Raw genomic sequence first — 121,896 nt, forward strand, 5'->3', positions numbered from 1 at the left:
CTGTGTGCCCATGCTGGAAAGTAACTTAATAGTAATAATAAAATAAAAGGCTTCCCATGTTAGGAGAGATTATTTCCTGTAGCTCCTGGTACAACATGTTCCAATATGTTCAAGGCACAAGAGTCCAACTGGGGTCCCCTAGATGGAGTTCACCATTTCCTCTATTGTGCTGTAATGCTGGGAAGGCTGGGGCATCCGCCCCCAGGGCATGTACAGAAACCTCAGCATCCATCTGCTCCACAGCAGTAGCCACCATGTCTATGTCTATGTGGGACGGCTGATAGCACATGACACTAGTGGGTCATTCTTGAACATACACCAAAATCACCCCCCTGCCCACAGGTAACTTGGCTGTGGAGGAGTTTGGGCCTTTTTGAGGTGGTGCACGCTGGTAGACAGGAGCTGTCAGCCCCAGCAGGTCTACTTATGAGTTGTGATCCCTGCCAGCTACTGAGACTGCTGCTTTCCTCCATGCTGTCCCCCACAACCAGAGCTCCTCTCCTGTGCAAGCAAATTGCAAAATCTTATGCACCTCTGCAAGCAATGCCATACATTCCCAGGCTCAAACTCTGGGGCTGTGAGGGAATACCTATTATCCCATATAAAGAGAGCCAAGGAGACAGTGTTGGGTAGCCAGAAGGAGAAATCAAGCATTAAGAGAAATATTTTCCATCAGGAAAAGGGATGAGCCATGTGTCTGGAAAATGGAACAGCAAATGTTAACAGATCCTTGCCCTGTGGTGTGCCCTCTAGTATTTCAGATGGCCCCGAATTAGGGTTACCTCCTGTACATTCTCAGATCCTTAGCAAAACAAGAAAACTTGCTTCTTGAGATCAGCCCAGCTGCATCTTAGGCTGTGAGTCCCTAATTTGAACCACAACTCAAAGCTTTAGCATCAAATCTAGACTAGTGCAATGGAAATCAAGGCAAACCTGCAGCACATGCAATTGTTTTTTCAAAAGGCTTGAGGGTGTGAGGCCAGGAAGGGAGGATGACTCTGAAAGTTGGAGGGAAAATGGAAAGAGTCACTGACATGAAAGAAAATTGCGCTATTAAGGATTTCCATAGGTGAATACCAGGCCAAGTGTTGATGTGTGGTAATGCCCAAGCCTCACTCCCGGGTTATTGCAGGGTGGAAAGTAATAGAATATCACTGAGCATGCTCATTCAGCAGGGAGAGCCCTGCTGTACTTCCACTTGATGCACAAAGGCTTACCTAAATGGTTTTGGTAGTGCTTTAACTCCATCTGTTAGAATTAAATCAGGACAACCCTCTGGCATGGATGCAGTTACACTGTCAGGACCTGATTCCCACATGTCTGGCAAAGAAGGCTACATGGACGTGAACAGCTCCAAGCTGATACAACCACGACCCGCACAAAGGCTTGCACCGTTGGGATGACACTGGCAGTAAATCACAACTCTCTACCCAAAGGTAGAGTAAATCATTAAAACAAACAAAACCAATCCATGTGTTGTAATTAAAAAAGAAAAGACAGGCTTTGTTTTGCTGCGTGTTCATCTTTCCAGCTCCTCAGAGCCAAGAGCCAGAGAGATATACGGATCTGCAGGCAGCAGAAGAAGGGAAAGGCAGGCTGAGCTAAGGGTGGAAGAGCTGCCCTTGGCACAGCTTGCCGAAGCCGTTCTGTGCCCACTGTGGGGCTGTTGTTGTGCAGTTTAACAGGCAGCGCAAAAGGACCAGGGTCTAAGGGAGGCTTTGAAGAGGCTGGAGTTGCCAAAGGGCTCTACAGCTGTAGGAGACAGCAACGGGGAAGGTGCCGAGGGGAGGAATGAATGGTGGAGTGGGCACGCGGGTAAAGCTATCGGCAGGGTATTGGAAAACCATAAATGTTCAGCCCTGGCACGTATCTGACCATTTCATTTGCTTGATAGGTTGATGACGGAAGGCTTGTTCATCAAAGTGTTCTATACTGAAATGTGCTGCATTTTAGTAGAAATACCACTTTGGAGTAAGATATATTGTTTATTCCCAATCCTTTCACCACAGCCAGAACGCTTTTTCATGTGATTTAAGTGAATTAACAAGTAGGCTGTGATCTGATGAAGCAGTGAATTCTGCAGCGGTGGTACAGGACAGAATTTCCCCTGTCCCTGGGGATGGGGCGGTGTCACCAAATCAGAGCTTGAAAGAAACAGCTAGGGGAAAAAATAAAAAATAAAAGGAGCTAAAAAGAGCATGTTTTAAAATGGGTGTTGAGGTGATGTGAATGGGCAGGCTGGGGTGAGGGCTTCAGCTGGTCTTGCCATGGTATTGTCAAACTTGAGTCAGCGGTCATGCAGCATAGAGAAAAATAGATGAGGAAGCAGCAGAAATAACAGTTTGCCAATAGTTGTTGTGACATATTTCAGTTAACAGTGTTCGCAAAAGCTTACAAAAGATCACAACCTGGTCACAGGACCAAATTAGCTGAGGAACATTTTTTCTAGAATAGAAAAGAGGCTGAGTTTATTGGATTACATATCCGCAGCAAGCAACATGCCCATTCTCAGTACAGAAATTGGGTGTATGTCTAGAGGTCCTGTTGTCCTGCTGCATTACATTTAATTGTTAGGAAGCTTCTGAAGTGCACTTTCAGCAGAAGGCATGACCACCACTCATGCAACAAGCTGAAAATGTGCTTTTAAATGATGGTCCTCTCTGCTCACCATGCTTGGGATGACATTCAGAAAGCCCAGGGAAATCTTGTGAGCCTGAGAAATGGCTGACTGCCTGGAGTTAGACTTTATTCTTCCAGGAGTAAGTGACCATTGCTTCCCATGGTTTCTCTGAGTGGGATTTGCGTTCAGTGTCAGGGCAGCGCCTTGTTGCATGCCCTGCTCCCCAGCTCTGGGTCCCTTTGCGATGCCTGAGGGGGTGCACTGGATGAAATGTGTTTACCAAGACTTTCTCAAAAAGTACAGTGGGAGGAAGAAGAGAGACCCCTCCCCTCAGAAAGGACCAGCATTAACGCAGGATGTGGTAGATGAGGGTTAGCTTCCTCTTCTCTCCCTTGGGCTCCCTGAACACATCTCTCACACCTTCCTGTTGAAGCTGCTCTACCTCACTTCAGTAGTCACTTGGCTAGAGAAAAAAAGCAAACATAAGGCAACTGCAATAATAATAGTAGTAATAATTATAGTAGTAGCAGTAATAATAATAATTATTATTATTATTATAATTATAATGTACTGTTGACAGCTGCATGGACCACATTGGGATCTGACCACTTTTTTGACCACTTTTTCGACCACTTTTTCAACCACTTTTTTGACCACTTTTTCCTCTTATACCTCTGAGAGGGCAGGAGATTGCTGGCTGTGCTCGCCACAGGTGAGGCAGAAGGACACTGAAGAAGCAAATCTGGATCTCTGGAGTCACAGCCCACTGTCCCTGTAAGACCCTTCTTCTCCCTCTCCGTCAGAATCAGGAATTAAGGGTTGCAGCCTTTCAGCTTTGCCTGGGAGAGAACACAGCCGATGCTCAGAAATCAGGGAGAATAATTCCTTTTGCATAAAATGAATTTAAAATGTAGGGAAATGACCAGAAGGAAAGAATATGCAAAGGTGCTGAAAAGTATTAGTATTTGCGGATGCAGAATTTGCCTAATCACAAAAGGTAAATGGCCGGGGCAAGGCAGAGACTGAGTTGGGAAAGTGAATGTTTTTCCAGCTTTGTACATCACCACTCTGGATTTAAGGAGGGAGCAGATGGAGAAGAACCAGCAGGAGTGGCTGTCATGTCCAAAAGCAAACCCAAAAGAAACCTCTTACAAAAGCTAAATCTGGATGCCCATCTCCCCTTTGCCCCGGCTCTCAGATCACTAACCGTCGGTCTCAGCTACTCCAGGCTCAAAGGGCAAAATGCTGAACTAAGGCAACTCTTCTTCCTCTGGGAGATTTATTAAACTAACGCCTTTATTATTCAAACTATTTGAACAAGTGGTAGTGCGGTTACCTCCCTCTTTCAGAGGTCTGCTGACGCCAGCCGTAGCACAGAAGAACAAAGCAGAGACTTTTGTTCTGCGTGCCATTTCTCCTCTCTCCTTTTTCCCCCGGCATGAAGTAACCCCTGATGAAGGGCAGGCGGGGGCCTTTGCTTTAGAACAGATTATTTTGTTCACCCTTGGAACTGAAAGCAAACACTCCTGAGTCTCCTTTGATGCCAGCTGACCTGAATCAAAGCTTGCAGACCCCTAGCTGATAATGTTTACCAGATGCGGCAGTGAAGAAGGGTTTCCGATCTAGCTTCTCACTTGCTAGGCATCCATACCGAAAATTAAGTGCATGGGTAGGAGTTTGGCATCTGACTGCTGTGACAGAAAGCTTGCAGAAGAGAAAAAGCAAATAGAAAACAATGCAATGGTCTTTCTGGCATAGCCCAATGCCTTCAGGACTAATAGCTTGTAATAGCCCAGGTAAGTGCAAAAGGCCCCGTTACAGGTTCTGCAGCGCTGGGGTTTGCTTGCAGCTGGATCTGAACTAACAGGTAATTTGCCATTTCAGGACACGAGGGGAGTCCTGTGCAGCAAACACACATTGGCGGAAAGGCAAAGACGAGTGAAGGGAAGGAGCAGCAAAAGCGACGTTAATGTTTTTGCTAACAGAAGCAAAAGAAAATGGAAAGTGTCACCTGAGGGAGTCTCAGTGGCTGATAGAGGCACCGGCAGGGCCTGATGGCACTGGGGACACAGATACCTCTGCCATCTGCCGCAGGGAGGGCGAGAGAGAGGGTGACAGCTACCCGATCACCACATGTTGAATAAAGCAATGATGCGATGCAGATATTGCTTCATAACCTGCAATCATTGTCTCGGAGAGTCCAGTTCTGCCTGCAGCTCTGTGGTGACAAAGCAGAGGCACCTCAGTACAGGGGGAGCAATGAACTTGTCTTGGGAGAAAAGGAAAGAAAGGCGCACAAACGCCCAGCTTGCAGAGGCGCAATCTGTTAGGCAAGCACTTCAGCCCAGCCTATTGAGAAGGGGAGAAAGAGAAGGAGAAGGAAGGGGGGGGAAAATGTATGCATTCATATTTCAGAGGCCCAGCCGCCCAAAGCAAACCCAGACAAAAGGGGCTGTTGTCCCATTGCTGGAAATAGCAGCAAGATCAGGCTTTTGGGGCAGCAGGAGAGAGCTAAGCATCGTATGACGGGACATGCCCACCCTTGCGAGGGCCGCAGTGCTGTACGTACATCTTTGTGTAAGATACAGGAAAATACTAAACAAAAGAAAAAAAATACAGGCCCCACAACTCGCTGCGTGTCCTTGCGCCATGGGGTTGTGCCCGTACCCCCAGGATGCAGCAGCTCACCAGCCAAGCAGTCACACCAGTTCTCCCGGGCTGCTGGGAATGTGCTGGCCGTCCTGGGGAACGGACCCTCCTTTCAGAAACTGCCTTAAAAAGCAGCAGCGGGCTGGGGGCAGGGAAAGCAGCCAAAAGATGTAACGCTGCACTGAAATCCTCTGGGCTCCTGCAGCGAGCAGGGAAGCAGGGGAGAGCGGCTCCTGTGAAAAAAAGGCTGGCGAGCACGGCCGGCACGGGGGAGCGCAGCCCCCCGCTTGACGGGGGTTGAGGGCAGCGGCTGGAGATCTGGCATGGCTGCAAGTCCTGCATCCGGGGAGAGGGAATATAAAACGAGGCTAGATCTGAGTCTGCAGGGATGCTCTCCCATTCCCCTCCTCCTCTGGCCTTTTTTTTTTTTTTTGTGCGTGTGTGCCAATTACTGATTAATTGCCATCCCCGCGAGACCGTGTTAGGATAGTTTGACCCGGGCTAAGACCTCTCATCTATCTTTGCTTTTCAAAGAATTGGGGCATAACCAACCACATCGTGTGGCCAGAGGGCTTCATGCTGCCCCCCTTCACCCCAGGCTTTCAAAGACAATATATGTGTCTTTGAAAAATCATTAGCTTGCTCTCAGCTCCATGAGCCTCCCTAGGCGTGACAGCCAGAAGGCGGGAGAGCACTGCGCAGGAGGTGGGCAGCCCCTCTGAAGGTCGAAGCAGCTCCTGCACGGTAGCTGGTCTCTTCGTCAGCTGCCAGACCTGCATCGGCTGCGTTGCAGCTGTGGGGTGCTCCCGCACCCCGCTCTGTGCATCACTGACGTACAGGGGCCGTAGCCTCTTCCCCGCCACCGGTCCCAGTTCAGTCCTACAGCCTTCTCCTAAAGCTGGTTTTCCCGCTGTTACTCTGCAGTCCTTTTGCCTGAGCAGGATCCTGACGCTTCAGGATTCAAGCAGTAAATGACATGTTAATTAAAAGCAATATGTGACCTTGTCCATTGCATGCTGTTAACCCATTCTTTTCAAGGAGTGAGTGGCAGAACCTATCTCTCAGCCGCAGGTCTCATCCTTTGTCTCGCAGGAGCCTGCCTTATCTCAGCGCTGATAAAACATCAGTGTGATGTCCAAGCCAAAACCCCCTGCATGTCTGAGTTTTTGTTCCTCCCAGCTCCCTCTGCATCCTGCTGCAGCCCTCCACATCCAAGATGCAAGGCAATGGACGGAGTAAAAGGGACCCCCTGCAGTCAATGTACTATATGATCCCTAACGTGCAGGGGAGAGAGAAGGTTGAGGCTCTTCCTATCTCATCCTGAATCCTAGTTATTTTTTGCCTAGTACCAGCATAGGAAGGATAAAATTAATCACCCACCTACACTTCTCAAAGCCCAAATGTTGCAGCTGGTCTGGAAAATACAGTGTAAGAGAAAGGCTCACTGTAGCTAGTTCAGGCACCCAGCTTTCCCGCCAGGGTCCTGGGATGCCCCCAGGTAATGGGAATTGCATTTCTCTCACCGTCCCGCTGGCCCCAGCAGCAGCAGGACTCACATTCACGTGAAGATGCACCTGAAAGCATCACCTCTGGGATGGAGTGAGGGCAGCCTGCATCCAGTGCTGGACATCCCTGCCTCAGGGCTTTTCTGCAAACTGGACCATCCGCCCTGGCCGAAGGGGAACCAGCGCGACCCATGCAGAGGGAAAGAACACGAGTTGGTGGCGAGGGTGTGCGGCTGGGATGCAGCCTGCCCAGCCTGCCTGTGTTTTACTGTAAGAATTTCAGCCTCAAGCTCGCTAAAGCCCAAATTCCTCCTCATCCCTTCCTAGTCTGCCCAGTGCCTTTCATTTGGTCTCAGACTGGAGCCCAAAGTGAAGCACAAGTTCTCCCAGCTGGGAACCTCAGGCTCAGGGCTGGCCCAGGTTTTAGGTTTGGGCAGCGCAGGTGTGGGTGGCTGCACCCGCCTGGTCCCCCTCCATGCCCGACCAGTGCCAGCTGTGCAGTGCCTGCAGCCTTTCTTTCCCTCTTTCCTTGCAAAACACCTCAGGGAGGTCATCCTGGCACAGAGCTGCCTGCCAACAACAGGGGTGCTAAAGAGGCCACACTTTTAAATATTATTTAGCATGTGGTTTGCATGCTGTCTAGTCTTTGAAAGAGCAGTGTATAGGAAGAGAACTGACAAGTCACATTTTTTTCACGTCCTTGAAGAGCTATAAACCCGACCACTCAAAAGTAAACCAACTTGCTGATGAAAGGAAGAGCCATGTGTCGTTGCCACAGGTAAGGAGCCAGGCATCTGCTTTAACATAGAGTGTTTAAAGGCCCCCAGTGAGCACACCCTTGCTCAAGTTCCTATCAAAAGGAAATTCAGTCTCAGGAGGATTTTTTTTTTCCCCCTGGGAAGTTTTCCAGCCATATGGTGCAAGTCTCAAAAATTCGTGTCTGAATCATTTATTTTTAATAGGTAAATAACTTCATAGACTCATAGAATCTTCCTTCTGTCTCTCCCTTATTCAGGCTTCCTTAGCAGGACCAGAACAAAATGATTTTTTTTTTTTTTTTTTTTTTTAAATAGAGAATGGGCCTCCCTGTCTTGCTGCCTTGGATTTGTGGAAGTTTTTCCACGAAAGTTGAGAAGTCTCCCCAGAAGGGGAAGGCAGCTGTACTTGTCCCATCCCATGGGGCAGCTTGAGGAAGCGCCGCTCTTCACCGCCTCGTATGCAGCGCAGGGCTGCTGGCAAACTTTCCTGCTGAAGTGGGGGGAAGTCCCTCAGAAATTGCATTTATGCAATAATATACTTATGTTACAATATATGTGTCCAGCTCCTCTAACAAAGTTCAGTGTGGTTTTCTTTCTGCTGGCTGTATTGCAGCACCTTTGGAAAATACGCTTCATCGCTTCAGTGGTCCTGTTGTTCTCCAAGTGGTCTGCAAACATCTCTTGCAAGCTGGAAGTGAAACCGTACTTTCTATCTCTCCTTTTATCTCATGGAAACCAATAATACAGACGCGTGTGTGCCTGGATGGGTGTGGTTGTTTTAAATGTGTTGCCTGTTTGGTTGCTATATACTCAGCAGCTGAGCAAGAAAACCAGCACTGTGACTGTCCTCCCCTTGCTCCTCTAACTGGGCTCTGCCATTTCAGTGCTAAAATATCCTCCCAACAGGGGACTGAAAGCAACGGTGGGAAGGTGCTCCACATTCAATCTGATGTACTCGGTCTGGGCTGCAAAAGTGTCTGAATTACGTACTGCAATTGGGTTGTTATCTGCAGTGATTAGATGTGTGCTAGCATGTGTAAACAAGTGGATGCATCCAACTTTGGGAAAGATTTTAAATAGGCAGCTTAGGCAGTCCTCTTGATTTCTCTCAACATGAGGATTTTCTGCTTTACTAGTTTATTTTTGGACACGCAGGCTGCAGAAAAAGGAATTTTGTTAATAGAGGCATGCAGTCTCTTTTGTGAAAGTAACTTCTTTTCAGAAGTATGAGAGAACATTGTGCTGTTATACTTTAATCTATACGTGCTTTGCTGACTTGGAAGTTGGTACTGCATTTCAAAGACTAACTCACTAAGCCTGATTGGTGTCCTTTATCTTTTGATGTTTAAGAAGCTTTTCTTTCCAAAGTCTCCTTTTCTTTCAAAGCACTTCAATGAAAGTATTCTCTTGCCCACATTCAGAACTGCACGTAGCATCCCCCTATTCTCCATGAGTTATCTTATATATTCTCTTGACTAGAGGCAGATCATAAATTTGCCCTAATTTATGATCTGGTGTTTTTCTTTTTCCTTTTCCCTCAATCCTGCCATTTTCTGAGACATTTATTTCACCCTAATGGAATAATGTATCTACTGGGGTATGCTCATCCCTCTGAAAGAAAACTATGGTGGTCTACCACTGCAGTAAGGACATTAAATGCATCAACTGGAAGCAGAATCAACTGATTCCTTGCTGACATTTCATCAAGCGTCTGGACCTTTTTTTTTTTCCTTAAACTACTACTACTTATATGTTCAAATGCGCAAAAGTGTGTTTAAAAATAAAGTGAAGGGTCAAACTCTGACCTTGTCTTCTGTGGGAACTGCACTGATGTGGTACTTAAGACCATGTTCTGGTCAGAATTCCACAGTAGGAAGAAGAGCATTCTTATTTTGGTTTTGGCATTTTGGGGGGCAGCAATAGCTACAGGGTAAAAGACCCATTTATGTCTTGTTCGGAGGTTTAAAACAAACTGTAGTCTTTGGTGACAGTTCTGGGACTAGTATATCGCTTCATTTTTGTATTTCTCTTCTAGCTTTTTGTCACCAAAGGTGTTTGCAGGAAAAGATTATTATTATTATTATTAATTTTAAAGAGGTCATCTGTTCCTGCTTCATCTCTCTCTCTCTCCTGGAATCATTATTTTCTGCTCGTGACATCAAAATTGTTGCTGTGGAAGTGTTTATCATCTCAAAACCAGAAGAACATGACATCATGCAGGAAAATTACAGCAGGAGCTGAGGAACTTTTAAAGGTGACCTGATTTTTATTTTTTATTTTCTTAAACTCTAATTTGAACTGTGTTGCCCTGAATAAATTAATTTGGCAGGCAATAGGCCTTCTACCTACCATGTCCCTTACTAGCATGTATGACTTCCCAGAGCTTTCACATTTCAATATGAGGTGATCAGCAATGGCTCAAGATTTAAACTTCCAGCTCAGGGTTAATCATGAAAATGCAACTAGATCCTCAGCCACAGATTCCACAGAAAAATGCTCTGTTGATTGTGACTCCTTCCAAGCTGGGATAAAGATTAATTAATTCTATGCTCCTAATGGTCCTCTGTAGGACCGAGGGCACATTGTGTCTTCCCTTGATGCTCAGTTTATCTGTGGGGAATGGGGAAGGTTTGGACAAGACATCATGCTTGGTGTTTCTTCTCCTTCTGGAGGTCAGAGACTGGCTACCACAGGAGGGGAGAAATTGGACAAAAGGCAAAGCTTCTCTGTGTAGGACCAAGCAACCTTGTGAATGGTGGGGTCATCTCTCTGGTCCTCAGACTCAGAACTGAGATGATCACCAGGTTAGAACTAAGAATCAAATCAAGAACCAAGGGGGATTTTGCCTCCTGAGGTAACACAGGGTGCAGTACACCTTGGAAAATCATCTGGACTTTTTCCCCTGACAGACTTCTTACTCTGGCATTGTCCTAGGACATTAGGACCCTTTTTGCTACCTTTCTGTGGTCCTTTGAGGTGGCTGTTGTGTGCTTTATTTCTGCCCCAATGATCTTAAGTTTGTCATGGATTACTGAAGTGTTTTGTGGCAAAGCAAAGAAGGGGTGTGGATCCTTCCATTATATGGCTGTCTGTGACTGCCAAAGACTGGATTTAATGACTCAGCAGGCTTCTTCAAGTTGCATTACTGATACTAGTTGTTCAGGCTAAGCTCGTGGGAGAATCTGGACTATTGCCCTGACTTTACTTGCATTCAGGCCTGGGTTGGGAGTATGACTCTTGTAATGAGCTCTGAAAGCTGCAAGTTACCCAGAGGAAGGAGCTGAGGGGAGCAGTCTACTGCCTGAAGTCAACAGCCTTCATTGATTTGAAGCCTTTTGACTTTGAATCCCCTATTCTTCTTCTGAATTTGCTTTTTTAGAGAAAGACTTTCTCATTCTCCATGCAGTAATGGAGTCTTTTTGCATATCACAGTCCTAAACTTGCCTGGGGCCTCTGGATGCTTCAAGAACCAACAGTAAAGACTTTTGGCAGCCACCGCAATCCTGTAGACCCAGTCCCCTCCTTATTCAGTGTACTGGTTTGCTGCAGAATTTGGCTGAACTTGTTGTGGGATGACTCCTTCACGCCTGTTTTTCTTCTGGGGTTTTGGAGGCCTCTGCACAGTTCTTCTTACCTCCACCTCTTTGCTCCTGCTCATCTGCTTGTCACATTTCTTTCATCAGGTGGGATCATGCAGTCTCTCAGTGGACATGTAGAGGCCATGGGAGTAGCATCCTCACCCCACAGATATTTAACGAATCCACATGGCTCCATTACCATCCTGGCCAGGAGGCATTATCCTGGCATGGGAACCAGAGAGCAAACAATCCGGGTACACACAGGGGCTGAGGCAGAGGTACCCAGGTGGTTCTTCAAGGCTTCATCATGGATTCGCACAGCCAAAGGCTCTGAATGAAGCATTAACTATGATAGACCAGACGTACCTCCCGCACTGCAGCCCCCAGCACCTCTGAGCATCTTGGTGGCTTTTCTGAAATGGAGAGCAAAGGGGACCGTTGTACAGGCTTCTCCAAGTAGCTCCATGGAGGGTCTAGGGGAGACAGAAAGATCGACGCTGGTCCCATGGTAATGAGCCCTGCTTGGCTTCTGGAATGAGTTATAAGCAAGGAAGCCACGCCTGTCTACCACACAAGAGAAGAATATATGAGGCAAAATGTTGCCACAGCAATTTTAGAGGCCTGCCTTAGAGAAATCTTTATAGAAAAAGCAGCAACTAAATGCACACAGGATAATGAGAAATAAAAGATTTAGAAAATAACAATTGTTATTTGGAGATAAGGCATAGACGGTAAGACGTGATTTAACAATGGGAACTTTATCCTCATCTTTTTATTTAATAGAAAAGCTGATTACATTCTCTTTCATATGAAAAATAAAACAAACAACTGAAAAGGAGCTGTCTATTAGCTGCCTATTTAAAAACAGAAGAGCTGCAAAGAGTTATTCCAAAGGCATTTTCTTTGTCTTGCTCACTAACTCGTAACTCAAGTGGAATAGCTAATGAATTTGAGACATTCTGAAATGTGCAAGTGCATTTCCCAGCATCTCCTGTAATCGATCACTCTACAGGGAGGCGATTAATTTATCAAAATTAGAAATTCTTGATGGGGCTGTTACACCATTCCTCTACCTTTAGAGAGGAATATAAAACAATGAATTGAACAAAAGGGAGAATTTCTTCAAAATGATGACTCCCAAGCCAAATAAGATTGAACCTAATGTGATAATGGATTTATTCTGGGCTTGATGAGGAAGTTGGTGAGCTCAGAAGGTAAGCAGCATACATAGACACCAGTGCCCAGAAACTGTATGAGCTTTCAATCTGGAGCATTGCTAAATTATCAGTGCCAGGTCTCAGCACTTCCTCCTAAGCCATTCAGCAGCACTTTGAGGCACCAGCTTAAACTTGTTGGCTCACTGATTATCTGCTGAGGTCCAGTTTAACCAAGCACGTGGCTGCAGGTATTGGACATCTCACCAGCTGCCCCCTCTGCAGGTTGGTGTCACCTTCAGGAGGTGCTGGTGGTCATGGTCCCCACAGCAGCCCCTGCCAGGAGGCATGACTTTTCTCCTCAGCCCTGGCAGAGTGGAAGCCATGAGGCCTGAGGCTACCAAGGACGGCTGCAGGGCTCTGCCATTTCACAAGCTCCAGCAGCCATTAGGTGCACATTCACTCACAAAACCTGATGTCTTCATGGATGCTTATCTGGAGCTCAACACGATGGGACCCTGAGTTTGGGGCTTTTGAGTGGTCCTACAATGCAAATATTAGATAATAATTCATAAAAGTAAGAATAGGAAACCAAACTAAACTAAACAAAAGCTTGATTCAAACTCTGTTGAAATCAGTGAGGCCTTTCTTTTGAGCCCATTAGGACTTTGATTTGGCTCTTGAGAAAAATTATTCTTTCCTGTGAAAGGAACACTAAAAGTATGTTTGTTGTTCCTGTGTTCAAGTATGAGACTCTTCCACGTTTTCTCTGCATAATGAAGAATTATAGACTTATTTCTAATCAGTTAACAGCAAGGAGTGAAGAACAGATCCTATGCACTAGACGTTATCAGCGAGATAATGAAACCCAGATGACATTTCAGGAAGAATTTTGAAGTCCTTTTTCCTTAGATAAGCTATCATCTGCTCTGTAAGCAAAATTGTTGTGACTATGTGGTTTTTTTCCCCTGGTTTTCATTAACACAACCATTTGCATAAAAAACAAGATTCTTGTTTCTGAAAAGTTCATGTTCTCCTGCTGCTTGTTCCCCCTCCCCCAAAGTTTTCATTCTCTGTCAGCAACCTGATAAAATGCTTCCGCTAAACTCAATTATGGTATCACCAACATGGCTTTATCACTTCGGGTGATAAGGAATAAACAGCAAGCACAGCCACAAAACCTGCAGGAATACAGATTATGTCATTTGCTCCATTAACAACTTTTATGGCATGTTTAAAAAAAAGAATAAAAAGAAGACATGATAGAAAGCGATTATACTCTTTACGTACCTCAGATGCTTACAGCTGAGGTAATGCATAGATTATGAGCCTCAGGTAGGGCCTTCTGAGACCAATGGACTTTCATCAGCTTCGGTGAGTTTCAGATAGAACTCATTTGGAGTGAAGCAGAGTACCACTATGTAATCAACATGACAAAAATTAGAAAGGAAAAAGAAAAGCAAATGAGAAGAGAAAAAAGGCTGCAGGCATTTTTGCTGACTTGGATATGAAGGTTCACAGCAGACTCCATTGAAGCTGAAACAGATTCACATCTACATGGAAATAAGGAAACCACTACCTCTGACAGATTTTGCTGATCCTGTCTAATTAACCTACTAAATGCTCAGGTACTTTAGTAATTAAACTTTAAGTTTAGAAGCTGAATTGCTTCTAAATAAGCTGCTGGGATTTACCTTTGGCATGGAGATCTTGTCTTCTACACTAGAAGAGCCTGGAGCATCATTATGAGAGACAGCATTGTAGTCCAAGCCACCACCAGAAATCGATTTGAAGAAGGAGACCCATATTTAACTATAGTCAAGAAGACCTGTGGAAAAAAAATATTCAAGAATTTTAACCAGCAAAATTTCATCTAATATTTAAATCATTAAGTGTTATGATCAACCTGTGCTGTGAAATAAAATGCACTGCGGGAAAGTTAGTGGACGAAACCACAGTGACAATGACAGGTTACTCAGAAAGGATAATGTCTGGTTAATAATCACCATCCAAAACATCTCTAAATATTTCTAAAACAGAGGCAAATTGCAGCTTCAAAAATATAAGGAGTACCTGTAAGACAGGAGAGTCTGTCTCAGGAAGGCTGTGAGAGTGGGTATGAATAACCTCCTCGACACGACTTCCCAGGGCAATGCTGCACAAGCAGAGGGGCATCAAACAGAAGCAGGCACATTGCTGTGCATCTATGCAGCATGTGTGAGACCACTTCTGGAGTGAGATGCCCAGTTATGGGGTCCATGCTGCATGGAGGATGAGGAAATACTGGGGACAGTCCATGGGAGGACAGTCAGGGTTACCCTCAGCCTGGAGACCAAGCCTTCCCAGGTGTGATTTCAGGTAGACAGGCTGGCTTTCTTACCAAGAAGGAAGCTGAGCAGTGACTTATGTTCTTACCCACAGAAAAACCTATCTGATAAGAGAGTGGTGGGGTGCTATAAAGTTGCAGGCAAGGGGATAACAAGATCCGGTGGGTAGAAATTGAAGTCAGACAAATTCAACTTTGATACACAAGATGTAATTTCCTACTACTGAAGTTAATGGGATGTCAGAGTGCCTGAATGGGGAAGGAGGTGGGCTTCATTCATGACTACACTAGGCACCTGTCAGTTTATAACACCACATGCCCTTTACAAAATGCTGCTTTCTTAAAATCAACCGCACATAATCTCTACAAAGTCATGGAGGGGCGAGTAGGCAAGAGGGAATAAACTACAGGGGATCAAGTGCAGAGGGGAAATTGGGGCAGAGGAGAATCTGACACAGACATATTATTTGCACTGCTGCAGATGGCTGTACAGATGAAAATATGATGATTCTTCTGTTGTCTCCTTGCTCCACGGAGAGACTGGGGAGCGCTCTGTGGCTGGGTAGTACTAGCATGTGCTGCTAAGGCCATTAGTGCAATGAACTTCCCTGCATCCAGGCTTCATGCAGTTGCCTGAGGGGCTCTGGGGGGATGTTTTTGTATTGTCAATGTATGACTCCTAGATACGCGTTTCAGATGAAGGCAGAGAGAAGAAATTTAACTCCAACTGGATGAACAAGACCGATGACAGCACACCAAGGCAATCATTTCGTGCTGGGAGATGGTATCAATATCTCTTCTACATTTTATTTAGCCCATTACCAGATATGGAATTAGACCAGAAGAAACCTTTGGGTAGCATCTGCTGGTGTCCACCACACCGAGCACAGACCACCTGCTAGCATGGTGTCCCGCAGGCCCTGGGACGTGCTGCCTGCTGCTGCCCACCCCTGCCTGGCAGCAGCACAGCCTCCTTGGCTGGTGGAGCCCGGGCTTTGCTCCTCTCTCTAAAGAGGAGATGGCCAACACGATGCTGTGCCACGGAGGGGGTCAGCGTGGGCTTCCTAGCCTTCGGGTGCCTGAACACTGAGCAGAAATGAAAAGCTGTTGGTTGAAGACTGAACTCCTCCGGCTTCCTGCTGAGCCTGGCTGCAGCCCTTTAATTAGGGGAAGCTAATTACATTTGACAGAGGAAAAGAGGCTGTCAAGTAGTATGGGAGAAATTCTTTTTGATTCAGCAGAAAACATTTTAACCTAAGGTGTCCTGTAGGCAGTAGGCGCAGATAGGAAGTCAGCATGTCTGAGACCGGGATGCGTTGTCTTTTCAGCAACATTTCCCCTTCACTGGGGACATGTCCTATTTGGACAGTGGCCGAAAGACAGGAGATGAAAGGCTGCTGAGGCTGAGGTTTCATACCAGCCAGCAGCACTCCACCTTCCTGCTGCGTCGGGGGGCGGCAGCAGCCAGGGAGGTAGGGGCTGCCGTGGCATGTTTAAGCTGGCGTTGGACCTGAAGAAGGCTTAGGACATGCAAAACCTCTTGACTTATTTGCTTATCAAAGGATTTAGGCTGAGCTTTCTAGAAGAAGCTGGCACTGGCTGAGCACAGCCCAGCCCTGCTGACATCCAGGAGGAACTGGGCTCCTTAGTTCCTGGACTTCTTTGAAAATCCCAAACTTCCTCTCCCCTCCTGCCCCTGGGGGGCTGGGACAGGCTCGGGGTGCTTGCTTGTGATTTATTTCATAATGTGATTAAATAATCATGATATTGCAGAACTTAACTTGCTAAACTCCAACGACTAGTGTAATGTGGAGTTTGAAGAGCTGGCGATCGCAAATGGTTAACTAACAAGTGTTTACAGAACCTCATGATAGTTGCTGGCACTAAGACAAGGGCAGTAAAAAGTGGATTAGATGAAGATAAATGTGAGACACAGGCAGAAACAAGTACTCCAGCAGATGTGTGTGGAAATTAATGGGGTGGTGATAATAATGAATTCTGATTCGTCACACAGTAAATGTGTCTCTTGATAATCGGTTTCCAGTAGGATACCAACTGAGCATGCAGGGGACAGAAAGCTAAATGGGGTGACATCTCTGCATTGCTAATGCATTGGATAGACACTGAATAGCTCAAAAAAGATAGCTGGAAAAGTTGAGTTTGTCTTGTCCCCTGCAGTCTCTCCGCCTCAAGAGACCCAGTCTCTTGACAAATAAATCTGCAGGGTTGCCAGGGAAAGATATCTCCCAACTCGAGCACAAGGCTGATGGTCAGGAGATCTTGGCCATGTTCCAACTGCTGCTGCAGATATCCTGTCTGACATGGGCCGGGGGCTCACTACTGACCCCACATGTCTGCTCATCTACCAAACTGGGATGTGAAAGCTCCCACCCAGCACAATACTTCACCAGATGTGTTGTTGAACTTCATGTGTTTGTGTTTGTGAAGAGAATATGGGATGAAAGGCATTACAGAAATGCAAGATATGATTTGTTATGATTTAAAAGCCATTCTGATTTAGCAGTGCTACTTTCAAGTATTTGCACCCTGCAGGCATTTCCAGATAAAGACTCAAGCCCAGCTTTTCTTTTCCGGTCCCATTTTTTAAAGAAGCAGAGTGGTTTCCAAACGCTTTGGAAATGGGTCTTTGAGCTTGCCCTATCCTAGAAGCATAAGCTGCATGCCTGGCGTGCAGTGTCGGGGTGTAGGTCTGCAATGTCATTTTCTTGGCAGGGAAATCATTCAGAAGAGTCCCATTCCTCCATCCTCTGCATCACAGTTTGCTCCTGGTGCCTGAATTGTGTGGATAAAACTGGGCGGCAGCTCTGTGCACCCAGGCCTTGGGAAGCTCCAGCTTAACAATAGCAAATGGAGGTTTTTCTTTCCTTGCTTTGCTTTAAGGAAGGGTTGTTTTTTTAGCTGGGGTCATTTTGGTGAAGCTGTTCACAGAGCAGTGCTGTAAACACATTTCCCAGCAGAGTGGAGGTTGGGAAGATGAAATTCAGCTTTCAAAGGACCTGACCAGCCAAGCCAGGACTGCCCTGCTGGCAATTTTGCCAATTTACGTGGAGCTCAGGCTGTAGCAGGGGAGGGAGAGGAGGAGGAGTATGGGAAGCCCTGAGGCTGGCATCACCACAGGGGTAACTGTAAGGAGGACCCACCTCATCACTGGTACTTTATATTTCTGCCCAGGTACCTGAGTGAGGCTGAGAATAAACCCTGTGGGACCTCTCTGTGCACCTGCTAAAATCCAGTAATCTGAAAAAGCGGAGGGCACTAAAGACAAAGAAAATGGAATTTATAGATTTCTGGTTTACATCCTAAAACAAATACGACATGTTCCACTCCCGGAGAAGGCACCAAGCACCTCAGTGCTCAAAGGATGGATTTCCCTGCTGAGCCCCCTGTCCGCGTGTGACGGCGCTGCTTGGATACTCTGTCCCCTGGTCCCTCTTTCCCGGCCTCCCCATGTTCAGCCACATCAGTCCTGGGATCTCTTGCCTCGGGCTCGGGCAGCGAGGGGTCAGCTGTTGAGCGTGGGGGCGAAAGCCCCCAAAAGCAGCAAGCGGGGACCTGCCAGCTCCAGACTACTGATGGTTTAGCCCAACTGAACGCATCTAATTTCTCAGCCACTGCTTTTTGCGCACATGACCTGTTAAAAGGATTAAATTAAAAGAATTCCCAGAGCTAATCTAGTGATGATATGATGAGAGACAGGAGCTCAAGTGTATCCCAGAGGTGGCTGATTGGGTTTCCTAGGATGTATTATTTATGGGGCCATCTGCTTGAGACAAGTATTGAAGTCTGAAGGGCAGGAGGATTTTGACGGAATTCACTCATTTAACTGGGGCAGGGGGTGCTGTGGGTTTCCCCACCCCCCCAAAAAAATGCTGCTGTAGTTATTTATGGAACAAAGCTGGCAGCAGAGTACCTGTGTGCCAATACCTTCAACAAAATGGTGCTCAGCTCTGAGAGCTCACCCATGTCTTCACAGAAGGGGCCATTCATAGTGTGAGGGAGAGAGGTATAAATGCATTCCAGTCCGAGTTACTGGTACACAGGCTGTGAAATACAGCCGTGTAAACAGAGCCGTGGCTGGAATGTGAGGAGGCAGGGGCAGCAGCCAAAAGAGGCAGAATCTGCAGGAGAACAGGAAGAATTTCCCCAAAATAGCTGGTTTAGTTACTGTATAGCTCAGTAACTGTAGGATTTGTTTACTGCTATTATAGGCAACACGAAGCAGAATTGCAAATGTAAAAAAAGAAACTGTCTCTCTTTCCAATTTGGGTTGACATGCTATTTAAATAATATGGGTCAAGAAATCTGAAAATAAAATATCGTCATGAACAGGATTTGTGTTCCTTCTCTTCTTGTCCATCTCCCCTGGTGCTAAAAGCAGCCACCTTCTGCTGACATTTCCCCATTGCAGCTGCATCATCAGATTTCTAAATATCGATGCTTCCTCAGGCTAATGGCTAAGCCTTTCTTAGTGATCATCAGGAATGAAATTCCTCTCAAAGCTTTAGTTGGGAAGATTCTGGTAAACATTTACGTAGAAATTTGCTGGAAGCTACCTGTCAGTTTGCTGCCTGTTTTCCAGTAATTCAGACTAATGACTCGTCAACACCTCCCCACCCCCCCCCCCCCCTTTTTTTTTTTTCCTTCCCTTTGCATCTGTCTAGAAGTAGCTTTCTGCTCCAGTTACCAGTTTAATAGCACAAGGCTATCTTCCGAGGTGAAATTCTCACCCGGTTTTACTTGATTTGTCTCATGACTGTTTACGTAATCCTTATTTTTTAGTTATTTAAAAAAAAAAAAATCTGTGCAACTGGTTGTAGATTTGTACCTCTGAATTGGGGTATTGCTTAAGAGCTGTTCTCCTGGACACTGGACCTATGCAGAAAAGTCCCTATGCAGGGAATTAGGTTTCTGTCTCATATGCGACTTGTGATAATGATCCATGTGCCAAATGTTCAGGCAGAGAAACGCAGCCCGTGGAAGGAGCCTAGATCAGGCCATACACCAGGATTGTTCTCACTTCCAAGCTTCTCTACAGTGTCTTTCCAATGTAGCTGCCCCCCACAAGCCATCCCACCACCCACCTTGGCCGTGGCACCCCGAGGTGCGGTCAGGCTCTTCTGGCTGGGGGACGGTGCTGTGGGACGTGGTGGCTGGGAGGAGGGAGCAGCGAAGCTTCCCCAGGAGTGGCCTTCAGGCACACCAGCATAACCAGTTATCTGTGAGGGCCTACGGCAAAGGGCTGGGTGCCCTCAGCATCCCCTGCTCTGTGGTGCCTGGACAGTAAGGGTCAGGGCGCTACGAGTCGGGTGTGCACAGTAGAGGGGAGTCACACGAAGCCCCAGCTGTGGGACCACATGGGAGCTTCTCTGTGCATGCTGCCGTAAGGCAATGCCAGAGCAACCCCTTGGCACGTGCTTCAGTCTCTAAAGACCCAGCAAGGTGCGTGCAGTGCAGACCAGACACACACCTGCATGACGATTAGCACCTGGGGACATGCGCTACCTTCTTGTTGCGAAAGTCTGGCTTAGCAAAACGATAAAAAGCAACCAAACCACTGGAGTCCCTTTTTGCTCCCGTTGCTGTAAGGCAGATGCCAGTGGCAGATTTGTCTCTCCTCCTCCCAGCCCAGAAGCCTCCTGAGGACTGGCTTTCTCTCCCGAAACTGCTCTGGTTGGCAGCTCTTCACCTACTGCAGGGAAATGACTCACAAGGGACAAGACCTTTGGGCAGGACAGAAGGCCAGGGATTTTAAAGCCCTTGCATGACAAAATACTGGAGGGGCTGGCATGAAGTGGCTTTTGAGCAGGTGTCTCTGCAGAGGCTTCTTCGTTTTCCAGCAAACCAGGCAGAAGAGTCGTGAGAGCTTCTTAAAGAATACCTGCGAGCAAGCGGCATCGTGCTTCCCTTTGTGTTTGTACAGCCATTATCATGAAGCATTTGGCTGCTGCTACCCCACAATTACATCAGGGATGAAATCCAGTCTGCCTGATTTCACTGCTGTCAGCCACCACTGTGGCTACACCACCACGCTGGGTGGCGATTCTTCCTAAGTCGCCTCTGTTGCTCGGGATAATGTTCTGCCAGGTGGCTGGGACAATCTCACCCCTTGCTGCTGTTCAAAGGAGAGCCCTGTCGCTGAAGTTCAGCTGCCCATTTCCACATCCTCCCTGGTCCCATGTCATACACTTGTTGGGCGCACCACTGCGCTCAGCTCACAAAGCCAGCTAGGAGAGCAGCCCGCCTCCGTTGTCGCTGTGTTAATCTTCTGCCAGCTTAGTGAGCTAAATTGGCTGGGTGAAGAGACACGCTGTTGGAGCCAAGGTGGCGTAAGCAATGAGAGCAGATCCTGGAGGGGATGAAAGGAGAAGAGAGGGTATTCATGGTGGTGAGCCATCAGGGTGGCTTAGTCTCATCTAACTTGGTCCTCATCCCTACCTGGTGCCCTCCTGTCCGCTGTGCTGCCGCTCATTCAGTCAGTGACAGGGTGGACCGTACGTCAGGATGTCTGGCTACGTGGGGGTGAATATTAGAGGTGGCTTTAGGAAGCATTGCCACCCAATGTGGCAGCGTAGCCACGGCAGCAGCTCACAATAGTGAAATCAGGTGAAGTGATGGGGAGCTTGTTTCTCTTTTTTCCCTTGGGGTACTTAACACCTAAAGCCACTTTCCTGATCCGGATCGCTGCATGGCTGTATGAAGAGCTGCGTGGGCAGACACAACAGTGTGGGAAGAGGCAGGGTGGGGATTGCTTAACCTCTGCTGTTAAAACATCTTCATTGCGTCGGAGCCTCAGGGACCAGACTTGAAGCTACATTTTACTTTTCTAAGAGGGCAGATCTCTTCAACTAAGCACTGATGTTTCCTGTGGAGTCAACGAAGAACAAAAAAAGGTTCTGGAGGCTTCCAGATCCTGTTACTTTAGGTTTAGATTCCTCCACTAGGTGGACTGGGTTTTGCACAGTAAACAGCAAGCCACAGTAGTGGTGTTTTTGAGGTGTGCACAATCATGTTACTTCCAAGTGGTGGCAGAGAATACAGCCCTGCTTCTTAGTGCTCCTACATAAATGTGGATATGTGGCTGGTTGGTTTTAGGTGAGCCTCGTGCGGAGTATCCGAGCCCTTATGGACTGCATGCAGCTGCTTCACCACTGTATGTCCAGATATGTGCCATGGCCGCAAATATTCCCCTCCATGCGGCCAGACATCCTGAGGTATGATCCAATGGGTACATCCATTTCCACTGAATGCCTGGATATGTATCTTGTTTTAGCTGTTCTGGCACTAAAAATATATAATGTGCCTCCAAAATACAGCTGTAATGCATCAAAAGTTTCTTTAAACCGATTGTGATTTCCTTAGGCCATTTGCAATGTTACTGGGATGTCCCATTGAAAACCAGACCTTTTCAGTACGCAGATGCCACACTTCTTGTCCGTCCCTGACTAGCCGCAGATTCAGAGAAATTATTTTGCTATTGCTAATGTCCATTCTGCTTATTCCTCCTGGATTATCCATAGCAAGAGGTAAAAAACACTGCGCCTGCAGTAAAACATAGTTTTGCCGCTGCAGCCTTGCGAGGTTTTGAGAACGGCTGGCATCTACCAGGAGTATGGGTCTTTACAAGGCAGAGCCTGATTTCCTGCAGTAAGGTGAGCTTGCAGGTCATGCCTTCTCTCTCTGGCCCTTCTGCTGACCCTAGGTCTGCCATTCCTCCACCCACCTCCTGCATGCTGGGGCTCAGCTCTGCCGCACTGGTGGATACTGGCTCTGAACACCTGCAAGATATTAAAAAGCATCGAAATACTCCCGGTTGCTCATTGTACAGCCAACATAAAAGCCCAAATTCCTTTCACATGAGAACATGGGTACATCTGCTTGCAATCATCTTTCTCCAGGCAGCCGGCCTGATTAAGCAGAAACGTGATTCTCCATACTTGGACCGGGGAGTGCTCGGCAGACGCCTGCAGCCGAGGGGCTGGGATTTGGGAGAGGCAGAATAAACGCGCCTTTCATGCCTGGCATCCCCAGCAGTCCCGTGGCTCCTACGCTTGCAGCCTTGGTCGCTTCTTGCCCTGCTTGCAGGAGGCAAGACATGCTGAAATAAAGAGAAACTTGTTCTGTCGCAGGAAAAGTCATTTCTTCTGGCCAGGCTTTTGGGAAGGAGGCAGGAAGCCTATTATTGTAAAGGTAAATTGATAAAATATTTGTTTGCTGGAGGAAGGGGAGGAATGTCAAAAACATGTTAGCATTCTTTAGAAAAAAAATATTGTGGTGTCTTACTCTTGCTCTGACAACAACTGCGGGGTCTCGTAAAGAAACATTGGAGCCTTCAGCAGTCTGTAGCCTCATGCAGAGTATTTTCCTTGCTGGAAGGATGCTTTTTGTCTGTCTGTGCATGCACATGTGTGTGTGCACACAGGGGTGTGAATGCACACTCAGTAGTGGAGGAAATGGCTAAAAATATTAAGAGTAAAGGGCAGCGAGCAGACACAGAGCAGCACTAGCAGAGTGTCTGGTAATGCTATTGTTTGTTTCTTAATATTTTCTTTATTGCAGCTGACCAATGAGGAAACAACTGAAAATCACTACTTTAATGAAAGCTGCAGTTTGTAGCACAGATGTGTTACCGTGTACATACTTTTGTAGATTTGTCAGATTCCATTTCAAAACTTGCCTTTCATACTGCTACACAACAGATCAAAATGGTAACTCATAGGTTCAATTAAGAATGCCATGTTCGGGGAATAAAGGGAAAGTATTTTTAACAAAAGAGAGCTTGAGAATTGAGTAGCTCGGCTTCACTGTGATTCCTGAAAGCAAGCTGAAGGCAGCAACCGCAGTATGCTTTAATCCTCAAATCTGTTCATCAGTTAATATGTTTGTAAAGGCTATGTTACCCCCCCACCCAAGTTTTTTACCAGCTCACAGTCCAGATAGCCTGAGGACTTCAGCCAGGTCTGCAGAAGGTACTTAGCCACTGGCGCAGCGATGCAGTTGTAGCCGCAGTGCCCCCAGGGCACGCGTGTCCCAGCCCAGCCGCAGCATCCCTCTGGTTGGACTGATGAAAATGGTCAGAAGTGACAAATTGCCACATCCCTAACGCAGCAGTGCAGGAAAATGCTGTGCTGGAAGGCTGGGCAAGGGGGCTTCGGTTCACTCAGCCTGCTTTGTGTTCGCTCTTTGGAGGCAGGCAGTTAAATCAGGCACGGACTTCTCCTAAACTCTGTGAACTGAACCCTCACCAAGACCTGCCAAGGTCCTGTTTTAGGCCAAGCTCTATTCTTGGTGTCAAACAAATGCCTAATAGAGAGGAGAGCTCTCCTGAATAAGTCTGACTCGGGGCATTTTTAGGAATCTAGGTGGTTTAGGGAAGTTCTTAATATAAGGGTAGGGTGGAAGAACATTGTGCCCTGACAAGTGCAGGGAACAGTGATGGACAGACAGTGTTTTAAAAGCATTTGGCGTGCAGGGGTCTATTCACTTGTCTGCATGTTTGAACATTGCAATTTATTCACCTGCATTCACCTACACATGCAGAATTTTAAGGTGTCAATAAAATGACCTACGCTAGGGCATGAAGGTTCAGAGGGAAACATCTGTCACTAAAAAACAATAGAAGAAAAACTATTTAGCACTGGCTGAAATATAGAAGTGTTTGCATGTTGTGTTTGCTTGACTTACTATAGGCAAGAATTGATGATGTACAGAAAGGTTGTCTGAAGGAAACTGTGCGGGATCTGATATTTTCTGGGGCTTCTCTCCTAAATGTTCATTTGGATGTTGCAACATGCTGACACTCTGTAATAAACCCATTTGGGTAGTATTCAGAGATTTCATACTCAATGCCATTTTTTAATACGGCTTCATTCCCTGTGAATGCTAATGTGGATATAGGGAGATGAGAAGCTCTCCGATGATTTCATCCACACAGACAGGATGCCTTTAAGGCTGTGTCAGCGGCCTTTGAAAATATCGATCGCCAAATGTGTTACTGAGAAAAGAGCCTGAAGCCTTTGGAACCGACCAGTTAACAGAGCGTGGATCAAACCTGGATTTTCAGTTATAGGATGGATAAGCCCTTATGTCAGTCCTTCCCTGTGGCAGTCAGCCAGCCTGATGGTTGGGTCTCAGTGTAGCGATGGGAAAATGCACATCTTTGTTACTCTGCCCTGTGAAGGCTGTGCTTGCAGAGAATGTTCTTACTACTTGCCACGCAGCTTTCACCCTCAGCAGGAGGCACAAGCACAAGTTTTTGGCTCTGGGAGTAAATGTAATTTGTCAAGGCCTTACAGAATTGGGTCCCGCTCTTGCCCCTTGGTGTTTCCGATCTGTTACGCTACCAGCCTTTGCCTGCTCTCATGCTTACCTGCAGCCCCTCTGCTCCTTGTAGCTCTGTCATCAGCCGTTGTCCTTTTTCAGGTATTGCCTTAAGCCACTGCCGTGCAATTGATGGGAAAATGGTAACGATTAGGTTGAAGGGAAGTTGGCTTCAGCTGACATTTTTGTATAAATTTAGAGCAATCAATTTCATAGGGGATTTGTAAATGTACAAACTCTGCGCTATCACCTGCCTTTTCCTTCCTTTCACATCCAAGAGATGCATTGGTTTTAAGGCTAGAAGACATCACTCTGGGCTGACCACCTGCATAAATCATATCCTCTGACATCCCTGTATAGACTCATGTTTCAGGATCAAGAAGAGTACTTGTGACAGAGACTGTCTTTTAGCAAGAAAAAAAAAATCTCCCTTTGATTAAGAAAGATTCACATAGTCCAAGACAATCCTTCTGAAGTTGTTCCAGTGTTGTCCAAGAAAATTGACCACCCATCTGATATTTTTCCTCAGGAGTTAGACTCTGAGCCCATTACACATCCAATTAGATTATAAGCACTCCAGAAGTGAGGCTGCTTCGCTATCTGCACATGCATTGCCCATGCACAGAATTCAAACATTACGAAACAAAATGTACAGGTTTTATAACTGTAATTGTTCTTGTCACAAACTCAGCCTCAGATCATTTTGGATAATTTATTCCTGAAGATGCTCACAGAGTCTGGGATGGGAAAAGGCAGACACATTTTCCAATATATTGCTATGCAGAGAATGTGCTTAGATCTTTGAATAATATTTCTGGTTTGTATTGTTTATTTACAAATAAAAGTTTAGTTCTCTGTGTGTGAGAGCTTATTTTAAATAAAAATACATGATGTTTAAGTGGAAACCAGAGAAGAATATGGGATAGAAACCTCTGATGAAATAAGAGGAGGTGGAATTTGTCCGTAGTGAAACCAAAATGAAGGTATTCTGTCAGCCTTTGCTTTACTCTGTTTCTCTTTCAGCCTAGCCTGGAGTTCTCTGTGTGCTTGCAAGGGAAATCAATCTGTGCCTTGGGCAGCAGGATCTCTCCCTGGCTAGGGGAGACTGATTGATTGTTTCACATATGGAGACTGTAGGTTTGATGGGAACTGTATAGGAACAGTGACAGTAGTGGAGATTTGAGGGTTTTGGCTTCTTTCCTAAAATATATACCTTACAACATACGCTTCTTTTTTTCAGATAAGAAGAAAAAGTCCTCTTTCTGCTGTGTAGCGCTCTCCTTCCTCTCCAAACATTTCAGTGTGCTTTGTTTTAAGCGCAAAATAAATTAATAAGTCATGCAAGATTACTACTATGGAAAAGCTTTTCCATAGGCGTATTTGGTGGCTTCATAATGATTCTGAGATTTGGTTATATTGGTACTGGGGTGGGGTTTTTTGGTTTTTTCTTTAGTGTAGCACTATTTCTCATGAAATGGCCAACCCAAGGCCCATAACAAAAATTTCATATGAAATGATCAAGGGTAAAGTGTTGACTCTGCTAAACCCAAGGACAAGTGTTGCATTTGAACCAACAGGACCAGGCTTCTTCTTGTCCAGGTGCCTCAAATTTGTTCTGCAGTGGGCCAGGCTAGGCTTCTGTAAAATGTTTTGGCTTCTTCCTCTGTAAAATGTGCTCCCACATTGGGTACTGTGTGCTTCAAAGTATGAATGATCTGTGCGGCCCCATTTTCTTGTCACTGGGAAAAGGCAGAAAGCCTCCTATCTTACTGTGTCTCATTCACAAGTGATTATCAACAACAAAGTTATATTGCATGTTGCATACTGTCCCTGCATCTGTATTAATCAGCATGAAAAATGAAAGTTTAAATGACCTTCTTTAAGAAGATGTTCCTAACCCAGTTATTACTTGAATGAAAATAAATAATCTTATACCGCTGCGCAGCCCCTCCTGCTCTATCATACAGTCATTACTGTGCTCGTGCTGTTTCTGTGGGGTGCAAGAAGTCCCCAAAGGTTTGTCTGCATGCTTACTCACTCCTGTGTAGCTAAACAGTAACCTGGACACACATGGGAGAAAAAGAGATCGGTGTCATCAGCATCACCGTGCAATTACCCCGCTCAGGTCCTCCCCAGCTCCAAATAACGTTCAGCTAATATGTATTAGACTTACAGCCACTGCATCGTTACTAACAATTACCAGGTGAAAGCATCTTTCCGTTGTGGCCATTAAGTGGTAACATTACCTAATAGAGAGGCAGTCAAGAAGGAGGTGAAAGACTTTTGTGTTGCCTTTGGTAGCAGAGCAATTAAATTGTTCACTTTGCCTTGAAGAATTGCAGCCTCAGAATTGCCATTTCAGAGGCAGATCGGCCTTCTGCTTAAACTGCGTGTCCGGTCTGGCCCAAAACTGAGCGATCGGACCTGAAACAGGGCTGTCTTGCCCACCAGGCCATTTTTGATGGCGAGAGAACAACATGCTGGAGAGGGATGGCTCCTCTGTGCTTCAGCCACCCCCGATGGCAAGAGCTCCAGGGCATAAAAGCAATTGTGCTGATGCCTAGAGGAGCTAGCAGGAACGTAGGCCTGTCTACATGAATAAATGTGGGCAGGTTCTTCTGCTTGGGTGAAGGAGAGCCAGCTTCAGTTCAGAAGTTGTGCAGCCCTATTAGAACAGACAGAGTTAATGGGCCCTGCTGTGAGCTGGGTCAGGCCACATGCCAGGCTTTGGGATCAGAGCCCAGCAGCATTCCCCTCTGCCACGCACCGAACACAACCCCAGGAGAGCAAAAAGCTGGGGATGAAATGCCTGCCGTTCCGGGGGAGCCACATTTCTGTGCAGTGGTGTTTTGCAAGATCCAGGCGTAGCAGCAGCAGACTGGGATTTAATCTTTCTGAGATAAATGGGATTCCGCAGGGCTCTTATGATTAAAAATACATGTGTGCATGGATACTTGCAGGATGGCTGCCTAAATGATTGCAACAGGCAAAAAAATCTCCCTTCAAATTTTCATACCCCGCAGCCGTTGTACTGCCAGGTTGGCACACGCGTCCTTTGAAGTCACTGGCATCCAAGCACAAACGGGTGCAGTGGGGTTTCACGTAGGAAGATTAAAGATGTCACGATCTCTTACTCAGCAGCAGCACGGAGAGACTACAAAAAGTGCACTCTCCTGGAAACAAACCGACCTGTCAATCAGAAAGGTGATCCAACATCAAATGAACAGACGCACGGGCTTGTTCACAGGCAGGGCTTAGGCAGGGCATCGGTGAAACTGGAAAGCACAGATATAAAGCAGAGCCAGCGAAAGCCGACGCAAAGAAGATCAAGAGAGGTGTACGGTCACACGCGATAACATCAGGAAGACAAGGGAAGTTTCTGCTCCGATAACCTGAGAATCGCGCTCGGAGCTGGGATGCGCCGGCTGTCATTAAGGCTGCCAAAGGCTCGTGTTCGACTGGAGCAGAGAGCAGTCACCTGCCCTCCACTGCAGATGACTTTGCCGTATTTCGACTCTTTGGGCAGACATTTTCCTTGCCGGGGGCCTGCCTGAGGCAGGCTGGCGGTGTTGCTGAAAATTTCAGCCCATGCAATTCCTGCCTGCCTGAGAAGGCAAGCAGGGGAAAGCAAGCAAGTTGTTTTGTTTATGCTAAAAGCGCCTGGCAGGCTCGAGGCGATGTTCCAGCTCCCGTGCTTTGAAACAGGGGCTTCGCATTGAGCGAGGGGTGGCAGCAGCTCTCTGGGATGCGTCCTTTTTCCTTCCCCATGAAAATGCACCCACTTTGTCCCAGTTCAAATTAAAAAAATAGTTTAAAAGTATGTGCTTAGTAGGCATGCGCTGTGTCCCTGCGAGTCTCTGAGGCTTACGTCCACGCTGGTGAGGTTGCAGTGGAGATGCTCCGGGCTTGCCCTGCCACCCGGGCTGTCACGCATCGCTGCTGGCTGCTGGGGCTGAGGCACAGGGAAGGAAACCTTGGGTAGAGCTAATCCGTCACTGTCTCAAGCCCTTTGCTCCTCAGCAAGCAAACTTGTTCTGCTAGTAAACTTCCCTATGCAGGCAGATATCCGTTCTGGAGCATGCCCAAATTTAACAGGCATCCAAGTCGTAGCTAAGGGCTCATGAAGACACCGATTTGGCCTGCAGGAACCAGCTTTAGGCATTGCTAAAGCCGCAAACACAACACAGGAGGAGGAAGTGATGCAACCGGGGCGCTCAGGCGGGATGGGATCAGCGTGGACTCAGATTGCCCCCCTCTGCAGTGACCTGCTCCTGGCCCAGCGCTTACCGAGCATTGTGTGGGCCCAACCCCCAGCTATTCCTTGGGGTGGGGTGGACATAATACCCTCCTCCAGCAAAAAGGAGAAGTTCTGTTTCACCAGTTTCACCCCATTCCCACCATTCTGGCCATACTCTCCCACCACCTTCTTACTTAGCCCCAGCTCTTGCAAACCACCTACCTGAACCATCATAGCTCACTAGTCCTGAAGATAACTAACCCAGCAAAAGTAAAGCAGGTCTGCTGGTTTAGCACACTGAATTGGCTCCAAAAAGTATTACAGCCAGTGCTGGTAAGAGAGGGGAGGAAGAGCTAGCAGGGGGCAGAGAGACTTCCCCATCTTGGTGGCAGCAAGCCACCACATTGACTGAAGCTCTTAAGGGTCAGGCAGCTGCCTCGAGAAGCACAGCCTGGTTTCCAGCCATCCTCCAGTTTGTGCCTGGATTCATCATATTCTACGGAACTGTGTGTTGGAAAGGCTGGCTCCTCCGGTGATGCTCTTTACAAAGGAAGGGATTCACGTGCGCTGTTTTGTGAAGGGGTTTAGGGCTGCAGGTGGCAAGGGGAAGTGTATTCCTCCAGCCATGATGAAGATGCCCAGCTGTCTGAAGGTGGCTGGCCTTGCAAGAAACTCCTCTTCCCCCCATCTTGCCGTTGCTGACACAATGGTGCTGTGTCCCCAAACCAGCTTTCTGGTGAAGCATGAGGGAGGAAATAACGATCTCGTGATGAGGATTTGGTTGGGAGCCTGGGAAGATGGGGAAACCGTGGCAGCTCGGACAGGGCAGCTGGCAGTGGTGTGGGACACTCTTCAGGGAAGGGCTTGATCACTGTGAATAGTGCATGGTCACTAGCAACATGGTCAGATAGCTTTTTTTATTATCTGTAGCAGAAGGTCAGGTAGATGGCTTTTTTTATTAAATGAGCACTACCCACCCTATGAGTAAGTCCAGCATTTCGGGGAAAGAACAAAAATGTGTACAAACCATTAAAACAGCAATAATGTGTACGAAGAGGGGTGCTAAAACCAGATTGCTAAAATTAAGCTTTTTAAGACTTTGCTTTTACTAATATTTGAGTAGTTGCAGACCATTTGTTGGGTTTTTTGGTGGTTGCTTTTTTTTTTTTTTAAGTGTACGTGCACTCTGAATGTGAATCATAAAATAAGGGAATGAAAACAAGTCAAAAATAGCTCAGAAATAAGAGTGCAGAAAAAAATGTTTTGAAGCACAAAAAGAAGAGTCCCGAGAGACAGCAGTGAAAGAATGATTCGTATGAAATCAGGCTGTGGTAAAAAGATACATTTTAAAGTACTACAGTCCCTCTCCATCTCCCTTCCTGTTAGACCTGACTTGCAGACTTGCCATACACTTCCAGGCTTATCCAAAAATATACTGGAGGCAGTGGAAGAGAAAAAGGAGAAGGATTTCTTAGAGAATTTTTTGTATTCCTCTGCAGAAAGGAAGCAGCCATGATCAGATAACATTGCTGAACTAACCTGCTTCTCACTGTGCTTATCGTAAGAGCAAGAAGGTTAATTGTGTAGTAAGGGCAGCAAAGTATTGTCAGTTAGTGAAGGGAGGAGGATGGACAGACCAACAGACACCATTTCTTATCTGACAGGGTCAGCCGGAAGCTGCAAAAAATATCAGCAGTAGCCAAGCAGAGGGGAAAAAAAAGAAATATGGTTTTTTAAGCTATTTTCTATGGAAAATGTAAACACTAATGCTTATTAATAACATGGGCCAAAGTAACGGTGCTACCAGGTGAGATGCTGTCGTGGTTTAGCCCCAGCCAGCAACCAAGCATCACGCAGCCGCTCGCTCACTCCCCCTACCCCGATGGGATGGGGGAGAGAATCGGAGGAGTAAGAGTGAGAAACACTCCTGGGTTGAGATAAGAACAGTTTAAGAATTGAAATAAAGTAAAATAGTAATGCTAATAGTAACAGTATAATAATGATAATAATAATAATGATACACGAAGCAAGTGATGCACAATGCAATTGCTCACCACCCGCCGACCGATACCCAGACGGTTCCCGAGCAGCGATCGCTGCTCCCCGGCCAACCCCCCCCAGTTTATATACTGAGCATGACGTCATATAGTATGGAACAGCCCTTGGGTCAGTTTGGATCAACTCTTCTGGCTGTGCCCCCTCCCAGTTTCTTGTGCGCCTGGCAGAGCATGGGAAGCTGAAAAAGTCCTTGACTGGCATAAGCAGTACTCAGCAACAACTAAAAACATCAGCATGTTATCAACATTCTTCTCCTACTAAATCCAAAACACAGCACTATGCCTGCTGCTAGGAAGAAAATTAACTCTATCCCAGCCGAAACCAGGACAGATGCAATGGATGAAATGTGTCCCAAACCATGCGTCAAGGCCAATGAGACTTATAGTCATCAAGGAATAAATTTTCCCTAAAGCAAAGGTGTTTGTCCTGGGACTTGGGGCTGGTCCTGTCACTATCAGGAGGACTCTGGAGCAGTGGAAGAAATAGCATGAAACTCAAAATGTTTTGGAAGGAACTGACTGGTGACTTAAATGTTCTTCCTTCTGTTTGGAAGGAAAACGTGACTCCTGCAGTTTTCTTGGAACAGGCTGCAGAAAGTCTGGAGTGCCAAGTGCCTCTGTCCTAAGGCTAGCGACCAGGCCAATATGGCTGGGAGATTTTCTAAAAACCTCATTAACAGAAAATAATCATTTTCTGGATGTTGGTAACACTGTTCAATGCTGCCATGTTCTTGATCAAATGGGTTGTTTTAGTGGATCATTAAAATCTTCATGGTGCTTCTTTGCACAGGATGAAGCGTCATCTCCTGCAATCCCTGGCCAATTTCCAACTTCTCTATTTGCCTACTAAGTTTAGTAAGCTGATGCCAGGTCTCAGTATTTTGTCGCAAGTCTTGTTATATTTGGTGGGCTTTTTTTCCTTGAAAATCCAGCTTTGGGAGTCCTGTGATTATATAAGCATTTAATCTACACTATATTTAAAAACATTATTGTGTTGAAAGGCTTGAAAACATGAAGCCTAATAAAGGAAGAAGGAAAGAAACCAAGATCAATCTTTTTAACATGACTTTTTTGTGCTTTGAATTTCTGAATATCTTTGAATGGCCGTTACTGGTACTATCTTTTACATTTTAATGAATACAACAGAGTTGTCTCAACAGCTACTGTGATGACATGCAAAAGCAGAGGTGTCTCTCTGTACTTAATTCTAGGCAAAATGTACAATAATAATAAAAAAAATCAAAACCACTTAAAAATTCAGCGACGCTTCTAGGCAGAATTTTTTTCCCCCTGTTTAGTTCAGCTCAGTTAAACAGCCACTCATGCTGGTGCCACTTCAGGTAGTTTTAGAAGCCACTGGGCTTAAAACCACCACACATAAACTTAGAGATCACACAGGGGAAATGGGGTCGTCCGAGTGGTCGCCAAATATGCGGCAAGTTGCAGAGAACTATTTAACAAATCAGATTACCCCAAAAAACCATACACAAAGTCCTCCAGGCTCTGAAGACAACACTGGCCGGCAGTAGGCTCAGCGATCAGGATTTCTCCGGCTCCAGCGAGCTCCTTGCCTGGCTCCTGCCTGTTGTTTCTCAAGGTCAGGCTCAGAGTGGCTTTCTGTTGGATTGCTCCCAGATTTCTGCCTCAACACGCAGGCTTGCACGACCATAGCCCAGTCCCATGCTGGGGAAGCGGCGGAACCTGCCAGCTCCATCCTGCTATCCTGCCGCGGGCGTCCCTCCGATTAGCGGTCCCCATTACGCTAAGGGGCTTGACGGAGTTTTACGCAGTACGTGAAAGGGGCCCTGCTCACCGCTCCTCATCCCGGAGCTGTCTGGGGAACAGTCCTGCCGATGACATTAATTAACATCTTTCAACAAAATTTCAACACCAAGAGTCTACCATTGTCACCAGTGGTGATGAAAGGCATTTAGCTGAATGACGTCATTAGCTCAGACTTGCTTACCCTCGGGGATGCTGCGCAGCTGTGCCGGCAGAGTGCTGCCAGCGCTGGTGTGCCAGCGGAGGCAAACCAAGCCCTAAGACAAGTCTTCAACTCAAGGAAGGGCTAAGAGGGCAATGTCACTGCTGGTGGAGAGAACCCAGGAAAACACCGCAGCACCAGTTGCACGCACAGCGGCTGTGTTTTTACACCCCAAGTAGCAGAAAGGGGTACTGCAGGCATGTCAATAAGCGTGGATACTCATTTGAAGGTACATACTTCTAATAACGATGCAGTAGTCGCAAGCTCAGCAGAAAAATGTGTCTTACTACAACACCAGGGCAACACTGCCTTAGCCCTTAAAACAACCTGGAACAAAAATAAAGATTGCTACTGGAAAAAACACCAGTCACCTTTCACCACTGCCTTTGAAAAGAAGTGGTGTTATATTTTTACGCAACTTTTTTACTTTATGCCAAAAACTTCTGTCCCCTGAACTGAGAAAGTGACCTCTTCTGGGAAGATACTGTACTCAGTTTAACCCTGAGCATTATATTCTTCTGTCAATCATTTCTACACCACCAGAGCAATGATTTTCTACAATAACCTTGCACTTGAGTCAATCCATTCTCTGGGTTTCACCAGATAGCATTTTATCTCGGCAGTTTCTTGAGTCATTGTGATACATTTGGTATCCAGAGGAGGTTTTGTGCTTTGTATTCCTTTGGTCCAGAGGCACCAAGTACCTGCAGTTCTGCAGAGCCCCAGCTCCCACGCAAGGCTTGTTACAAACCCACCAGCTGAACAAAACATCCTTTGCCGTTACCAATATAGCAGTGGACTGTAAATATTCAGGAGTTATTGCCCTGGTTTTATAAATTATCTGCATCATGGCTATTTCATGCAGCCTTAACATATGTGCACTTCACTTCTGTCCCTGCTAGCTATATTCTCCAATTAGCTATCCACAAACCTCAGGTGGTTTTAGTCAAGAGGCTGTCAACGTTAAGCTCATGAAAGAGCACATTTATTCTGAAGAATGGGCATTTGCTCCAACACACCGTGTTAAGCCTGCTGACACTTGAAACATGGGGCTAGAGGGAAAAACCACTCAAAAGCAGTGACAGAAAGGACAAACTAATTTTGGTTCCCATTTGCATGGGGGTTGAGCTGAGACATGGGCTTCCTATGGGAGTGCTTCCATCGCAGGGGTCTGGAAGGTGCTGCTCCCTCCCGCTCTGCCCCCCCTGAAGCCACGGCTCCTGCAAAGAGCAAGGGGGACTTTGGCTGGAGCAACCGCATTGCTTTTTCGTGCTGCTGCCTCTGCCATTTCAACTGGGACGAGCAGAGAGGCCTGAGCATTGACTTGAAGGTGCTGGGGGGTGGAGGGAGGCAGGAGAAAGGCTTTGGGTGCAGCTCCAAGTATTTTTTTCACAAGGGGAGAGATGCATGGGGCAATCACGGGCGGTCACCGGAGGCACCAGTTCAGGCTGGGTCTGAGGGACCAGCCCGCTCTGGTGCTGCTTCTGCATTTTATGGCGAGTGGCAAAGCCAGCCGTAGGGCCTTGCCCCACCCGCACAATTAGCTGTGTCTGAAATAGCACTGACGGGCTCCACAACTCATCACAGGGAATTGCCACGCCACTGCACGGCTCCCTCGCCATGCACACGCGTGTATGTGTATATACACAGATGTACTCAATATACACATTTGTATACAGTTACAACATATACAGCATATACAGTGTGGATGTGTGTATATATATTCATCTTTCAGCTGCAACCAATCTGGAAACAATCCTTGGATCGGGGAGCCGAGGCCCCGGCGCTTGCCAGAGTTCTCACAAGTAGGTTACAGAGAGAGCCCGGCTCTCCCCCGCTCCCCCTCGCCTCCTCCTAAATCCCTCCCGCGCTCCTGGCTGTACCCTGCCACAGCTTCAGCAGGAGGCGAGGCGCCCGTAGCGGTCTCCTGAGCGTCGCGGGTCTCTGCTGCGAGGGAAGAGAGAGGTTTGTGTCCGAGGACGGGCAAGGATTTCACTAGGCTTCATCTGGGGTGTTTCTGGCATTTGCAGGGGAAGGAGCTGAGAGGAGCTGAATTCACTGAGCGGAGCTTAAACCCGAATTAGGAAAAGACAGTGTAAGTATAGGCACCATTACAGTATTGATCGGGCTGAGCAAGGACTTTTAGTTTGTGAGTTTGGCTTTTGGTCTCCAAGTGCTTAGTATAAGCTAAACCTGTCTATATAGAGAAAAAGAAATCAAACTTATTTTTTAAAGCTGATCAGTTAAAATGCATTGCGGTTTTCCGTGGGCTTGGGGGGTGGGAGGAAGGGAGAGAGAAAAAGACCTGAATTAAGTCACCTTTGGTTGATTCTGATTCGTTTTCCACCGAGACAATCTCTCAGTTTCCATCTGGTGCTACAGGCAACTGACAAACTGGCTTTATACGTAGAGAAATGTTAAATGACATGCTACAGCTATTTTTATTTTTTTTTTAATTCCCCTGCAAGAAAAGCCTGTGTAAATTGCTGAAAGGTCTTTACCAGTTGCACTGGATTATGTCCAACCACAAAAGAAAAAAAAAAAACAGCGCTGCTGGGAATTAGCAAACTGTGCTGTGCCAATCAAAAGGGTGGACGCCTTGTCCTACCGAAATGCATCTCATTCCATGTTCAAGCGCAAAGGGCACAAGGTCATGGAAGCCCCGGGCTGCCGGGGCGGCGCAGGGGCTGTCGGGGCCGGGGTGCTCCCTGCCCGTGCCGCTGGCTGCGGGGTGCTCCCAGACCTGGCTCCGGCTTCATCCTCACCATCTCCTCCCGCCCAGGTGGGTCACCGTGCCGCCCGCCACCCCCGCCGCCATGCCTCCGCCGTGCCTCCGCAGAGCCCTGCCCGGGGCCGCCCTCTTCATCTTCCTCCTCCTCCTCCTCCCGCTGCTCTGCGCGGCCCCCGGTGAGTGAGCACTCGCGCCCAGGCCGGGGTGCGGGGGGGGAAACCTAACCCGGCACATCCCGGGAAGCAGGCAAAAGCCTTCCCTGGGCATCATGCGCGGCTGCGTGAGTGAACGCGGTCACTCCAAAACTTCTGCAAGTTGAGCATCTTTGTTAAAGAGCTTGTTTTCAAGCGAATAAGGAGTTTCAGAGCAGCCAAGCACTTGCAGGTCTCTTGTTGCGCTGCCAGCCATGGGCTAAAGCCTTGGATCCCTTCTGGGAAAGGGTTTCAGCAGGACGACAGCCTTGATGTGCTTTGGGACAGGCTGTGAGGAAAAAAATTTGAAGCAGTCCAGTTGTTAATGTGCCCCTCATGCCGTGACAAAGGTTTTCCAGGGTTATCATGCCGCCCTGGACGCTGTGTCACGGTACTGGCACCAGCTGTGGCCTTCTGCTGCAAAATATTATAATTTAATTGGCAAAGGCGGCCAGTTTCAGGGTTTCCTTGCCAAGAATTTCTGGGGAGAGGATGCTGGAGTGTCAAAAGCTTCCTTGTAGCATATGTTGCGCTCGAGCGTGGAAATGGGAGCAAAGGGAGGCACTGGTAGAAACTTGCTGCGGAGTTTTGCCTGGTGAGCTGGAGCTGCGATAAAAATACATTATTTTTCAAGATGTGATCTTTTGTTGCTGTTGTTATTTCCTTCTTAGTAAACGCATGTATTTTGTTTTTACTCGTCTAGATGTTTCGAGGGGAAATAAGCTTAAACTGATGCTTCAGAAACGCGAAGGTAAGTAAAGAGCCAGCACAGTGCTTCCCCTTATTTTTCCTTTGAGTCAGTTGCTGTCGCTCGCAGCTGCCGACGTGTTGTGGCTCCGGCTCCAGCTCAGAGAGGGCAGTCGGAGCAGCAGCGTACCAGCACCCATTTGAAAGCTGGTAGCGCACAGCCGCTCTCGCCACGCGCCGTACCAAAACCTCCTGTGCGCAGGGTGCCAGCCCCGTGGAGCCTGTGCCTGCACGGCTGTTCGGGACGTGGTCCTGGCAAGGCTGGAGGCTCTGCTTGTCACAGGGCCCTCTGCAAAGCAGGATTCCCACCCTCAGGCGGTACGCCTGCCTTTTGCTCTGCGCAGTATGTAGCACCTACCTGTTCCAGCGCATGCATGGCAGACGTGGCGTTTATCTGGTTTATTCTGGGAAGTCACAAGCTTTTCCAAGGAACTATAACGCATGGAAACACCGCTGGCTCAGGTGCAGAGAAGGAAATGTGAAAACCGGGCTTGCTCCCTATGCCTTTTATTCCCTTTGTCCTCTTGGCCCCATATGTGCTTCCTTCTTGGAAGACGACTCTCCTTATAGGAGAGATGATGGCCAAGGGCCCAGCGGGCAGACGTGCCAAATTGCTTGCTGGTTGAGGGAAGGGGATGGAAACGGAGCTGGCCGGGGACAAGCAGCACTGCCGCAGATGGGGGCAGGCTGAAACACCCCAGAAGTTTTGGTTGCCTCCCCTCAGACCGCTCTATGGCTGAGGCAAAGAATTTATGCCCCCCCCCCCCCCCCCCAAGAGGGGACTCCCACTTTCTGCAAGCCTGCCTAACTTCTCACTGGGTTTTTCCTGGCATCACCCACCACCTCTTGCCAGCCCTAAAATATGTGCCCCATCCACGGCTGTTTTCCTTGCGTGTGGGTTCCCTACCTCAGCGTTCCGCAGCACCTGCACGCAGGTAGGGGTGACCGCTTGCAACAGCCGGCCTCCCTGCGCCCCAGCAGCGTTCGGCTCGTTTGTTCAGGTGCCCTGGTGAGCGGGACCGCCCAGGGAGAAGCTTCTTGAGCGTGCAGGCAACGCGGCCTAGACCAGGAAGAACTGCAAAGCCTTGAACTGATGATGGAGGGAATACGCAGCCCCTTCATTCCAGCCTCACTCCCCTTTTCCAGTTGTGCGCTAACGCGAGCAGGCTAAGCACGCAGTACTGGTTCCCTTGCTGGCAGTGTCCCTTGTGCGAGGCGCATTCACATGGCACTCGTTCCCCTGTCCTGCTTCCCACTAACAACACCCAGCTCGAGCGCACGGTGACTTACCAGTTTCCAGCCCATCCCTGCAGGGCAGCCTGCTGTTGCCCACTCTTCCTGCGACACTCATCTATCGTTTTTACCTCTTGAATGTCCTTCCCGCTGCAGTTCTTTGCCTCCCCCTGTAAGTCCGCCCAGCTCTTGCTTCGATGGTTTTCACACCTCCACCAGACTTCCCCTTCTGTCCTAGCCTTTTCCCTCCCACCCTCCAAAAATCCCCATCCACACCCGCGTTCCTGGCCTCTCCCTCATTGCAATGAATGCTCTAAAGCCAAGACGTTCCTCTTACTCCTACACATGCTTCTTGTTTCACGGGAAGACCAAACATCATACCACGTTTTATCATTTCCATGCACAGCAGGGGGCTAGCCAGTCCTTACATCCATACTTTTTGGAGGTACATAAATTCCTCCAGCAGCCGCAGCAAGCTGCCTGCCCCTTAGGCAGGGGGCAAGACAGACGGCACGTCTGGGTCGGGCAGGTTGAGGGCGTTCCCATGCATCCACCACGCAGTGAGCTATGAAAGCCTGATGGGCTTTTATTTTCAGGTGCAGAGGGCATTTAGTAGCACTCATTATATAAAAGCTACATTTTTACACAACAGATTGAAAAATCTGTCTTTTTACGTGTACCTCCCTTCACCCTAATAAGTTAGCAGTGTTTCTCCAGCTTCTTCAGGCTTTTTAACTTCACCTCCCACCTTCCTTCCCGCTCCTGTAACAGCAGCACAGAGGCCAGTCTCCTGTTCTCTCCTCAAAGTGAAACACAGTGTACGCTCTTTCAGTTTGGGTTTATGTATTTAAATTCCTTACTTAGCTTACGTCTTTGAGCTCAGAACAGCTTTTATCAAAGCCAGGAGAATGAGGGCAGCTGGGAAATCCTATTACACTGCCAATTCCTGGCTTTATTACTGTTACCGCTGCGACACGGATCGCACCGCCGAGCGCAAAGGTGATGGCATGACGCAAGAAGCATTTTCTTACTTGCTGCAAGCAGTACGCTTCAGACCAACTAAAAATTTCCTGGCATGCCTTTTTTTTGGGGGGGGGTGGGGGTGGGGAATTAATTTCAGCCCCTGTTGCCACGAAGCCTGAGGTGTCAGTGAAAGAAACGGCGGCCAAGGAGTTCCTAAGCAGCCTGAGACGCCAGAGACGCCAGCTGTGGGACAGAAGCCAGCCCGACGTGCAGCAGTGGTACCAGCAGTTCCTGTACCTGGGATTCGACGAGGCGGTGAGTGTTACGGCTTTCGAGAGTTGGTAGGGCTTTAGAGTGAGCGGCTGCAAGCGTGGATACACAGCCACGGGGGCACCCAGGGAGAAGATGCCCTGTTTTCTGTTCACAGACGCTGTGATTTCTTTTGTTAAAGTAGCAAATGTTGCACAGAAATGTAAGCTCCGTATTTGTTAGAGATTTCTGCTTTATTTTGGTTTTTATTTTGAAAAAATGACACTAAAATCTTGCATGGAGTTCTTCCCTGCTACTGAACTTAAGCTTAACAAATTGCAACCAGCCAAAGTTTGCTTTGAGAAATAGGTGGCCAGACCCAAAGCAATCAATCGTATTTCAGGAAATTAATTTGGCAGCCTCAACCTAATCAATTTGCTTTTGAACACATTGAGAAATCCACACCAAGCTGGTCGTGATTGGCATTCCTCAATGAAATTGCACTCACATTACGTACCTAATGCATGCATGTGCCTCCACGGCGTGGGCAGCTACTCACCATTGCAAGCACACTGGCAGCTGTACCTCAACTCTAAATGTGAAAGGAAAACCATTTGATAATGTGCAGCCAACCTCCCTTCAAATGAGAAGGATACTTTTTTTTTTTTTAAAACAGTTAATTTGTAAAAACACTGGAGTGGAATCAAGAGTTCCTGGCTCTGCACAAAGCTCTACTAAATAGATGCTGAAATAGGGGGAAAAAATGTGCATTTAGTTGCAGTCCCACACATAGAATAATTTCTATATTAATAAGAGGTAAAAATAGTTATAGATGTTGAATTTGTGGCTTCTGTCTGCTGCATGAATACATTTAATGAGACTGCATTGGCACAGGCAAGCTGGAGTACATTTTGGACCTTCACGCTATGTGGATTGCTCAGAAGATGAATGCACTCATTTTCAAAGCTGGAACAATTAGAAAAATAATCTTTTGCTTGGACTGAAATAATGAGGGATACTTTTTTTTGTATCCTCCTGGACATTATGCAGATAAAAGTGACTTTTTAACAGCATGGCTATATTATCCCCCTCCCCCAAAAGGAATAGGAAAAATAGGAAAAGTGGGTTTTATGCATCAGAAACTGAAGGCTGGGTGCAAATACCAAGAAATAAGTAATAAGGATAAACCATGCAGGTAAGATGAATTCTCCTCCGAGTTCCTGTGTGCATTTCAAAAACTGATATGAGGCCTGTTATGGGATACAATGAATCCACTTAGTAGGTTTTCTTAAGACACAGTTTTAACAATGAAATAACTGTTCCAGCAAAGAACTTGGGCCATACTTACCCATTGTGTATTTTGCAAAACTTTTTTTTTAAATCTCGGCCAAAAATATTTCCAAAGAGTCATTCAGATGGAAAGGCTTTGGCTTGGCAAGTATTTGATATCCTTGCACACTGTTTTTCCTCTGCTGTTGTGAGCAGAATTGAACTGCTTATTGCATTTCCATAGCTGGAAAGCTGTGCTGTACGTTTGCTTTTACCCATGCAAAACGGGAGTGAAAGATCACAGGCATAAAGCGAAAGCCTGTTGCACCCACTTTGCAGTCAGGGACATCGTGACTAAAGGCACGGGACAACAGAGAACCAAACCTTTAAATTTTTAAGTACAAAACATTGCAATGTTTTTATAGTCCACTGCTGAAAAGGTAATGTAAGTATTAAAGGTGCTCAGTGCATGTTTCAGTTGAAGGCGCTCTCAGTTTAAGCACTTTACAGTGGGCAGAGGGTGTCGGGGTGGGTCCCAGGTGGGGCTGGGCAGGACAATGCCTGCACTCGGGGCCCTGTTAATTCCATAGAGAAAGTAGGTGCAAGTTCAAAACCCCTTAGATCTAAAGATTTTGTTTTGACAAATACGCAAAGGATCTGAATTTCTGAATGAGACAAAAGGAGTCTCTTGTACCACTTCTGTTTCACTCTCTTTGTTGTAAAGTTGCAGGCTTGGAAACCAAGTATTTTCTTTTTTCTGCAGAAATTTGAAGATGACATCTCCTACTGGACAAGCTTAGGGCGTGCTCGTAATGAGTACTATGGTGGCTACTACCAACACCACTATGATGAAGATTCACCAATTGGCCCACGAAATCCACACACCTTCAGGCATGGAGCAGGTGTCAACTACGATGATTACTAATGCCATTTATCCTACTATAGCTGGCGCCTATAGGGCTGCACTGGGTGAGGCCGAGTCCTCCCTCCGTCAGAATGACCCCGCTTGCCTCTTATTCATGTAAAACAGCAACAGTAAAGGAACTGCCAGACTTCGAAGAAAGAAACGTGACTTTTTTTTAATTATTGTTACTTAGTAGTACACTATATATAAAGTGTTATAGAAATAAAGCTTTTTTGATAAAATAAACAGGTTGCCATTATTTAGTAGAGTTTGTAACAGCAAGTTTCATTCTGATTGTATTATTACAGATTCCTTTTTAAAGGTCTTTTTCATTTGCTTTCCTACAATCAATTGCAAAATTACATTATATCATCTAGTTTGGCATATAGAATACATAATATAAGCCAATACATTTCAGATGTGCCTTGCTCATTAAGATTTGTGTCAACAAATAAATTCGATTATTCTCAGGGGAAAAAAAAAAAACCCATTCCTCTCAACTGAAGTGCTGCCTTGTTGCCTCCTCTGCTGTTTCCATACCTACTGCGCACAGCCCTCCAAACTTGCGTGATACGGCACTTCAACAGTTCCTGTTAGGGCAAGGACACAGATGTTCACAAAAGCTAAATTCAGTGCAGAGGAGCTCGCCTTCTGCCAAAGGCTGTGAAAGGGAAGGATTCTCCAGGGAAAGGGCTCAGTGCAGCAACCTGACTTCAAAAGTAATCGCTGAGACGCAGAGCATCTAACCTGAGTGGCCCCAACCCTCCCCAGGCACGATTATCTTTGATGAATACTCCCCTTTGTGTCCTTTCCACTTAGCTGCAAGATTTCAGTCTAGATGAAAACAGGGAATAAAATAACAAAATAAGCTATTTAAAATGAAGTTAGTATCAGATAGCGTCCAACACAGTCCCCAGACATAATTTCCTACCATGAAGTTGCTTCTATCCCCAATTCAAACTGGAATCTATGCACATTAGGCTGACCATCAAAATATATCAGAGACCGGGCGCTTGTTAATGAAGTCTAGTGGATTAAAGGGGGGTTGGTTGGTGGGGTTGTGTGTATTAAGAACCCCGAAATACAACCAACTTTTCTACCACAGCAACATCAGCCATGCTGCTGCTTCTCTCTCGTTACTGTAGAGAAAGTCCTGACTCAGACCTAAGCCAAGGAGAGCCAGGGGCTTCAGGAGGAGCTTGGTGGGGGAAAGCACTGCTGAAGCTTGACAAGTGTAGAGGACTGGGAAGGGGCAGGTGAGGAAGGCTGGCTGGCTCCATGACTTCTGGAGCTGAAGAATAAGGATAAAGAAAGATGAAATGTGTACTGCAAACTATAGCAGCGTCGGAGAAGAAAGACGGCATGGATGCTTTAGCTGTCTGTCATCTAAAGCTTACAAGAAGTTTCCAAAGCATTCTTTACACTTCACTTCTTTCTTAACTCTGGGTGTATTTCCTAATCTTTCACTTAAAGTCCCCGTTTTGTGATGGACTGGTATCCAGGAGAGGCAGCCCAGCACTATCCTGCTCCCTGCAGGAATGCTTCCAGGGAGACAGTTTTTTGCTGAGGGAGCCAAATTGAACAAACGTGTTAGTCACTTCTCTGCATGCACAGATACACGCTAGCCTAACATGCTCCAAAAACTCAGCTTTCCCCTAAGTTTTGGAGTACTTGCTCTCAACAGAATCCTTGCCAGTTTCATCGGTTTAAACTGGTGTGTTTCCTCAGTAGAAGACCCTTTATTCCAAATACAGAATAATCATACTCTGAGTCAAGCACACACTCTTTTGCACAGTTGGAAAATACCCATTCCTAGAAAAATGCTTCTATTTTGTGTCCTATCAAAAAGTGCACAGAATTTGGCAATGTTTGAACCATGCTGATATTTCCATCATTTCCCAGAATTTACAACAACTGGGAATTCAGACCTGCTGAATAAGGAAGAATAAAAAAGTGCTGTAAATAAATACCGTCCCTCCCTAAGCCTTTGTAAGCTGTGTCCATTCCTGCAGGCTGACTCAGGCCAGCAGCTTTCTGTGTCTTGCAGGCTCACAACAAAGTCTACGATCTCTCTCTTGTGGATTCGCTAAGATTAAAAAAGTGTATCTTCCATTACATTGTGCTGCATGCTGAATTTTTCCACCATGTACTGGGGTCTGGCTGGGATAGAGTTAACTTTCTTCATAACAGGCATGGAGCTGTGTTTTAGATTTGTGACTAAAACAGTGTTGATAACACATGGATGTTTTCACTTGCTGAACAGCGCTTGCACAACATGAAGGTCTTCCCTGTTGCCCACGCTACCCCCCTCAGCAGGTAGGCTAGGGGCGGGCAAGAAGTTGGGGACACAGGTGGGACATCTGACCCCAACTGACCAATATTCCATACCATATAACATCTTGCTCAGCAATAAAAGCTGGGAAGAGGAAGAAGGGGGTAGGGGTTCTATCTTCCAGGGTAGCCATTGCTCAGCAACTGGCTGGGCGTCAGTCTTGCTCAGGGGAGGTGGTGAGTGGCCTTTGCACCACTTGGGTTTTTTTTTCCTTCTTTCCTTCGCTTATTAAACTGCTCTTATCTCAGCCCTCAAGTTTGCTCACTTTTGCTCTTCCTATTTTCTTCCCTGTCCCACTGGGGTAGGGGGCAGTGAGCGGCTGTGAGGGTACTCAGCTGATGGCTGGGGTCAACCCACCACAAAGCAATAGCTCTGAGGGGACGGCACCTTCCTTCTTGCAGAGGGCTCCACCTGACTTGAAGTGCAGCAGCTGCAATGATGCAAAAGTACATGCAATAAGCTAGAAAGCAAGCAAGCAGGTGTGAGCCATCACAGGTTTGGGCAAAAGGAGGAAAACTATTTTAAAAAAACCCTTGTTTGTCAAATAATGCACAGAGTGCTTCAAACCTAACTACATTAACAAAGTTAATTTCCTTTGACTATTTCTGTCCCAAAACACAGGCAAAATTGTGCACCCCCTCCCAGCCTTTCCATTCTGCTGTGCAGACAGCACAGAACGCTTCACATCATCATCATCATCCCCAGCCATCCCGGCATCGACATCACGTCACCTCTCCACCAAGACAGAAGAGCAGCCATTATTCATTGTGGCTGCCTACAGAACAGGAACAGCTTGGCCACGGTCCAGCACTTTGTGTTTCAAGACCCGATGCTGCTGCATCCCCCTGTTTGCGGGTGTCAGCCAGGCAAGTCCGTCAGTCAGACTGACAGGGCAGTCCTGCCTCCTTTGCTGATAATACCTTTAAGGTAACCCTTCTGTCAAAGCACGGAAGTACTACTGCTCTGCCCCCACAGCCACTCTCATACGCTCCCGCCCAAATCTAGACGGAGATCTCTCTCTCCAAATCAAGTGTCTTCATCAGCAGTCTTAAATATATATTTATTTTTCAAGGGCCTTCATTCCCTTTAAGTTCCTGCTTATAACACCAACACGCTGGAATGGGGGATTGGGCACTTTTACCCCAGGGCTGTTTCCCAGACGGAAGATGCAGGTTTCCTTTCTCAGAACAGCTTTCTCTGCAGTGGGGTGGACAGAGCCCAGACTGTGGTACTTAAGGCCACCCCACAGTTCCCTGTAGCCTCATGTTTTGGACCTTCAAGATGCTTCAGCTGTGGCACGGACCAAGGCATTCAGAGGATCCCCTCCTTGCTGAAGAGCATGTCAGAAGCTAGGGAAGACATTGTGAGAAGGAACCAGCTGTTGCTTGTTCCAGGCTGTAAATGGCAACAAAACAAGGGGGATGAGAGTTGTTGCCACATTTGCTATTATGGAATAGGCAAGCAAGAGAAGGAAACAGACTAGGAAAATGAATAGAAAACCAGAGTCTGGTTTTTGCAAGAAATATGAATTGTTATTTCAGAAAAACCTCCCTTTTGATATGGAATCGCGTTGAGGAACATTCTGCCATACAAAAGGAGCCCTGCTTTTGTCCAGAGCTATTGCTGCTGTTCCTGGTAGCTCTAGGGAGTCAGAGCCGCAAATAAGGCATTCCCTTCTCCTGCCACTTGTGATCAAAGCACAGGGAAATGTTCACAACAACTATGGATTTGTGGTGGCCACATTCCCACCAATTTCAGGGAGGAGATGTATAGGTGTTAGGGCTAGCAACGTTGAGCGCACACTTCCCTTGCTATTAACAAAGCATCTTCTTCCTGTGGACAGGTCTTCTCTGATCAGCCTCTAACAATCTTCAAGGACTTCTTGGCCCGAAGTAGCATTAAACTCAGTATTAATAAAAGCCTGTGGACTAGCTCAATCCATCACACTAATCAAAGCCCTGTTTTCACCCTTTGTAGCCTGTTCTCTAAAGCTAACGAATTTATGCAATTGTGTTCCTCTCTTCCCCCCTCCCTTGCCTCTTCTCTCAACTTTGAAACTTAATTCCAATCCTATCTGACAGAAGTGAAAGTTTTTTCAAATATACTACATTTCTAAAAGTTTCTTGAAAAAACAGATGACCAAGAGACATTCATAAATGCCCAGAGGGTGGCGAGTTCAATGGCTACTAAACTTGCCAGTCTGTGTAGGTTAGAGAAACTGCAAACACCCCAGACACAGGAATACTGTCAGACCATGATTTCCCCACACCGCAAAAAACTTTAAGCTAAAGATAGACATGAGGCTTCTCCAGACTATATATTCATGGAACTATTTGAAATAAATTAGGTCTGCAACTGTAGCTTGTCTGTAGACCAGCAATATGGTTTACAAAGCTTCTGAGCAGCCTACATACAGAAATAAAGCAAAACTACATCATGTTTAAAAAAAAATAAAATCCAACTGTGGACCTCACATTGTGGACTTGCAGCAGCCAAGAGTGGTCCTCCTTGCGAGGTTCAAAGAATCCACAGCAGTAGATGCCTTGCACACCTCTCCTTCTAGAAGACTTATCTCACTTGCCAGCACCAAGCTGGCCAGTTCATCGCAGACCTCTGCTACATTGCATATTCCCTCCCAGGGGAGGAGGACTTGCATCTAACACCAGCTGAGCTGCCTGTTCACACAGATCACTGTGACTAAATAGGCACCTTAAGCCTGGTCATGTCAGTTTTACCTTGTCTGCCTGACCAGGTGACAGCAGAAAATCCCAATTATCAAATTTCCTGAGAAAAAACCCAAACCAATACATTGTGTTCAGGCATGGAAATGAGAATACGGCTTGGCTTCTTTTACTCCCGAGTCCTACGTTTACAAGCTTTCAGTACTGTATTCCACCACCCTCCATCAAAAGTCACTCTTCTGGAGAGGCAGCAGCTGTTTTTCACCTGTGGTTCCCTGCAAACTTGGTGCCTGCCTTCTCCTTCTGAGATGTATAACCCCAGATGGGAGCAGAGCGCACCAATATGCAAACCCTCACCTGCCTTCTTGAAGATTCAGTTCAGACCAGACTAAACTTGAAATTACCTGACTTTCATTTACTGGCAGTTCAATAACTGCTTAAAATAGAAACATTTCCTCTGTTAGGGAGGCTGAAGTCAGACTCTAGGGTTTAAAGAAAATCTTACACTCTTCCATCACTATCAACTACCTGAACTGGAAAAAATCATGGTGTTTTTGTCCAATCTATTTCAGCAGACATCCTGCAGCCCTTCCCATATATCTGTTAAGAGACAAGCAATGAAAGACCAATGTTATTAACTTTGAGCCAATTATTTACAGACTGTTACTTTCTAATTAATATACAATAGATGCACAGATGTGTAATGCCAGAGAAGTGCCCACAGCGAAACCCTGAAACTAGTAAATAGAAGTTTCAGTATTTTATTAAAATAGCATATTTAACCACTGTAACCAATAATACATTAACTTTATTCCCAGAGTATGCACAACACAGCAGTGATTCAAAATATCCTTATCCATGGTAATCAATGAAAATATCTCAAATTCAAGTGTACAACTAAAACTAAACCTTTGAAAAAATCTCTCCTTTAAAGGATACATAAAGCTCTCATACAGAATTCTTTTAAACTCCTCTATACTTAGATGTCAGTGTCTCTCACCTGACAATACCACTAGCTTTTTTCTTATGCATAGTAGAACATCTCATATTTTATAGTACCCATTTTATAAATAAATTGGCATTTTCCATCCCATTTGTGTTTATCTTCAGCTTCACAAAGAAACCAGTAAATAAAACTGTCAAGGACAGTCACAACAAAATGATCTCACAGCAAGATATAAAACTTGAAGATACTAAAAGATGCCTCTACTCTATTTTACATAAAAAGACAGATTTAAAAAGTGCAAGGCAAGATTTGCAGGGGAAGGGGAGTATTTGTTTGTTATTTTTAGGCACATCCACTTGTTTAAAGCAAGCTTCAGAATGAAATTCCAGTTTATTCTTCATGATACCTGTTTCAAAGTCTCTCTCACAAAGAACAAGACGAAAAAAAAATTACATCCGTCAAATGTCAAGCAGGGAATTTCCTGTCCAACTAATAGTCTTCAGTTATGTCTTGTTCTTCCTTTTTTCATCCTTGCGGGTTTTGGTTTGGGAATATACTGATTGTTCGCCTGATACTCAAGTTCTTTACGGAAGTAATGAATTGCTTTATTCAAACCTTCTTCCAATGGGACCTGTTCCCAAAAGTAAGGAGAGAATGATATCACTCTAAGTTCATATCAGCTCTTTTCACAATGGTATCTTTTTTAATACAGCTATCAAAAGACTGCTAGAAGTCTCATTCTTAGCCAATGTAAGTATTAACAGCACCACATACTGGTTATATCTCTGCACTGCTAATGCATGTTAGCTTTCAAACGTCAGATATATTTTCTGACGTATCAAGTCAAAAAAACCAGCAAATTTAAATCTCACCAGATGGTTATGATTGGTCTGTTTAGTGTCAAAACAGACTTACAAAATTCTGCCTTCAATTCATAATACATTGAAAGAGATAAGGACACAGAAATTTAGGCCCCTTCAGTTTTTAATGATCAAAGATGCTCTTTCAGAGAATCTTGCTGAACGGTATATAGCACAGAAAGGTATAAAGGTGGTGGAGGTTTTTTTTGTTTGTTTTTTATTTCTTCAGTGCTCCACTGGTATACAGAAAAAGGGATACAAATTATCATCCAGTATCTCATTTGGTATTCTTAAATCCTATACAAATAACTGTAATTGTTCATATTCTATGCCTGTATTTAAACACTATGATTTGTAGACAGGAACAGAAATCCTTCCCACTTTTCTCAGGAGCCGTATGCTCTGATGTGCTTGCTGATACCATCATCAATACAGGAGGATAAAATAGCAGCACAAAAACTACTTGCCTTGATGTACTGCTACTTTAGAGTAAGTTTTGGTACTGACTGCCAAACACAGAAGGTCAGAAGTATGAAGTTAACTGTCTTAAACCTTTTGTGATTGTAACACTTGCCGTTGCCCTTGTGCTTTCAGGCATAGCCTATTAATGTCCAGTGCCTCTGTGAATCCTTTCAGAAGGGTTTGGAGCTATTCTATTTGTAGGCTTACATTTACTAGATAGGTTCACATATTTCCTGGAAAGATTTTTGTCTGCAAATCTAAAAAAGCCTACAAACCACTGTGCTAGCTAGAATGGGGAACTGGCTAAGAAAGTCACACCCTTTCTGGGGATTAAGTAGACCTTACCTCCTCAAACCAACCAGCTCTTATCATCAGCTATGCCTGGTTATACACTTGCACAGTTAACTTCACCAAAAAGGTTGAGAAAGGAAAAAACAGCAACCACAGACATTTTGCATTTCTTGCATATTAGCTGTATAGAACAACCGCAATCTTGACATCACCTCAGACAGCTGGTAACTAAGCTTTAGAGGTGGACAGACATTATCATGGGTGGTGAGATGTTAGACTAACCCTGAGCACACTTTGAGCTTATCAACACACAGAACAAACTCTGAACATCTCTACATATGATACCCATAGTCCAAAACAAGGGCTTCTTATTCTGGTTTACTTCAGTCCACCAGAATAAAAAAAAAAAAAGTGTCATCTCTCTCTGGCTAGCTTCTGTTTTGCCTGAGTTTCACATATTTCCCTTTAAACAAACTCTAAAAACCAGAACACTTGTCTGGTGCTCATATTTCTCCCTATTAATTAAAAAAACCTTTTTGGTTACAATGATGGTACAGATCATCTTAAAAACAGTCTTACTCCAAAGATTTTCTAAAAATATTTTAATAAAATAAAATCAATTTTTTCCTTCCATAATGCATGTTACCACAGCAAAACAGGAATGAGGACTGCAGCAACAGCAAACTCATTAGCTCCCGTAACTATGTACCATTTATTTCAGAGGATTCATCGAGCTTAGAGAAAGGTAGATACTTTATAATATGCATGTGAAAAAGTTAAAATGCCTATCCTAAAAATGTTTTTTTTTTTCTACTTAAGTCTATTACAAATGCTAATGCTAATATGCTCTTCTGCATGGCACAGGCCATACAGTCTTACCCAGCAGTTCTTGAATCGTGAGCGAGGGCACAATACGAGAGACAGCCTTTTAAACAATGGTCCTGGAGATTGTGTTAAGCAGATATTCTGATAACTGAAATGCACCGTTATCATGTGGTCCTCCCCCATCCCCGTCTGCCTCCCTGTGTTTTTGCACAGAACAACAGTAATACAGCTGTACGTACCACAGGTTCCCAGCCAAGCAATAACTTGGCTTTTCTGATGTCAGGTTTTCGTTTCTGAGGGTCATCCTGTGCTTCTGAGAGAAACTGGATTTCACTCCCACTGCCTATTAAACAAGAGACCGTGCATTATCATCCACAATTCACTATGCTTTGCATTTACATCTTTCTTACCTATTGGAGCATCAAGTCTTTCTGCAGCTTTCTGCTTCATAATTCTACCACTGAAATACTTTCCACAGACACAGCTACACTGCATCCAACAGCTGGGTGAATCAGCTGTCCCACAGCAACATGGATTCACCAAGCATTTCACAAAGCTTTCAGCATGGATTCACAAAAAGGAAGTTATGCTTGACCAGTCTAATAACCTTCTACGATGAAATGACCTCCTCAGTAGCCAAGGGTAGAGCAGTGGATATCATCTACCTTGACTTCAGTGAGGCTCTTGACACTGTCTCCTATAACAACCTTATTGAGTGAGGGCTGGCTGAGCAGACAGTGAGGTGGATTGAAAACTGGCTGCATGGCTGGGCCTAGAGGGTGGTGATCTAGCCTAGTCGGAGCTGGTAACGAGTGGTGTATCTACCCCAGAGGTCAATACTGAGTTGCTGATACACCAGAGGGCTGTGCTGCCATCCAGAGGGACCTCGAGAAAGGAGTCTGGAGAAAAGGGCTGGCAGGAACCTCATGAAGTTCAACAAGGAGAAGTGTGAAGTCCTGCATATGGGGAGGAACAACCCCAACGCATCAATACAGGCTGGGGGCCACCCAGCTGGAAAGCAGCTTGGCAGAAAAGGGCTTGGGGGTTCCAGTGGACACCAAGTTGAATATGAGCCAGCCATGTGCCCTTGTCACAAAGGAGGTGAATGGTATCCTGGGCTGCAGTAAGAGGAGTGCTGCCAGCAGGTCGAGGGAGATAATCTGCCCCCTCTACTCAGCACTGGTGAGGCCACACCTGGAGTGCTGCATCCAGCTCTCAGCTCCCCAGTAGAAGAGAGACATGGACATACTGGAGAGAGTACAGTGAACGGCTACTAAGATGATGAAGGGACTGGAGCATCTCTCCTATGAGGACAGGCCGAGAGAGCTGGGACTGCTCAGCCTGGAGAAGAGAAGGCTCAGGGGGATTTTACCCGTGTGTATAAATACTTGATGGGGGCAGTAAAGAAGAGGGAGCCAGGCTCTTTTCAGTGGTGCCCACTGACAGGACCAGAGGCAATGGGCACAAACTGAAACACAGGAAGTTCCCTCTGAACATGAAGAAACGCTGTTTGAATGTGAGGGTGACCCCGCACTGGCCCAGGTTGCCCAGTGAGGCTGTGGAGTCTCCATCCTTGGAGATACTCAAAAGCTGTCTGGACATGGGTCCTGGGCCACTGCCGGCTGTAGGTGGCCCTGCCCGAGCAGAAGGGTTGGACCAAATGACCTCCAGAGGTGCCCGCCAACCTCAACCATTCTGTGACTTTTGCATTGCAAAAGGACTTCACTTCCTCTTTGCGCATACTCTCCAGTCTGATTTAAATAGCTAACATAGTACTTAACTTTCCTCATGACAACACCCAGAAACAGGACAATTTCTCTAACCAAATCTAGCAAATAGTTTACATGCCATGTCACTGTGGGATTTTATGGATGTAGAACTAAACTGCCCCTCTGGGTGGACTGAAACAGATCAAGTTGTTTGTGAACAAACAGACAAATGGAGGTACCAATTATTCTATGTGCTTGATGGGTTTGGTGCTGTGATTTTCAATTTCCTTCCCTGATCTGTGGATTCACAGATGTTTTCCAGAGGGAATAGTCCTCTGTTAGAAACATCACGTGTCAGCTTCTGTACTGTATGTTTGAACTTGTCTTTTTCAGATCCCTCAGATGCACTGCTGGAATCTACAGACTGAATACCGTTGGCTAATAGCATCGGTATGTCTCATCTCATTAGGAAGCCGTGCTAGAAGACTAAGCACAGCCCTTCACTTCCATTCTTGAGTGCTCCGATTTGCTACAGGTATGAGAGCAAGAATGAAGAGAAAGCCACAGTGTTTTCTTCCCAGCTACATACAAGGGAGGTGCTGACAGCCTTGCAAGAGTCACTGGTAGATCAGTGAAAAGTAGAGAAAGGCTGTCACCACAGCATGAGGTTTTTAATGGTAGTCGAAGGAGAACAGCCTGCATAATTGTGGAGAACCACCTTGTTGGAGTATCCATATCTCAGCTAAGATGTTATGCAAGACATTTTCATTCATGTGTTTTACATTTCATTTATGTATTGTCCTTGTGCCAAAACAAAGTTAAAAAAAAGCATAAACATTATACAAAATAATTGGTACAGATTGCACAGATACACAGAAAGAATGTATTCATTCTACTGTTCATGCAATATTTTACATACAATTGAGAGGATTTGGATCATCTTATTAATATTTAATTATATGATCAGGATACAATTAAATGTCTTTGATAAAGTTATTAAGAAATCCAAGGACCAATTAATTTATCCACATATTACACACACTAATCAAGTAATAATCATCTAACGACAGTAAGTACTTCATAAGCTTTACTAAGAATTACTTACGATACTCACCAACAAGTTTTTTAATTAACTGGGCAAATTCTAGGATAGTGTGCTCTTCCGGGTTTCCCTAGAAATAGAAGGGATATTTGTTACGGTAGCAATTAAACACCATAAGACATGTTAGCTTTCTGACATGAGACGATTCTAACAGGGTCATGTGAAAATCTGAAGAAGCTAAACATTATGCCTTATTCCTACTTTGATGAAAAAAAAATGTAACTTTGACAAGCTCCATACTTACTAGAAAAGTTGCCCTCCATTACATTTGCCTTGGTAATTCAGTGTATGTAGGGGGGTGCCCAAAAAAATCAGTCTGTAAAGAATGGGCAAATGCACCTCAGTCATGGTAAAGGCATAGACCACTCAGCAGCCCACACAAACACATCATCAGTTTGAAATCTGGATTCAAGGACTTTGCTGAGTTGAGGACAGACGATATAATGAAGTATACTAAATTCTTAGTTCATCCAGAATTACAAAAAAACAATATAGCTGCAAACAATTGCTTCTGCATTTACTACATCTTACATATCAATATGTATTTTTGCTTTCCTATATATTCCTTTTCTTAACTCTCATTTTTTTGACCAACATGCATGTGAAGTCCTGATCAACATTTCTGAACAAAATGCTGAAAGCTTCCTGTTAGCATTAGCTCACCTTCAACAAACTCAATTCCCTCCATCCCTAGCTTTCATTGTTGCAAAACTCTTCTTACTACATCATTTAACCTAAAGCTGAACATTTAAGTACATATAGATTTAAACATTAAGTCTTCTGGAAACAAAAGATGTGATGAGGTTTAAAAATACCAGCATTCGGATAGAAACATAGAACTGAATTTACAGCCACAGAAAAAAGGAAAATCTAGTGAAAAACTGCCCTGCAGAGTTGAATACCTGATCTGGCAAAAGTTGGCATACACAGAAATGACCTGGCATATGCCATCCTTTTTCTATTCTTGTATCTGCTGCTGAGAATAAGGTGACAACAAATGCGACAGAACAAAAATCCTATTAGAAAAGTTAATTTCTAATCAATATTAGAAAATTATACAATCGAATACTATCCCATTTGCCTCTAATCAAGGCTAGTATGAAGTGATTTCTAATTATTTAGACCTAAGTACTCCTTCAGTGCTTTTTATCATTAAAACCAGTCTTCAATCATTTCCCTGGTGTATTTTGCGTGTCGTCCCCCCCATATTTTGTTCGTTTGTTCCATATTCTAATTACATAAATCTTTTTGCTAAAACAAATGAAAAACTCTAGCAAATTTATCCTGTTCTTGGAACTGTAAGATCTCAACATCTAGGGGCTTAATCTTCTTATTTATAAAGAGAATACATGGAGGAATATACTATTCATAATGGAAAGAGCTTTTTTGCTCCATTTATTTCTTCTAGAAACCAGCATCAGTGACAAGGAGGAAAACAGAGGCGACGTTGCCACTGCACAGTAAACACAGTAGGGTGGAGCTCTCATACTCACCAAGTTGACAGGACTGCTGACATTGCTGTTCATCAACGCCACCAACCCATTCACAAGGTCACTATAAAAAGGGAAGAACAGATTCAGGCAATTTCCACTTCCCTATAAATAATATTCTTGTCTAAAAAGAGAGCTGCCTCCTCAGAGCTCCAGTAGAGCAGGATCAGGCAGCTGAATGAGGAATGCTAAAATCAGATTTACAGTGTATACTTCAATGGGTGCATGTTTTCTCAGCTGTTTGTTCCACAGTCCCTATTGTAAGATATACTGAACTGGAGGTTAGTTTGAAAGGGTGATTAGCTTTGGGATACACTGGCTATAGCTCATCTGAGCATATGAAAGAATATTAAAAAATACCAAGTTACTAAAAAACAATTAATACTTCCTCTTCCCTCCAGTACCCAAGCATATTTAGAGGCTCATTTCCAACCTATTTCAAACAGAACAGAGCAAGTTGTAAGACAGGGGCCCATGACACCACCACCTGCTTTGCAGTTTGTTATTTGAATTGTCTTCTTGCTTTCAGAAATTCTTAAGCAAAGTTCGTTAAAAAACAGTATTTGGCGTTACCTCCCCCCAGCAGTTATTTTGGGTTATCAGCAACAAACTTATCCGCTCATCCCTGGACATACAACTTCAGATCCCTTTCATTATGACTTATAATCAGGAAAGGAGTGGCTACTTTGAACTGATGGGGTTTCTGTAGCGTCTATCACCGCTGTTACTACTTTCAGCAGAGGGAAAGAACATTTCCAAGCGGAGAATGATTAAAACAACCCAGAAGCCTGGCACAGAAGTTCAGCTAGCATGACAGAAGAAAAGATTCTCCGGAACAGATTCACTTTTTCTTGGTGAAAGTACACTCTGGCCTTGTTTACACCGCAAATATTAGCTACAGCAATACTCCCTCAACCAGTTCCTTCCCCGAGACGGGGACACGTGCGTGTACAGCACAGCACCGACCACGGCACGCCTGCAGGCACAAGGTGGCAGCATTGCATTAAAATGCAAGGACTGACAAACTGCTCAGCATTAAAAACTTACCTACCCATTACTTGCTGTCCCTTGAAGGGAAGAACACATTAATATCTCAATTCAAAGTTCTAAGCCAACTAACATTTCATTTCTCGGTACTTCTAAAAACTTCAAGGTCTCCCTTCTGAAAGCAAAGCTGGCCTAAGAATGAATCTAATTTCTTTGACTAAAATGCACATGCACACAAAGTTGGCCAAGCTCAAAAAAACATCAAGTGAAGTAAATATCAGACAGTACAAACAAAGCTTACCTGACATACTGGAAAGCTCTCGTCTGAGTTCCAGGTCCATAGACCTAAAAACAGATGAAAATCAGAAAAGTTACATAAATGTAAAAGTCCTCTCTAGCCCAATTATCTTTTCCTCACCATTCTAGAAAAATGTCCTAAGGTGAAACACCTGAGACACAAGCTCACTGTTACCGGAATGGAAAAAGATGTGCTGGCAGAGCCTTTGGCAAAGCATCAGTTCTTTGAAGGTCGTCTTCCTCTTGGACGTGTGTCCAGTAAAGATAACCTTCGGCATTTTGTTAACCAGAACTCTGCATGTGGGAAACATTCTCAGGAATGTAGGACAGAGTGATGCTTTGTCCTCTCCTGGAACATTGAAAGAGGCTGCAGCATGCACTCAGCCAGAAGAGAGCACCAAATATTTAAAGCAAACCTCAGACTACTAAGATGTGGTTATGACAAACAATTTTTCTTTGCTCATTAACAACAGCCAACTTCAAAGATACCACCAAATGTTAGTGGTCTCTAAAAAATTGTCAAAAAAAATAGTACTGTAAGCATTTAAAGCAATCAGGACTGACAAAAAAAAAAGGTCATGTGGCTGTAAATATTACTATCTGGAGAAATGGGAAGTAGAATAATTTCTAGAGGATATGACTCCCAAAGTCACCTGTACAGATTTGTATCAAAATCTTAGAGGGGAAAAAATAAAAAGTTTTCTCAGGTTATGTGCTGGCACTTTGGACCAAGCAAGTTGTTTAAATTCCAACAGACGCTAAAGTGTACTTAAAGTGTACATAATGGTATCCGATCTAACACTAGTTTTTTTACAGTTTAATTGCATGCAGTACTAAAGTCCCCAGAACATGAATACTTAAATTCTGAAAGCTATCAGTAGGCATATTTAAGTGGTGAAAACACTTAAATTTAACTGGGGATGCACACTTCTTACCATCAACCTGCTACAACAAAAAAACTTTTTGGAAGGACAGAATAGAAAGCATGTTTGGTTTCCGAGGGGACAGAAAAGACAATACAATTGGTATATATGCCATTATCTCTCACTTGGTAAGCCTGCTACTCTCTGAGACCAGTTCAGAACCAAGAGAGTTCACATTTCTGTAGGCACTGGGTAAGATCAGGGGTTTACGAGTTTACCCAATAACTGATTGTGAGAAGGATGCACCAGGAGAGCACACTGACAGTCTGATGGACTCCCAAAACAAACAGGAAGCAGATTTTGTGTATGTATAAAGAGCTTCCTCCTTGTTTTCTTTTAGCTCGTTTTACAGAACTAAGTCATTTATGCATGGTTTCTGCAAAGTCATCAGTGTGGCCACCTTTCCGACATGCAGGTGGTGGCTGGCAAATACAACGCAGTTTCCTCCTCCCAATTCCTCTTAATAAATCCTTCCTTTACAATACTACAAAGCAACAATGGTCATGTTTGCACAGGCTATAATTTCTTCAAATTAAAGAGATTGTTTTCTCAAGAGACTATTTACTCCATTTGAACAAGTACTTTGAATCAAGAGAGTGAATATATTCAGTTTCTAAAAAGGTCAACATTTGGTATTCCTGCCAGCCAAATTCTGTGATGATACAAGGGTGACATTTTTTTTGGTCTCAACTACTGCTTATTGCTGATAATTAATTTTATTTGACCTGGTCAGCTAAACAACTCTTCCTTTAGTTCTTTTCTCATATTCAGTAATTCTCACTCAGTAGTTTTCAGTGTCAGACAGTTACTCTCTACAGAACAGTGATGCTGGGCAAAATGTTCTATTTTATCCTCTGTTACATTCTTGATAAAGTCTAGGTAGCATGTCAGTTACACAAAAAAACCCCAAACCAACCCAAAACCAAAACAGCCCCAAAGCTTTCAATATTTCCTCCCACAGAACAGCACTGATTCCAGACTTCTCTTACTCATGCTCTGAAATATCCCATGGATTGTATGCTTTAAAACAAGATAACTGCTTCATATTTAGTAAGGCTTCACAAAACTTCCACTTAGTGTTCTCACTTTGTTCTTTTTATAAAAGATTACAGTACTACTTCCAATAAAACTTCAGAAACTAAGAGTGAATGAAAAAAACGTTTGAGAGGCCAAATATGGCAATAGCGCACTATATGCACTGGGGAACAAACTTGAAAAACGGACATAGCTTCTGACCCTCTGTAGGCTAGATAAGCTTTCTAAACAGCATTTAGAGGCTCAGACTTTATGACCCAGGATGCCATCCTGGGAACATGCACTACTGACAAAGCAGTATATGGTTACACCCATATTTTGATACAAGCAAGTCCTACAAGGATCAAAAGTGTCAAAGCAAAAAGCTCCATCTTCTTGTCTGCTTCTACTTGCTTAGTGTCTTGCAACAAACAGAACCAGCCTCAGCCTGCAGCTCTGGGGGGACACCTAGATAAGAAAATGAAACTCTTTCTGCAGGAATTTGAGTGCTTTTTTTTTTTTCTATTTTTAAAGGAAAAAAAGCACTGAACCCACGTGGTTGTGCAATTAGCCTATTCAGTGTTGAGCAGATTCCTACAAGGAGAGACTAGGCAAGCTGGGCTCACTGTCTTTGTCAGCTACTCAAGACTAAGCCCTGAGATCAGGTCTTAATGATGACTTATATGACACATTAAATGTCATATGTCCTTGTAAACACTGGCCATTAAGTCACAGTCAGCATCACACAATTGCTACCATACTCTTGAGCACTGACAGTGCTTTGTAGAAAAAAAAGTAAATCTCTGGGGAACAAGAAAATCTTTAGAAGATGCAGTGAACACAGCATTCAAATTACTACAGGTTTGTTACTCTGAAATAACCACAAGCCTAAACCAGAAATTTAGCAATGCTTAGGAACAACAGAGTAGCCAAGATGCATCACTGATTACATTAAAACATAACAAATTGCCTAAGTTAGCAATCACTGATAAACAGCAAGAAAGTAAGCAAATGCTGACCTCCAGAGAAGACCAATCTTTCAAAAATTATCAGTGTACTTAAGTCAGGAGATGTGTACTGCTTTGCAGGATAAACACCATTTGAGCTTTTTTAATTTTGTTTTTTATAAAGCGTTCTAGATTTCACCCTATCAGTAGGGTAGTGTCTACTACCCAAGTTTTACAGGGGGTAACGATATTTTGGCATATTATTTGAAAAAGATTAAAGTTAGGGGTGATTTACCACAGGACACCAAGCTTCATCTTGCCTGGGCATGGCTATTCCCTGGTCTAGACTCTTCAGTGTTCTGTCCAGTTTCAGATTTTGCTTTACAAGAGTCACAGTAGTGGGAGTTGCCACAAAACTTTAATCCTTTTCTCCTTGGATTGTCTGCTCCTTCCTACAGGAATTCCTGGCTGAACTCTGGATTTTACAGTCTCCATTACAGGAATGCTACCTCAATCTCAAGATAGCTGCCCCATGGAGGTACTTAGCAACATTTTTAGCAGAACATTTAGCAGAAGCCATTGAGTGATTTCCTGGCACTTCACTCTTCTAACCTAGGCAATATTAACAGATGTTTATAAGAAATGTCTGTCGTATGTCAAAAACTGTAAATGTTTCCATGAGCTCACAAAGGATCTCAGATTCCAAACTACTTCTCCCTGTATCAGGGTGTCTCCTCATTTATTTTACATATCCTCAATATTTTATAACAGTAAATGAAACAGGATCAGGGCATTGTCTGTATCGCTACAGGCACGGTCTGTATTGCTACATTACCAGCAGCATCTTTGGCAGAGTACTGGCCTATGCCAGCTCTTGCTCTCCCAGACAATGTTGTGACATTGCTTAAGCACCATCAAGAGCCAAGGACCATTCACAGCAAACAGTCTGGATGTGACAACTTGCTTCAGCAGGAAAATTTAGCTGTATAGACGTGGGTCATGCCACACCAGTTTGTCAATGGTAACAAAATCCAGTCCTGGCTGGCTTTATTTACTAATATGTGAGGTAGCCTGAAGGCCTTTTATGTTATGTTATACATGGGAAACTTAGGCTGATCTCCAAGCTTGCAAAAAGACATTTAGATGCCTAACTTCCAAAAAGGGTTCAGAGAAAGTTCCTCAGCAGAAGGAAGTACCAAAACATGATTCTGTAAGCCTTGTCATGCTGTGCCCCCATAGAAGAGTTGTGACAGACAGAGACTGAAGTTCAGGAAGACTAAAACACTTTCTCAGATTGCAAATGGTAGCCTTATTTCTCTCTGGGAAAGGAACACCAATACTATCAAGAGCACATCTTCGGGTATATAATTCTATACACTTGAGTTTGATATACCGAAAGATTAGATTTTTAGAGGGGGGAAACCTCAGTGTTTTCTAAAAACAAGCCTCTTTCATAGCACATGAGGATAGGGTATAAAGATGAATAACTCTTCATGTCACTGAGAAGTCATTACTTACTGTTAGTGGTTCTCCCTGAAGGGCTTGTAGGATAAAATTACTGACAACTCTACCATCATTCATATGCATTCGAGGACCAAAGGTATTGAATATTCTGGCAACCCTCACTTCAACTCCTTCCTGTAGGAAAAGAAAAAAGAATTGTTACTGCCTTAATAAGAGTGTCCTTCTTCCTAAAAGTGCAAATTAACTCTCCCCTGTCCAAATGCTTTCTTAAGGATCCCTCTTACAGCTTTAACAAGCGTTGTTTTCTCACCATGAAACTTCTAACCTCTCATCAACCCTACTGGAAACTGTAGTGCATACAACAAAGTAATGTATACTACTTCTCAGTATTTACAATGTAAATTCTAAATCAGTGCTAGAATAGCTGATGATTTCAGCACACGCATTTTCTTCCAACAAGAACTTCAAGATTTTTCAATAGTACCCTTCCAACAACAACTTACTTCACCTGGGACTTACCTACATTTTTTGCACATAAGTGAAGTCTCATAATCACCAGATATAGCACTAAAGTTGAACACTTCAGTTAAGTACCTTTACCAATGCTATAAAGTAGGTCGCTTTGTAACCGCAGTCACAATGTTTCTTAGCTCCACACTACTTATTAGGCTGTGTAAATGCATGTATTACAATCCAGGTCTCTTCAACAGTTTAGTTTTTTTCCGAGAAATATTTCTATTATTCCCAGAAGTCCTTTCTGGAGGATATTTCGCAAATCTTCAAAGCAAAATGCAACAAATATGTGAAATTGGAAACTGCCTGGACAGAACATTTTAACATTGGGAGACTGCAGACTGAAGTAATCTCCCTAGGTATTTTCTGTTTACTGACACTCATTTGGACAAGCCACAGTTCATGATAAAGCCTACAAGAAGGATGTTTGGCCTTTGTGAGCTGAAGCATGCACTTGGCTCCTGATGAGTTCAGAGCAGTGTCTTAATGCTGTAAACAGATAGATGCTACCATGTGAGAGTGACAGCCACAAGGCACGGAGGAAGGTGTCAACTTTAGCCCAGGCCTATCCATCCTCCTCATACTCCCTGGTCCTCCCCGCTTCCAGAAAAAGCCATCCTTGTATCAGTCACAGGAAACACTTTACGTCTGAAGCAAACTTTGTGCTGCTGATTCAACTGAAGCAACTGAAGTCACATGCACAATGTTCTGGAGTTGCAAAAATTCAGTTATTCCTTCAGAGGATACACAGAACATCTTGTATTTTCAATGCCTTTTACTAAGGCATTGCCTTAGTAAGCAATTTACCAATGCTTGCCATTTTCTTGGAAGACAAGAGTGTGTGTGGAAGAAGCGTATTGTTCATACATCTGTGGCTGAAGCCTGCAGCTCACACACACTTCCCTCAGGAGAGACCTGGAAACACATTTTTCTTGGAAATAAATGTAGGTTCGCATACAAGAGAAACTTGCAAGAAAATCTGGTCTTCTCTCTTGGGTCTCCAAGAGATTCATAAACAAATGAATCCTCAAAGAATTTCCGTGAAAGCAATAGCATTACGTTTTTACAGATGAGAGAGTGAGCGAGGCAAAAGGCACATTTAACACTTTAGCTATTACTTGGTGTTGAGAAATGGGAAACACCAAGTAGTACAGGTAAAGCCCAACACTCCCTAGTATGGAGAAGGCCAAACAACATCCAGTTCTGTTTAACTGCAGGTAAGGTTTCAGTCGCCATGATGAAACGTTGTTTGTATTTGCAACTAAACTGTAAGCTAACAGTAACCAGGGAGTTAACTATTGTGTCATAGGAAAAGCCACAGTCTCGGGTCTTTGTCACACAACAAGCTTGCATCCACCACAGAGCCAAAAAAATAACCTCACAACATCCACTTGGCCCCACTGAGACACCCTGGAAAGAGCAGACATCCCTCCCCACGCAAAATGCATCAGTTGGGAATATGTTCTTTATTTCCTGTTAGCTAAAAAAGCACAGCAGTGTAACATGTCAAACATATACTTGCAGCAGCATGTTACAGAGCCATTCCCAACGCCTTCACTGTATCTGGAAGTACATGCTCTGATAGTTTCTCATTCTTTCGCTTTGCCCAGCATTCTATTTTAAAAAGGACACCAACTCCTTCAGGGAAGGATTGTATTTCATGTGGGCTTTCCAGATACTGCCATTAATAACAAGTACAGAAAATGAGGTGCTTGGAAGCTGGTACTCAAGGTAAAAATAACTCATTAAACAATGCTGACCAAAAAGCCTCTCTTGTACTGCACAAGCTACAGCAGCAGCCTTGTTTTCCAGTATTGGTTGGAAACTAGCAAGGGATCTAGAAAAGAAAACGAACACATTCTCTATAGGCACTTACTCACAGCCACAGTGAATCCAGTATTTCTTCTCCATTCTATTTATTCCCCTCCCCCCGCTGTAATGTTGTCTTTTAAAATGAGTAACTTTTTATTTATAGTGTCATCTAGCAAAGCTTTTCTCTGCAGTCTACTGCTTTGAAAAAACCTATTTTCTATGCAGCTGAATTTTCATTTGTGCCTGTAAAACTGTGATCTATCTTCTCAAAAGAAACTCTTCCACAGACAAAGGGATTTTGGAGCCAGTAACTTAAATTGTCCTAAGCTTCCTTTTGCCATTTCATGAACATTTCCTTTGAAGCAATCCTTTTTGCATGTTGAGTAACTCTACTCCTTTTTGTATTAACTGCCTACAAATACTTATGGTACACTCCTACCTATGTCCTGTTACTCTGAATATCAACAACAACATGTTAATTATGACTGACTACTTCCACCGTATTCCCACTAGCAAAGCCAATTACTTCCCCAGATTTGTGGCAGTAAGTCATGCACAATATTTTATTATATCCTAGAGGAAGGAGAAAAACTTCTTTGGCCCACATTTATACTGCTGAATAAAAGAGAGCTTGAGACTAATCCCTGACGCTGAGATCAAATGTGATCAACTTGCTTCTGTCCTCATGGTTGAAGACTGTGTCTTCCCATAGCAGATTAATCAGATAGAAAGTTCCTTGAGCAATCCAAAAAAAGAGCCCAGGAGTAAGCTAATAAAATGCAGCATTGTGGGCTATCAAAACACTTCAGCTCACTCTATTATTTACCAGTATGGACACGTTCACAGAGACTGTGCCTGTACTGATGGAGAGGGAAGACAGAAAAGATGCAAGAAAGATTGTTATCGCTTACAGAGGTACCTCCTCTGAATAAATACTTAGACTATTCTGTAGCTGTCAGTCAAAAAGTAGCATTAGTTATCCAGTCTCCCCTGCAAAACAAACTTGTCCATGGTCTTCAGCATGCATCTTTACCACTTAGTTCTAGAGATCCCTGCTCCAGGAAGTATCCAGGTATGAAGGATGCTATGGTAACATCTTAATTTAAAAAGACTTCTTTTAATTTTATAAGCCTTTTAAGAAAAGATATCTCCTTGTGTTGACTGTCTCAGAAAATAGATCAATACAGAATACAACTCAAATGTCAAGAGGTTTTTCTAACTGAAACAGCTTGAACATATGCTGTGGCTGTAATTCATATGGATATCAGGCAAGCTTCTCCTACTAATTAACAGTGCTTCCATCTTTGTAAAGTCTGTGGATCTACCTGAACAGCAAGCATGAATTAGACCGCCCTGCATACGAAATCAGGAAAGGGAAAGCTGCAATCCTCTGCTCTCCAGCAGACAACTGCGTTCAAAAAATCTGCCAGGGAAAGCCCAGACAGTTGCACGGATATCACTGCGACCTGATACAAGTCTTTATCAATATTTCAGTTAAAATTATTAAAATTGTTGCCTGCATCCTTTGCTTTATTAGTCACTTTCTTACTGATTCATATTCTTTCCCATCTGTTTCAGAGATCATTAACTAACTCTCAAAATTGTTCCCCAAACCCTGAATTGTAATCACAGCAGAATTACCAGCACAGTGTTCACCAGCATCCACTGGCGATGTGTTTAAGCTACCATACTCGACACTGAGGCTTGGTCCAAGGTATTTTATATATACGTACTGCCTATTATATAAGCAAAATGAAATTAATTCCTGGTTACTAACAGCTTTTTAAAACTGTTTTGCAAAAATAGTGATGCTGAGATCTGAATTTCATAAACAGTAAAGCTCCTAAACAAGCCAGGAAAGATGATCACAATCATCTGACTACTTTCAGCATAATGCAGATCCCTGAACACAACCAAGGCACACCTCCCATACTCTTATCTTATGGTTGAAATATTACTATGCTTCTAGTTCAACACTTCCCAGACTAGAGAAGCTACACTTCTCTTCGAGGTCTCTTCATACCATTATTTATACCTTCCTGCTAAAAGTACGTCCTATTTCTAGCACTTGCCTCAGCTTGCATACCTCTTGTATGTACTGTACATGGCCAATGCAAACAGCCACAGGCCTCCTCCATCAACACTTTGATGGGAGACATTGCCATTGGGAAGGGATATGTAACCACTTCAGTGCATCTATGCCCGAGTTAGTAGCTTATCCCCTTTAGACAGAGATTTTAACTTCAGTATTTTACTGCACAACATGGCTTCTGAACATGAGGTAGCAGATAACATAATCAGTGCAGTAATACCTAGTGAATGAGAACTGTATCACAGCTTCCAGTAAGGCTCAGGAATACATGCAAACAAACAACAATATATACACCAAACTATTTAATTTTGGTCATCTGCATAATGGAGAACTCTGCAGAGTTACACTCATGAATTAGCGTAACAATGACAGTTACAGGTGAAAGAAAATGCCTTACCACTGCTTTTAGAGCAACGGTGGCTGTATGAAGAGGAGGCGTCTGACATACAAAAATGAGAGGTGTGCCAAATTGAAAAGAACATGAGAAGCGACACACACTTTGCATCAAGAGATGAATGCTGCTGTGGATATGTTCTTATTCAGACACCAGACAAACCTAGTGAAGTGAGTCAATCTCCAAAAAAAGTTTAAAGTCTTCCTAACTTCAAAATTCAATTTGCAAAACTAACAATATCAAGAACAAAGAACTAAGTTCTCCAATTACCCGAGGGAAATCAGAAGATGGGATTTCTTACAGCACAGCAAGGAAAGGAAAAGAAAAAAAACAAACCTAAAGCAAAGAGAGTATGGAAAACATTCAGACTTTTCTTAGGAACTGCCTGTATTTATTTAGTCCATGGCTTTGATAATCATTGCAATCCAATCTTCTAACCTTGTCTACTGTATAAAGTTATTCTTCAATTGTTAACAGTTCAGAGCATACAGAAAGAGCAGAGATACTAGAGCATTAGCAAAACCATTGTGTCTGAATATGGGCCAGAAAACCTAACAGTTTTTTCCTGCTTTATTTTCACATAATTCAGAAAAATTGTTGCTCCACTGACAGAAAAAAGTCTCCTACTATATCCATGCTATGTTTGTATTAGGAAGTTCTGACAACTGAGATAAAACAACACAATTTATAAACAGATATTTAAATAATGAAACTCTCCATTTACTGAAGGGCTCCTATTACTAATGACCCAGTGAAACAACAGGTTGCATTTTTATAATATCACCTCAGACACTGCAGCACTCTCCTCCTCCCCTTTTCACCTCACTTCCTCCAACTGAATGTTAACAACAGATAGCTTTGTAAAACTATATTCCACTTCTACGTTTGCACAGGACCAAACACAATGTTTTGGTTCATGTGCAGAGCTCCTAACACAGCAAAAAAATTATTACAGATAGCTCTAACAACTGATTAGAAAATGTGCAGATCCATTAATCCAACAGTACAGAGAATACGTACCAGCAGGTTTTACAAAATGGCAGGACTATCAGAAGGGCTGTACGACAGTAACTGGAACAAGCCAGTTTTAAAAGCTTAGCATTATTTAATTTCTGTATTATTACAGTTTGCAGGACTTAACTTTATTGAACTATGGGAAAGGAATTTTATCTGTGATTTCTCTTTTCCAAAGTATAAAAGCCTATTTGTGAACGAGTGGTTGAAAGCAGCACTGTTTCCTTTTTCAAAGTGGAGCCAATTAATCAAGAAGATAAAAGTGACTAACAACAAACAGTACTTGAAATTTTCAATGGAACTGCCACATTTATTGAGAATATTATTATAACTGTGAGTGTGTGACCTCTCAGACTTTGCGAAGGAAAGGAATTGTGGATGATTTTCTTCTTTCTGAATTTCACAGGCTTTGTATATAATAACTCAGATGGGACACTAGCTGCGGTGCTGACATCTACACTTGAACAGTGTCAATGCCCTCTCACGTCAGCAGTGAGAGGGGCTGTGGCGTCTCAACTCTTCTTACCTACATTAGAGGCACTGCCCAAGGCAGCTGACTGCCTGTAGCACCTTACAAACTCCCCTCTCCAACCCTGGCATCACCACTATTCCTGGATGTGAAACTCCTCTGCATGGCTTCTAAAAAGCTAAAGGAATCCATTTAATCCTTTTACCACTACAGTTTAGCTTTGGCCTGGTATACCTGCAACAGTAACCACCATCTGTGCCATTAGCCATTAGCCAATTCTCTGGGCTTTTGACTATTGCCCTGAGGAGATGCAATGCTTCCTCTTCTCCCCCTATGCCGTCACAACCACAAACAATTCAATTCTGTTCTTCCACAAAAAGCAACAATTCTGCATCTTTTCTTAAGCAAACTGCTAACAAACTTCAGGTGACAACACCAAAAAAGAATGCTGCATGCTTAAAAATAATCCATTTTGAATATCAAGGACAACGAGCGATAACTAGAGAATACAGGATAAATTCCCAAAAGACATTAAAGCAAATGGCTTTAATTCAGCATAGCTATTTGTTTTCTATCTATTTACTCACTAACTACTTGGTTATTCACTATTCAATGCCTTTTCAGTTGCAATGCAATCAACAGTTTTCATTACCCTGACATTTTACATCAAGGCTTTTTATGATTACTGAAACCAACTCAATTTGTAAATTAAAGATCAGGGGGAAAGTACAACTCAATAAAAAACAGAAAATCACCTTAGTGCTGCAATTGCAATGCACTTCTATGTTTAACAAAATTCAACATCAGTTTGCATGTGTTATTCTCTCACATTAATATAATAAACTTCACCTCTAGCATGTCTTCCCTTTCTTCTGTTACATATTAAGATTTTTTGGCACCTTGAGTCTTCACAGTCGTGGTTACAGGATATTCTATAAGGCAGAGCATAACATTTGTCCACTTAAAGAAGGTTATGCTTAATATTTAGTTATGATAACTCAAGTCACACACCTGTATATGAAGTTTATGCAAAAGCATGAAACACTGGAAGGACTAGGAAGAATAGGCAGAATAGTAACAAAAATAAGAGTACAGAATGGAGAAAGTAAACAGATTGACCAGCTGTTCTTATAAGAGAGTTTCAAAACTACGTCTTGCACCTTGTTAAGGCAAGTGAGTGAACTGAAAAAGGCTTTCCAGGAGGGAGTGCTAGCAGGCACTGAAAAAGAGATGAAGAGAAGGGAATTCTGAAGAAGTCTGAATCAGAGGATGTAACTTAGTTCCCAGATGAACAGGGCAAGAAACTAAAGCTTCCCGTGGCTTGAGAAAAGTTCCAGAAGCAGGTACTTCCTTCACACTAAGGAACATGGCTGACCTACGCTCCCATATGAATTGAAGAAGCGAGAGCTGCTCCTGGAAGCCTATAGCAAATATCTTCTCAAACCACACACTCAGGTGCCTCACACAGGATGAGATGAACTCGTGTACGTGCTTTGGATTTGAGAGCCCTCCATTCCTCCAGCAAATATTGAACTCCCCATCTCTCCTTTCAAGCAGATGTTTATATATTACTGAATGCTACTACTGCCCTTGGACTCTTTGATAAGGAAGTACTGCTGGGCTTACTTAAAGACAGAAGTTGTAAACAGGACATAAAGTCAAGAAATGCTTAATTCATAGGGTCAAAATAAGTGAACAAAACAATGCTGCCAGCAGAAAAGAGCGCACCAAAAAGGTCTTGGTCAGTCAGGACAGGCTAGTGAGGAACTCTGACAACTGTGAATAAAGAGTCATAATCTTTGATTAGATTCAAGAACTGTTCCGATTCGAACAGCCTGTCTGGAAGTATATGTAGAAGTTAATTTTTACATTTTTCGGAAACATGATTAGATATATAAGGTACCTAACTATGTGCATGATGATGGAAAACTCTGGACAAAATTACAAAAAAAACCACAGAAATAAGTTTGCTTGTTTCTTCTTTTTATTGAAGCTGAGAAGATTCTGGAAACATTTTAGCCTGAAATCCTGTAAATCCAATTGTTTTGGGCTAGGTCACTCCTGTCTGCAAAACCCCTTTAAAAGCACAATACTTACTTTCATAGCAGTAGTCAGATTTTTCCACTAGCAAAAGATAATGTTTCCTTGACTAATAACAGTGTACCATCTAAATTCTGGGGGGAAAAAAGGCTCAACAGTGTTTCAGAATATACCTGAATGTGGGACAAGCTAGGGCAGACTTCACTAACCCATAATAAAGTACAAGAAATATCTCACAGAGCTGCCCCTAGGACAGACAGCTCATTTGCATCATGAGTTTTCACTTAATGTATGTGTGCATCACAGTTCCGCCTTACAAACCTTTACTATCCTTTGTAAATCCCACACAAAATTTATGGGATAGTATCATGACTCATCCTGTGGCTTTAAGATACAGCCCATGGTTTTCAAAATGACCTACAGTATTGCCCTTCTAAAAGAATACTGCAGTGTGTATGACAAACTTGCAAAAAATTCAATACCCTACAGCACAAGAATGTCTCATAAAAACTACAATATTCAACTGCGAACGGATTTCCAGACCTGTGAGGAATATTGTTCTACAGTGAAGTATAGAAAACATCATCCTGAACAAGAGCAGTACCCCCATATTGTACCTTAAAAGATTTAAAAGAGAACAAAGGAGACGTGAACCTCTGCCTTCTCTTAGAAGCGGTAAGAGAAAATTACTACAACCTCTGTACTAAAATACCATCCCTGAAGTCTTACCACATAAGTTGAATTCTGTTTTCAAGGTTTTTAAAAGCCTTTAGTATTTTATCACTTAGGGGTTTAAAACTCTACAGAATATACTACATTTGATTGATTTATACCTTTGTATATTAAGGCTGCAAACACGAAGAAACAGTGACATGATTTTCTTTTGTGTGCCACATTTTCTAATTGCATAGTCTCCCAGAGACTAGCTGAACAGCAATTAAATAAGATTCACATACAGGTGAAGAGTTGATGTTGGGTTAGTTAATGATGAGTTTCTACATGTTGATTATAAACCCCACAGAAACTGGCACATATCAATTCACAAACATATTTTAAATTGCATTTTTATCCTCATGTTACTGTCTTTGGCTGAAAAACTGCATTACACAGCTGAGTAGTCGTATCTTTCGTTAAGGGCTGTATTTATACCTACATAATTTAAACACATTTCTAAACTGATTTAAAATACATTACTCCTATGTAGGTACTCATTAAAGAACTTCCTTGTTTTTACCTGTATATTCTGATTTCAATTATGCTTATTAAACTTTCCACATTTATCAGTAATAGCCCTATTCAGCAAAGTACTTCTCAGCACAGGACCAACTTAAAAAAACTCTGTTATCTGGCTCCCAAATTAGTCGGGTCACCCTAGTCTAATCTATCTAAAAACTGCTTACGATACTGAAAGACAAAGTATGTCTATCAAGAAGACTAAAGCACATATTCTTGAAGAACACTGCTCATCTGAAAAAACACAACAGATGGGAGCAATAAAACTTTTGCATTAAAGAAAACAGATTTTGCAGCTACAGTATGAACGCTCCTACTCAAGACATTCTCTTTTGCCCTCCTACCCCTAAATACACATATTCCAGTTTTGCCACACATTTGGCATTCACAATTACAGAAAATCCATTGAATCCGATACAAGTTTAATACCTGCTTCATGTATGCATAGCACATGGTCTCTGCAACCCGCTTTCCTTCATCATAGCAGGCTCTTGGACCTATTGGATTCACATGGCCCCAGTAATCCTCATTCTGAGGGTGAACTTCAGGATCTACGGGGGAAAAAAAAACACCTTAAATGATCTATCCAAAAAGTGACTATATGTAATGAATCTTTCAGTAGATCACTGGTGGTGTACAGTTTAACACCTCTCTGACCTATGGATTTAAAAGATACTAAGTTTCAACACCATTCCTTAAAAGTGTATTCACTAGAACCATGAAAATGACAGTTATGGAAGATGTGAGACTCTAGTAAGATAACTGAGTACAAGCAAACAGCAGCCATTATCTGCTTTCCCCTGAAAAAGTGTGCAAGCAGAGAGTTAAACTCAAGTCTTCTCTGCAAAGGTAGACTACCTTGAGGGAACAAATAAGACTCTTATCTAACATAATTCAGACAAAATACTATAGGTTATGTAGGCAGCACTTTCTACTGTATTTGGAAAAAAAGAAAGTAAAGCATCTTCAACTTCTATAAAATAAGAAACAAGGACAGAAAAATGGACAAAATGGAGAAGTACTGCATTTCTTAAAGAAGAAAGAGTAGAGCGATGTACCACAATGTACTTGCTATGTTTCTTCTGTTTTATCCTAAGCGTTTTTACTAGCTAGCACTGGGCACAATCAGGTTAGATAATCCTTTGGTTTGATCCAGTAGAGAAGCTCTTGATTACAAAATAAACGAACCAACCAAAAAGCTCCTAGGAAGCTCTGTGTGTGTGTGTTCACTCTATATGCTTGAAACAATACAATCACTTTTGTTACATTTCCCCACTTTGCTACCTGTGCTGCCTTATACTCCCTATTGGGTTTGAAGTTTGCATACATTAGTACTAAACTTCCAAGTGTTACAGTTTAATTTTTGAAACAACGTTTCTCCATTCTGATTAACCCTTCTAGTTTTTATGCTGCTCACAGACATGATTACAGATGAATTCCTGCCATATGAGAGCCACAGAGCAATGACAAATGCAGAGAGGTTTTACACGATTACAAAAGCCTATAGCACTCTTAAAAGGGCCCCAGAAGGTGCTGTGGTCTAGACGGCTGCTTCAGTTTCTGTTTCCTTTCTGCCAGAGGCAGCCTTACCAAAGTTCCTATACAACACTGCTTTGAGAACTCTTGTGGAAACAGCTAACAGATATTTTCTGACTTTATCTTCTGTCCTTCATTTTTCAGCAAAATTACTTTGTCTGTTTAGTCAGAGTATGATACGAGTAGACTCTCTCCACTGGCTTTACTGAAACAACAAAGCCTGGTAATGGGAGTTTCAATTTTCCACTTCAGCAGGCAGATTGTAGCAGAGCAATGAGGCTCCAAAACTTGGGGTTTTTTTTTGCCTGTTGCTCCCCTGTTCCAGAAGGGAGTTTGTTCAATTACAGAAGAGTCCTTGGGGCTACTGTTTTTCTCTGTGGAACCTGACTGTGGATAATCAAAGGCAAGGGAGGCAGTAGGAACGCTGCACTTGCTCAAGCTGCTTACTTGGTAGCCTGGTCATCTTAGCGGATCTCTTGCTTGAGTATTTGCTTTGAATCTTCTTGACTGAAGTTAGTCCACCAAAAGTGTACTCTTTGAGGTATGTTTTTTGTCCTTCCTCACTTTTTCCTCACAAAGCTTTGCATTGTGTTAGAGACGAGTATTTTTTGTTTGCTTGTTTGTTTTTTAAAGCCTAGACTCTCACAACTACTAATGCTGAGCAGGTGACTGCCTGCATATCTCCATTAAGCTTGCAACACTGCTATTAGCCATTAGGCAAGAGCTCACAACTGCAGGAAGTTTCTCTAGTAGGCACACGGTCTGTCACACACCCCAGGGAAGTACTGAAGATTCTCATTGCATCCAGCTAGCAGTTCTATCAGTCATTGTCTCGCTACTTCACTTCTTAGTAACAGTAAAAGGAAGGAGGAGGGATATGGTAACATGGCTCAATATTACGTTTTAAGAGACACCGCAACGGCATGCATGCACAATCACTACTTTCTTAGCTTGGAGGTTATGTCCTTTTCTCTAGCACTGTGCTGCACACACTAGGGTGATTACTAAATTGTAACAGTACAATTGGGGAAGAGAGAAGTAGATTTGCTACCAAAATTAACTTTCTTCATAGATTTTCATTATGGCATCTGGATTTTAAGCAGAGCTCAACACTCAAAATTCCACCACAAGCTCTTTTGAAAAAGAGCCGTGAACTAAGACATAGGAAGGTTACAGACAAAGTCTGAGCCTCATTCCACCGCTCTGAGTAGAGATTTAAAGTGAGTACTAATGCCAGCATTTTAAGCTGTGAGAAGTACATCTGATAAAGAAATCAAGCTAAGACAGTGATGAAAATCTATCAACCATCCAACAAAAGGTTTTTAAATACCCTTTTACACAGTCACATCTCAAGAGTGCTAAACACTGCTTTATCCTTCTTACCTCCATATACCTCTGATGTAGAGGCCAGCAGCAGCCGTGCTCCAACACGTTTAGCTAACCCTAAATTTTAGGCAAGGAAAGAAGAACATAATTAGACCAAGTTCAAGAACCTTTCAGTCACATTAACTGCTTTAGAGTGATCCCATTTTACATGCTTTTAAAGAGAATTCAATTTCTCTTACTAGATAAATCTAGCTGCAAATCACATCCATAGCTCCCACTCCCAAGCTAGAAGACTTGAGAAATGGCAGAGCAGCACCCACATGTGTGAAGTGTTTGCTTCTGGGACTACAAGTTACACTGAACCAAGATCCAGGAACTTAACATAATATATCCCAAATAAAGGCCAAGTAAGCATAAACCATTCCAGTTAGGAAAACAGGATCTTGAAACAACACACCATATTATGATTATAAAACTTAAAGATAAGCTACATAAAGAAACTGATACAGAATAATGTGTCATAGAACAAAATCAATCGTTTTCCCTTTATTATGCCCCTTTAAACAGCCTGGATGATCCTACCCATCACTCAAGATTATTCTGCACTCCATTTCAATGACTTTCTGGCCTTCAAGTTGGCATGGCCAATCCAAGAAATCTCTCATCTATGCCATACAACTGTCTAGCACCTCAATAGCTTCTAAATCACTTAATTCTCTGAATTGTACTCACTAGAGTATTGTTCAAATGAGAAACTCAGCTGAGCTAAAGCCCAGCGGGTTTTTTGCCTCCTAATAAACTGACACCCAGTTCAAGCTGCAGTATATGCCAAATAGATCAAACATGGGAGGAAAAAGTAGTGAAGGCTTGAGGCCCTGTTTTCATAGGCCCATTCCCAGCATCAAAACCAATAGACAAAGCTGAAAATGTTGTCTTGTAATTACCTAACATGAAGCTAGACATTACATGTTCTTGCAGAATTTGCTAGCCAAGGCACACACGAGAGGTTGCAGTACCCCTCATGTCCAGGGTTTACAGAGCCAATGCAGTTCCACCTAGTTCAACATTTGCTGTGGTGGAAAGGAACAGTCACTCATGGCAAATGTGGGAATGTTCCACAGTCACCAAGGTGAGAAATGCAGTCATGGACACAACTTTGCTATAAAAATCCCATGCTCCTAATTGTTCCTATGACTTCTATAATTACTGCACTGTTATTACTCCATAGCCAAGTTACAGGCATGAAGTTCTTGTGCTTTGATAGCTGAGCTTGTGTGTTATCAGAGTTCATCTGCAGATAGATTTAAATGAAAAGCATTAAATTCTTCAGAAGGGAAAAAAAAACCCTTATTTTTCTTAAAGAATCAACTTTTAAAAATGTTCCGCTCATCTGCTCCACCCTTCTCTCCCTCCAGTAACTCTGTCCAGGTTATATTATGTCTAACAAAATTAAGTAAGAAAAAAGATTTCCACTTACCCAGCATGTTTAATGTCCCAATAGTGTTGGTCTTTAATGTTTTTATAGGATTATACATGTAATTTGGAGGAGAAGCAGGAGATGCTAGATGGTAGATCTGATCCACTACAGAAAACCGGGGCGGGGGGGGGGGGGGGGGGGGGAGGGGGGCGGAAGAAAGTAGTATTATTTTCCCATGTAACATATTAAATGAGAAAACATTAGGATCAAAAACCAAGTAGATCTTTCTGTATTTCCTAACATTGGAACTCAGCACTTCCTATACTGCTACCTACAGATAATATATATGTATGCAAACCTCTTGTAACCCAAAGCAAGACTTACTTTTTAGTAAAACAAAAACTAAAGCATAGTATATACCAACACTATTGACACAGATACAGATGTTTGGGTGCTGACATTTTTCACTTGTAAAAATTTTAGTTATGAGCACTTCAGAAATGTTTAGAAGCTGCAAAAGTATATGCAACATTCTATTACCCTCAAGTTTTTAAGTACTACCAGATTCAGAATACTTTTCTCAAATGGAATCCCACGCAAAGATGGCAGAAACATTTTTTAATATCAGAAGGAAACTTTTGGGAAAAATAAATATTGTATTTTTATTTGTAAGCCACTTATCAATGAAATATTAATGAGATTAGTATCATATTTATATTTTAAATATATACACCAAGATATGGGCATGCAGCTTTGGTCCTTTTTCCCCCTATTGCCTTTGCTCCACTGGTTGTTCTATGCTGCACTTTGGATAACACAGCATTTTAGCTTTATTAAAAAAATACAAACAAGACCTCCCCAATACAGAGATTCCAGCCTCCCCAGTTATGTAATATAACCAACACACCAGACCATACCTTGCCATCAATGAAGGTATACTGATACCTAACCTAATGTAGAGCATAGGTAGATTGGGTACTGGCAACAGATTGCCCAGGTACTGCAAGTCCCAATCTTAACTAATTAAATTTGCTGCATTTCTGTGGTTGCAGTGTACACAAACCTAAAGATTCAAATCACCCACAGGAAATACATATTCCACACAATAGCAAAATAGAGCTGTATAGTATAAAAATATTATAAAATACAAAATAGTATAAAAAAGTAAACAGTTACACCACTGTCCTAAGTATAGACTAGAACCCCTGCAAACCTCATGAAGTTCAACAAGGCCAAGTGCAAGATCCCACACCTGGGTCAGGGCAATCCCAAACATGGATACAGGCTGAGCGATGAGTGGATTGAGAGCAGCCCTGAGGATGACAACTTGGGGGTACTGGTGGAGGAAAAATTGGACATGAGCTGGCAATGTGCGCTCACAGCCCAGAAAGCCAACCATATCCTGAGCTGCATAAAAAGAAATGTGGCCACAAGGTCAAGGGAGGTGATTCTGCCCCTCTACTCCACTCTTGTGAGACCCCACTGGGAGTACCATGTCCAGCTCTTGAGCCCCCAATATAAGAAAAACATGGACCTGCTCAAGCTGATCCAGAGGAGGGCCACAAAAATGATCCGAGGGTTGGAGCACCTCCTGTATGAGGACAGGCTGAGATAGTTGGGGTGGTTTAGCCTGGAGAAGAGAAGGCTCAGGGGAGACCTCACTGCAGCCTTTCAGTACTTAAAGGAGGCCTACAGGAAAGATGGGGAGGGACTCTTTATCAGGGATCGTAGTGATAGGACGAGGGTAACGGTTCTAAAATGAAAGAGGTTGGGTTTAGATTAGATATTAGGAAGAAATTCTCTACTCTGAGGGTGGTGAGACACTGGAACAGGTTGCCCAGGAAAGTTGTGGATACCCCCTCCCTCGAAGTGTTCAAGGGCAGGTTGGATGAGGCTTTGAGTAACCTGATTTAGTGGAAAGAGTCCCTGCCCATGGCAGGGGGGCTGGAACTAAAAGGTCTTAGAGACCTTAGTCTCTTCCAACCCAAACAGACCTTAGTCTCTTCCAACCCAAACCATTCTATGATTCTATGATTTTTAATTTAACAATTATTCCTAGCACAAGAGAACAGAGAGAGAAAAGAGAATAAAGGCTGTGACAGATCTTAAGTTCAAAGGCCACATATATCATCAATCAGGACTTCCTTCTCTCTCCAAGTTCTACTTTGGTTTATTTCTATCTTAAGCTAAATGAATTGTGCTTTGCTGTCTGTTCACCCAGAAGTCAGGCTTACTCGTTTATTTTCAGTTATTTATCCATTTTCATAAAATGGCCCATTTCCAGAACAAGCATGGCAGTCATTTCTATCAAGATAATTCAGAAGACACGTATAGGTATCATAAATGGTACTTGATACAAGGAAAACAAGCACACAGGACTTTACTCAACATCAGTTTTGTAACAGGCCATCAGGGAAGTAACTATTTCTGTACTTCAGAACTTCAAAGAGCTCAGCTCACCCCAGCAAATTTAAAGAACTGAGAAAAACCTCAATAAGCTGTGCAGTACACCAGGATCAGTGTTAAATATGAAACCTAAAAGAATCCCAAGATATTAGTTGATTAACACTGGTAATCATGAAAATTTTAGGCAAATCCTAACTTGAGACCAGCTTCAGCGTATCAGGGTTGCAAAATGTGTTGCATGAGATAAGAATGCAAACGCTGGAGGTACTACAGGGGGAAAAAAAAAGATTTTTTGTTGTTGTTGTTAAATTATAGTAAAAACAAACCAATAAAAACTGCACTAATTTTCACAAGCAGTATCTGATATTCAAACCTCAACCTGCGTTTCATAACACAACTACTGTATATAAAAATGTCTTTCTGTCTTCTATGTAACATGAATTACAGCTAGCCAGAACTACTTAAAAAAAAAGAACATGCATAAGAGAATGCAAAACAAAATTAAGCATAAGATCAAATGAGAGTGATTCCTAAGAAAAAGAACAAAGCCCCTACCAAGGTCATCAAAGATAAGTAGTCAAAAGGTGATGCAAGAATTAGAATGGCAGGATGGAAGAAGGGGAAGTAATTCCTTCCTTGTGTTACAAAAGGAAAGTTTGTTTTTTTTAAGACAGCTTGGCACTGAAACCTGAAAGAACCTGGAAAAGTCAACACTAGCTGCTGTTCTGAGAGAAGACAATATTGCATGGTATAAGGCTGTCTTGCCCTAGAACAGAACACTATTGTTCAAATGGTACACTCAAAACATTTAACTATTTTCTCAGGTGTTTTATAATTAACAAGCAGTAGCAAATGACAGCAATATAAAACAAAGCTGTATTTTGACGATGTATCGATTACCATTAGCCCTCTGTTAGGTTTAACTTTCACAGTATTTGTGACATAATGAACTTTTTTCCTCCAGTTTTAAATTAACTCTTTTACCAAAAACAGGATAGAAGCATTCTTGACTTTCAAATTTAAGAAAAAAAAAAAAAATCCAAACTTGCCCCAATTTTTCTTTTTCTTCATTTGAATATAACTATACTTGCTTAAACAGCACAGGCTGTATCTGCGGTACAACTAGTAGGAAAAAAATATGAATTATGAATTTATCACCTACTCTCAACTGGCGGAGAACACTGAAATGTTAGAGGAATGTGTTTCCTGTTGAAGACTTCCCTTCTTCCCCGATTCCCAAATTTCATTTGACAAAGCAAGCACACAAGCCTTTGCTTCCTGACCTCTCTCTAACTTAAAAAAGCAGACTAGTTAGGGTGACAGTGTATGCAAGTGGCTTGATTTATCCATGTGGAATGTAGCTATTACTTTTCAACAATCCTTTAACCAATGAAAAAATTAGAAGTAGTTAAAAGCCTTCAAAGCACAAGCATCTCTTCATATTGGAATATTACAACCTTTTTAAGATAAGCATGTGTTCTGATAATAAAGCTTTAAAAATACTGGCAAAATTGTCAAGGTAAAATATTTAACCTAGTTTCCTTCTGACTCCTTAAGTGAAGTGTGCTTGTACACAGAGTCACATTTTTCTAGGTTAACTGTTGTTTTTAAGTCTACCAGGCAAGCCCATAGCTCTTGTGAGTGCATACTGGCTCATATGTAGGAGGCATGCCAAAGTTTACCCTGTCCTGCATCTTTGCTTTATTGCCCCAACACAAGAAATCCGGCAAAACAATTTATGATTAAAATTTTATTCACTGCTTAAGCTTACAATGTCAATAGTGACCAAAATAAGGAGAAATTATTTCAAGTCAAACCTCATCACACAGAACAATCAACTATCAGCATAAACACAAGATCAGCTTCTAAGGCAATCTGCATGACTCCATCACCCCCAAGTTTTACTGTCTCAGAGTAATGATATTTGACAGTTAGTACGCTCAAGCAGATGCCACAAAATATATCTACTACTTATATGCTGCCATGCTCTCTTTGGTCTACAGCTGTTAAATCTCTAAAGCAGAGATTACCAGCTGCCTACAACATGTTAAAACAGCCCAAAAAGCTAGAGATACAATTTTGGCATGCATCACATTGGTGAGAACTTATTCTCATATAAAAAAAGTGCAGAGAAATACAATTTCATGTAGCAGACTACTCTGCTATTTGCTGTCATATCTACAGAAAGTAATATTTCCATTCACTATCAACTCCAGTGCAGCATCAAAAGAGAGCTTTTCACAGAAGGCAATCTACAGTAGCAACGCATTTAGTATCCGAAGACGGTCTGACACAGTGAGTGCTGGAGGAAGCAAGCTCCCAGCTCAGACTTGATTCAAAGCCCTGCCCGCATTGCTAAGGCAAGTGAAACTTCTAGGATCCTGTCTGCAACATGAAAATAGTTAATTTTCTGTGTAATGAAGTGTGATGTGGAATAATTTCTCCTTATTTTGGTCACTGTTGACATTGTAAGCTTCAGTAGTGAATAAAATCTAATCATAAATTATTTTGCTGGATTTCTTGTGTTGGGGCAATAATGCAAAGATGTAGCAGAGGGTAAAGTTTAATTGGTCTGCTGAACTTTGACATGCCTCCTACGGATAAGCCATAAATATGAATGAAATACATGACTGCCTCAAGTTATGCCTCTGAACATAAGCATCCCCTTCCCACAGCATGGTACTGTCATGAAACCAATGGGGTAGACTGGAAGCTGACTAAAGAAATGTTCAGAGAAGCTGCTGACTGCTGCTTGCAGGCAAGCAGGTAATTCAAGCACAGTGGCTCAGAAAAACGAGCAAAGAAATAGCTAAAGCCACCTGCAGCCAGCGTAGAATTGAACTCTGACCTGAGTTTTATGCTGTTTCTCTCTACCTATTCCTTCACAACCCTTTCTAAATCTAGTTTTCAGCAGGCTCTGGGGGAACTTTTGCAGAGTGAAAATGTCACTTCAAAAGCATGGTGGTCCATCAGTAATTTACTGCCCAATCCTAGTCCGTCAAAGCAGAAGCGAACACCTTCCCGCCTCCCTACCTCCACCCACTTTATTTTTGTTGTTTTTTAAATACCTGCTGAATTTTTGACACATAGAAGCTCCTATAAGAATGGTTCCTTTAACAGCATGTGGCAATTCAGATGAACAGGGCCAAAAACTACCTTTCTTTCTGCTGCAACAGGATACAGCTAGGCCTGTGATTATCCAAGTGGCCATATAATTGTTAGCTAGAAACAAATGCAAACAAAATACAAAGCCCCAAAGGTTCCTTACAATCTTCAAATTTATTTATATATTTTTAAACAAGATGCTAAGTGTACTGGACAGTGCTTTAAAAAAACAAACCAACCAACCAAACCCCCCAAAACCCTCTCTTTTTCCTTTGTTTCCCAGCTGGCAATTACTTTAAAGTGACAAAGGAGCTGGGAGACAAAGAAAGTTTTCTTTGCCAGAGACACAGTCTTGCCTGTCTGAGTCTGGTTTGCCTCAACATACTTCCTCCCATATGCACAAAGGCAAAAACAGACCCCTGTGATGAAATGGTTCAGCAAGAGCAGAACTAGCAGGTGGATGGAAGATGGGACATTCGCCAAGTGTCAGATGGCCATCTTCTAGATCAAAGGGACAGGCAGCCAGACAGCTCCAGCACCTTTCCCCCTTGCCTAGGAAGGAATCTTTAGAATATTGAGCTTTAGACCAATTCAAAACATTGCTCTTTTTCCAAAACATTTAGAGAGTGTTGGACATCTCATAAAGGTGCAAAGGCAAGTTTCTTCCCCAAACTGGTCACATTTGAGACATCAAGCTGAGGATGTTGAGACAAGTACAATTATTTCTCCTTCCACCTCTCTTTTAACCGTCAGGTCTAAAAAGCACACACTTTTTTGTCCCAGAATTTCAGCAGGCCAGCCACACATGCCAAAGCCATCTACATAGCTTGGCTGACAACCTCGTGTGCTCTAGCACAAAGCTGGCAGTTATTTAATACCACAGGCAACTTAAACTCTCCTCAAGCCAGAACTGCGGAAAGCCATCCCAGAGGATTAACTGTTTGGGTGACTGGGACAGCATCTACTGAAGGATAGGAATAAATGTGTCTTGCAATTGACCTCCACACCTCTTCCTTTTGTATGAGGTAAAGAAAGAAAGTTTTATCACATTTAACTGTGCTTGCTAGGAAGCCTTGAGCTAGCTTTGCAATTAAGCCATAGTGCAATTAATTGAAAATGACTGTGTAAAAGGTTGTGCAAAGCTTTACGTAGATAGGTAAGGCCCATAAAAGAAGAACAAACAATAACAATAAAATTCTGCAAGTTTTGTATTTTGTATCTCATCAGGGGCTAGAACTCTGTATGCCACTGTGCACAAAGCAGCAAGAAGCAGTTTACCAAGCACAGGTTGGCACGCTAGTGATAAAAAAAAGAAACATTAAACAAATTTTGCATGTTACAATTTTGCTGAAAAAAAGCAAAAAATTAAACCCATTTCAAAATAGCACACACATAGAAGCTGGCATAAACATTCAAGCCATCAGCTGCCCAGTGACAAATATAGAAATCTACAATCAACATAAATAAAGTCTTAGTAACATATTGCAAGGTCAACAGCAACAAAAGTTTGTCAGTTGTGCCCTTTTCTATGTGACAAGCTCAAAAAACCCCTACAATTTTGTATACATGCACTCTGTAATACCTAAATCCAGACACAAACATTCAGTCTTGCATCTTCCTTAATGCTAAACAAGAAGGATCAATATAACCACTCACTTTTACAAAATATTGCAATAAAACTACCTTCCTTCATATCATTTATTTTCCAGCCGTATCACTGCATGTGTTCTGCGTGCTTCCAAAGTGAATAGCAAGGGTACAATCTACCACCTTTCCTATGACAGGGAATGACATTCCTTCCTATGAAGGAATGACCTTCATCTTCAATTTCTGCCTTCAATGTGTGCCATGGTACTAGAAAGGACTAAATGGGTCACTAACTCCACTAAGCACCTGCATCCATCACTGTACTTGCTAGTCAGGAAGTACGAAGCAGAAAAGCTTTGATCAGAAGCGCACAAACAAGTGTCTACAGCTTAAACATATAGACTTTTCTTGTAAAGAACAGCTATGCCAACTCCATTACTGCAGGTCAAGCCAGAGAAGCTGACACAGTGAAGCGAGACATTTCTATTACACTGAACTAAAAAGGACTACGAATACAAATTATTTTCCTAATGTTAAAAATGTTGCCTGTAACTTAAGGCAAACTAGAATAACTTTATAAAGGTTGAACATATTGCTTGTACTGGAGCAGTTCTGGAGAGCTTCACCAGAGACCCAGGCACCACTGCACTTGGCTCTGGACAAAATTAAGTAGCAGATGTTATCTTCTGCCTTGTCATGACTTTCCATAATTGTCCAATTTAAAACCATAAAGTTGAATGTATTAAGTATCTGGCAGATGGAATGGAGACTAGGAGGAGAAAAATCTCGGATGGAAGTACTGAAGAAAAAAAAAAACCAAACCACACAACCCAATGTTTTGAAGGCACTGACATAAAAAAAACTAGAAGCTGTATTTCTATATGCCTTAAGTTACCTGTGAAATGACTTGGAGATGGAACAATTCTGGGATACTTCAGACCAGGGTTTAGGAAAATGTTATCGTCTTGACTTCTGGAGGGCTGTTATTCACAAGAAGGCTACAGCCTATTCTTTTGGCCAATTTTGTGAGACTGTTGGTTTTAGCCTTAAGGCCAACTCAGACCTGCCAGCCAGCAAAGTCCTTAAGAATAAAAGCATTTTTAGTCCCAGTCAAACCAATGATCTATTAAAGTTCTATAAAGAATGTTATTTTATATACCTATGTGCATGATACTAACAAATTCAGACCTTCTGAAAACTCTGAAAGCAAATCTCCTTGTCACTATGTATGTCACATGCTTACAGCACTTTTCTCAACTTGCAAAATGTGTTTTTATTCTATCATTTTGAAAGCTCTTCAATGAAGGTCAGAATAGCCCAATATAAAACCCAGTCACTGAAAACAGAGCCCACATTTATGAAATGTTTTGCCAGAAACCAGACTGCTGTTATCAAGAATAATTTAAAAACAAAACCAAACCAAACTAAAAAATCAGCTTTATTTAGCTGATCTTTACATCGATTATTTCAGTTCATCTCAGGAAGCAAGTGGTGAAATAGTTCTTCCTTACCTACCACTTACAAACTCTTTTCTTCGGACTTACTTTATATTACATTAGTTAGGCAGTGTACTTGCATTTGTTTTAAAAGTCTGTCTTTGAGCATCAGAATGGAACTACTCTTCACTACCCTGACAAAAAAAAAAAAAAAAAAAAAAAAAAAATCTATTTCACCTTCAGCTGCCACAGACTGCAATTTTAGAAGTATTGTACGAGTATTTTACCAAGAGCTCCTGTTTAGGCAGTAAAGCACTGGAAGCCATCAGCAAAATTCCTACTCTGCAACTGTGCTCTTACGGTTCAAAACCGAAGTAGGCAGTACAATCTAATTAAGTTGGAAAGAAAAAGAAAAATCTCTAAAAGGCATAACCCTTGAGGACTACTGTGAACATCTTTCCAAGGGAAGAGGATCTTTAGGCTGTATTACTTTTTGATATAATGATAAAGCACTCAAAACATATTGTGCATTTGTGATAAGGGAAATTAAATCAGATCAACTGGGTCACTGTTCATAAAGCACTGGAAATCTGTGGCATTTTCAGGCCTGTTTTTGTTTCAAATTTGTAAAAGGAGTGGCAAAACCAAACCAACCAACCCCTACAAACAACCAAAAAGAAACCAAAGCCCTAAATGTGTTCATGTGAACTGTGAAACAGTTCAGCTGAGGAGGACATCTTTTAGATCCAAGAGACGGCTGGGGGTAAAGGGAATGTGCATATATCACCTTATAAAAGATTGTTTTAAGGCTTCCAAAGATTGCTGAAGAGGTAGGAAGAAGAAACACCAGTGGGAGAAGGACAGAAGCTGTGCATACCTGTCTGACATTTTCTTCCAATTTTATTCAACCGCTATAGCTACTGTGAACAAGAAGGTCTGTGTACCTAATGGCAGTTGATAACCAGACCTCAGAAAACTGAGAAGTATTACTTGCTTTTTATGAGTCCAGTTTGTGGTATGACTGCCATCTTATGCTATCACCTTGAAATTTGCTTATGTTTTTGTGTGTATCATTTTTTGAGGTTTTGGTGGGGTGTATGGTTTGGGTTTTTTTTTCTGGGGGGTAGGTTTTTGGGGTTTTTTTTGTTGGTGTGTCCTCCCCCCCATATTCAGATATAACAATTCACAGCAGAAATACAGACTTCAGTGGCTTAAAAGCATTTTAAAATAGTAACCTTTTTTTTTTTGTGCAAACACAGTCAAGTTTCATTTGGTAGTTTCTAACGCAATTCTATCTATACCCATGAAGTGGGGTAGATCACAGTAACACCAGATCAAGCATTCATTCTCATTATTTCTCCAACTAATATCTGTGTGCCTTTACACTAAGGTTTGCAGGAACATGAGCCACAGTGGTCTCAAGTAACCACCTTAGGGTGCTTATAATCTTAAAGAATGTAGAGAATGAGAGGCAGAAAATAAGCAAAGGTGGATTTCTATACTTTTTTGCCAATAATACAGAAAAGAGTAATAAAAAGATTCTTTTCTTTATACAACACCCTTCAAAAAAGAAGGCTGTCTTCCTGTACCACTCCCCCCTGCCATATATTAGTGGATTAAAACTCAACATAAGGGTTAGGCTGAAATAAAAATATGTTTAAAAATCCCACGTAGTTTAAAAACACAGAACCTGACTACAATTAAAAAGCTATTATGCAAAGTTTGGAAAATTTTTTCAGGCTTTTTTTTTTTTAAACTATTTTCTGTCTTTCAAGATTCCTAAACTACTTTCATTCCATTAAAGAATTCAAGACCTTTGCTTTTCTGCTTGAGAAAGCCTAAGTGAAAGCTATGTTCTTGTGAGTTTTCTACTGACATCTCCAAATGCTAAAGCAAAGGAAATCCTAGTGGAGGAGAAAGTCATTCAGCACTACAGTTCACTATAGGTATCACAGGGCTGAGAAATAAAATGTGTGTTTAGGTGATTTATTACTGTTTCTGGCCAATCCAGACCAAGATCCAAGAATGCTGAGTGCTACTTCATGTCATGGATCAAAGATAACGACTCAGACATGGCAGATGTTAGCTTTGTGGCGATGTCTACGCACAAAAAAAAAAAATGCATCAAGAGATTTAGTGAAAGCTACACATCTTGAGACTAAACTCACTTTCCATATCAAAAGTGTAAACATTGTTTTTTCTAGATCAGAAATAAAGTACTGATTACTCTCTCTGGAATTTAAGTGTCAAACATCCTTATATGACCTTGTTTACACAGGACAGCAAATAAACAGGAATTCTTTAGATATGAACCTTCTTTTGTCATGACTTCACAGTCATTCCAATTTCTATTTACAAGTAAAAAGGAGAAACTGGGACTAAGAAAAGAAGTATTGATCCATACACCAACTTGTTAATCTGTTACAATAACTATCACTGCCTTATCTCCCCCACCCTTTCCTATGTTGGAATATAGTTCTGCACTGAAATGAAATTTTATCATGTTCCTATACCAGTATATTGAAGTTAATTTTATTTTAATATTTAGACATGCCAGCTTTAATTTATGCTCTTGGAGGATGATAAGACATTCAATAAACTGCCTGCTGAATAACATGTTTTGTCAGTACAAAATGGGGAGTTGGTGACTTGATTACACAGAACATGGGAGAGGTAGCTGAAGGATCTCAGAATTCCCATTCATTAGTGCCTAGTAACTGGGCAACAGTATTAGCAATGATGATAATTCTCTGAGAAGGTCTCAAGTGTAATCAGTCAGAAAGAAGGTAACACAGGAAAGATTAGGAAAGCTGACAAACTGAACTGGCTGAGGTATAAGCTACCAGCACCTGGAGTCAATTAATAAGATCCTAGTCCCATTATCCTGTCAGTGGAAGCAGAAGTTTGAAGTACAATAACAGGCAGTAACTGAACCAGTGCATTGTCAGAGCAGAGGAGCATGTGTTTGCAGGACTGTTTCAGTAGTGCTGTCAGGAATTCGTCACAAGCAAAAATATAAGAGATGCAATTGCTAGACATTTTCCTCATGAAATTCCATCCATTATAATTCAGCAAGAATAAAAAATACACCTTCAGATTAATTTTTTTTTTTTTCTTAAAAAAATGAAACAATTACATCGCTACGAAGTTTTAAAGGGATGGAGCAAACCCACCAGAACTGCAGTGTAATTGGAGTAACATTTTCATTGATTTACTATATACTTACATACTCCCAAAGAAGTCTATAAGTGCATAGGTCTCTCAAATACGGCTACGTTAATGCTGTCTTACAATTTGGCATAACAGTTTGAGGTTTATGATAGTTTAGATGTTGAGTTACTTCTACTTTTTCAAAGCAGAATGTTTTTTTGTTTCTTTCTTTGTTTAGGGTTTAGTTGTTGTTGAAAACCCAGCAAATTCAGTGCTGCCATTTTCCTATTCTACAGGCTGTGGAATGCTTGTACCTGAAGTAGGAGCAATGTTTTTCCACAGAAGACACGTAAGGCAACTAAAGCAAGTGAGCTGACTTGCCCTTTGAAAGAGCTTATTCTCCTTTCAACTGACCACATGCAGTTGCAGGATGTATGTCGCCTAGTGTAACTGCAGCCCTGAATGAAACTTCTCAGTTCATGACATATCTAGATCAGACTTTGTGTGCATAAGCCTGAGCAGGCACAGGGACATGGGACAATGGATGGGACTGACAGGCTGACCCATTGTTACCCTGCCTTCTCACAAAATCAGCCACATTAAGAAGTTTTTAAGATTTGTTTCCTCCTGTCCACTCAGAAAGGAAGAACTAATTTCAAAGACAAAAGCGCTCTGAACCTCTCACCCCATGCTGGTCAAAGGAATTAGGCTAATAATAAACACAGAATACAGGTATTAGATAGACCAATCCAGAAGTCAGTGGATAAATTTTATTTCTTTACAGACATACATACTTACGAGGGTAAAGCACAACAAAGTGCAGATACTGAAGCAGAGGCTACTCACCTTCAATGTACAGGGGCTCAACGACATCGTGATTTATCAGTTCGAAGTTCTCATGACCAATCCAGTGCTCCACATTTCTTTTCCTGCCCGTAAAGAAGTTGTCCACAACTGTAACCTCATGGCCATCCATCATTAGTTTGTCAGTAAGATGAGAACCCACAAACCCTGCTCCTCCAGTTATCTGCGTTAGGACAGTTGGTATAAATTTCTTTTTCTTTTTACAGAAACACCAGACAAAGTCTACAAACATGAAGACAGAAGAACAGTAGCTTTCAGATCTTTGCTTACCCCAGGGGAAATAACTCCATTTCCATGCTTATTTTTTTTATCCAATATTTACAGCATTTAAAATTTCAAGAGAGATGCTTGACATGTTTCATCACTGTCAGCCAGAAGTTCAGCTAACCATTCATATCAACAAAATCTCTTTTTCAGATTAGACTTTTTCCCTTTTTTCCTTCAAATTGGATTGTGCCCTTTTATGCAACAGCAAAGCCTAAAAAGATCCAAAAAGGTTAGAGGAGAATTCTCTTCAATTCTCATTTCTCGGAAAAGAGATGACAGAATGCCAGGTTATTTTTGTGGAAGATTTATAGTAACAGAAATGTCAAATCCAGCTTTTGTCTGGTTTAAATGGAAGACATATTAGGTGTTCTAAGTAAATACTACAAATTCTTTCACCCTTCATAGAAGGAAGCAAGCAAGCATATTCTTAGACAAAATCAAGTCCTTGAAGACCTCTCATTTGAAGTATCTGCTAAAACTAGAATTATTCCTTTTGTGCTTTAATGCATCCATAAGCTCATATCCTATCATTCTGTTTTCAGCCTCTCATACCATTAGCATTTGCCTGTCTTGGAACTTTATGATGCTTTACTGCAAAGAAATGAGCATAAATAAAATACTTAAAAACTCGTACTCTTGTTCCACTGCAGATGTAGAAGCAGCAAGGAAGTTCTTTATTTTTTCCCTTTCTGCACCTCAGTCTTTAACAGTAAACAAACCAACCAACCCAAAGCATTCTATGATTCTATGAAAAAGAATCACTAACTCAGTATTGAAGCAGTCAACACAGTGAGTGGTAGAACTGCAAGTTGTGTGACACAACCAGACATATCTATGGAAGCAATTATTTTCTCTGCACTTCATAAGCTGTTTTCAAGAACACACAAAGACATGACAGATCACCACTCTCAAAGAATGAAGGGATTTGTAAAAGCCCCATGTGGCATCAGCTATATGTCTGCATGATCAAATTCACATTTTGAAAGTGAGTCAGCTGTTGATCTCCATTCTTCAGCTGCAGTGACAACTAACCAAACAACAAAAGGACATGGTGAAACTGTCAAGCAGGAACCTAATGAATGAATGATGTGCTACAATGACAAAGTGCTATGTGGAGAAGGATGTAGATGCCTGAAGTTATTTCCCTTTGGGCTAGTCAAAGCCTAAACGTTTATCCTGTCCACTTCCTCCCCATCCACTATTGAAAAAAGCCAGATTAGCAGAAATTTTCTTCTTTTTTTTTTTTTTGTTTTAAAAAAACAGAAAAAGACACAAAGGCAAATAGAAAGCTATCAAAAACTGAAAAGGAAAAGATAACTACATCTGTTCTCTTCTGTAAAAACCTGAATGTCCACTTGTATTCTCACACTTGTTTTTCTTCTTAAAAATTCAGGGCCATCAGCATGTCAAATACATTGTAAGTAACAGTTAAAAGAATCATTTAGTTATCTAGTATTCTTTTGGGTTTATCAGGGCTTCCCTGCAGCTGATTCAATATGTGATTTAGTTCTTTGACAAACCTGAAGGGTGAAGAGGATTTAGAAGAAGCCCTCTTTGAAAAAAAGAAATAATCTCAGGGCTCCCACTATCCCCAAAAAGATGGAAGGGAAGAACAGGTTTCTGGCAGAATACTGTGAACAAGGAAAGAAGGAGTATAGTAACTGAGGGAGAACAGCCCTTTGCCAGATGCCACCACTTACCAAAGGAAAAATAATATGCATGGAAAACCTACTGCCGTAAGCTTATCCTGGCTTGGAAGCGAGCTGCAGCCTTGCTGAATGTTCCAAGGGTTTTGCCTTTTTGTGGTGACAAGGACAAAAGTCTTCTGTAGATGACCTGAACCTATTCATTTAACTGAGGCCCAAGGAAATCCCCTGCCACTACCTCTATTTCCAGGATTCCAGAGAAGACAAACGTAATGCTCGCAATATGTCTTTGGTGCAGTAAAAGAAGGTGTCTTCTTCCCCATCTCCCTTTTGGAAAAAAACATAAACCAAACCAAGCGCTGCTTAGAGCATTCTTCTACACTATATGCAAGAAAAAAAAAAAAGGAGCGGGGAAGCAGAAGCACAAACCAATTTTGTCTGGAAAGAAGTTTCCAATTACCTTAAATCTTTAAGTAGTTTTTATGTTAAATCTATGTTAGCTTTATTAACATATCACTTCTGTAGGTGTTAGATAAAGAACTACTTGGAAAAGGAGCTGAATTTCCCCTGGAAAAGTAAACAACTGCATAAATTAATTTTTTTTATCATTACTTGAGGATACGTTAAAAAAAAGAAAAGATTATTTATCGCTGAAGCTCTCTGTATAACCTTCCTGTAATCACTCATAAAAGCAAGGTCAATGTACTCCATTTCTAAATATGACTTCCTGCAAATCACAATGACATATTAATCTACAAAATCATATACTGTATGTGAATCATTTCCATATCAGAACTGAAGCACCAGCACCTGGGGCTTAAATAGGCATTCTTTAATAAGACATCATTAATAAAAATACTTAATTACTTAGTAGTGCCAATATGCTTGGCAACTTCAGCATCTACTAAAAGGCACAAATATTACTGATAATTTCCCCCCTAGAGGCACTTAAAAGTTTGTCTATTTGCTACACGGATTCATTTCTGCTGTCTGAAGTCAGATTCAAAACATCTAATGACCCATAAGGGAATTACTTTTTTTTTTTTTTTTTAAATTTTATGCTTTAATTGGTCTACCACATTCACTTTGGAAAAAACCCACACAACAGGTTGAACCAATGTCAACACTATCATCCATAATACTAACAGAATTCCTTCTCTTGCATAAGAAAGCCTGTGGCCTAGTCACTTCAGAGAACTGAGCAAGTAGATAAATCATGCACAACAGGACAAAGACTTGAGCTCTTTTGAATGAAAGTGCCACAGTATCCACTCTCAGCTGAAATACCACCCCTACTAGCAATCATCTCCAAATAGATGCAATATAATAAAAACATAACTGCTAGAACTGTTGTCTGATCAGGTCAGTGCTGTGTAGACTGCATTCAGAGAAAAATCAGAGTTTAGAATGGATTCCAGGAAAAGATGCAGCATCAACAAAATATGAAGCAAATAATCTACCAAAGTTCACTTGGCTTGCCAATTATTCCTGAGAAACTTCCACGTGTCACACAAGGTCTACATGAGTCCTCAATAAGCTGACTTCAGCTACTCAAAAGAACATTTTTCCTGTAGGATTATGACAGCGATATTCTAACAGAACAAAACTACCCATGTGGGCAGCAGGCTTGTGAAAGCCCATCTGAGTCCCCACTGAACTACTCCCCAGCCACAACAGAGAAGAAATGACTGAACAACTCAATGATCCTTTTGGCCAGCTTTCTCTGTAGTAATTCAAACTCTACAAAATATGCAGACACCAAAAAGCTATTCACCTTCAGGTCACCAGAAAACACTCTTATTTCAACTACTTGCCATCACTGTTGAAGCAGCAGACTTCATCAAAATATCCAGTATCTTTAGGAGGCAAAGTTTAAAGGTTAACATTAGGAGCTCCGTAGCCTACTAACAGCTTGCATGAATACTCTTCTTGAAAGTACCTTCTTGCTTACACAAAAACCATGGCATTAAAGTAACTTTATTAAACTTGGACACATGAGTACACAATTTAGGAATTTTCAGAATTAAGCCTCTCTTTGATATTTTCCTCAGTGTACCTTCCACATTCAACAAGGGAACAGGGAGCCTACAGGTCTATCTCCTTCAGACTGTCATAAAAATGACAGAACAACACTGAAGAACTAAACTAATCTGATAACACTTATTCTTTATGAATTTTTGCAATAGCAGCGAAGACTATTGGCTAACAAAACCAAATATTGTTTTTAATGCTTTAATGGCATCTTTTCAGTGTTTTTCTTCAAAATTGTGAAGAGGCAAAGGAGAACATTAGGTAAGTTAGGCACTTTAGCAGGGATTTGTCCCAGAAACTGCTCTCTACTACAGAGGCAGAAATTCATACTTCTATATTTACACATCTTAAGTAGCTATACTTTCTCTGCCTCTTCAAAATGTGGGGACAATTTTTTTCCCCAGGACAGACAGAAACAAGAAAAAAATTAGGACACAGCTAACTTCAAAAGTGTTTGTAGACAAAACTGGAAATCTAATGTTGCAGCACAGTTTGCTGAATTTAAGAATGCCTTGCACACCTACTTGTCCTGACTTAACCTGCCTTCCTCTTCCACCCTAAACCAGTTGTGATGCTTCAAAATATGAGAAGCAACTCACATGATAACAGAGAGATGAACATTCCCTCAGTCTAATTAATTGGTCCTTAACAGTGCTGCAAAGCACCTACTTTTCTAGCCTTATGACTAGATTTTGTCCAATTCAGTCACACACAAGCCTTCTGTCAAGATATGCCTGAGAAGTTTCCCAGTCTCTGCAAGTTTAAGCCATCTGGGAGCACAAGATGAAAGACCCTTTGGCAACGCAGTCCTGAGATGTTACAAGCAGAGAACAGTAGCTTAATTGGCAAGTCAAACCTCCAAACCAGAGCCCAACTGTATTACTCATATGCTGAGTTTGAGAACATCAACACAGAGTAAGTGAAGTACTACTCTAAAGCCTGTGCAGCACATATGATACACAAGGTAACTTAACTTCCTGCTTAATTCCTACTTAATTCCTGCTCATGTCTTTAATTAATCCTACAAAACTGATTATATTCCACAGATTTTTTTTTTTTTTCATTTCCCAAAACCAACTCCTGAGTAAATACCAACTTACCAAGATTCTTTTACGATCCTTTTCTGATAAAAATTTCACCGGTGGGTATTTCTGGGTGAAACTACAGAACATTGCAAAACAAAGAAGAAAAACTGTAAGTTTCAACCTTGCTTCTTCTTTCACATATCTGTCTTTGAAATATGAAAAACTACTTTGACAACCTCCCATTCTTAAAATTCTGCTCCGGGTATGTTTAGTCCTTTTTTCTAAAGAAGAATCTGGGCCAACGTGAGAAAATGCCTATGCTTTGTAGAAGCACTGTGAGAAATATCAAGATTGATCTGCAAAAAGTGTTTTTAAAATTTCTGCTTAACTGATTTTCTAGAATGAATCACTTGACTTCTATCTTTTGAGAGCAGAACTGGTGCCAGGCATGACATCACAAGGGAATAAAACATGAGCAGTGATTGGACTTTTTTTTTTTTTTAAAGTTTTAAAAAGCAAACAACCTTCTTAAAAATTCTGGAAAAGAAAGCAAGTTGTTTTGACTTACCGCATTGACTTCAAACATTTTTCCTTAAAGTTTCAATGTGATGTTTACAATAGAAAGTTTTAAGTCTCCTTGAAGTTTGACAGTAATCAATGTAAAGTTTACAATCAGAATGTTGCAGAAACTCTTAAGATACTTCAACAATTTTTACCAGAGAGCTTATTCAGTATGAAAGCTAATCCTAGTTTTCTTCTCAGAAATAGCTAGACTGCCATTATTTTGATGGTCTTCAAGCTACCTTCACTTTAATTTTTTTCCACCTTCTTCTTTACAGGAACTTAATCAAAACTAAAACATCCTAAAATAAAATTATACAAATCTTAGGTGCTCTCTCATGCTTAAAATTGGTGCTCAGAACCTCAGACGATTTCATGGACATGGACACTTCTTTCTCTCCCCACTGGCATGCATTCTGCATACAGCAACAAACTCCTCCAAAGGAAGGTGTGAATTTTATTTTATTTATTTATTTCAGTAATTAGCATTGTAGTCTTGGCAATATTTTCATAGCTCAGATTTTTCTTAACTAAGTATCAGTGTGACACTGGACAGAAATAAAACCATGGTTACTCTTCTCCTCCAGTAAGTCCACATGCTAGAGTGCAATTCGACATAGCACACAGGAGGTATATATGCCAAGACTTCACACTGATATTACATTTTCATCTACTCACAAATACACTCTGACTGAACTGACCCTACACCTCTTATCTTGAAGCACCTCCTCTATTTCTAACCTGCAGTACTGGCTCAACAGGAATTCTTCAGAGGCAAAGCACAGGTGCATCTGTACTTGCATCAACTTTTCATCCCAGAGTGAAAGCCATTTTCAGTTTCCTGGATAGGGGAAATACCGCAGCGGAATCTTCCAATGTTATCCATACAGGAAGACTGAAATAAGAAGCTACCTACACTTGCCTTATATCACCACAGGGGTCACTAACAGTAAACCTATTTCTTTGATTTAAGCTGGGAAGCAATGAGAAACAGCAGTGCATAAGTATAATGCAGACATGTAAAACACAGCCTTCCTGTGACAGAAAGGCAAATCTGCCAATAACAAGAGGCTTACTGAGTTTAAAAAAAAAGTGAAGCACCAAAATAACTTGATGCAAGGTAAGAGTCAGTCTCCTCCATTTTTAAGACCACAATTTTAAGGTGACATTTATCCAGCATGGAGTAATACTGCTGCCAAAGGGACCTCCCAACCATTTTTGCTCCTTCCATTACAGTAGTACTAGCTTAGAGGCAGTGAGCAGGAGTCTGGAACAGACCCAGCTGAATATTCATCTTTTGGCAACAACGTTGAGTTTATCTTGACCTAATGCTTGCTTTGATGACTACACAGCAATGCTTTTGCTGTGCAAATTAGTAATAAAAACCTTCCAACTTTAGCTTCATTTAAACAATCTCTTGTCATGAGACTAGCATTAAGGAATTCTTGTCTTTCCTACTTCCCAAAAGCATGATGATGGCTTGCTTTCAGGTCTTATCAGCTTATGAGGTAAAAAACCCATTGACACTAGAGGGTAAGCTTTGCAAGCAGGATCAGCCTTCAGGCATCTGACAGTGAGTAGTTATTTACTGTCAGTTTACGTAGATATAAAATTCAAAAATTATTAATCACAACAACTCACATGCAGTTGAACCAGCAGAGGTAAATGGCTACAATATTTGAAAAACCCAACAACAATAAGAACCCACATTTTGATATGGGCCATAAGAGCCCACAAGCCCACGTTTTATGAAAGTGTAATTCCCAGATCAGCTCATACAGAGGTAAAAAAAATATATTTTGATTCTTTCTCCTCATTGCTAGACATTTGAAACAAGACTCAGCAATACACTGCAAACACTACTCAAAAAGAAAAGAGCACTTAGATGGTTCCTGGGAGAAGTTTTAACTTAATGGCTCCACCCAACAACTCATTGCTCATTTGGAAAAATATGATTATTAAAAAAGAGCCGATCAGGAAATCCTCCCACAAAGGTCCTCTGTGAACAGCAGAAATACCTGAATTACCAACAACTGAAACTGAAGATATACTGGGCTATCAATAAAGATTAAATAAGTCAATTAAACAGAGGCAAAACATCAAAAATCTCATCTGAACATGAATCTTTACCCTGTAATTTGACCGTTATAATTGGTACGGTAGTATTACATGCAACTACTACAGGTGACACAACCTGCACTTTGTTTCATGTTGCCAATATATCGCCTAGTTCAATCCATGGAGTTCACACTTATATTGAGATGAACAATCAGTACTCTCACTGAAATAAATTGCATGTGGCAGGTCACTGAATCTTTCAAATCAATTGTAAAAAAACAGAACTGACAACTTTTTTTTTTCCTCTCTCTCTTCCTCAGGAGGGGTGGGAGGAGGAGGAGGAGGAGGGGCAACTGCTCACTGGCAAGACAAAACTCAAAACACCGTGGCTGTCAAGCATACCTCTGGCCAAGAGCAATGGGGTTCTGGCCCCCTCTCCAGAGGAACAGCACACAAACACTAATATGCTATACATAACCATCCAAGCTTACTGGTAGCGCTTGGGTAAGTCTGGACTTGGTCCTTTGTAATGCAGCACTCTCAGCTAGCTGTTTGCCTGGGACATCAAGAGAACCGCCTGTGAAGCAGTATCACTGTCAAAAGCAGCACTGTTCTTGTCAGAGCTGACAATTCCCACCCATATTCCAGACCTTATTTTGTGATGAAAAGCATCTGCCCATGAAGGCACTCAGATGGGAGAACTCATCTGACAGAGATGCAACCAGGCTGGGCAGCAAGGAAGTTACTTGCAAATTGAGACTAAAATCCCTGGTTTCCCCATCCAGCTTACTATCAGCGCTCAGGCGGTTCGCTGGCATAAAAGTGAGGCAATGATGTTACAGAGTGGTGACAAGCAGCCAGGGGGAAATGGATCAGGCTTGGATTTTTTTTTTTTTTTAAACAACTATCTCAATTTAGGGTGCTTGTGGAACTACAGCACATATTTAATATCTGCAGCTCATCAAAAAGCTTGTCTGCTCTTCCTCAATTGCATCATCTAGTTCAATCCAAGATACCACATTCCCTTACAAATCCTGAGAGAAGCGAATCAGTTGAGCTCATCCAAGGTACATGCACGGACTAAGATTCACAAGCAAATCACTGTGTGTTAATTGAACCATGGTAACTGATCACAAGTGTGGGAAATGTAAGGTAAAACATATTTTCAATCTCTTGAAGTTGAAACCAGTATGGTTTAGCACACACCTGAGTTGAACTTACTAAACCACGGTAATCCGTTCACCAGCTGGACTCAAAACAGCAAATACCTCCACAGGATTTGAAGTTTACAAAAATCCAGCACTCCCAGTTCGCTTTAGTGGGATTAATCAACCTGAATACCTTAAGTATTAATGTCTTCCAGGATTCCAGGCCCCATCCTCACTTAGATATGATAAAAATCTAAAGGTACTGAGGGTATACACAAAACATTTATCTCAAGCCTACAACTACAGAATTGACCGCTGCTGAACAGAAACTGTGCTTTTTAACTGCTTCCCAAATTTAGCAAAAAAGACGTACCTTTTCTCTAGATCTTTGATTTTCTCCCTTAGAGGAGCAACAGCCTAAAATAAAGGAATAATATTTAATCTTTGAAGAACAGAACAAGATTCACAACACAAAACATGCACGTAGGAAGTAACTTTAGAGCAAAAATCATGACAGTCTCCTATGAAGAGCTTCACTGAAGACACTCAAAGAAACTTGCATCTTAAAGCATCCTTTATGTCAAAAAATCCTTGAAACTTTTTCACCAAAAATAAAATCACCCAGTACAGTGTGAAATCCTTTAGCTTACCACTGAAAACAAGACACCTCAAGTACCATAGCCTTGTTTATAAGAATATCCAATGTTATGATTCCTATTTGGCAAAGTGAAGTCAGAAGTGACTTGTCTGAGGTTGTCAAAGGCAGTCTATATTAAGCAACAGCACAATAGAACAGTCAGTAAAACCTCACCTATTTAAGTGGACAGCAGATACACATACTGAAGAGTACACAGACACAGAGGCGTTAGCTCCAGTGCAAAGGCTATAATTCTCTCAGAACATGGTATGTGAATTTAAAGAAACATCGTGTTTAAAAAACTAACACACGTTTTACCTCATGATTCGAGGGTATATCAGGCTTTTAAAAAATATTAAAAGGAAATTTGTTAGAAAAATAGTTCAGAATGCTTGTTGCGATGTTTATGAGGACTTAAAAAAATAAACAAAAAGAGGAATGCAAAAGACAAACTAAGAACACAATCTTTCCATTGATTTTAAGCAATTTCAGTGGGCTTCTCACTGTGTCCAGAGGAACGATTGCTATATAAACCTGTTAGAACACAAGACACCAGGCAGACCAGACTACACTAGTACAGTCACAGACACCCACACAAGGAGTACGCGGTATTGACCTGAAAGACTTTTGGATCTGTTAAATTTTTTTGTTTTATTGTTATTAGACCGGAAGTTAAAAAACATCTGGAGAAAGATCTGTTGCACACATTCTTAGTATTTCACAACAAACTGAGGCTGAAATGGAAATTCAGAGGTATTGGTACAGAAGTTCAGAACCACCGGTGTGTTCAATAGCAATGTCTGCTCCAGAAATTGTGAGGACTTGTGCTTAAAGCATTGGTACTGCACACCATTCTTGACCACAAACATCACTATCTTTGTTCACTAGTTAAGAACAAAGTAAAGCATTTTTGGGAGGCTTCAAATTTCTAATGAAACTTATATATACTTAACATTTTGTAAGGGTGACAGAGGAAAGAATTTGCGTATATCCTTCATTCAGTAGCAAAAAACCAGTTCTCAGGAGGACTCTACCACAGTCTCTGCAGCAAATGAGACAGCAGAGCTAATACTTTCAAATAAGGTTTAGAGAAAAAAATAAACATATGAGTCACAGATCTATGTTAAAAACTCCACTAGAGTGAAGAAAGGTTCAAAAAACTTATGTAGACACAAATTCAACACTTTGAATGGTTTCAGTGGAATGGAGACTAGTGAGAGAGAACTAAATACACCCTTTCAACACAAAATGAGTGAAATGGGAGTCCTCAAAACAAAACAGACTACTACTAGCAAACTAACCTCCTCTATTTTACTTTCCACCTTCTGATCCCCATTTTCTTGAAGAGACCTGTTGGCAAGAAAAGAAAAAACATAATCCGTACCTAAGCAATAGTTGCTCCACTGCACTTGCATTATGCTTTTCCTGTTAAAACAGTATCTTCAAAGCGTCCCAAGTTAGTATTATTTCAAAGACATACTCAGAGCCAATGAAGCAGGTGGTCCAATTCCCACTGAAACCAGCTAGTCTTGTCATCAAGTTTGGCAGAAACTGAACCAAGCCCACAGGAAAAAGTAATAACAATAAAGATGACATTCATTTTACAGAGAAAATTAACTTCATTGTAGAAAAGCGTCTAATCACCGCACTAAGGTAGGATCAGCAGATATGTTTTTTTCAGTGTAGCTTTACTATGCAAATGCTTAAGATGTGTTTTTGAGGGTCTCTGTTTACTGTATGCTACAAGTATGCTAACAAAACATTTTCCCTTAATGCCGCAACTGTAACTGCAATTTCAATTAAAAAGACAGAAAGGCAAATGTGTCTAGCTTTGACTTTGAACTTTTACAAAAACAAGGAAAATACCCCATAGCAAAACTTGTCTTAAGTGACCATCTGATGGGCAATACTGACTTAGCACACAAATGCTACTTGTTTGAAATGAAGCCAAGCTTATACACTGAAGGATGTCAAGGTAACTTGTGAGAACGGAGTACTGTTTAGGAAGTTGGTGTCTTGCCCAAACCTGTGTGGTCTTATTTAGCATCTAATTGTGTAAAGTATCCAAATTAGTGGTGTTCATTCTTTGAGTAAACTTCTACAAGTGTAGAATATGTATTTTTAAATTTTACCTCTTCCATCTAGTCTATGAGATTTTCCTTACATTTGCATAATTCTTTTTTTTTTTCCAATTAAACCTTCTGAAAGGGGAATTTATCTTACATACTAAGTTTTTGCATACTAGAGGATTCATGGGTATCCAACATAAAATGGAGTTCTTTGAAATAAAACAGAGCTCCTTTATTTGGGACCTGAAGTCATTACACCTAGGGAAACAGAAGATCCTTTGTTAAGCAGATATATATATGCTATACTGTTAGTAGTTAGAGCAATGATTCCCTTCATATCCCTCTGTAAAACTCTTACTAAAAAGTCAGTTCAGTCTATTACTGATGCAAGAATTTTATTGACCAGATTCGTTTTGTCACAACAGTAAAGAATGCAGTAAACTCCTAGACTAAAACACACAGACCCTGAAACATCTTTTCAAAACAAATTGTTATTTATTGTAACAGTGGCAAATAAAAAACCTCCAGTTAACATAGTATGAATTTACTATAAGGAAGCAATATTAAGCAATTCTTGTGAATTTTTCAAATGTTTTCCCAAATAACAGAAATCTACAAAAAGCTATGCAAACAATCTGTGGAATACATAGCCTTTCCTTTCTAATAAATGAGCAAGGAAAATTTGGCAAACCTCTCTGAATATACAAAGGTTCCCTCAAAAATGGTTCCTACTATTGTTTATTCACAAATCCCAGAACTTAAGGACTGGCACTGCAGTTTAGTTTTTAATGAGCTCTTCCTCCTAACAAAGACAATCTTACTGGCTGAAGACCAACATGAGACCTTCAGAAATAAAGTTTTCCCCCTCAATAGCTCTATAATGGGCACCTCAAATAAGAAGTCAGGTGCAGATAATGGTAGAATTTGTAAGGACAGCTTATCAGGGAATGAACACACTGGATCCCACGCCCACTTGCCCTCCTCAAACCCCTCTCTGAGGTTCTTGTCCTTCCTTTGGAAATGCTCAGCTGCTCATGTAACAGCTGCTAAGCTGCCACAGTTTGCTGGTCACGATAACATGGTAATCTAAATGATACCCCCGTCTGCAAGCTGCAGCAGCTCAGCAGCTGTTTGCCTAACAGCTGAACACCTTTTAGCAAGGATAGGAAACTCCAAGAGAAGTAAAATGGACAGCCTGGGACAGGAACAGATCCCAGGGTAAGCCATCCTGGGTGAATCAGAGCCCACAGAAAATTCATTAATTTTCTTACTTTGCCTCAAACTTTCTTTACTCTGTGCTGCTAAGCATGGCAACAGAGTACCAAAACCTTTACTAGCAAAACAACGTGGTGAAATATTTTGTCCTCTATGCACAAAGACTTTGTTGTAGGGAACAGACTGTCCCCATATTCTTTTCACCACTTTCTTCAGTTGTGTCTTCCAGGTGAATTTTCCCAGAGCACAAACTCTCACATGCAAGCAGAAACACTGTGAAAATCTGCATGTTTTGCATGCGTATGCTATGCCTTCCTATTTCTCAGGGCAAAAATTCTGAGGGACAGTGCAGGACTTTTTGGCTTTTCAGCAGTTAAACCATCAGATTCTCTCCCAATTAACTGTGAAGGAGGAAAAACCTTCAGGAGGATCTGCTGCTCTTCAATGTTTAAGCCTGTATTGTCACTGAGATATGGTCAGATCTGTGCTGAGGAAAAGCAGAATCCAAGCCTATGTGCCCAGGCCAACCAATGTGCCTGTAAACATCTCCAAAATCAGAAGATGAATTTGTGTAAAGAAAGGCAGATGCTGAAGTGAGAGTAAGATCCTGGGCGAGATTTGCAGCAGACATACAACCTTTTTTGAGACTGAACACCTTGTATTTAAAAAATGGTATCAGCTGCTTAGCAACCATCCAAATAACAGTGTGAGTTGCTGTTCTATTGTCTCTCTACTTGATATACAGTGATACATATTGATGTGAAAGGTAAGTTAATTTTATTTCAGATAACGATATTCAATACAAAAATTATATACATTACCTCATATTGACAAAGTTTCCCCATACAGCTGGAAAATAAGAAAAGAGAGAATATTACAGTGTCATATAACAGTACGAGGTAATTTTTTCCTGTTATCATCAGAAGGAATTTAAAACAGTATTAAGTATGTTAATCACAAATTATCTAAATAAGTTACATACGTGATATGTATACATACAGCAACTGACTAAAACACAGCTAAGAGCATGGGAGGAATACTGATGAAATTACATGAGACCATAAAAAAAAAGTAGGAAAACACAGTAATTCAATAAAAAAGGACTAGAATACTCCAGTGCACACCTAGACTTATCTGACCAGTAAATTAGCAGATATACTTATCTGCTCATTATCCCCACACTACATTACATAAACAAAATGTACAAGAATTCTCTGAATTATAATGTGACACTGCACACAGATTAAACAAACCAGAGCTCTGGACCTGTTTTTAGGGATACTGAAAAAAATGGCAAGAGCAAGAAAGTAGTCCTGTAGACCTGAACCACATGAACTGGAAACAGCAGACTGACAAGAGTAAGAAGACTGGCACTACAGACAATAGCTGAACCAGTCCAAAGAGGTGCCACAACAGTCCTGCATTAAAGGTAGCAAGTGCTTGTGCGCATGTGAATTCTCTCTCTAAATATGTACACATTGTGATGCAGACACAAAAGATACCTAAGCAATGTAACCAAATGCCTCGCTAAGCAAACAAAGATCATTTATTACACTCTCAATATGGAAAAAAGTTTTAAGGAAGACAAACCACAGTATAAAATAGCACAGCAAACGTATCAGCTGGTGTTCACAAAAAGATTCATCTGCCCAATTTATTTTCTATTAGAAAAAAAAACAATCTTCTGAAATTGTTCAGGGTTTAAGTGATTACACAAAGACTATCAGGACACTGCTTTTCCTTTCAACTCTCAACTAGGACACAGAATGCAGATTAAAGTGAAAAAATGAGAAGCCATAAATGAGGCTACACTACAGAGTTGACAACTTCAGATCGTCAAGACAAACAAGGTTAATACGGAACAGTTACGTAAGGGACTCTGCAACACTAAGCAACACAGGAAACATACCCAGAATATCTCCAGAAAATCATTCCGCAATTGCTGTTTAAAAGACAAGGCTGAACCTAAGAATCCAAATTACACTGGGTCTTAAGAAGGAGAAGCAGCCTATATGCAGTATTAACATACTTACAGAAAGATTCTGAAGTGTCCTCAGTAAGCTGCACTTCAGGTCTCAAGTAGCAGTTAATGAACTACTTTGCCTAGATTCAGGCTTTGCATGTACATTTTCATGATTATTACTTATTGATCTCCAGCAGACAACGAGGTGTTACAGAAACAAGAAAACAAAAAACACTGCTACAGTCACAGGCACCTTCCAGGCAAGAGAAGAATGGAAACGTACCCAGGAAAGAGGAGAGGGAAAGACAGGAGTGAGGATGCAGTAATGCAGTCGCTGTTCCACCCTTTAGGGGATGGCAAAGCTACTGAACTGTTTTTAACTACTGAGTGCTGCTGAGTAATTCACAGAGTAACTCAAATGAATCCATGACAGACTATCAAACAAACTGTAGGAGGGCACTGTGATGTCTGTGGTGGTATCACAAAACCTCTGTCATCTTCTGGGGAAAAGACAAGGAAGCTTTATATTACAAGAGATGATCAATAAAATCCAACTGAATTTAAAAAACACTGTGGATTTTATGTTAATTAGATAAAGTAAATTCTCTGGGGGGAAAAGGGATACAGTGTTGAGCACTAAGTTGAATTCAAGTTATTTACCCTGTGGCTAGGATTTTAGAGTTATTTATGATAACATTAATGGAAAAACTCTCCCCTCCCCTCCCCCCCCCCCCCAGTGAATGATGACCATCTGCCAACTACAGATACAGAATGCTCAGGTTATACATTACTCAGCTATACTTACAATCAGTTATTTTTCTGGGCTACAGAAACCCACACAAATAACACAACGTATTGTTTACACAGTGGCAGGAAACATCTGGGCTTAGTTGGTGAAGCAAGAATTGATGAAAAAATGAGTTGCCAGCTGCACCACAAATACCACCCTGCCAGTTTTGTTGCAAAGACAGTGTAGCTACATTGCATTAAAGAAACTGGCTTCCTAAAGAAAACATGTTAATTGTGTGTGCCTAGTGTCCACAGCAGGGAAGGGGAGCTCAGAAAGGCATTCATGTGCTTCCAGAAACACTACGCTTGATATCCCAGTTCTGCAGGAGTAAATGACCTTCCATTAAACTACTAGGAAGCGTATTTTTGTACCATTGCAAAAAAGAATGAAAGTCCAAAATGAACCACATTGGAAATAACATATAGAGGGATTTGAAGAACCCTGAAGTCTCTCTCACACGCAGAGATGTGCTGCAGAAACTTGCTTGAACACACTGCCCTCTCAATGGATTCTGAATGCACAATTCTAAGGAGGATCTCTTTGGCTACTGCATGTTCACGTACAGCTTACGTCAAGGTTAAAGGGATCGGAGGTGAGGTTTTTGCACTACAGCGGAATTAAGGTTTTGTTGGTTTTGTTTCTAAATGCACATCACAACTGTTTATATACTGTTTATATATTGTTGCTTACACAGCTGCAGAACCAGCAGTATGACTATGGCTTACAGGGGATTTCCTTGACTTGTCACTTCCTTGTCCTAAAGGTTATGCCAAGGCCAGTTTGACATTGGGGCAAGAATGGTGGAAACATTAAGGCAAGCGGGCCCAAATCCCAAGCAGAATGATGCAGAATTACAAGCCTAAATCTAAGACGAAAACCCTCACAGGCACTGTAAAATCCCTTGACAGGCCCCAAGTTCAGGCACCAAAAGCTGCAGACACATGGCTAGTTAAAAAAAAAGTTTCCATACCAGCAAGGTCATGAATCAGGCACTACACAGTTTTCAAAAGCATCAGACTCCTAATGGACCCAACGTGAGCAAATACTAACATAACTGAGCACCTCACTGTAAAAGGTAGTCTTAAAAAAAAAAAAATTAAAAAAAATTCCAACTCCAAAGCCAAATATTTCAAGCCTAGAGGTATTCATCCAGGATAATAGTCCTATGCCAATTCTCAAACCTTAGAGATTTAACACCCTCACCCCCCACAGCCACACACATTACATACTCTATGAAGAACTTCCTATTCATCCAATTAAAGAACATTCATGGACAGAGATTGTTCCTGCCATCTACTGAAACCTTGCGCAAGGGAAAAATTCATGATTAATTGGACTAAACAGACAGAAGCATGACTTGTAACCAAACAATTAAGATGCTCACCTACAAGAGAGAAGAAATGGAGGTTCTGGTTAATCTCTCAAAGACTATTTGTAAACCTCACCCGACGACTGATTAAGGTAATAAGCTGCCATTAGGGAAGAGATCAGAATATCTGGATTGTTCCGAGACACATGAAAGCCTGGTTTAATGGCCTGTAGGAAAAAGGTGTAGTCCTATTTTGACTCTATCTGTTCTGGGATGTTTTTTCCCTTCCACATCCCATGTGCAGAATAATGAGAACAATCATTTTTATTGCAGCATTTTTGCAAGGATTAATTGCAAGTACCATGAAGATTAAAAATACATCAGAGGCATTAATCACTCCCACAGACATTACACTTTAAAGTGACAGCTTCCAGACAAGAAGGATGACATGCCTTGGATGAAGTGATAAAAAGCTGTACTTTTAGAAGAGAGATTTATTTCTTAAAGCCTTAATCACAGCATTGTTGTTAAAGAGGTATTTACATTTTGCCAACTAAACATTAATCACTCACGGTTTTCAGGAAACCCCATCCTCTTTTTGTTTGGTTTGTTTTTTGTTTTTCTTTTTTTTTTTTTTCCCCTCCAGCCGCTGAGAGATAAAGCTGTAACTACTTGGCAAGCACAGCCTTACGGTAAAACTGTTGTAGATTTCCAAGACTACTCAAAACTACCTTAAACAAAAGCCAATCAGTCACAGACAAGTAAAGAATGGGTTTCTTTCTACTGAATACATTTATATTCCTGAAAATTTAAAGGTTTGTTTAGTTTTTCTAGAGAAGACTCTTTCTGAAGTTGTTCTGGATGCAGAGCAGTATGATGACTGGGCTCCTTTCGGCAAAGGAATATTCCAAGAGCTATCTTTTGGATTCAAGCCAACCCTGCATGCATGAAGTAAAACCCAAACACAAAATCTGTTAAGTCACACTCGAAAAAGTACAACAGAAATCCCAAGCAATTTGCCGTTGAGCATCCACTATTAAATGGACACTTCCCTATCTATCAGCCAGACTTTTAGCTCTGACCAGCTACACTTCATAGCAGGCAAGAGTTATTCTTCTAGATCCTCAGAATATAGGAACAGGATCTGTTTCCACCTGAATGTCCTTTGAGTCTGCCATCTGCAATAATACTTACTGTATAGGTTTCTATAAAACAGATTACTACTCTGAGAATCTTGCATGCCTCATTCTCAACAGGCTGGGGAACCAGGAAAATAACACTATCACGATCTGAAGGTAGGAAAAAACCAGGATCTCAAAGGAAGCCTGTGCCTTTACCCCAGGATAATCCCTCTTCTCTGGGTCTCTTTAAATGACATTAAAATCAAGTCATAGACTATCACAAGGCACCAGGGGTAATAAACACTCATAATCTGAAATTATGAGTGACAATATTAGTTTCAGCCTCACATACATTTTGAAACATATGTTTTAAAAGGCAAGACCATGATGCCCATAGAGATTCAACTGTACCAAAACCAGATGCAATCTCTTTCAAAACCATTTTCTTTCCCAGTGGCTTTGTTGTTTGCATTTTGACGACACTCAGTTAAAGAAAATTTTACACAAACTTGTCTGAGTAGATTTAGCTGAAAACACAGAAATTTTTCCCTGTATCACCCTCCTTACAACCTCTGCTCCTCAGAATAAAAAGAGAACAAGATTATGTTCATTTCAAATGGAGCTCGCTATCAAGAGAAACAGCATGCAGGAACAATGTGAATTGATATATGGTCATAACCTGAATTTCTAGAGCTAAATCATAAGTTCTGAATGTCCGCAGTGAATTGCTTCAGCCAAACTTTCTATTTCAGAAGAGGTTTTTCTTTTTTTTTCTCCTTAAATCTGACTCTCCATAGTCACTCAGCAGCTTCAGTCTCCTGGTAGAAATAAGCTTTTGTCTCCAGAGGAAAACTTGACAAAAAGAAAAAGTAGGCAAAGGGAGCTTGTAAAATGCTTATTATTACAGATTAATTGAAGTCCTAATTTAATTCTTTTGCAGATCTCAATTAGATATGTAATAATGTAAAGAAAACTATTATTTCCTTTAGGAAACTTATTTCCCACACAACATCCTTGTCACTAAATTGGAGAGATACGGGTTTGATGCATGGACTACTCAATGGACAAGGAATTGGCTGGGTAGCTACATCCAAAGAGTTGCAGTCAATGGCTCAATGTCCAGATGGAGATCAGTAACAAATGGTGTCCCTCGGGGGTCTGTATTGTGACCAGTACTGTTCAGTATTATTAATGACACAGAGAGTGGGATTGAGCGCAGCCACAGCAAGTCTGCAGACGATACTGAGCTGAGTACTGCCACTGAGGGAAGGTATGCCTCCAGAGGGGCCCTGACAGGCTTAAGGAGTGGGCATATATGAACCTCATCAAGTTCAAGGCCAAGTGCAAGGTCCTGCACCTGGGTCAGGGCAATCACCAGTATCAATACAGACTGGGCTACGAATGGAGTGAGAGCAGCCCTGCAGAGAAGGACTTGGGGGTGCTGGTGGATGAAAAGCTGGACATGAGCCAGCAATGTGCGCTTGCAGCCCAGAAAGCCAACCGAATCCTGGGCTGCATCAAAAGCAGCGTGGCCAGCAGGTCGAGGGAGGTGATTCTGCCCCTCTGCTCTGCTCTGGTGAGACCCCACCTGGAGTGCTGCGTCCAGCTCTGGGGCCCTCAGCACAAGAAGGACATGGACCTGTTGGAGCGGGTCCAGAAGAGGGACACAGAAATGATCAGAGGAATGGAACATCTCTCCTACGAGGACAGGCTGAGAGAGTTGGGGTTGTTCAGCCTGGAGAATGGAAGGCTGCAGGGAGACCTTTTTGTGGCCTTTCAGTACTTAAAGGGGGGCCTATAAGAACAATGAAAAGAAACTTTTTAGCAGGGCTTGTAGTGATAGGACAAGGGGCAGTGGTGTTAACCTAAGAGTATGTTTAAATTAGATACAAGGAAGCAATTCTTTGCTATGAGAGTGGTGAGACACTGGAACAGGTTGCCTAGAGAAGTTGTGGATGCCCCATTCCTGGAAGTGTTCAGGGTCAGGCTGGATGGGGTTCTGAGCAACATGATCTAGTGAAAGATGTCCCTGACCATGGCATTGGGGCTGGACTAGATGATCTTTAAAGGTCCCCTCCAACACAAACCATTCTATGATGCGGCCAATGCATTTCAAACTGCATTTTATAGTCTATATTCCATAACAATAAAACCCCCTCAATTGTATCCAATCTGTAATTCCAGTAGCTTGTTAATTTGCTTTAGAAAATTATTATACTGATGAGAGTATGTTGCAATATTAGTGGAGATAACAACATACAATTACTAATCATAAGTTTGTATTATGGAATGTCACCTTCCTGGGTGAAGTTTATGCTTATGCCTTTGGGGAATGTACAATAATTTGAACAGCAAAAGAAATTTAAAACCTACTCCTCTGGTATGTCTATTCAGATATCTGTACGGCAAGCAGTTCCTCCTGAACTGACATCTTGTTCAACAGTAAAGTTCCCGCCCAAAATCAAAGACAGATAGGAACTATAGCTTTTCCCACACGGGAAGTACCCTAGACACCAGGATACAGTGTTTTCTGAAGGCGAAGATACTCTCTCTTCAACCTGGATAACACTACCACTCTATGTCAATCCCTCAGCTAGCCATCACCTAGCAAAACAAAGGCAACATAGTCACCAGGACAACGTTTTTGTACCTTCTCTTAACAACGAATACTTAAACTTTTGCAAACTGTTACACTCCTACAGCTGTGAGATAGAACGTTATGCAAATTTTCTTTCTTTACAAGAGTTAATGAAGCTTCATACTGGATGGGAAGCTAACCATGAATACTTATTCTAACATTTCAGTTAGCATCATCACTTTATGACTGAGTTCTGTTCTTCATTTCCCAGACAGCAAATTCTTTCCAACTCAAGTCTTTTTTCCAGTTCTTTGTTCAGTGTTTCTACTCCTTCCTACCTCATATCTTTAGTATATCATTCCTTACCACTACTCATCCATTTTTTGTCTGTCCTTTGCATTTTGCCACAAGTAAGGTAATGCACTCCAATTGTTGATACTACAAAGAGAAAAGACCTATCCAATATTTACAACAAAAAAACAGAATGCACGTAATGCATCACAGTTATGAAGTTGCAAATAGGATCTTCGATTTTCATCACCGCATTTACTTGGGTGTGCCTGGACATCATAAAACTTCCTAGCTTTGAATTTACTGGCTTGAAACAAAGTGGTTTGCAAATATGTTGACTGCCTACAAAAGGTTTGAATTCCCAAGGGAAACAACAGAAGGACTTTGACCTAACTGGAGTACTATGTAATAATTACATTCTGAATCGGGTCAAAATAATTTTGGCAATGTGAAAGCTAAGCAATCTAAATTGCTAACATCCCTGTGTCCCCTTTTCACTTAAAAACTGAGAAAGAACTGTGTCTTTCCTTAAACAGCAGCAGATGATGAAAAAAAACTATGAAGTGACATCTATCTCCAGATAAATCTGATCTACACAATTAAAATGCACAAAATTTGTTGAGAAAAGCATTTTCTCCCTTTGCTTTAAAGCAACACAGCAGGTTAAAGAAACCAGCAGAAACCTTCTAAGCCAACAGACCTGTACATGCTGCTGTTAGGGCCACACATCTCCCTATTTTAAGTCAAGGAAAGAGAAAGTGGCAGAACTATTAACTCAATACCTGGAATACATCATATGCAGTTTTACACAAATCATGCCTTCCCCAATCTAGATGGCAGCCCTGATTTTTCAAACGCCTTTTAATTAAAAAAAAGGAGGGGGCACTATCTTCTTTAATTTAGCCCTTGACCTTCCCTTTGTTTCCCAGACGTGGCTAGCAGAACTGTGGGACATTTTACAAGAAATTCAGAGAGGCATGTCCTGGTTTCAGCTGGGATAGGGTTAATTTTCTTCCTAGTAGCAGGCATAGTGCTGTGTTTTGGATTTAGTAGGAGAAGAATGTTGATAACACACTGACAGTTTAGTTGTTGCTAAGTACTGCTTATGCCAGTCAAGGACTTTTCAGCTTCCCATGCTCTGCCAGGGGCACAAGAAACTGGGAGGGGGCACAGCCAGAATAGTTGATCCAAACTGACCAAAGGGCTATTCCATACCATATGACATCATGCTCAGTGTATAAACTGGGGGGGGGGGGGGGGGGGGGGGGTGTTGGCCGGGGAGCAGCTATCGCTGCTCAGGAACTGTCTGGGTATCAGTCAGCAGGTGGTGAGCAATTGCACTGTGCATCACCTGCTTTGTATATTATCATTATTATATTGTTATTATTATCATTACCATTTCATTTTATTTCAATTATTAAACTGTTCTTATCTCAACCCAGGAGTGTTTCTCACTCTTACTCCTCTGATTCTCTCCCCCATCCCATCGGGGTAGGGGGAGTGAGCGAGTGGCTGCACGGTGCTTAGCTGCTGGCTGGGGCTAAACCATGACAGACAGAAAATATTCCATGCTCCCAAGATAAAGATGATACACCAGCATGCATGTCAAACCCCAGAAACTGAGCAGCCACCCAAGGGAACATGACTCAAATTAGGGTGGCAACCAAATGAGGGGTCATGACTCAAATAGATTATTTTCAGCATTTTTTTAAGTTTGTTGGCCACTAAGATTGTTTTCAGCAGACTCACAGCATGTGCCAATGGTCAGCACTGTAACTCAAACAAACTCACTTTTCCCAGTTACCTTTTACAAACCTCTTCAGGTAAGTTGATGCAGTAAGCCCCACCTCTCCCTCCCTAGGGTCCATGAACAAGAAGTTGAAAACTACCAGTTTCAACTAAACTCTGCTTTGGTCAACCAACCTTACAGAAAAGAAACAAGCAATATAAATGATAGGGAAACACTTCTCCTTTGCAAAAACACAGAGGGGAAAGGAAGTGAGTGTTTGTCCTTAGATAGAATGATGACAGCACCACCTCCTGCACATGCCACAGAAAAGACAACACTACGTGGAGATAAAATATTAAAGACAAATATTAAATAGAGATAAGCTGTGAACTGTAAGGGTGAATTTCTCCAGGATGCCAAAAAATTGGTTTAAAACATCATGGCTAGCAAAGCAGAGCTGGATTCCATCTATCCCTTACAAACTCAGCTGAAGCATGAACAAATTTTCATAAGCTCCACAGCTACGGCTAGTTGGAAGCCTGATGGAACAGGGAAACGGGAAGCTGTTGAAGACAGTAGACTTATTTGCATAAACCACAGATGAAAGGCAGCTCTGCAGGACACGAAGCCAGCAAGCAAATGTTTTTGGTTTGGGTTTTTTTTGGTGTAGAATCCATGGCATGCTGACACAAAAAGCAGGCGAGCCTGATGTCACATCAGACCATTTCTATCTCTTCCATGGCCAGTCAATCCTGCTGTCTAGTTGTAAAACAGCTGGGGAAGGAAGAGTTCTGGTATTCTCCACAGTAGTGCTGAATAACTTTCAGACAGCTAGCCTGAAACAATAGGACGGAACCAAATTTGCAGCTATTTTTCTATTATGAAAAGTGAAAGTAAAAGCTTATCAGAACTTTAAGTAGCATTTAACTTTTGTTTTGAACACATGCAAGACAAGCAACAGGCAAAGGGCTGGTAAGATTCAAACTGAAAAGCTTGCTCACACCTTGATATTCTGAGAAAAGCACATTACATTCTTCCTAGATTATGGAAATCTGACAAAAGCAAATGGCTAACCTTGTAAAACAAAGGATAGCAACCATGGAAACTAACAATGCTGTGAGAAGTCAAGCCACTACGCTGCAGAATGTACTTCCCTCACATTAGTTTGACATTTTGCTTTTAAGTTGTTTCAGTAGCTGTGCTGTAATTTATCCTAGAAAGGTAACAAGGTCTTAAGCTTGGATCTCATGGCAGCACTGTACTATTCCTTCTTTTTTCGCTTGGAAAAGGAACAAGGCTACTGATATACTTCCCGTGAACTATTTGATCTACAAATGAGCAAAGACAACTGTTCTACTTTACCAGAAATAGAGCTCTTAACTTAATGAAAATAAAGAGCATGCAACTCCCTTGTTATACCAAGACATCAGTAGATTATTTACAGTAGCATCAAGATTAAAGCAAACCACACAGATTGACAAGTTCTGGTCTTAAATCCTGGCTACAAGATTTCACAGTTTATTTCCAACAACATAAACAAGGTCCTGACTCTGCAAAGACAGCCTCACTGAAGCATCTCAGTATGTCCATATAAAGCTCAATAAACATGTAAAACTTTGAAGGGAATGAGTTAAGGTGTCTGTGTATTGACATACAAACCCACAAACAGGTGGGCTTTTTAAAAACAAAACAAAACTCTCAGCCTGTATATAAGTTACTCATGTTGTGGTGACACTGGACTTTTTTTTTTTAAAATAATATCTATTTAACTGGTTGCTGTTTTATGACCTGTCTACAGACAAGAAAAATCAATTAAATCCACTACACTTGTGTTATAATCACCTCATGTTCTTAAGCTGTGGTTTCCAACGGCTTCAAGATGATGCAAGTGCAGCCCATGACTGAAAGGATTTGTTTCAGTCCACCTCCAAATGCTCACCCCTGCTTTGGTTAGCACTAGCACTCCTACTATCTTGCTGGGAGTTAAATCAGAGAAAAACTGTAGCAGAAGACTTTGTCCCTCTAAAAGGGGCAACAAAAATTCAACCTTTGGGCAAGGCTTCCCATTATATGTAGCACAGTATAGCCATGCAATGTTCACAAAAGGAGAGAGCACTGCAAGTGAGTCAACTAAGCTAATTCTGAAAAATATTTTAAAAAAGAAAATAAAGCTGAGTAGCATTCCACCAGATTACATAGTGATTTTGACAGCTTGCTAGCTGTACTATCTCCAGATTCATCACTTGGGCGATGGGGAACAAAATCATCCTTTTCACCTAGGGCCCACAGATAACGTAAATGTAACTGTTAGTTAAACTGTTCACTTCAGTTTTGCCAGGGAACAGTCACTTAAGTTACAACAGCTTTTAACTGCCTGCTGCATAGAAATGCTCACTTTGGAGTTCTATTTTTATATACACAAACTCTGCATAGCATACTGTTTCAAAGGAATAACTATTTTTTTTTAAATTAACAGAAATCAGATTTATAGAAATGAGGCATCAAATATTACTTTAATTCAAAGCCAGATGTAAAGTAAGGATCCTTCTTACTCTGAGTGCCACTAAGGAAACCAGTGACATCCACAAAAAAAGTTCTAGGTATCTTTAACATAAGTCTGACCGTGCACCTCACGTCACGGTGGTACTTTAACTAACGTCAACATCCTTACGCGAGACACTAATTGCAGACCTGCAAAGCGTGCGATGGCAACGCTGCCAACAGCACTCCCAGCTGCCCGTTTCACCACTGCACAGCCTCCTCAGTTGGGCCAAAACAGCTGTCTGAATACCATCTAAATACCCACCTGAAAAGGTGATCTTAGTACCGGTTCCTTTACCTGGTGCGCAGCACAGAAATTTAAGTCCTTGTACGTGGTGGATGCTGGTGGGAAATGGGAGATGTGGAGCAAGGATACCTAGGCCAGCCTAGCCATCTAACACCTTGCGCTGTGAAACTCCCAAGAGAGCCACTCAACAACTCTTGAGAGTGAGATAGCTGACAGCCTTTCAACCGCCTCTAAAACTCGTCCTCTGGTTTGCAAACTCTCATAAAGAAGTTCTTCAGGCACGTATGTAACAAGTTTGCATTCAAAGGCAGAAGCTTTTTATGAAATAAGACACTTTTAGAAAAGATATTCCCTAAACATTCCCTTGGGGTTTCACACACAAACTGACAAAATGACACTATCAAAAAAGTCCCACCTCCTAGTTCATAAAAAAAAAAAAAAAAGTACTTGCCAAGCACTTCATTCCCTGTAACATAATGTGCTCCAAATCCGATTCCCTATGCACCAACACTGAATGGAAATTCACGGAAAGGAGGTGCACAGCCTGAAAACACTTAAGTCATTTGGAGAGTACTTGAGAAAGAAGGAATGCAAGAAGTGCCAGCACATACACCTACACCAGCAGCTCAGTTTTCTCAGATTCTGTGCTATTTTAGTCTGGCATTATCTGACTGCAACCAGAGCACAGTGATGATTCAGTAATATTGCAAGGAGTGCACTTTTAGGACAGGGGGATGGGATCATAATCACTTCCACAGAAAAGAAAACAAAAAATGGTCTCTCTAGAATCCATTAGACCAGTGGCATCTGCTAGCATATAATACTCTATTGAAGACACCAGAGCCGTAAGTAATGATTCCACTACTTTTGACCATTAGTCATACTCCCATCAGACACCAACCTATTCCTTTTTTAAGCTACTTTTTGCAACATTGATCTGCAGTCCCTCTCCTCCTCCATTTTTTCTGAATCCCAAAGAATGACCAGAAACAAGCGGTGAGAAGACTTCTATGACTTACAGCCCAGACAGCAAAAATCATATGGCATTCTTCCCTTCCTTAAGGCTAACTTTTACCCACAAAGCCAGACAGCAAACACCAACTACTGTCCATAGAATCTAATCAATAGCCAGGTCCCAATTACCATGTCAATTGCCACTCAATTCCAGTATTTTAACAGCAGCCTAGTAACTTTGTTTTCAAAATTAAGTATAATTCCTGGCAAAACACCAAGCCCTTTCAAAATAAGAACAGACATTAAGCTGTCCCCGCTTCAGTATGCACAGAACCTGACGTCTCTTGGGCAAACAAACTGCCCTAAGAGTCAGAGCTGGCACATAATTTAAACGATAACAGCAGTATCTAAATAACGAGGTCCTGCAAACACTGTAACATATGGTAGTAAAGGGAATTCCAATGTTGTGTTTCTGGGGTAGGAAACACCACCACTTCTGCCAAAAGGTACAACTTGAGTTGTACCTTTCCACCCTCCCAGATGCAAAGGGAGGATCCTAAATCTGATGCACACACCCAGCCCCAAAGCTAGCTCACCTATGTGTGTTTTGGGGCATCAAGAGAATTACTGGTCCCTAGCTAAGCTGACAAGGCTTCAAAGATCCTTCCTCAGGGTGTTCCATCCACATAAAATCTACCCAAGTCTAAAAACAGAACAGGCTAACATCAAATAAAGTGAATATGAAACATGCAGCAGAGAAATCTGGACAAGAAAGGGAAGAGAGCTGACAGGAACATGTCATAAATCCGAGACTCTATTTGACTCACGCCTAATAACTGAAGTCATAAAATACCCTGACTTATGCTTATTCTAAGTGCTTATTCTAAGATTTTTCCCAAATACCTCCGTGTGTCGCTTCAGGCGACTCCAGCTAGGTGCTGAGCTAATAAACAAACATTTATTTAGCCCCCACCCCCCCCCAAAGGACAATCAGAGGGTTTTACAAAAACCAGACACCAAGGCCTGCCCCGGAAAACTTCCTCGCAGCCTCACCTGACCCAGCCACCGCCAGGTTAAGCCCAACAAAGAGCGGGCTGAGGAGCGGCTGCGGAACCGCCTGCTCCCGGAGCCACGTCTCGCCCCCACGGCTCCCCCCCGGCCTCCCCTCACGGCCCCGCCGCCCCGCCTCACGCCTGGGCTCGGCCCCAAGGCCGCCTGCCTGCCGCCGGCCGGCCCCGGAGAGCCCCTTCCCGGGGGGCAGCGAGGCCGCCCGCCCCCGGAGGAAGCGGTGCCAACGCCACCCCCGGCGGTCGCACCCAAAGGCCGCCGAGGGGGTATGGCGGCGGGGGGTGTGTGTGTGTGTGTGTGTGTGTGTCGTCGCCGCGGGATGCGGCAGGGGAACGATGCCCGACGGGGACCCCCGGCACGGCCCGCCCGGCGGCCCCCTCCGCCACGGCCTAGCCGGCTGCCCGCCGCACTTCGGAAAGTTTCAGCGGGGCGGGCAAAGGGAGGAAGCCCTCGGCCCCGCCGCCCAGAGACGCGGGGGGCGGCGGGGAGCCCCCCTCCCCGCCGGGGCCGGAGCGGCCGCGCCGCGGCGCCTCGCAACCGGGTAGCGCAACGGGGCGCGGGAGGAACCGCCGCCGCCGCCACCTCCTCGCCGGCGGCGGAGGGCACGGCGGGCCGGGGGCGGAGGGGGGAAGCACCCGGCCAGCGGGGAATGAATGGCCGGGCCAGCCCCGCTCCCAGCCCCGCTCACTCACAGGCGACATAGGCGACGAAGGCGAGCCCCACCAGCAGCTTCATCCTCCTCCGGTTGATGGCGGTCAGCAGGCGCAGCAGCGGCCCCTTGCACACCATGCCCAGCGGCAGCCGGGCGCCTGCACGGCCGGCCACGCCACCGGCCTCGCGCGCGCGGCCACCCACCGCTCGGCTCGGCTCGGCTCGGCTCGGCTCGGCTCGGCTCGGCTCGGCTCGGCTCGGCTCGGCTCGGCTCCCCCCCCCGCGCTGCCCGGGAACCGTCCGCGCAGGCGCAGTGGCGCCCGCCCGCTCTGGATGCGATCGGCCGCGGCGCATGCGCGGGGCGGTGCGGCCGCCGGCCACGTCCGTCCTCCAGTCCGTCCGTCCGTCCGTCTTTCCGAACAAGCGAGGGGCTCTGGGGTAGAGGCTGGCTGGAAGGTGCCCGCCTCCCGCACCGAGCGTGCCTGAGGGAAAGGAAGAGCGCCCGCAGCCTCCCCCTGCCCCTGGCCTGGCCTTTCAGGCCGCTTCGGCGTGGCCGTCTTGGTCGCCTGTTGCCTCCCGCCGTGGTGGCCCTTGGTTCAGGGTGAGCTGCCGGGACGGGCGGACGGACAGACAGACAGACAGACAGACATGGGCACACACGCAGACAAAATGTGTGTCACGCTGTCTCCTTCACTGCCCAGTATTTTGAAAGTACCATTTCCCTCATCCCCAATGTGCTTTCTATCCTGCACTCATCCCTTTGCCACGGTAAATGAAAAAACTGGGGATTTTTTTTTCCCCCTAAAGTAAGAGTTTATGGATTTGCCTATGTTTAGGATAACGAGATTGCAGTTACCTTAAAATGGTTTACATTTCTACTGCACCTTCTATCCGGAGTCCTCGTGGCCTGTTGCAGACTGCAGCTTCGTATTTGCCTGGAACCAGGCACCCTCCTCGTGTCAAAACATGTTCTTCTGCCAGTAAAATACACCCACTTAATCTGAAGGGAACTCCCTCCACAACCCAACCTTCCCCCTGAGTAGTATGGCCTTCACACTGTTTCTAAGGGATATTCTTTCTCACACTCGTCTCCCACGGATGAAGACTGCGAGAGCAAGTGTTCTTGAATTAAATGTCTAGATCTGATCATTTAATTTCAGTATAGAAATACAGCTTGTTTACACCGAAGAAACTAGACCTCAGTCAAACGGAGACCCACACAGTTAACAAGAGTTAACCCTTCCTTATTACGAGCAGTAAAGTCCGTCAAATGTGTGAGTCTCAGACAGGTAAGTGCAGTAAGATGCTGTTCAGAGTGATTAAGAATATCCCCCTGCGGCCCAGAGAGGCGAAGAGACTTTATTCAGGAAGCCTTGAGAATTGAAATTTCCTAACTCCTTACCCTGTGCTTTGATTGTAAGGCCACTCCTTTCCTCTTGACTTTTGTTTCCTTTGATTTGTATTTGATGTACTTTACTTGCCTGTTAATTCCACTGCTTGTAGCTATGTGGAGAAAAGGAAAGAAAAATATTACCATTTAAAACACAAGCTAGCACCAAATTTGTTACGCAAATAGTAACAGAATTTTATACCAGGAGTAAATTTGACCATCAAAAAGCTATAGCTGAACAGCACTGCATGAAAGCTAGAGTATATTACAGGAGTGTTATTCCCTCCCTGCACCTCAAACTCCCATTGTTTTCAGTCAGGATTTTCCATAATGGTACCTGCATGCACAATACCGATTCCACAAGCCTTTAGGGGTAGGCAAGACACTTTTTAAGAGTTGCCCTGCCCTAAGCTAGGCTGCATAATTGTGACTCAATCAAGCTGCCTGCCTAAGGCACCTTGCTTGGCATCAGGCTCAATGTTCAGGCCAATTTTGCTGCAGAAACATGTTGAGACAGGCTGCAATCCGTGAAGATGGGAAAAGGAGAGCAAAGGAGCAGGATGCTTTATGGAACTTCATGGTGGAGGAGACTCAAACCCCATGGGAGGCAGCCTGACCGTGCTTTCTGCAGGTCCAGCTGTTTGTCACACATGACACCGGGGCCAGCTGTGTTCATGTCATTCTCCAAGTGAGCCAGAGCATGGCTAGCCTAACTGCAGGAGGGTGAGCATAAGTCTTTCATATCTCAACTACAACTATAGGCATGTACCTTATAAGTACGATAAAGTTCTCCAGGCGCATGATGGCCAACAGCAGGGACACTTATTTCAGGATACAGCTGGTCACATTCACAACCTTGTGCCAAGGACTGGCACCAATCGCGGAGGTTCTGGTACGTAGTGGCTGCTAAATGTGCTGAGAGAAAGACTGAGGGATGATACAGTTTTGAGTGCTGACTCTTAGGTGCGTGCTATAGATCAGGAAGCAGGCATCCATCTGCCTTTAGGTCATTATCTTAATCAGGCTGATAGCGTGACCTCAGCTAATGGCAATCCTCCCTGGGCTTGTCTGCAGGCAATATACCCTGTCTCCTGCACTGCAGTTTTCAACTTTAGTTCTCAAAGTGCTTTGTGAGAGCATTTTGATTTTTTTTTCACTAAACTACAGCCTGTAACATGATAGGGGTTTTTAAATGATGAATTTTTTTTTAATGATTAAAAATGTGAATGTGCAGCTGTATGTACATGAACAACCAGTATGAACTTAGAATTCACAGCAACAAAGTATTCCTTGATACCAGATCAAACCATGCAACTACCCAGCTGTTGTTCCAGAATCAGCAAAAAAAAAAAAAAAAGCAACTGCCACAATTTGCACAATTTCCACATGATGCTGCATGAGGGAGACTCTTCTGCCATGTGGAAATACAGGGAAGATCTTGTCTTTCTGTCATGTTTCTGCATGACATTCCACTGTATGATCCAGGAGACAGAAGTGGACCCTGGGCACTGGGACCTGAGCAGAGAGAACTGCTGTGTACAAGATAAGGAAATGAGTTGCAAAGCACTGAAAAAATGCAAAAATAAAACCAAGCCATTACCACCACACTACTATCACCTCTTGTAACTTTGGTCTCTAAGTTAGTTAAGGCTGAATGTGGCCAAGAAAGTAACACAGAGGTGCACAGCTACGTGTGCCCTTCCTCACCATTCAGCTGCATCCTGCAGCTAGTGATACTTAGTGGGGAGGAATTGTTCTGGTACCTTGATCCTCCTCTAAGAAATCTACAGATGATTCTGTGGAGTAATACTGTTGTACTGCATAAGCACACCCACTCAGTCATACAAAGCCCTAGATAATCTTGAAAATCTAATGGCATTCATGTATGCACAGATAGTAAAAATGTGAAAACAGGGTTTTTTTTTTTCAAAAAAGATTGCAACGTGAATCTTTTTTTTGTGAACTCTACTTTTAACAGCAAATCATGGCGGGGAGGGGAACTCAGACCAAAAAAAAAGAGTTGAAACTAGCAGTGTTTCTTTTCAGGGAAAGTTAGAAGTTTGAGGATTTGTGTGTTTTTTGTAAGACTAATGAAAAGAGAACATGCAGTTCTGGGAACAGAACCAATTCTCTTAATATTAACATCTCAAAAGAAAAAGAAAGCTGCTAAGTGCTTCAGACAGTTATTATTTGTTATTTGGATGGTGATGGCAATAAACAGTTTCAAATACAACTGGATCACAACTGTCCTAAGTATTACATGAATGCAGAACTGAGACAATCCCAGACTTTGAAAACATACAAATTAAGAGACAGATCATTCAGTGAATGAACAAACAAGCAGGTGTCAAAGCATAGTATGAAAATGACTACTTAAATACAAATTTGCAGAAATTAGGTGAATCATTTAGTGATTTAGACAGCTATTTGCAAAGAATAAATTATATAAGAAAATTATTGTATTTCAAACTACAGTGCAGTCCATCTATTTTGTTAACCAGTTTCATTATGTATCATGTAGGAGTAATCCCAAGATTCCATTCTGTAAATTTGAGGCTCCTGGTAGAAACACAACACACAATGATAGTCAGAAAATTTGCTTCAGGCTCCAGGCTTGAATTTGATATACTGACTAGATTAAAAAAAAGTCAAGCAACATTCCTAAATTGACTGATAGCATTACCTACATAAAGTACTTGTTCTTCATGGCACATTTTTCCCCTGAGGTAACTGAAGACAGCCCTGTACATTTTCAAAGCTGGAAAAAGATTTTAAGGCACTATATCTATTCCAAAAGTGCAGAAGGCCACATGCAAGATTCTCTGGTAATTGGGTCTGAATGAAATAGCAGAGATAGTGGCTAAATTACTGATTATAAAAACTTGTAAGCAGTTAAAACCACTGTTCCTCAAAGTTCTTTTATCATCCATCAAAGAAGCTAGTTTATTAGGCTAGGTCAGCAAGTAAGTTATTCATTCACTGCTGTTTTGCATATAACTTCCCCAAGCCCTTTGGAGCTTTTTAATTGGCATCGTTCTCCCTACAGCACTTGGGAAGTAGTGACTTTGAGTGGATCTATTTTGGGTTGGATTCAGTCCAGATCATGCTGGAATTAGTACCAAAGAAGGCCATGCCTTCTTTGTACGATAGTACAGAACAGTCGTAACTATATGCCTCTCTTTCCCAGTATAACACTGCCCCCAGAAAGTGAACAAGAATAAACCTATCTTGGGGTGGGCCAAGGATGTATATGCATGTAATATGTATGTGATGTAGTGGCTGAGGACTGCTCTTTGTTAAGAAAACCCACTTGGGGCTTATGCTGGAAGTCTGTGCTGGCCACTGCAGCACTAGAAACAGGGAAGCCACTTTTATTCTGCACCTTTACTTGCAATAATGCTAGCTGGATGTGACTTTAGCCATTTTAGCGGTATGCCATATAAAAGGTCTGCTTCTCCTTTCCTCATGCAAGCCTCAGGCAGATGGTTCACAAGCCACCTCAGTGATAGTGTTTTTGTGTTACCCCCTGTCGTGGTTTAGCCCCAGCCAGCAACTAAGCACCACACAGCCGCTCGCTCACTCCCCCTACCCCGATGGGATGGGGGAGAGAATTGGAGGAGTAAGAGTGAGAAACACTCCTGGGTTGAGATAAGAACAGTTTAATAATTGAAATAAAGTAAAATAGTAATGCTAATAGTAACAGTATAATAATGATAATAATAATAATGATACACGAAGCAAGTGATGCACAATGCAATTGCTCACCACCCGCCGACCGATACCCAGACAGTTCCCGAGCAGCGATCGCTGCTCCCCGGCCAACCCCCCCCCAGTTTATATACTGAGCATGACGTCATATGGTATGGAATAGCCCTTTGGTCAGTTTGGATCAACTATTCTGGCTGTGCCCCCTCCCAGTTTCTTGTGCGCCTGGCAGAGCATGGGAAGCTGAAAAAGTCCTTGACTAGCATAAGCAGTACTCAGCAACAACTAAAAACATCAGCATGTTATCAACATTCTTCTCCTACTAAACCCAAAACACAGCACTATGCCTGCTGCTAGGAAGAAAATTAACTCTATCCCAGTCGAAACCAGGACATCCCCATGTGAGGATTATCAGCTTAATTGTGAATAAGGGGCTGATGCTCTGAGTAACCGGAGGAGCAGGACTGCAAGGTGCTGGAGAGCACATCTGCTCTGCAGTGTAGATAGATCTATTGGTGTTTTTCCTCTGAGGCAGAAAAGATTCTTAGTGCTGTTCAACTACTCTAATGCTGTCAATAAAGCAGAAAGTAAACAAGGTCATTAAAGGTGTTAGAGAAATTGTATAGCTGAATTTACAGAAAGACACTGCTGAGAAGAGTCTATATCACAGCCCAGTTGAAATGTGTTTGGAGTGCACAAATTTCCTACTGATGTTTGATATTATTCCTCTTCCACAAATTTCCTCAGCTGTAGTGTCAGAGAGGTTAGATGAATGACAGAGAGAACACATACACTCACACATTTCTGGAAATGTAACATAGAAACATTATTAAGTTTATGTGGTCCATAGCTATGATGGCCCATGGCCTTATGATGAGGGCTCTGGGACAGCTGCAAACTGAACAGCCTCATGTAGCAGGCTCACCTGAATGATGGGGCAGGGTGTACCCTCAGCAAGTTTGCAGATGACACCAAACCAGGAGGAGTGGCTGATATGCCAGAGAGACCTCGACAGGCTGGAGAGATGGGCTAACAGAAACCTCATGAAGTTCAGCAAGGATAAGAGCAAAGTCCTGCACCTGGGGAGGAAAAATCCCAGGCATCAGTACATGCTGGGGGCCAACCAGATAGAGAGGACTTGGAGGTCCTGGACACCAAGCTGAACAAAAGCCAGCCATGTGCTCTTATGGTGAAGAAAGCTAATGGTATCCTGGGTTCTGTTAGGAAAAGTACTGCCAGCAGGTCGAGGGACGTGATTCTTCCCCTCTACTCAGCACTGGTGAGGCCACACCTGGGATGCTGGGTCCAGCTCTCAGCTCCCAGTAGAAGAGAGACATGGACATACTGGAGAGAGTACAATGAAGGGCCATGGAGATGATGAAGGAACTGGAGCATCTCTCCTATGAAGACAGGCCGAGAGAGCTGGGACTGTTCAGCCTGGAGAAGAGAAGGCTCAGGAGGGATCTCATCCATCTGTATAAATACTAGAAGGGAAGGTGTGAAGAAGATGGAGCCAGGCTTCTTTCAGTGGTGCCCACTGACAGGACCAGAGGCAATGGGAACAAACTGAAACACAGGAGGTTCCCTCTGAACATCAGGAAACACTTTTTTACTGTGACGGTGACCCAGCACTGGCACAGATTGCCCAGAGAGGTTATGGAGTCTCCTTCCCTGGAGATATTCAAAAGCTGTCTGGACATGGTTCTGGGCAACTGGCTGTAGGTGGCCCTGCCTCAGCAGGAGGATTGGACCAGATGATCTCCAGAGGTGACTACCAAAGTCAACCGTTCTGTGATTCTGTGTTTACAAAGCAAACAAAAGCACAGATCCACGTATTTTGCTTAGCTGTGGGCTTTAGTTCTTATCCTGGGTACAGCTGAATAGATACAAAACCAGGCGAGTGCAGGTACCTTTGTATAAATTGGCTTTAGTTACCTCAACAGAAATATTCATGTAAGTAAAGACACTAAGGAACAGCCTTCTGTGTAACCTTACTCTCTTTTTGCAATTACAGGCTTTAGAATTATAGCCTATGGTCAAGGTAATTTACAGTATCAAATTTGTGTTTTGAAGTAAGGAGGATTAGGAATTTCCAGATAAGTTTTGCAGTAGCTAATGAGATTTAACCAAATAAACTTTCATTGCTGCCTTCTAAAGTTGAATTATGGTCTTACATGAACAGTAAATTCCTCCAGTGAATACCTGTTAAATGAATTTTGAAATTGTGTTGCAGCCCAACAAGGAACCAACCAAACCTAACAAAAGAACCCTTGAATTTTCTTGTTATACAGAGTATAAATTCACTGCTGGTGAAAGCAATACTCTGCAGATTTCCAAATCACGTAAAAGCAATGTGAACTTTTGAGTATGAAACTTACTTGTGGAAAAAAATGTGACAATTGTTACGTGCACACTTTTACCTTGTGCCTCTCATTGGCACTGAAGACTTATTGCTGCAGTGCTTATTAAAAGCAACCAACAAAAAACAGTGAAGGTCTAATGTGTACAGCATTTGCATTATTAGATCAAAAATAATTATCAGAAATGTATCTTTTCATGTTATGCCAGTGTTTCCATGGGAAGGTTTTATAAAAGAACAAGTTTACATATATCATGGGCATCACACTAGGCAGTTAAGCCAGGTTGATTAGGCCAGGCCTGGACAATCCCATATGACCTTACTGG

General features: G+C 42.6%; 2 protein-coding genes across 4 annotated transcripts; one reads left to right on the forward strand and one right to left on the reverse strand.

Moving 5' to 3' along the window:
• The first annotated feature begins 36,022 nt into the window (after nucleotides 1-36,022).
• Nucleotides 36,023-41,514, forward strand: ECRG4 (ECRG4 augurin precursor). Its single transcript, XM_009493636.2, has 4 exons — nucleotides 36,023-36,113; nucleotides 36,832-36,879; nucleotides 39,229-39,386; nucleotides 41,353-41,514. Exons 1-4 carry the CDS (start codon nucleotides 36,023-36,025, stop codon nucleotides 41,512-41,514), a joined length of 459 nt encoding a protein of 152 aa, XP_009491911.2.
• Nucleotides 41,515-47,304: 5,790 nt separating this feature from the next.
• Nucleotides 47,305-114,254, reverse strand: UXS1 (UDP-glucuronate decarboxylase 1). Of its 3 annotated transcripts, XM_075711438.1 has the most exons (15): nucleotides 114,158-114,254; nucleotides 99,696-99,723; nucleotides 96,892-96,940; nucleotides 95,327-95,370; nucleotides 91,262-91,322; nucleotides 86,200-86,380; nucleotides 73,730-73,834; nucleotides 72,310-72,369; nucleotides 69,820-69,941; nucleotides 59,878-59,997; nucleotides 55,480-55,523; nucleotides 54,195-54,255; nucleotides 52,714-52,771; nucleotides 50,130-50,233; nucleotides 47,305-48,083 (listed from the first exon to the last, which is right to left on the reverse strand). In XM_075711438.1, exons 1-15 carry the CDS (start codon nucleotides 114,252-114,254, stop codon nucleotides 47,952-47,954), a joined length of 1,266 nt encoding a protein of 421 aa, XP_075567553.1. In that variant the 3' UTR covers nucleotides 47,305-47,951. The 3 variants fall into 3 exon arrangements, with proteins under 3 accessions (XP_075567553.1, XP_075567557.1, XP_075567563.1); XM_075711448.1 differs by lacking the exon at nucleotides 50,130-50,233 and having other exon boundaries at nucleotides 48,027-48,083; XM_075711442.1 differs by lacking the exons at nucleotides 50,130-50,233; nucleotides 52,714-52,771.
• Between the last annotated feature and the right edge of the window lie 7,642 nt (nucleotides 114,255-121,896).

Source organism: Pelecanus crispus, chromosome 1 (assembly GCF_030463565.1).
Source record: "Pelecanus crispus isolate bPelCri1 chromosome 1, bPelCri1.pri, whole genome shotgun sequence".
NCBI lineage: Eukaryota > Metazoa > Chordata > Aves > Pelecaniformes > Pelecanidae > Pelecanus > Pelecanus crispus.

Bases quoted from the DNA above. Each gene is read 5' to 3' on its own strand.
- ECRG4 (XM_009493636.2), top strand. From the start codon at position 36,023: ATGCCTCCGCCGTGCCTCCGCAGAGCCCTGCCCGGGGCCGCCCTCTTC. The intron at 36,880-39,228 runs GTAAGTAAAGAG...AATTAATTTCAG, and splicing joins GATGCTTCAGAAACGCGAAG to CCCCTGTTGCCACGAAGCCT. The intron at 39,387-41,352 runs GTGAGTGTTACG...TTTTTTCTGCAG, and splicing joins ACCTGGGATTCGACGAGGCG to AAATTTGAAGATGACATCTC.
- UXS1 (XM_075711438.1), bottom strand. From the start codon at position 114,254: ATGGTGTGCAAGGGGCCGCTGCTGCGCCTGCTGACCGCCATCAACCGG. The intron at 69,942-72,309 runs GTAAGAAGGATA...TTTCCCCCGTAG, and splicing joins TACATCAGAGGTATATGGAG to ATCCTGAAGTTCACCCTCAG. The intron at 59,998-69,819 runs GTATTAAACTTG...CTTTTCCTACAG, and splicing joins GCTATGCATACATGAAGCAG to GAAGGAGTTGAAGTGAGGGT.